Raw genomic sequence first — 117193 nt, 5'->3', positions numbered from 1 at the left:
CCCCCAAAATATGCTAAATCGTGCCCAAAAGGGGGAGAGACTGAACTCATTGAGATAATGTGCATGGTAGACGCTGTGGTTAAAAGTGTGGCCGATACATGACAGTTACATGAACAATCTGCACAAAAACCTGGTTTTCATATGGCATGTTTCGGAATTGCACTGCCAATGTTCGAAACAATGATAAATTTTTTTTTTTTTAAATTTTCACAAATTTAAAGGAAAAAGTCCCTAGCATTCAACTCTTACCTTTCGGAATCAATTCCAGTAGTCATAACAGCAGAGTGGCACAGTGGTAAGGTCTTCCAAGGTATTTAAGGTATTTGTCGCCTCGCTCTTTTGGTTGGAAATTGCTGTACGGCAATATGCCCAGAGTTTTGTGTTAGGTAAAGTAGTAGTCATAATGAATTATCACATAATTACGGTAATATCGTATCTGTTCTTTCTATCCTTCGTGTGACTTCGTTATGGCTACTACATTACCGCACACCAAACTCTGTGTATATCGTCGTGCAGCAATTTTCAATCGAAAGAGTTGTGTGGGAAATGAAAGCGCCAATCTATAAGTGGTTGCTTCAGGCTCGGGAAGTAAAGAACTTGTTTTCTCTCTCTCTCTTTCTTTCTTTATGTTTTTTCCCCTGGATTGAACCCGTGAACCCTAACCTTCATGGTGGAAGACAAACATCTTACCACTGTGCCACTCGGACTGTTATGACTACTGGAATTGATTCCGAAAGGTAAAAGGGGTTGAATTCCAGGGACTTTACCCTTTAAATTTGTAAAAATTGAAAAAAACATTTTTGATCATTGTTTCGAACAATAGCAGTGCAGTTCCAAAACATGCCATCTGGAAACCAGGTTTGTACAGATTGTTCATGTAACTGTCATGTGTTGACCACTTTTATATTACTGTAATTATCTTAAAACCAAAGAAGTGATGATGGGATTGGCTGAATAGAGCTTTTTATGGAAAAAACATACATTCAGGATGTATATGCAAAATATGCTGCCGAGATGTTGTCAAAAACGTTCTTGGCATGGTGTAATATTATGCTTCTCGCCCTTAATGTGTAATATCTGTTTTTAATTTCATTTGTCAAATACACACCACGACAAATTTGGAAACAGGAAAAAGTATGTAATCAGAAAAAGCCTCTCACATTTATGTTGCAGTTATTCAATTTCTACACTTATATGAGAGATTAATTCCCTCCCCTGCCTTCCTCTCTATGTATTTGGAGATATGGTGAAGACCATAATAAATGTTTTTTGCCCATGGATGTCCAATCTGAGTTACTTCTGTGTTAATGATGTCTAAATTTTTTAAACAATTCATTTTGGCTTTAATTTTTTTTCCTCCTTCTACTAGTACTTTTCTTTTCTAAAACAGGGATAATGTTTATATCTGGAACCAGCAGAAAAAGACAATTGTCAGCTTTCCAGTCAGGAACGTATTCACAGGAGGGTGAGGGCTTGTCTGGCTGTGGCCCAGGGAGGCAAATTTGGGAAACCGATGGTTAAGAAAATTATAAAAATGGGAGAAGGACAGCAAAATTTGTGTGGCCTACAGGCAGTAAAACCATAAACTCACCTCTGCCTAGAGAGCAAGGGACCAAGTCAGTGACTGACCAACGAGTGATCTAGAGAGTTTGCAAGCATGTTAGTGACCAAAAGAGTAACCTAGAGACCAGGCAGTGTGATTTTAACGCTTTGCCCCCCCCCCCCCCAGGCACGGCCATAGGCGGAGATAGACTTGGAAGTCGTGGGGCATGATGATGATGTCAATTCATCTATACATATATGCATTAGATCAGTCGACTTCACCTTTGATGCTGCGGGGGCAATGCCCCCCATATCTCCACCCATGGGCACGGTCCAGGGACCTCAAGTGCAGACGGGCCCTCATAATAAGATCTGGTTACAGTTTTCGAGAATAAGTATGAAAATTGATAGGCAGGTTACTTCTAGTTAAAATTAGGGAGGCCACAGAAAAATTGCTGGGCCTGGGGACCTACGATGCTGTTAAGATGGTCAGCTAATAGAAGTGACCTAGAGAACACAGGACCAGGTGAGTTAGCATTCAAAAGAGTGACCAAGAAAGTTCATAAGCATGTGAGTGATCAAAAAAGTTAACCCGGAATTTTGCAAGCATGTGAGTCATCAAAAGAGACCTAGATAACAAGGGACCAGGTCAGTAGTAAGTCACCTAGAGCGTGAAGGTACCAGATCATTTAGCTACCAAAAGAGTAACCTAGAGAGCAAGAGACCAAGTCAGTGAGCTATCAAAAGAGTGACCTAGACAGCGATTGAACAGATCGGTAAAAAACCAAAAGCGTGATCTAGAGTGTATACAAGCATGTGAGTGGCCAAAAGAGTGACCCAGAGAGCAAAGGACCTGATCAATGTGTGGCCAAGAATGCAAGCACGAGTTGTGACTTGGAAATAGAGGCATATTTACAGGGAGTGGAAAAATTCACAAAGAAACAACAATCAGGAAAGGATCAGCTGGACGTGGATCTCCTCCCTTAAGAACATAAGACCCCCCGCCTCCTGTTCTGTGATTGCAGACAAAACAAGCGCAACCAATCAGGTTAACAGTGATTCTTGTCCAATCGTGGCCCTCTAGACTTGCGAATGGTGCTCATGGGAAACATCAATCAAGTTCATGACTAATCGGAGCAAAGTAGCACCCAACCAAGCTGAATAACTATGAATACACGCTACGCTTTCTTCTGTTGTAGTCGATGAAAAAAGTAAGTACCCCAGTAATATAAGATTTTATTTATTTATTTTTTTTCAAAAACCACACTTGACTCTCTGGCAATATCAACAATGGTTGTTTTTGGTTCATCATTACAGAAATTACAAATACTATTATGCACTTTTTACACGCATTGCGTTACATACGAAGAATAATTTTTCTCAATGAGCTTGGCAAGAATCGGTCATTGATATTTGGTTAAGAGGCGTTTATTGTCATAGAAATGCTGTTCCCTCGTATTTTTCCCTTCCCTGTCAATCTATCCGAGAATGAACATAGCAATTGAAAAGAAAAAGTCATGCCAATAGTCCTTTGTTCTGAGAAACTCTCAATATTTCTACCGTACAAGGTTTGTTCAAAAAGTATTTGACCATAATTTTTTTGCGTAAGCCAATAAAGCTAGGGAGGCGTGGTTGGTTTAGTGTCTATATGTAGATGATCCTAGTGTGTGTGCGCGCTTCAATTTTTTCCTGTCCGTAGAAGCTGCTAGTCACCTGTAGACTACCGATGATTAAGTGTGAGTGACGTTGCTTTTTTTTTTTTTTTTTTTTGACAGAATTGCAAAGAAAACTTCAACAATGCTGCTGCATTAGATTTTGTGTGCAGCATGGTAATTCCTGAATGGAAACAATCCATAAGATTCAACAAGCCTCTGGAGACAAAACAATGTGCACCACACAGATAAAGGAGTGCCACTCTTCAAAAATGGGCACATATCGATGGAGAACGATGTTCTGGTAGGCCCTCAACATCAATCCGAAATTAGATCATTGACCAAGAGACGACTCTGGTGGTGCAGGACCTTCACGTCATGGTCAGAAAGCTTGCAGACAAGGCGAGCATCAGCATTAGATCTGTTCATTCTATTTTGACTGATGATTTGGGCTTTAAGAAAATCTCGCAAAGTTCGTGCCTAAGCTGCAACGGGGTTGCTGCTGCCGAAGCAACCCCGTTTGGAGATCGCACAAGACGCTAAAGTATACTCTGCCAAGGGTTTCTGCGTTGCAACTGGCAGCTCCATCATGGTTTATGCAGCAAATGTTCAAGTTTTTCTCACATTTTGTCAGAAACTGCTAATGTGACGCCGCTGAGTTACACTTCTTCACTTGTCAGTGGTCTACCGACAACTAGGAGCAAAAATTCATACACGTACACTAGGATAATCTATACATACGTGCACCAAACCATGCCTCCCTAGCTTCACTGGTTTTACGCAGGAAAATTTATGGTCTGATACTTTTAGAACAAACCTTGTATGATTCGAGTTTTTTTAGGCAAACATCCATCGCACAGATTACGCTTGATTTTAAAACCTTTAGCTTATAAAAATAGACCTGTTTTTATGAACTAGTCATCTGGTACCGAACAATGTACTATTTGAGAGATTTTTTTTCTGGCCCGAAGTATACTGAGAAATTTAATTTTCTGGATTATGCTGAAACGAATATTTGGAAAGAAAAGTGATTTGTCACCGGGAATCGAACCCAGGTCACCCTGCATACTGGGCAAGTGCACAGACCAATACACCAGAGACATACTTTTCATTTCCTTACAATACTCATTATTATTGAGGAACGCTGAGTGGAGACATTGCACCCTCCCTTAACTACAGTAATTTTTGTTTCAGGTGGCATTTTGTATTGAGAGCATTTTTTTTTCGGCCCGAAATATACTAAGATAGGTTGCCAATGCTTCCGATTTTTCAGCCTTATTAAAATCTTGTCGGAAATCAGATTCTCCCGATTTTTCGTATCTTCGTAGAAAAGTCTCTAGAAGTCCTTAAATTTTGCTTTGTTTGAATAGAAAATCCCGAAAGAAAATACTTTTCCAGTCCTTACAATTTCAGGCTGATCCCGGTTTCTGAGGAAAAATGTGGGGAATGAGGATTTCAAGTACCAAAAATCGGTAATTGTCGCCAAATATGTTGCCAAAAGCATGCAAAGTCGCCAATTATTGCTTAAAAAAAATCAAACAGCAAAAAATTCTTCCCGTAAAAACGGGATTTATATATGGTCACCTGTCATATAAGAAAAGATCTAATTGGGTAGCTGATAAAAATGGTCGAAAGTCGTGCTGATTTGAGAAAAAGAAGTTTATTGAATCAAAGTGTGAGCGCATTTCCTTGGCAAGTATGTGCTCAAAAAGCTTGCAGCAAGTAGAGGTGATAGCGACGGGTCTGAAATTAAGGATATTTGAAAGATATATATATATATCTTATTAATTTTCCAGTCAGATAGCAAAGTTGATGAGTGTAATGAGATGTTGAAGATAATTAGAAATTTCATCAGCGCAGAATTTAAGAATATGATTTGAGATCCCATCGGGGCCAGTGGAGTGGGGTTTCAGATTTTTCAAAAGGTTCAGAAGAGGCCTGCTTTGGAGAAAAAGACGGGACTGGTGTTGAATAATGAATCGGTAAAGGAGTACTGTGAGAGGGAGTGGAGTCAGAGGAAAAAACTGACGAAAAAGCTCGATTAAATTCTGTGACGATATCAAGGTGAGAAGTAATGTCGATATTGTCAATTTTAAGGGAAAATGGGCCAGCTGATTTAGGGCGAAGAAAATTCCAAAATTTTGAAGGGTTAGTTTTAAGGTAAAGAGTTAGTTAGGTAATGTGTTTTTTGGCGGAGGATGAGATCTTTAAAGTCACGTGTAGAGGCCGAGATCTTATTTCTGAGAGAATATTGAATTTAAGTTCGTGACATTTCGGCGAATTTTTCTTTTTAAATGGATAATATCGCGAATGATCCAGGGGTTAAAGATACATTTTGAAGAGGTATTTTTGATGGAAACAGAGTCTTTGCATTTCTCGATAACAGCTTTGAATTTACTCCAGAGAATATGAATATCATTTGAAACAAAATAATATAGAAACAAAAGACCACAATAATATATATATTACATATTGCTCATTTCGTTTTTAATTCTAATAAAAAAAATTAGTATTACCACTGAGTAAATCCAATATTAATACGTATTTAGAATCAATTTAATGTAATAAATTTAATTATTCAGACCTGTGGAATTGACATTTTGGAAAATTGTCTGGAAACTGATGAACATACCAAGTTTTACAAGATATACAGAAGACTGGATGTTGTGAAGATATTTATTATTGAGATGTTAATTTTTTAAGGAAGGAAAAAACTCTCTGCCTCTACCGGGAGTCGAACCCGGGTCCCTTTTTTTTTTAATAATAAATATCTTCACAACATCCAGTCTTCTGTATATCTTGTATTAACAAGTGGAGAGCGACATCATGTCATATACCAAGTTTTAGAAACCGTGACGTTTCGTGGTGCAATTTTTGGTCACTGATTTTAAATGTGGGCCATTTTCGAACATCGTGTAAACGTTTACGTTTTCGCAAAAATTGATTTCGGTATAACCAGAGAAAATCTATAAAATATGTATTCTAACCTTTTAAGTACTAAATTATATCTTTTCAAATAATTTTTTACATAATCTTTGTATTGTTACATTTTTTTTTAATTATGTTGCACAGGGAAAAGAACAAGAGCAGTTTAATTAAGAATTTCCTTGTTTCCAAGTATTCACTGAGATATTTGAATTCAGATATCTCTGAATATTGCGCTTAGAAACGTGTAAATTTATTTGTTGGCAACTTTTTATGCATATAGAAACGTCCTCTCCACTTGTCAATACAAGATTCATCGAAAGACTGGTTATTTGTGGAGATGAAGATTACAAGGAAGAAAATTCATCACTACCCCCACGGGGACTCGAACCCCGGTCTCTCGCTTCCGGTCTCGCTACGGGTTCGAGTTCCCCTGGGGGCAGTGATGAATTTTCTTCCTTGTAATCTTCATCTCCACAAATACGGTATTTGAGATCCTTCAAATCAATTCCAGGGCCACCATTACCAGACGCGGGGCCCGGAGAAAAAATGATGTGTGGGGTACCGTCGAGTCGCGAGTAATTTTCGTTTATTTGATGTATCATTTGGAACAATCACTATAATTTCTATAGTTGATTGTATCAACTATATTGTATAAGTGTAAAAAAAAAAAAATTACTTTTTTTTATATTCCGTCATACGTATGCGGGACTCCTCCAAGAATAGGGCCCTGTGTGGCCGCATTTGTCTTATGCCCCCTGAAGGCGACTCTGGTCAATTTAATCAAATACCAAAAAATACAATAAATAAATAGCTATGGCTGTTTGCAGTGCATTTACGGTGTAAAAAAAATCAAAACAACATGGGTTCCCCCAGAGCCCCGTCTTTTCCTACCTCGCCTTGTGTGAGTCATTACGTCAACTGACGACCTCTTGGGAGAGTCATCGGTCAACTATACACATACAATCCCGTCCAATGCTTGAGCGAGACGCACAATAACGTGAACCCATGTGGAGAAACAAATTTCTAATTTTCCTCTGCTTTTCTAAAAGTGGGCTGCGTTCATCTGAAACAAAATTATTCACGTCTACCATCATCCGGTCAAAGTAAAGTTAATACATGGCAACACCAAGTTCCCTATCTCTCAGATCATGTATTCGCGTTTAAATGAGGCTGGAAGGGGTGGGGGGGAGACTTTCTGATGGTAATTGATACTGAGAGTTGGTAAAATTTTTTAAAATAATTTCTTTTGTTCTCAATGCTCAAAATATCCAAGTTCTCATATTATGGCCTCTGAAATGCACCAATAAACTTGAAACTGTAAAAATAGGCATTTAAGGCAGAGAAAAAGTTCAAAAAAGACTTTTTTCAGAAAACTTGAAAATAGGCAAAAATGTATGGCATTTTGCCTGAATTTCAGGCTCTAATAATAATATAAATATAATGATATGTTATATTAATGAATTATAAAATTTGGGATTCGTGTCGTGAAAACATCGTGTAAATTGACGTTGTGTGGCGCATGTGAATTAAATATTTTAAGTTTAAAAAGTGTAGAGCAAGCTAGGCCGAAAAAACGTCGTATAAACGAGGTTCCAGTATGAATAAGTGATTTCCAGTTCCCGATGGCTTCAAAATGTCGGGAATTTGTAAAGCCTACGTCTCTCCTGCATTTGGCGTGTTTTGCGTTCAGCACAGCTGGTACCGTCTATAGTCCAAATTGCTAATGTGTGGATTTGAAATTTTTAATGCATATACTTATTTTCGTTGTCTGTGTGATCATCGTGGCGCAACAGAGTTTTTTTTTTTCAAAGGGATAGCCAACTCAAAGTTGGAAACCTTAGAAAATCGTATTTAGCCGATTACTAACTACTGCGCAATCGCGGGTTCCAAACCCGGATTTTCGTCAAAGGTGGATTCCGAGAAAAACATGGTGGGGGGAGGGGGTTGTGCCGCCTCTCCGAAGACGATCAAAAATTAAAAAAAATATTTAAAAAAAACACATTCTTATAAACTGAAGAGCTAAAAAAACTGGTACAGGCATGCGTATGCAAATAAAGAGATATGGAACCAATCAGAGTACGGCGCTGCGGTCGGCAACGCCTATATAACACAACAAATGTCTGGCATAGTTGTTAGATCGGTTACTGCTGCTACAATGGCAGGTTATCGAGATTTAAGTGAGTTTGAACGTGGTGTTATAGTCGGCGCACGAGAGAGAGAGGACATAGCATCTCCGAGGTAGCGATGAAATTTGGATTTTCACGTACGACCATTTCACGAGTGTACCGTGAATATCGGGAATCCGGTAAAAAGTTAAATCTACGACATCGCTGCGGCCGGAAAAAGATCATGCAAGAACGGGACCAACGACGACTGATGAGAATCATTAAACGTGACAGACGTGCAAGCCTTCCGCAAATTGTTGCAAATTTCAATGCTGGGCCATCAACAAGTGTCAGGGTGCAAACCATTCAACGAAACATCATCGATATGGGCTTTCGGAGCCGAAGGCCCACTCGTGTACCCTTGATGACTGCACGGCACAAAGCTTTGCGCCTCGCCTGGGCCCGACAACACCGGCATTGGACTGTTGAGGACTGGAAACACGTTGCCTGGTCTGACGAGTCTCGGTTCCAATTGCTTCGAGCTGATGTACAGGTATGGAGACAACCTCATGAATCCATGGACCCTACATGTCAACAGGGGACTGTTCAAGCTGGTGGAGGCTCTGTGATGGTATGGGGCGTGATATGGGACCCCTGATACGTCTAGATACGACTCTGACAGGTACGTAAACATTCTGTCTGATCACCTGCACCCATTCATGTGCATTGTGCATTCCGACGGACTTGGACAATTTCAGCAGGACAATGCGACACCCCTCATATCCAGAATTGCTACAAAGTGGCTCCAGGAACACTCTTCTGACTTTAGACACTTCCGCTGGCCCCCTAAATCCCCAGACATGAACATTATTGAACATATCTGGGACTCCTTGCAACGTGCTGTTCAGAAGATATCTCTACCCCCTCTTACTCCTACGGATTTATGGACAGTCCTGCAGGATTCATGGTGTCAATTACCTCCAGCACTACTTCAGACATTAGTCGAGTCCATGCCACGTCGTGTTGCGGCACTTCTGCGGGCTCGCGGGGGCCCTACACGATATTAGGCAGGTGAACCAGTTTTTTTGTCTCTTCAGTGTACTATCTGTTGATTTAACATTCTTTTTGAGCGTTAGTGACCCATAATTTCTGTGGAAGAAATCCTTATACCCCTCAAAATGCCGGCTCTACATACACGACCCGATTTTCACGATGCGAAACAGCGACGACCGTAGCTGCTAGATGACAAAACTGTGAATATTCATGGTAGAGTCCCCCTCAACACACCAACGATCTGGAAACGAACGAAGCGAATTTTGCGGTGTATAGATTATATCTTTGAATGCCGGTTAATAACCGCGAAAGTACCGTAATTTCTAGTATGTAACCCGCAAGGGAAAAACTCCGAAATTGGAAAACACGGCACCTTATTCAGGGACACACACAACTGGTCTTCTCGTCTCATCTTATTCAACCACCCGCGTTTTTGTCAATACAGTACAGTGAAATGCTTCATTTGTACATCAGAGCAGTAAAACTACTTTTCAAGGCCTTGCATGATAGATGGTAGAAAGAGGGGGGGAAGGTGTTTTCTCTGTACTTTTTTCTTCTTGGAACTAAAAAGAACGTGTCCTAGGGATGTGCGAACCAAATTTTTATACGTCCTGTTTCTCAATTCCGGGTATTCGACACGCTACGTCAGCGGTACCTCTGGATAATATCTCAACTTACTTCTTGTTTACGTGAAGCTATCTAACCACCTGCATTTCCTATACCCATGCCCATCCCTGCAGAGAGCAGGGCCATGGAGCCCTAGAGGAAGGCCAGGGAGTCTCCTTGGAAAGGTCTTTCATGGACGGAAATTCGAAGAATTTTAGCCTCCCCCCGACAAAAGGAATTTCGGTGGATTTATACAGCAAAAATTAATTAATCTCTGGGAATAACCACTAATACACCTCTCTTGTATTACTGAAGAGGGCCGCTAAATTAAGACGGCCCGGTGGCCTCAAGAGGAAAAGGGGCCTCACAAAAATGAGACCTTGTTCAGATTTTCGAGAATTTGCCTGGTAAGGCCTCAGAAAAATCATATGGCCCATGATTCTCTTAAGACGGCCCTGATGTGTCTGAAAGATCCGGCAAAGACCGCAACGTCATTGCGTCTTCTGTCATGTACATAATGAACGACAGGCTCCATACACACACACACACACCCACGTATCCTTCGCCTTTTTTTTTTTCCAAACACCCTGTGGTCCACAGACCACAGCAAATTTAAATTACACAGGGTTTGTAAAATTGCTTAACTACACATGAGCAAGCAATTCATTTTCTTTCCCTTCCTTTTGTATATTGTCGTTTTTCTCTTTTGTTGCGAGTCAAAGCAAGAGGGAAAAAAAGTAACCACACCCATATTGTTCCCCTGGAGATAACAAAAACACCAGCCAGTAGCGAGCGAGAAAAAAGTAGCCCACCCTTCAACTTTACTCGCACTAGCAGAGCGAGATTATTGTATGCCCATACTGAGTAGGCCTCTGACCTTGACGCGTGAAGGAAGGGTTCATTTTCTAAGGAGGGGGGGGGGGAAACTCACTAATATAGCGCAAAAGACGCCAACTGAAAATACCAAACCTGCTCCCCCCAGGGCCATCATTTCAACTTTTTCCGGGGAGAAGGGCGGCAAAGCACATGCACTCAATGTATGTGTATATATATATATATATATGTACCATTTTGTGTATTTTCAAAAGCCGGGGGGGGGGGGAGGGCAACGGCCCTTAAATGACGGGCCTGACCTGCTCCTTTTTACCGAAAGAAGATGAATGGAATCACCCACCGTCGGCAATCAAATTTTGAAAAACTGTCAGAATGATCAAGCTGTAGTTTTAGTGTTAAATCCTTACAGGGACGGTCTTAAGTACTTTGCGGCCCGGTGCAGAAAAAATTTGCGCCCCCCCCTGAACGGGAGTTTTCTAATACCAAGGGTACTATGGTGCCCGAGAACGACTGTAAGACTCATTTGTAGTCGTAAAAAAATGCCATTTGGCAATAAATATGGACAAAAGTGTCCGCTTCCCAGTGGAAAAAATTGCAAGTGCGCCCCCAGGCACTCGAAGATTTGGGGCTACCAGGGCTAGGAAACCGATTACCTACCCAGGCCCTCAACTTTAGAGGTTCTCTATCTTGGACTGAATTTTAAGCCATTGCTTTGCTAAGAAGTTGAAGTTAAAATGTAATCAAAACATTTTTAGACCCTTGTGCGGCCAAAAAATTTAACGGCCCGGTGCGGCCGCACCCTTCGCACCTGCCTAAGTCCGGCCCTGATCTTACAGATGTAAAATTCTCGAGAATAATCTTTAGGAAAGGACTACAATTATAAATAAGATAACTCTTGATGAGAATATTCCTTAGTTATTTATATTCCTTCCAGAGAATATTCTCAAGAATATGTATGTATAACTATGCATATTATAATAAATAATCTGTATAAATAACTTTCATCCAGGAGAATATTCTCTGGAAGGACTATTATAAATAAATTGAGAATGCTTATTATTTGCGAAAAAAATATTCTCCAGTATAATTCATAATAGTAGTATTCCAGAGAATATTCTCTCTCCCTGACAAGACGACGAGGAAAATAAAAACCAACACGGCTAGATTGCACAACTTGCAAAGAAATATGAGTGATAAAAAATTTAAGTGTATGTACATTGAAGAGAACAACAGTTCTGAATCTTCAAAATGAAGGCGATTTTCGTGAATAGATTCTTTTCCTCAATTAACGGTTTGAATTTTTGCTTTGAACTTATTTCTGAAAAAATTTACTTGATATTAAAAAGATATTTTTTTTCATCTTTGAAGGCTTAAAAATCTTAAAAACAAAAACTTCTGAAACCTCTCACTGTGACCGAGAATATTCTCAAACTAAAACTCATCATTATGAGGTGATTATGCCAAAAATTGTCTTGTTTCAAATGTTTCTGGCAATGAAAACAGAGTTATATTTCATAGTATAAATGTTTTAATTCTTTACAAGAAAAATTAATATTCTTGATTTCTCTCCAATTTTTACATCCAGGAGAATATTCTCATCTCTCACATCTATCTCTATTAAATATTTACTGAAAGTTAGTGACAAAATTTGCTCTGAAAAGGATTTATTGCGCATCCTGCAAAGGTTTGATCCTGTGTATGCCCTAGCCCGAAGATATTCAAAATCAAGGTCCACCAAACTCATTGAAGCGACCAAACTCGTTGAAGCGGCCCTGTGCTGAAGTTCAGCGGATGAGAGAAAAAACAGAACATGTAGTGTTAATGCAGGGACCTACCCGGGCACAATCTAGGGGCTTCAGAAAAATGAGAAGTAGTTGAATTTTTCTAAAATTTGCCAGGTAGAGCCTCAGAAAAATCACTTGGCACGGGGGGGGGGGGGGGCCCATAATGCTCTTAAGACGGCCCTGAGAACTTGGATGAGCTGCTGAAAAGTATAGTTTCTACGTAAAATAAGTAGAGACAGCCAACTAAGGACCGAGGTAGACCTGGCATGGTGCTGTAATGTAGGTCTTGATTTTGAAAAGAACAATGTAAAACTTGTGTCAAGATTTAGGATAAATTGCATCCAACACAAGATTTCAACTCCATTTCATGACAAGAAACCCGATGACAGGTCAGGCACTACATCAGTGATTCCCAACGTGGGCGTTAATGCCCCCTAGGGGGGTGATGGAATGTTCCAGGGGTGGCGGTAGAAGCTACGGGTATAGCATAGGATTCGATGGGTGAGATTGCGTTGGGGGGCACTGGGAGAAAAAAATTTCTGAAGAGGGGGGCGATGGGACAAAAAAGGTTGGGAAACTATGCACTACATAATTGCCGTATTGGTTTTATTTTAAAATTATGCTCTAGATTTTATATGTGAAATGAGTCATATTCAATTTGAAATGGTAGCTATACTCTGAGTGTCACTGTTGCTTTCCGTAACATAGACGATCTGATTTTGATCTTCACCCTGCTGTATCACGAATGAAACAGGATGGCCAACGCTATATTGATGATCGTTAGACGACGTTTCATCTGTGTTATTTATAACAAAGTATTGATTCTCAAAATCGCTGCCATTTTCGAATGCAGCATTCAGCTGTATGACATTGCCCGGTTGTAAAACTATTTCTTGCCCGTTCAAGTTCAGACTAGTCACAGATTCTCCCAAGGAAGTCGAAACTGGTACTATGGCTTCGCTATCCAAAGATATTATGTTCTTTTCAGGGTCTGTGCTATTTTGATGCGTCACAACAAACGTTGTTCTGTTGATGTCACTTACAACATCTGTGGTGCTCATTACATTTTCGACTGTTGACACTGTAGAAACATGTTCATCAGTTATTATTGTAGATTTGACAGTTTTGGTACTCAACCCAGCATTGATATACGAGTTGAAGTCCACTGCCGCATTTGGAAGGATGCTTACTTCAGGATTAACTGTGTTATTACTGTGAAGCACATTCGTTTCCTGAATATCTTTTGTCACACTTATGGATGATTTCGGTGAGCTGGTCGTAGCTTTGATACCATCGCCATCCTCATCTACTAATCCTTCCTCACCTTCATTATCTTCATCATCAAATTCAAAATCGGAAGAGCTGTCTTCAGAATTAAGCCCGGGAACATTCAAAGTACGATTCTTGATTTGAGATGTAACATCTGGATGGCTCTTGAGGTATCGTTTGACAGTGGCTAAAGCTGGGAGTCTGAAAAGATCTGCTTTCTTGAAAAACTCATAAGCATATGGAGCTTTGCGGCACCATACACTACACTGATTTAAAGTTGTGACTGACCACCGTACTTGGACATTTCGGGAGTATCCACGGATCTGCTCCAAAATAAAAGTTGCATGCGGATCTCCTTCTTCTGCGTTCTTCTTAATCACTTTCAGTCTTTTCATGCTCGGAAAATTAAGCTGCCTTTCTTGCACTATACACTTGGTCTCGATCTCTTCTAGTTTTTTAGTCAGTTTTGATACTTTAGTCCTCAGTGAGTGTATCTGTCGATTCTTCTGTTTCAAGGCCTTGAAATACCGTGCTTGTTTCTCCGCTGATGAAATCTCCGAATGTCTTATTGGAAAACTTGTAGTCAACAAGGCCGGAGATTGGAAGTTCACGTTACTATTGGCTGAAAGAGCCTCGTGTATCACATTCTCTTTATTACCAGAATTTGAAGATTCCAGCATTGAATCGTTTTTAACACTGCCATTCGCGGAAGGAACTGAAACTTCCTGTTTGCTTGAACTCAAAGACATGATTTTTGGCACATTATCGGCTTCTGTCACGGCAGAATTATTAGATGATCCGCTGTCTGTTTCAAGCTTTATTGGCAATGGAGATTGTGCAATGACAGTCGGTGCAACATGAAATAAATTACTAGCGTCCATTGAATGTGTATTCATGGTGAATTGTAGTACCGTATTACCAGCGGGAGTAACCTTTTCCGTTACTTTTATGACATCAGGATTTATTTTTAGGAAAGTGCTCGGTCCGATTTCGATTAAATTCATAGAGGATGATTTCTGATTCTGGGTATGGCATGTTTTCCGCTTAATCGGTGTTCTATGCACGTTCGGCTTAGCTGGAGCAGTAAAGACGTTATTCTCACTACCCTTGGGTAACATTTCATTTCTCGTAGAAACGTTCACTTCGTCGAGAGCGCTGGATGCTGTGTTTACAGGCACGTGGAGATAATTTTTCCCAGCATTCTTGAGAAGCGTGTGCGCAATATTGTTCTGTAGCTTCTCCTTGACATTATGTGGTGTCTCGAGCGTTTGACAATCATGCCCACCAGGTTTGGCAACTTTGACAATTGTTGGAAACGTTGGGGCGACACTTTTACGTTTCGCACCAATGTCTTGTACGGGTTTGACAATATGCTGTGATGGTTTTACAAAAACTGTGGGAATGATGTTGGGTTTCAATATTCTGTTGTATAAATTAGGACGGAAATCTGTACACAAGAAATGGTCGCTGCACACAACGGCGTCCGAATCTGGCCTAAACGAGAACAACTTATTGTTGGCTATGGACACGTTAATGCTTCTAGTCCACTTCGATGCTAAATACGGATCACATGGAAACTCGAAGAAAGTTTTATTGTTGATGTCTTTGGTGTTACCACATCCTGGGACACAGCAAGCCATTCTCATTCAGTGAAACAGTTCGCAAGCCAAGAATGTTGATTGGATGTGAAAATTAGTAAACAAATGACATTGGGCTGGTTTTTTTTACTTCCAAGCGAAACTTTTTAAATGACAGATACCAGTGGATCATTTCGACCAATCGAAATAGATCTCTTACACGCTCATCAAGAGACTACTGACATACGAAGGATTTTGATTCGTCACTCAAGTTTAGATCACGCACTGAGAGTTGTGGATATGTGAAAAAAAACTCCATTTATATATCTGTTGGTGTGTGTTTGTGAAATTTTCTGAAGTACAAAAAAAAATTACCTGCTAGAATTTCCAGATTTTATGAAACGGGTTTCCATATTCAAAAAGATCCGAAAAATGGGATAAATTGGTATTGAAGACCCGTGAAGTCTAAATATAGATGGCAGCACCATCCGTCACCGTTCATTATTGATGGACTCCTCACTATAATTAATGAGCTTCTTCAACTTTAGTATTACTTGAGGCAGCGGTTCTCAACCTTCTTTCACTCGTGGAGCAATATAAAAGTATGTAATTTTCATTTCGGAGCCCTTTTTGTATATAATTTTTATGGCGGAACCCCCTGGAGACCTCTTTTTTTTTTAATTATCTATCAAATATATTGATTTATTTTATTTTCCTTGATTCACTGCGGAGCCCCGGTTGAGAACCGCTGATTTAGGGCTTTAGCTGCCAGGGTAAAACCCAACTGAGCTGCTTCAACCATTAAGAGAAATATACTCTTATAAATATAACCTTATTTCTCCTTCAAGCAAAGCTGCATTAACTTACAAGCGACTTTGCCTCTACTTCTTCAACAAGAAATTCTACAAGGCTTCAACAAGAAATTCTACAAGATTAGTTTCTCGTGCCGTCACTAGATGACGCCTTGATCCCATGAAAACAAAAATTCGCGACTGTTCTAATGCAATGACCATATGACACGGTGACATACAAACATCCATAACAAAGTAATAGTTTTTTTTTCAATTTTTGTTAGTCATTTTATTCTGAATGAACAGTTAGTGTGAAATGCCAATATCCTTTCATTTCAAAAAAATATATGAATACTTTTTTTTTTACTATATTTTTCTAAAAATCACGATACGGGACACATTCGTATCCCAAAAAGTATTTTTTTACAGGTTTGAAGTAAAACTACGATATATTTATTTAAAGTAATTGATATAATTTGAGCCACGGAGCTAGAAGTAAACCTTTCCGAATAGCTCAGTGGTTTGAGCAACTGTCTTTGAAAAACTTTTTTTTTATTGACACTGAAAACATCTGACCTTCTTCAATTGCAAAATTTGAAATTCCGAATTTTCTGAAACTAATAACATGGTCATCTTTCAGGTAATCCCAGCAATAATTGGCAACTTTGCCATTAAGCCGGGTTTTCCTAGGGGCAGGTTTCTTGTGCCGCGCGCAACGTGATTCGCCCAGCGCGACACGCCAACCACTCACCAGTAAGAAAAGCAGCATGACTGTTTTCCTACAGAGCGCAATACGCCTGACGACAGCGCTCTACGTCGGGCATGATTGGCCGACTGCTTCTGGAGGAGTCAAATGCGTCGTGCGCCGTGGTTTCGCCGATATTCTCTTCACTCTTCTGTGTTTTCTTTTCCTTCCTTCTTCAAACCGGAGCATGCAGACGACAGAGAAGCTCATGCCAAAGTCATATACTTTACATACCCGCCCTGATCTGATCAAAATCTGATGCGCCTCGCTAGGAAAACACAAACGCGTAGCGTGATTATGTAACACGTTTCTGTCGGCGCGAAATAGTCTAATTCGGTTCACTCTGCGCGAAAAACATATTCCTAGGAAAACCAAGCTTTATTTGGCAACTTCTCTTTCGCGACTAATAAGTACCATTCTTGTCTATTTAGAATATGGTCAGACACATATTATCATTTTTTTTCGAAATATTTTGAATTAAGAAAAAAAAAAAGTTAATAAATTTTTGCTCACTTGAAAAACTTCAGTGAGAAGGAAAACTCGACAAGAAAAAAAATATTTTTTCCCCTTTTCTCAAACTTTCATATATTTTCAGAAGCGTATGATTCCCAACGAATCAAAATCCAGTTTTCAATCACGATTGAGAAAGATTCATATCAGATCTGGTTGCTGATTGGCTCTAATTTACCAGATGAAGTCAGCGCGTGCTGGTATGTTCCAGTCTTTAATCTCGCCATGTCAATTAATTTCGGGTGTGAGGACTTTTAAACAAATGCAGTGATAACATCTTTCTTTTTTCTCTCTCTCCGAGTAGTAGTTGTTTTCGATTGACTGTTTTTAATCGTCTGGTTTAGATCGTTTTAGAGAGAGAGAGGCATTTAATCAACAAAAAGGTCTTTCATTTTTTTTTTCTGCTCGTCGGCGCAGTCTTCATATTTAATGCATCAATCGGGGAAATTTCTCTAATATATCATCACTGTGTGTGTGTGTGTTGTGCAGCTCCCCACAAGTTCCGGTCTCTCTTTTATTTCTCCTATTTATAGGAAAAGAAAAACCCTTATAATCCAACTCCATAATAAACAAGTTTGAATTGTTATTGACTTTTTTGAATTCATCTCTAGATTGGATTATTCATGAGATCGTTCAAGTAAGTTTGAAGTGATGAATACTTTATATATAATGAATTCAAGATAAAAAGCTTGGTCCGATCCTGCTTATACGCCGGGGGGTTCGGATCGAGTACTTGAAAACCGAAAATTATTTTGTTTTTGTGATGAATTTTCTATGTGTATAGGACTGTTTTGACGTGTAGTGATACATACATACATACAGCCCGCTTATAACGAAATCGGATACTGCGAAGTATCGGTAATGACAGTTTTTTTTTATTTCGTTGTAGTGAACTAGGGCTTGACATGTCGGTGAGATCTTTACGCTGCGAGAAACAGGTCGAAAATGACATTTCTTGAGACTTTCCCAGGGTATAGTGAGCAAATTGAGACAAAAAAAAAAAAAAAAATCTATACACTGACTGGATATTTTAGGAGCCAAGTGTATTTTGCTCGAGCTAGTGATCAGATATGGAAAATTTCAGGTGTCAGTACAAATTTTTTAGTCACCAATGGTGACTTGGCGACTGGGATTTGTCCAGCCCGATTCCAATTTAGCAATTACACTCAGAAAATTTTACGCACCGATACTAATTTCTTAGTCGACCTGGTGCTTGGGATTTGTCAAGCCCTTCAGTGAACCTTTTTGTAGCCATTGTGATGGTTGAGTGGTCATGACAGAATCGCATCGCGAGGACCCAGGTTCAAATCATACTGGTCATCAGAGGTGCCGAAATGAACACATTGGGGGGTAACTGAAATTTGCTAGATATCCCCTATATAAAACACTTAAGCGTGTATGCAGGAGAGGGAGGGTGCATTGCATTGTTTTGAAATATTTTTAAGGGGCTCAGCCCCCCCCCCCCCTACAAAATTTATTCAGTGGCTCAAATGGCCTCACCCCTTAGTTTCCGGTGTGTATGCTGGTCATCTGAAGTTGATTTTGTGTGGTTCCCGACTTCAAGACACAAATACGAACCAATGTCCTCATTAAAATGTCTCGCTTAAGAGAGCAATAGGCAGATACAACAGCTACAGATCTCTTCAACCATTACACTTCACTCATAGTTTGAAAAAACTGTTGGCAGTACAATAATAATTAGGCCTAGCATTACACATAAACAAATTTCACATTAGGTTTTCTCCACATACACGCACATTTCAACATGTATTAATTTGTAAGAAGTTCCACAGAGGAATATGTCTGAGGTGGATGTGTGGTTTAGTAGTAATAGTAAAGCTTCAATAAAGTCCTCCAACCATGAAATGACATGTGGCTACGTCGTGTCATGTGATGTCGAATGATTTTATTCAGTTCTTCTAGGTAAAATGATAAGGCATTGAGAATAGCTTGTCAATGACTGTGCTTCCAAGTTAGGCGTTCTAGGAAAGAATGGAATTGCTAGATGTGACGTGACATGCCTTAGCCAAGTCTCGTTATCTGAGGACTATAATGAAATAATGTTAAAAATATAAGCCTAGCTTATAACAAATTGCCATATCTATGAATGTTGAATGTAACAAAGTTTATAGCAAGAATGGATTTCCTCCCTTATGATTAAGTGCCATAAAACGATACAAAGTGCAGAAGTGAAGAAATACTGAGGATGGCTAAGGGCTCTGGTCTGTCAGTGCCATCTATAGCTAGATGAGGGGAATCTTTCTTTACCAATAGGTAGCACTGGTTCTGCATTACTAGAACCATTCAAGTAAAAAGCGATTGTTATAACTGTAATTTGTTTATGCCAACCACTTCCCCAATCTTTATGAACTGTTGCCACTGTGCAGTCATGTGGGCATTGTGGTAGACTCTCATCATGAGGATCCAGGTTCGAACCTTGTTGGCAGCACAGTGGTGGGTGTCTGAAGTTGGTATTTTGCGATTTTCAACCTTTGAGGTGCAATACGAGCCAGTCTCCCGTTTGAAAAAGTCTCTGCAGAGAACAGGCAGCCCTTCAACATAATGCTTACATAACATGAAAAATTCAAGTACTTACCCATCCTCACTTCAAAGTATGGAAGGCAGATGGCAGGAGGAGCAAGAACAAAAAAAAAAAAAAAAATATATATATATATATATATATATATATATATATATAAAAAGCAAGCACAACTCTGACACCACAAATATTCTAGGGACACTCATACACTTAGAATACACTTTCTGGCTTGTATCCTGACTTATTCATTTGAAATTCTGCTGAGGAATGTGTAAGAGATGCATGTGCGGTCAAGTAGTAGTAATAGTCGTTGCCATTATATTCAATCATTTTTATTCTGCTCATTTTTTCTTACTAGATTATATCAGCCATTATATTTAATGATTAGTTTAGGCAAAATAAGTTTATCACATGGAGGAATGATCTTGCGCCTTTACAAATAAAGCTGTTTGCTCAACCTTAATTAGTGTAATTATTATTTTTGCTTTACTCGCATCCACCACCTTGAGGGTTTTGTGCATCCCAGTTAATCTGATTCTCAATCTGCCATTCGATAACCAAGGTTTTACTGACTGCATAGAATGATGTTTCTATGAAGTATGTGATGAAGTTACACTAAGGGAAATTATATTGATCCAACAAAAAATCAATATTTATTCTTCGTATTTAACGGAAAAATATGGTTTTGTGTATGAAGGTAAATGCAAGTACAAATACCATAACATAAATTACTCAACGAGGTGGCTGAAAAGAGATTCCCATAACAAATATTGATGTCAAATACAACTAAAAATACAGTAATCCAATGTAAAAGCATATTGCAAAAGAAAAAAACGAATAACTAACCGCTTAACTGTCAATTAAATCTTACACACGATCTGCTCTTCAATGCCACTTTTTTTTGCTCATGTGCTATAAAGACATGTTAATATGTCTGTGGCAGTTTACTCATAAACTTCTTAAGGTGTATATATATATGCTTGTGGAAGTTAAGGGGCTAATTCTATACAATACACTGCCCATAAAAAAAATTATGGTTGCCTTATCTAAGTATGGTATCGTATAACTATGTATCGATAGCCTCTTGAGATTTATCCCACTATGTTTATTGTACTTCGTTTTGAACATGTCAATGGTGTTAGAATGCATTTATTGTCAGCCCTATTTGAGGAAAAACTCACCACAACCTGGAGTTGTCCCTTACTGAATGATACTGGTGTTTCCTTGTCGAAGCAGTTGATTGACTGTGTATTAATGACTGTGGGTCCAACCTATCCATCCTGTGGAAAATTTTAAATATTTCTATCATATCCCCGACACCCGCGTTACTCAAATGTAATCATATTCAAGAAATAAAGTCTCTCTTCATAGCTCAAGCTTTGTGTGCCAACAAGAGCACGCATAGCTCTTCTGTGCAACCTCCAACCAAGTCTATGTTCCTGTGTAGGCATGGTCTTTGAAACCCTACGACATACTCCAGTCCAGGACGAACTAATCTTCAGAAAAATGGAAGAATGACTTTTGGAGAATGCAAACAGACTTTTTTATGAAACCGAACATTCTATTTAATTTTTTGACCACCGCTGAGCAATGTTCAGAAAACTTAAACTTCGTAAGGGCTGCAAAATTCATGTAGCCTGCAGGTGGCAAAACCATAAATGTGCCTCTGGCTGGCGCCTAAAATTTTTTTGATTTGTGAAGCCCTGATTATAATATTATCCTGTCCATGTATGTTTTTTTTATTCAGTCAATACATGCACTGTATTTCGGATGGGAAAAAATAAGCACCAGGCTGTATAGACTCAAATCATTGTTAAATAGAATTATTAGATCCATAACTATTTTTTTACACCTAGGGGTACCCACTGTCATTGAATGTTTTAAAAGGTCATGAATGAATCCAGGCAAGCAGGTTTGTTTATCCAAACATATTCCTGTCCGAATTAGTTGCGCCCGAGTAGTGCAGAAGTAAGATGCTTGTCTTCCACCATGAAGGTCTAGGGGCTAGGGGGAAAGAACATTGAAAACAAGTTCTTGACTTACCAGGCCTGGGGTGATCACCAATATGACACCTTCATTTCCCACCCAACTCCACTTGTTGGAAATTGCCATATTGCAATATGACCAGAGTTGGTGTGCGGTAAAGTATTTGTCCAAATTAGTTCAGATTTTCAGGTTTCCACTGTATTTCGAATCAAAATCAATTCTGATAGAAAATAAAGGACAGTCGTCATGGTTTGTATTTCAAAAGTTGTGTTGAATATAGATTAATATATTTGTTCACTCACAAAAATGCAAAAGTGCTTGTGTGTCAGGAATCATCTGTGATTACTGGATTTAGCATTATTCGAATGTTATTTGAAAGGTGCAAGATGATACCATACAATTGGGCAAAGGTCCAGCAATAATACCATATCGTTGCATATTAATCAGTTGATGACTTACTGGAAGAGTTTATGATGTATATATTTTGTCTGCTTTTCAACTTGTCAGTCATAAAATATTACCTTTTGAACATTTCTTTGAACAAAAACAGGGACATAAAAATAACTGAAACATATTAAGTGGTTATGTATGCATCAAAAAATATAGAAAATGAATTACCCAGGTCTCCCATTCGTCCTACTTTTCCTACTTTTTGGTAAAATGTCCTAATTTTGTCCTACTTTTCCTACTTTTTGGTAAAATGTCCTAATTTTGTCCTACTTTCTAGTTTTTGTCCTACTTTTCCTACTTTTTTTACCAAATCTACTTTTTTTAACAAAATTTGTGTAATTGATTTCAATTGAGCAGGAAATTATTGATGTATTGCCAAATATTACAAATATTGGAGAATGCAATTAATGATTCTGCCAAAGCAGAAATTGTATAATTTTTAATGTAATTTGGAAAGGGGGGGGGGTGTATGTGGACCATTTGTTGATTGATAAATTTTTCATTTGCTTAGTTTGAGGGTTCAAGTATAGTAGTCATTAAAAACTTCTGTCTGGATGGAAAAATAATTTTGTATTTATTACTTCATGGTCTTGGACAGTAATTTTCATCATTCAAAATTATGGTGCAAATAGGTGAAACAACAGTTTGCATTTGAAAGCAGTTGCATACGTAGGCCTATTCTGGGTTTGGTGATTCTGATGCTACCCAATGGCATTCAGTTGTCTTCTGTATTTTTAAGGCATGAAGAGGCATAAACAATATTTACAATGCTCAGCAAAGAGCTAGAAATGGAAGTGCTTCATTTGTCAAAAATGATTACACTGGCATTGAACAGTAAAATGTGAACAAAACAGTAAAATTAAAAAAATGATGATCAACACAGTAAAACTATCTGGTTCAACTTGCCTTATTTATGTCGGATCTTGTAATTTACACATTTTGCATTGTGCTTTTGAAAGTGGTCTTGAAGGTGCATCATTCTTAAAAAACTTACGTCTTCGAAATTTGCTGTGCCTTGTTGAAGAGAGTTGACAAGCTCCTCAATTTGGAAGGCACCAAAAAAGAATGTAATATATATGAGGAGAGACAGCAAAGAATTATCTGTGGTTGCTAGTGCACTGTTTTAGCCAAAAATTGGTTTTGTAACCAAGCCATTTGTCATTTTGTTTTGGCTTGACTGAAATAGTGCTAGGGAAAAAAAAGTTAAACATTTAAAAAAAAAATTTTTTTTTTTTTTTGCAAAAAAATTGTTTTTAATTAATTTTCTTCCATTATGCTATGATTATGTTGTCTAAGGGGGTTACCCTCCCCCATCCTACTTTTTAGTCCTGCGCTTTCCTACTTTTTCTCATTTTTTGAGTGGGAGCCCTGATTACCTTTTGGGTTAGATAAGACAGTTCAATGAACGACGTTATTTGAACCCAAAATTGCAAAAAGAACCATGGCTAACCACATGGGTTCTTTTTGCAATTTTGGGTTCAAATAATGTCTTTCATTCAATTGTCTTATCAAAAAATATGTTGCCATGCCAACTTGCATTGGCTCAAGTGATTTATGAGTTATGTTATCTCATTAAGTTATATTAGTTTCATTTTTTTATTTTTATTTTTGACATATTTTTTTTCTCAATATATAGCAAAAGACATGATTACCACGCTTTCCAGAGTTTTCAAGAGGACTTTTATAGTAACACATGATTTCTCTGTCTGGTAGACCATATATTTTGACGGCACAGTGTCACATCAATAATTATGTCAGGCCGGCCACCCGAAGAGTTAGTGAAAGAGCTGGAGAACATTTTTCTCAGCTGTATCGGTAGTAACAATGGCTCTAAAATCTCAATCGAGACGTTGGTGGATGCTGTAATTGTATTGTATGATGAGTGTTGCAACTCATCTATTCGAAGAGAGAAGACGGTGTCAAACTTTATTGAAAATGGTGAGTATGAATAAATTGTACAATAAATCATAAATGAATGCTTCCTACATTAGTTAATTTTGATTTGATTCTCTTCTGATGCCAAATAGCCTTCAGTAGTATCTAAAATGGTCACAACTGTCATTATAATTCATGCCAATTTTTTAAATGCTATAGCTCTGTGCCAATTTTTAAAAGTATTAGTTTTCAAGCATGATATCCAACAAAGTAGAAAAGCAGGCTATCAATAAGAAATCACAAAAGTTTCTTTCTAGCATGATAATGCCTTAATGAATCCATGGGAAAGAAATTTAGAGTGTAAAAATGAAATCATTCAAGTTCACCACTAAAAGACATTTCCTCATTCAAATTGCAGTGCACATGCTAATTTTTATAAATGCAGTACAAGACTGCCCAAACCTCGTGGTATGGTACCAAAACATCTCTAGTAAAAGTATTTCCATTCTCATTTCTGCACTAATGAGTGCATTAAGTATACAATAACATAATTTTCTAGTGAAACCTCTCTTTTACACAGACTGTGATTTCGAAAGCTTTGCAAAGATTTAAAGTCTGAAAATTCTCCCCACCTCTTTATCAAAAAGATCCTAAAGTTTCATAGCTTTGTGATGAATAGTTATGCCTACAGGCAGCTCAGTACGAGGGAACATTAATTATAGCCACCCTGTATGTCTGTCTTTTTTTTTTTTTTTTTTGAATTTTTTCAAGATTCTTGAGGGTGGGCAGAATGGTTTTGAGATCTCTTATTTAGTTATAGTATCAGCATCCTGTATACTTATAAAGACAAAGAACTTAATTTTTAAATTTTGATGAAAATATTAATTATTTTATTCTCATCAGCATATAAAATAGGCAAACAAAGTTGAAGACAAATCAATTTCTAGATTCTGAAGTTATTCTGATAAAATTCTAAGGAACTTTTCCCATATGGTAGAGTTTTTGTAAGAAGTTTCTGAGAGTAAATTCTTGAGAACGAGTATCTGTGATAATTTCTTTTATTTTTTTAAACACCATTGTAGATGAATACTTGTAAAAATTGGAGTAAATTCCTGTCAATTTCAAATTGTTTCTGATGCATTCAGGCGAAGTAGTGAATTTCAAGTCAATTAAATATAGAGTCTTCATTACTGGGAATTGAGACGATATATTCACACAATGCTGTATCAAAGTTTTTTCACATTGGGAAAAGTTTGAATTTTTTCAGCTTTTCCCTTAAAGTAGATTCAATTGGTGTAAGAGTAGACAAGAATAATTTTGGAAGAAATAGGTACTATTGTTTTAGAAAACCCATTTATACATCAACAATGTGTTAGTTTCTTGAGAACATAGACATTCTGAGAACATGAATCGGAACTGCTTGTTTGAGACTTTTTAAATATTTTTTTCATAAGTTATTCCACTTCATGACGACATTCATTTATCTGAACTCGATGTTGTAGAAATTTGATAGTTTTTTTTCCCTCATTGGTACTGGGAATTTTAGTAGGTTTGAAACTTAGCTTTGAAGCACTAACTGGAAGAAGTCAGGACCAGTGATATGGCTTTGCTCTTAACTTGAACATAGTTACGGATTTTTTTCCGCTCTCAGTGATGCATGTATGAAATATAGGAGAAAATTTCGTGAAAAACGTATAAATTGTTTCTTTTTGTAATTGCGAGAATATAAAAAGTGTGTCGAGAATTTCTTTTGGGATTTCACTGTGATGCTAATTTTCCCAGGCTGTACCTATGAGAAAATTTTATTCTGTCACATTGTAAATTGTGATCGGAGGGAAGAAAATATTCCTTCATGCCTTTAACCCTAGCGTTATCCCACAGATGTCTGAGAGCCCCAAGAAAAATATTCTCATTAAATTTTTTGGCCTCATTCAAACTCTTGACCGAAATCGAAGAATGGCAGGGAAAGGATAAGGTGAAGACTCCAAAGCAGAGCCGAGTTTCATTAGGTGAAGGATAAGGAAGGGAAAAAAGAATTGAGTGGTCATCACATCAGCCCCACAAGCAGAACTGGTTATGGCGTAGGCGATGGCTATTGTGTGTGCCGCTTCTGTTATTGTTGATGATGATGGTGGTACCCACCTGTTCCATTAAGTTTTTTCCCCCAAATGTTTAGCGGCAAGGGCTGTTGAGTCACGGTGTTTTCTGCATCGCCCCGAATTGCTCATTTCTTCGGGGACTTCCTCAAAGGGTTTCGATACAAAATGAAATTGGTTATATCTCGTAAAAATTCCTCTAATTGTGTGAGAAATATTTTTCTTCCCCAGTTGAAACGTGTTTCGAGAACTAATGTGAGTTGCGTAAAATATTCCACTTGCTCATGCAGAAATCGAGTCTTCAGTACTAGAAAAGATGGACCATAGGTTGAAGCTAGTGAATCTTCATCATTGGCACTGCATTACTATTCGTGTAATGCAGTGTTTCTCAAAGTGTGTGTCGTGGCTCCCGAGGGCGTCAGTGTGAGCTATCAATATTGAAGTGCATTTATTCAGTGCTTTGAAGCGGTTCTTTTCTAGCCTATTTTTGGGAGTCGCGGATACCCAAAAGACCGCGGTTGGCAAAAGTTCGAGAACCATAGGTGTAATTCGATGTGATTTGAGGAATTTTTCTTGATTCTTATTGAAATTTTTCTGTGAAACGGAAGACTTGGTGTTTGGAGCTGTTTAGGAAAAAAGCAAATTTTTTTTCGCTAAAAAATTCCTTTTCGTCACGAAGTTCGTCATTTGACCGTACTGTGAACAAACATTTTTCTTCTGATATGTTACGTACGTGAATTTATTGCTATGGTTTGAATTGAAACAATTTTAGTTGTGTCATACATACGTACGAAAAGTTAAAAAACTTGATACAGAATTCCCTGCTGTTCGAAAGGAATGGAAATACGAAAAATGCGCTGTTCTCGTATGCAGTATTTACATCTTATGCGTGCTATCGTGAGCCGAAAAAGACCTTGTCTTTAACATCCGCCTCTAAATATTGTCGCATCAGCTGACCGGCCAGTGACGCTTCGGTAATTTTGTGATTTGTAGTTGACAGTAATAGCATTCATGCCGTTGGTGCTCTCTCCTCGATGAATGTCCTTTTGCATATCTCAAGTGCTGTCTTGCAGACTGATTAAAAATAGATAGGAAGAATAAAGGATTACATATTTGTGCATGATCCCTCACGTTCTCGATTGCCTCAACAGCAACTAGCAGGTGGTTTTCGACACGCATATGCTCCAATCTTTCGCTTGACCCCGGATACTGTTAGAATTTTAAAAAAAAAGAAGCAATAGTATATACTTTCAGCTCGCCACTATGGAAAGAGGAGAAGAAAGGACTCTCCATATGCTCGAAAATTGACCTCTCTTTCTGTCTAGAAAAGTGGTCGCCGTTGAAAAATAGAGAAAAATAAATTCTAATAAAGGGAACTAATCTTCACTCAACTTCTCGTTTTCAAGTACTATTCCTTTTATTATTCATGCGGAAAGGGTTGGAGGAGGTACCAAAACCATTATATTTAGAGGAGGAGGAGGGGGAAAAATAAGTTATGATTCGTTTATTTTCAAATCAAAGTTCTCATCTGGACAAACAAATCAGAGATCCCGATCTTCTCTTTTTTTTGGTTATGGGTTTTTCCCCTGACCGAATTCGCTCTTATATGATTTTTCCGTTTACCTTTTTCATTTTTTTCCTTTTTGTGTAAAGTATTAAAAATTGATTTTAAAAAATCCTGTCTTTATCAGGAAATTGCGGAATCAAAAATAACGAACATTCGTTGATATATTAATTATACCCATTTCAAAAGTTAATTTGGTGTGCAATTTATTTATATTTGCAACAAGAATTATGAATATAAATTTTAATGTTGATGAGATGTAATACATAATACGTTTAATTCTAAATTGTACTATGCATATGATACGATGGTCCAAGTCCGACGCTAGATTTCGGAAGTAGACCGTAACATACCTACAATACATAACCGAATATCTATTCACATCTCTGCATACTGTATATCCAAATTTATGCCGTCGACCCTCGTGGTGTTTTTTCGGTGAACTTAATTTTAAATTGAACACAGTTGTAAATGGATATATTAAAAATTGTTAAAATGCTATTGAATTTTCATATTCAAACTATGCAATCAATGCCAACTTGACGAGATTTGGGGCTCGCACCCTTGCATTTTTGGCATACTCCCCCCCCCCCCCCCCCCCCACACACACACACTGTGACCTTTGGCGGTCCTCAAAGCCAGACTTTTCACGGGCTCTTATATAGTGAATTTATAACATGAAATGTGACAAAAGATGATAATATTTTGATGATATTTATTACGAAAAACCTTGAATGACTTGCTCCCTCCCATTTGATCACGTGGGCTCAGTCGTTAGGACTGTATTTAGTTAAAAAAAGGTATAAATTGTATAAATGTTTTCATTATTACAATCAGATAAATCATTGTTCCAAATTTGGGATCTATCTCGGTGCATGTAAGTTGAAATGTCTTGGACCTATTGCTGGAAAGTATCACGGCCCCCTGATTGTTGTGTTTGGTTTCATAATCGGAAGTTATTGACCTGCGCTTGAATTGAATTTCTCATTCACGTTGCAGTTAATGATTAGTATTATGCTGATTTAAGTTTGAAAATATGTATAGCAGTACTATCGCACGTAAGGGTGTTGTTTTGATGATGGGCATGATCGATGCTACTGCCTCGAAAAAAAGTTGAATACCCCTTATGCCAGCGTTTCTCAACCTTTCTAAACCGAAGGACCAGTAAAATATCTGAAAAAATTAGATGGACCACTTGTGTCCCGTATTTCCAATTGTTCCGAATTGTTTTGTACATTTGTCCAGTTTTTTCAACGATGCTTATTCAAATTCATAATGAAAAAGTAATTGAATTCACTGAAACCGCGAATAAAAAGCGTTTTCATGTTGTTGACATTTGTCATTCGTTGGAATGTTTTTTTCATCAGATTCATTTTTGTTTACTGCAATTTGTAGCAGGCCCCATCCTTTACCCGTTTCTACACAAGCTTGTTTAAGTTTGTCATAAATTACATCTTTTGGCTACAATCAGCAATATCCCGTATTTAGGATCGCAATTTTCCGCATTTTCCCCGATGAGGTATGGCGAATCCAAGTATGAAGGTACCCATAATTTTTATTTGAACCCCATATGAATATTATAAGTACTAATATCAATTACAACAATTTAAACATTTTTTCATTCATTTAGAATCGAATTATCAAGTCTGCCTGCGGATTACCTATGCCATCGTCACGGACCACAGGTTGAGAAACGCTGCCTTACGCAGTTCGTCATAATTTTTTTTTTTTTTTGTGTGTTTAGAAGTTACAATGCTAAAAATTGCCATCGACTCGCGAAGGAGTAGTTTTTTGTTCTCTTATCTGGTGTCAAAGGTTAGCGGCTGGTTTTAAAAATTTCATCAAATGTTATGGTGCGTTTATACCGTCCCGAACTCGGGCCTCAGCGTCACATTAGGGAGAAGAATTGCCTGCCTTCGATTACGGACTTCCTTCTTGGTAGAGAAAGGGGTATGGCGTGCATGCTTACAATGTGCGTGTGTGCGTATGTCAGTGCTGGCAGAAGGAAACAGTCATGCCTTTTAGCTGTTTTCGTTGATCCTAATAACGTATATCCTCCCCGAAATATTTGCTAATTGACCGAACCTCCGCTTCTTTTTTTGAATAGCGCAGTGCAAGTGGCGCATTCCCCGCATGTTTGTTTATTTCCCGGTAGCCTCTCAATCCCAACCCCTCTCCCACCATGAGCGGTAATTTTTCGAAGTTTTCTCTGTTCTTGGGAAATGAACAGGGTAATGGTTTTTCAGCCGTTTAGATGGGGATGATTTTCATTAAGGTTTTTTTTCCGCCACGGGGCCTTGTCGAGTGTAATGAGCAGAAAAGAGGAAAGAATGATTATATATACCACAAGTATCACCGAGGACAAAAATATATGCTAGACCTTGCAATTTTTTCCTTGGAGAAATTTACAAAATAGTGCGTTTACATGCGTCTAATTTCAATTGAAGCATTCCGGTGTAATCAAATAATTTGTCGAAATTTTCGCATAGTTTCAAACTTAGTTTTGTTCTAGCTGTTGAGTAATAAACTTCGCGTTTTGAGAAGAGTTAGAAAAACTGAAACGTCTATATTTTCCCCTTTGAATTTTAGCTAAATGTGTGCCCCAAACATTTTCACGAATAATGATTTGGCAATAACAGTTTGACCCCGTTGTATACCTTTTTACTGAAATCGCAGGTATAATGAAAAATATTTACAATTATTTTTAAAACAATTATCCCAAAAATATTTTTGGAAGAAACGGAACTTCCGTAATGTACACCAGTGCTCTAAGACTGTGAAATTTATGAGAATTTCATTTTTTTTTCGTCTTTTGCCATAGCCCTCATTGACGTCTTGTTATGAACATTCGAAAATGAGTTTCTACGATCAATCGCTTAGTGAACGTTCAAAACGAGGAAAATTGTTCTCGTGAATCAGCAAAAAAATTCTTGTCACGGAAAAATCATGCGTTGAAATATAATTACTGAAATAAACGTAAAGAAAAGGCGTAGTTCTTATTTCAGGGATCTCATATATAAAATCAATGATGTAAATGCGTATCTGCTGTTAAAAAGAGTAATTTGTTGCTTACTGGACTATACAGGGTGTCCTGTAAGTGCTCTAACGCGGCCTTTTATGTCATCAACCTTCCATCGTAAAGGTATGATTCTAATTTAACAGGCGTTCAAAAATTACTCTGTGCCAGTTTTGAGAGTGAAAATACAGTGTGTATCAAAATCAAAATATCGAAATTTTTTTACGTACCTCCTGTGATATAATTTTTTTTTTTTTTAATAATTCAAAACAGCACACATAAATACATGGACACAAATATACAAAATAAAATAAAGACAACAGAACAAAAGACAAAACATACACTATGCAGCTCTTAGGGACCCATTTGGTCCGTCCTAGAGCTTAATAAATATTATATATAATCAACGGCACGCTCGATTTATATTTATTTCATTTCATTCATTTCTAATTGGAAAGTTGTTGCCCTGTCTCTCTTGATGCCAACAAAAAAGTCCCATGTTTCTAAGTGCAATATTCCCAGAGATATTCAAATTCGAAAAACGGAGGAAATTTGGGAAAGAACAGCGTTAAATGCGGGTAAAACAGTTTTTCGCATTTAACACTGTTCTTCCCCAAATTTCCTCCGTTTTTCGAATTCAAATATCTCTGGGAATATTGCACTTAGAAACACGGGACTTTTTTGTTGGCATAAAAAGAGACAGGGCAACAACTTTCCAATTAGAAATTATATCACGGGAGGTACGTATAAAAATTTAGATTTTTTGATTTTGATACACACTGTATTTTCACTCTGGCACAGAGTAATTTTTGAACGGCTGTATGGAATAATACCTTTACGACGGACGATTGATGAGATGAAGGCCGTGCTAGCACCTACAGGACACTCTGTATATCTTTACTTTGTGCATATCACTGATTACATTATCCAATGAGAGGACCCACATTTATATTTCCCCCAGAAGATTAACTCAATGGTTGATTGTAATGTTCTCTCACGAAATGTCCTTACGATTGGTTGTAGAAAAACAACACTCTTACTAACACTTATCCTGTACCAAGCCTCTTCAATTAATGAAACATTGCATTATTACTTTTTATGGGTTTGCTTATTTCACATCCGCGTTTCATGTGGTATCGAACTTACTATTTTTTTTCCCAAGAGCTTGCGGTGGAGTTGAATGTTTTACTACGGAGTCAACCTCCACGTCAAACGTGTTACTCCGTTGGGGAGAATGTGTATGCAAATGATATTGGACGCTACGGCACCAACTCATCGAAATTGCTTCATATTTTCGAATTTGTGGTGTATACGGCTTGATAAATTTTGTGGCAGAGAGAAAAAGAGTAACTGCTATGCTATAGAGGTTGTCTGTGGAGGTCGTCTTACACCTGTCCTATGCCCAGCGGAATAACGTGTTAGGTGTTGCAGAACTTCCAAAAGCCGAGTTATTAATTTCAGATTTTTTATTATTGTTATCATCTTCTTTCAATATTACGCAATTTAATCTGTGGCTTGTTTTGTAAATGGGGAGCGGGGGTTGGGACGACAACCAAAAAACGCTTAATTGAACTTTTTTGTTGTGGGTGACGAATCTTAATGATGGTAACTGGCATCGCGTGCAGATCATATCACATTTAACATGAAAAAGTTACGCGCCGTGGTCTTAATTCACTCAGTAATTTCTCCATCACTAATCTTGTTTGTATGTTATAATAATGAAGTTGCTCTGATCCCATTTTAATCCTCTATATAAACATAGTTTTTTTTTCTTTCAATTTGACGCCGTCGGCGATGCCTATTCTTCAGAATGGCAGTTTGGGGGGGGGGGGAACCGCGGCATTTTTATTTTTAGTTTCAGCTAGTAGTAGCAGTTTGAAAAATGCTGAGAGAGGGATGGATGGCTGGTGGATGATGTTGGGATGGAGGATAAAGAGTACCCGCCCACGTTCATACTGCTCCTGCTGCTCGGTGTTGGATCCAGTTGGCGTCTTCGATGTCTATAGTTTTTATTTTTTAATTTTTCTCTTGACAGTCGCATTTTACTTCACTTATTTTTTTTATTTTATTTTGTCACTTTGGTGTGCCAGATTTGTTCGAGCATTGCATTATTAAGTATCGAAGCACTTGACCCTTCTCTCATACTTCTACGTTTTTTTGTGAACTCGTCCATTTTTTTTTTCTTTTACTACTCGTTTGACTTCCTAGCGATTAGTAATATATTTTTTAGAACTTTTGATTGTTTTTACTGTTTATTACAACCAGATGTTTTCATCTTTTTGACGCCTTGGGTTGTTTTGATGCTTTTCTCTGAGTGGGAGAGGAGGGGGTTTATTATGTATTTTTTGGTGCCATCATGTGTGGTGGCAGTAAGGAACAACAAACTTTATGTGACGAAAAATGTTTTTATTATTCATCGTTACCAATCTCAATATTTTCTGTGTTGATAAGAGAGCACGGATGTTTATTTTCATGAATATTTGAACGATTCCGGTTGTGGTTCCATCTGATAATATTACCCCTCCACCCAGAATAAAAAAAAATCAAATTTTCCTCTTCAGAGTGTTAATTTTTACATCGTACATCTTTTAAAATCGATTTTTAAATCTCTGCATTGTTCGTAATGGCGGGAACATTTTTTCCCTTTGCTATATCTAAAATATATTCTTGATTCATTCTTCCGTAGGTAAATGATTTATCCACCTTTTTAAAATCAAAAAAAGTCTCTGAGATAAAACAGATTCCCAACCTGTGGTAACCGTTTTTCCGTGGGTTCGTGGTGGTGCGAACTGCGTGTACACAGGGCCGCAACCAGATGCTTCGTCACCCGGGGCAAGTGCGCATTTTGGCGCCCCCTTGTAATGAACATAGGTTGAGAATAAGGAGTCTATGAGGCTTTTTGGATTACGTGATATTTCTCTCTTTCTTTGAGGGACATACAAACCGTATCCAATGTAGTCAACATGGCGACTTACTGGGCAGATCATGAAAGAACAAATCTAAACTGCAGAAATGTAGAAATGAAATCGATTTTTTTTATCATTGTGATGGGCACTAAATATTTCGAATTTTTTTTGTGTTCAAGTTCAAACTTAAACTATATGATTGATGCAGTTGGATATTAAAAGACAAAACGGAAACATTAATTTTCATTTTCATGCTTGAGAAGATATAAATAAAAAGTTGAAATCAATGTGTTATTGCATGGATATCCAACTCAATAGTAGGTCCAGCTAATTATTTTATATTTCATTTTCTGGGCTTTGTATCTCTTAAGTGAACTCAATATTTCGAAAATCAAGAATCCAATTGACCCTTTAAAATTATTGATGTGGTGGAAAACCCTATTAAGTTTTCGCATTTCCAAAGTAAAATCTGCAATTTTAACATTGATTCCTAAGGGGGAATATCCTGTACCCGTCCTTCAAAGTGATGCTGATGTCTATGCGAGAACCTCATAATGAAAAATCCCATGTTCTGAGCTGCCTGCAGTCGCATTCATTATAGAACTAAGGTCGGCATTACGCTATAAAAGTTTGATAAAAGTTCGTTTATAAAACTTGAAAAATGCAACCAATAGGCGGATTAGTTAAGTTCCCTCGAATCTAAGATGTGCTTATTAGTTATATTTTCCAAGTTTGATAAAATTTCTTTAATAAATTTTCAAAAATGCAACCAATAAGCGTCTCGGTTACATTTGAGCAAACGTAACCGAGGCGCTTATTGGTTGAATTTTTCAAGTTTTATCAAAGAGCTTTTACAAAACTTTTATAGTGTTATGCCGGCCTAAGCAACATGATGAAGGGATGGGGAGCGGGAAGAATTTTCTAAGCCTTCAGCGACAGAATTTTTTCCCAAAACCTCGGATTCTTAATAACCATGTGCGTAAAATGAATTTTACCAACAAAGCACTTTCTTGTAAACTCAACGGCATATTCAAGAGTGAAGAAATAAAATCGACCAAAATTATAACATACATTAAAAAAAAATTAGATAATATGCAATGGTTTTTATGTATCCTTTAACCCCTGCTATCCTTTGCTTATTCTATTTCTTCTTTGGGAAAGAGTTGCATCTACATTTTGTGCTCTCCTGGAGCTTGAGACAAACAGCTGAAGCATTCTTTCTACGATTTTTCCCATCGACATGCCTCTTTTTTCTGCATTACGCCTGTGTATAGTAGAGTTGGTGGGGGTATTTTCGCATCTGTCACTCGGATTCTTTTTAAATGTCACTGGCCCATGGAATTATCTTGTTTTCCTGTGTCTGACCAAGTCTGCGAATTAAGTAGTTCCCGAGCACTGCGGCAGATGCGATTTTTCTCTCTGGAAACATACCTTCTTTTTCCATCACTTGCTCCCTCCTAGTTCGGCTCATTAAACACGTTTGCGTATCCCCTCTCTATACCACCAAATTTTCCTTTTCTATTTCTCTCTGTGAGTATCTCCACCCTCTTTTTGTGATATCACACACCACATACAACTTCTATGTGACTGTGCGAGCGTGACTCACAGCGTTGTGCCGCCACTCACAAGAGTTTATTAAGTGCTCCGCGACAATGTGCGCGTATTTCGGTTTTCCAGCCGGTTTTTCGCTCTGTGCTGTGTAATAATATTTGTCGTGCATGTTTTTCATTTTTTTTAGTGCTAGGCTATTGTAATAACTTTTTTTTCTTGTCTCGCGGTCGGCACGATTCACTCACGGAACCTATTTCTAGCTGTCTGTGGAAGGTTTCGTGTAATGCTGTCCACAAAAGCTAGTTAATAAAAATAAGTAAATAAATAAATAGGCTGAAATTTCGCCCACTGTATGACATGAATTTGAACCGGAAAATGGGTGATTACTTTCTAGGTGCTTCTATTGTTCTTTCTTACTCTTCATTTTGGCGGATTTCTTTGTCTGATACACTGTACCTACTTGGAATTTTTTCTTTCCATTTTTAATATAATATTTACATGGGTTATTGTTTTTTGTGTCATTTTTCACGCTTGTTAGAGACGTTGCCAACGTGTTATTACGTCTCAAAATAGGATTTATGCAACGTGTTTGAATCTTTTTCAAGGTTTTATTCACTATACTGTATACGCTATCGCGTTTCAATAGCAAGTGATTAATTCAATTGTTCGTTTAATCCAGTTGATTCAATTGCAATATTCTATACTTCACCGATTTCAGCACTTGAGAACTGAGTTATATTATTATATTACCATTTTTGAACAAAAGTGCTGACACGCAAATGTTTTTGTTTTTCCGATAAATTTGTGAAATTTAAACATTTGCATTCAAGATTAAATTTAGATGTGTAATATACTGTATATATTTTTTCGACATAATTTTGAACAGATAAAATTTTCGTGATCGACATTCTACAAAGATTTTTGTCAGGCTAAAGAACCATCCCATGTTCTTTTAGCACATTCCAGCGTTAGAATTGAAAAATAAAGTGAATTGAAAAATGAACACGGGAACCTAGTGATCCTCAGACGTTATGACTGGTCCACGAAACAAAATCTGTTCTAAGGGGCCGTTCAAGTATTACGTAAGCAAATTTTTAGCCATTTTTTACCACCCCTCCCCCCCCGTCAGCAAAGCGCTGACCCTCTTCCCCCCCCCCCCCTTGTCAGCAAAATTTCGTCATCAGCTCTGCCCCTCTGAATCCTAACTCATATTTTCATAAAGGGTGGTTGCTGACGTAAGCATTATCCAAACCCCCCCCTCCTCCCTTGTCATCAAAAGTCAGCAAATTGGAACCCCCCCCCCCCATCGATGATGACGTAATACTTGAACGGCCCCTAAATAATAATTTTCCCAAATATATTAGCATTCGGAAGAGTGGTATACCAGGAAGGGGGAGAGGGGTGCAAAAAGCCATAAAAAAGTGTATCGCCCGCTGGGAGGGGTGGGGAGTGATAGTGATAGGAACCGAGACACCCAGGCTCTGTCACACTTGGTGATATAAGCACATTGTCCCTGGGGACTCGGGTGCCTCCGCGGAACCTAACCCTTTATTGAGCTTGAGAAAGATATATTACATACATGGACAGGTGCCATTACGCACCTCGCCAGTTAACAAGTATAAAATTTATGATCGATTGAATGAAATCGATCATGAAATGGTGATTCATGTAAATAAATCACAGGTTATAAATCACGAAATCATCATAATAATCGCCATAATCGAGGATAGTTCTTGATAAAATTTGATCTAATCGCTGCACCGTGTAATTTGATTTAATCCAAAGACATTCGTGAGTAATTGCTGCCTGTATACAGTTTTTCGATAAGCCCACGTGGATCAAACTATTCAGGACTACTCAGGCTCCTCTTCTTTTTCCTCTTCTCTAAACAGATGTACGAGATCGCTGTCTGGGTGTAGTTGACGTCGGATTCTAGTGGATCTCCTAACTGGCATAGGTGGCTCTCATCTGCTACTCTAGAAAGCGGACCAGTTTACGCATTTTACTTTTCGAATCTTCCCGCTTCAGGATGCACTCAAACCAAGGTATTCGCAGATGTTCAGCCGGCTCTGTGAAAAAAAGTGGAAAGCCGTTGTCTTGGGGCATAGAATTACGTAGTGAAGAGGCGTGCCTATGGCCGAACATTGTTATTGGTCCCGCGGACCACCACAATATATTTCTTGGTGGTCCGATTGTTTAATCAGTGGTCTCGGACCAGCGGACTACTAGTGATTTCAAACGCTGAAATCTTTATTTTTGCAACAACTCCTGTAAGCGACATCATCGGGAGCATGAGCGTGAAGTTATTTGAAATATTCGGAGGGCTCAAAAATATTGGGGGTGGGAGGCTCGAACCTAATACTGTATTTCTATAGGTATTATGGAGATGTTGGAAAATAATTGGTAATGGGGGGGGGGGGGGAGAGATATCCCGGGAAAATAGGCCCGCATAAGTTTACGCCTATGGTCGGGAGTCATTTGTGGGCTTTGAGCCTTGAAACGGCGGACAAATGATTTCCACTAGATTAAAATTATTCCCACCTGTACTTGATCTTATAAACTGGTTTAGGTAGAGCTATAAAAAACGATTTCTGCCGAATGAACGCCGGATATGTGTCTAAAATCATTTACGGCTTAAAGAGGGCCCGTGAATAGGTTTCCTGAGAAATTAAAATTTTCATTAAAAAATGCTTTTCTGCGATCGAAACACATATTTATGAATGTTCAGGTTGAGTCAAGATGTTATGCTGGAATTTGTTGCTGTTCACTTGGCAAATTGATTCCATAGAAAGGATAGTTTTTCACCGTTTCTAGACCGAACAGCTACTACTACTTAACCGTACATGCACCTCGTACGGACCGAAATGCTGATAAATGTAATCACTGGGAGTAAAGTACAGTTTGAAAAAATACTCAAGTAATGTATATGACGGCCGTTAAATGCCAAAAATTCTTCATCGAGATCATTTGCGCTATTTTTTCCCCGTTAAATACCGTTTAGAAAAAAATACAAAACACACTCATATTGAAAGAGCCTGTTTTTTCTTATATTTAGCATTTTAATGCATAAAATTTGTATGGGAAAATTACATTGAGATAACATGAAAGAACATATAAGTCTATAAGGAATTTATATTTTATTAAGTTTGCAATCGGTGCACTCGCTAAACAAAAGCGCATTTCTCACGTTTCACTTTGCATTGTTCTATGACTTCATTTTTCATAGAAGTTACTGGGAAAGTAATTTAACTAGTCATGGCCCCCCCCCCCCCCATGTAAATGAGCAAATTACGGAACTAAAACATATCGAACCGGTTTTTTTGTGATAATAATCCAGCTTGAATTTACAGGAGTAGTCTTCAATAAAACTTCGTGATGAGTTTACTCCTCACGAAGTTTAAAGGTTAAAAGTGCTAAATCGTCGTGAGGTGGTGAAATTGTTTACTGTGAGGAGGCTATCAGTCATTTTTTTTTCGCTTCTATTAAGCTGTAGAAATAATTAGAAAAAAGTTTTGATTGAGACAGGATATTGCTGTTTCTGAATGAAATGGACCTTTTTAGCTTCTTTTGAACGCTACCTATCTCTGTATGTATGTCTTCAAGGCTATATTCCTATCCCTTGTTACAGTCAGGCCTCTGGATCTCTTTGCCGGAAGGTGTGAAAAACATGAAATAAGGAGAGGGAGTAAAGGAAGGAAGCAGGGACAAGTAAAGAGGAAGTGAAGAGCCTTAGCTCTGTTCCTCCTATAACCGGATGTTCTTGTTGCTCTACTTTGTATTCATCTTTAGTTCACTGTGTTTACGCTGTTTATGAGCATGACTCCTCAGTAAAAACCAAATTGGCTGTTTCTGTGTTTACTTTAGGGTCCATGGTTTATCCTCACTTGGATTTATTTTTTTGGCGGGAATTCGCCCCCCCCCCCCTCCATCTCAACCTTACTGCATGCAGTGCAAGGAATATTTTTTTTTATTTGATCTTTAATATCCCAATGATAAGTCATCAAGATCCACATCCACTTTACTACAGAATGATGTTTTTTATGGCTTCATTGGGAATTTTATTGCTGCTGTTATCCCAAGTTGATTTTATCAGCTCCTGAATTGACATAAATTATTCTATGCCGTTTTCATTTTGATCTATGATGACCATATCTTGAAAAATTGATATTATAGATCCCAATATAGTTTGTAAAATGAATATTTATGTACAAAAAACTATTTTGATACCTATTTATTGTGCTTTTTAGCTGATACAAGGAAAATTATAAAGGAAAATACTTACTTCTAACTGGGTGGTTACTCGGTTTTGAAAGTTCAATTGATTATAAAAAATACCTTTGGAAGTCATGGATTTGCACATAATAAAAATGGATGCTGTCATCTGTTGGTGGAAATAAATAATAGTAATTGCAAAATTAGTATGAAATTGATATGCAACAGTAAGCAAATAAAACAGCAAAAAATGAGGAGGGCTGATAGTTTGGTGTTTCCATGGAGGCATTGTTAGAAATATGACTGTAACAGTAGTTGTGTGTGTGTCGAACTGTGTGAGAAATTGGGAGATTCTGTCGTGAAATCAGGAGATTTGGGAGTATTTATTGAAATTTTCAAAATAATTTAAGCACTAGCTTCACAGGAGTTAGACATGAGGATGTGCTTTCAGATTTCTGAAGCTCTGAAAAGCAACTACAGCAGAAAGTTAGAAATTTGTAATGCTTCTGGTGTAATTTGAATCACAATTCCAGTAAAATATTTTGTGATATGTTTAAATTATTACTTAAATTAATAGAACATAAATTAATCACTAAAATTTATGTTCTATACTGCAGTTCTTTGAAGTATGTTTTTAGTGGCAAATAAATTTTATAAAAACAAGTTTAAAAAATTATAAAGTTAAGAAATTCGAATTCAGAATTTCTTAACATGAAAAAGTTGGAAAATAAATTTATTTTAGTATATAATAATTTAAACTTAAAATTCATGGTTTCTCATGATGTTGTATGTGAATGATTTAAAGATATGAATCATTCTAAAAATCATTTCACAATGTTTTTTTGAAATTTCTCGGATATATCCGAGTTCAGCTCGTTCAGGGCCTGATTTTCGCATAGGTATGAGGGGCGTTTGTACAGGACCCATAGGCTTTGGGCCTCCAAAATTCAAACACCATATATATCCATTGTACTGTATAACCAAACATCTTTGGCCCTAGTTGCTGTTTGTTTCCTAGCGAGACCCTAGAGCTCCTTGTTTCCTGCTTTGCCCTCCCCCTCCCCCATATCAAAGTCTAGCTCAGTAACTACTGTAGGTGTCTCAATTTGAGATGCTTTCAGAAAAATGTGTTTTAACACTAAATAAAGTGTGTGCTTTTGATTATCTGCTATTGAAAAACTCAGAAGAAAACTATACTTGGAGACAGAGTTGAGATTAGTTGCAGCATATGGAAGTACATGATAAGGCACTCTTTATTTCTTTATACTTATCTAGAAATCACCAATTTTCATGTCACTGATGCTACTGTACCCAAAGGTGTACATGGGGGAGGGGGCAAGCCAACCAAAATTAGGAGGGGAACAATATTTTTGTGAAGAAATTAAAACATCAAAAGAAAATACCATTTATATGCTATATCAACCAATTTCTGTTAATTTAAATGCTTTTTAAAGGGTGGCAGCTGAAAATTTCTTTAAAAGAAAATTTTTGTGCGCCCCCCCCCCCCCCCTCCCCCGCATAGGTCAATCCTGCATATACCTAGTTGTGGCATTGATTCTATGAATTTATTTCAAAGCTGATTGTGTCATTCATACTTCAGTCATTGAAATCCATTAAAATTCAAATAGATTTTATGGGAAATGAATATAATGAAAGATAATGATAACAATTATTTTATTCAATTATAATTGAATAAAAAGATAATGTGATTATTGTACTTATTATTTTGCTGATAAATTGTGTTTCATCTCATTTGTATTGTGCTAAAATATTTTCTTTCAGTTAAACCAGCAGTTCAAAGGATAAAAAAACTAAGATTCTCTAGAGATGATTTTGAAGTGCTCAAAGTTATTGGAAGAGGTGCCTTTGGTGAGGTAAGTTGTTGTACTCAGGAAGTGTGTTTTTGTTCTTTGAAAATATCTTAAGTGATGTAAAAAATTGTATGATGCTTTTCAGTCGAATCTCTAGTCCACTGATTTTTGGTTTGATAAATCTAGGTTAATATTCCAGGATTGATTATCCCCTATATGCATAAAGTGATGCTACAAAAATAATAAAATACTTACATATATATAATTTTTTCATTAGCATAATATTGCATCTCTCATAGCAATGTTTTCACCTGATTTAACCTTTTATTTTAACTACACAACCATTATGTAATTACATTCAAAATTGATTAATTTTTTTTTTGTTTCTGTGTAATTTTAGGTGGCTGTTGCAAAACATGTGACCACAGAGAAAGTATATGCTATGAAGATCTTGAATAAATGGGAAATGTTAAGAAGAGCAGAAGTAAGATTTTTAAATGCATATATCAATACTATTTACATGCACTAAGAATAAAAAAAGAACGTAAAATTAATGAAGTTAGTGAAAACATATGAGGGAGATTCTTATGAAGTAGGGCAAAATTGGAACATACCTACAAAAAATAATATACAAAAAAAGCAACAAAAAATTTAAAAAAACATCTTTACGACATTTCACCTGTTGATAAATAAAATGTAGTGAGCAGTGAAGTTTTATGGGGAAAAAGTAATTTAGAGTACAAAGTACATTAAAACAGATGTGCAGAAATCCTATATTCTACTCTGATATTTCATCACTAGTTTTATATTGGCATTCTATATTTGCAACATGTTTAATATATTTTGGTACTTCATTTCCAACTTAGGCAATCATTGATACTCGGAATAACTTTTTTATCGCAAAATATGGGGACAACAGATTTATAATTTGTTTTAATTTTGTTAAATTTTTGGGGAAATAATTAACCTCTGCATGGTAAAACACATATCTTACTTAATGATCAGTTTATTTTATTGATTAACTCTATGAACTCATTATCATCAGTCAAAAGCTTGTTAATGATTTAAAAATAATTCAATAACTGCATTATCTCAAATAAGCTTGATTTTTTTTTTAAATTGTTTTTCCTTATATCAATCAATCTAGATGGCTTGTTTCCAAGAAGAACGAGATGTTTTGGTGTTTGGTGATAAAAGATGGATCACCAATTTACATTATTCCTTCCAAGACAGCAATAACCTGGTATACCTAACAAACAATTTTTTCATTCATTATTTTGACATGATTTCAGATTTATACTCAAAATGAATTGATAAAATTTTATACCTTGCGTTAAATGTGTTCATAAAGATATATGCATTGTCATTTATGCATTGCCACCTCAATAGTCATTATTTTAATGAAATTTAGTAAATTATCAAATGACCAATATAAGACAACCATAAATACATTATGGGCATTGTATAGTATTTTATAATGTGTATATATTGTTTATAATTTTTTGATTGGTTTTTAATTGGGTTGCTGTATTTTTGAAATATATGACATCCATATTTGTTATGGGCATCTTTTTCTCAGCCACCTCGTTGGGCATTTTGCCTGTTGCAGGGGTGCAAGAGCTGCGCCAAACTGCGCCGAAACGGTTCTCTTGCTACACGGTGCGCCATGGTGCTGAATCCCTGCGCATTTGCGCCAATTCTTGTTTGTGGTTCGCGGAGGTACCGCTAATGCACTGTTGTACGTCGAATACCCTTAATTTAGGAAAAAGAAATATGAACATTTTGATCACGGGACGCGTTCTTTCCGAGACACGGAAAAAGATGCGGGGGGCGGGAGAAACTGCTTTTTTTTTTCACTTCCCACCATCTACCACAATCACGTTATCTCGTGACCTTGGAAAATAGTTATACTACCTTGAAGTATTAAGTCCTGTACTGTTATTGGTATAACTGGCGGGCTATCAAAGTCCTTGAATGAATATGCCAAATTTTCCGATTTCGGAGACCGTTTTTTCTCCTGCTGGTTATAGGTTATATACTGAAAATAACAGTAATTTCGCTGCTGCCAACCGGCGTTCAAAGACGGCATACATCGAAAAGAGGATTGGTTTACTCGTTTAAATTACCGAAATTTTTCGGAGATCTTTGGGAAAAAATAGGATCTGTAAAAACTCCAGCTAATATATTCATAGTTTTGTCATCTAGCTACTATGAGGTCGTGTGGTTATCGTCGGCGGTTGCCGATCGTAACAATTTCACATCGTGAAAAACCGAATTTGGTGAACAGGCCCGGCTTGAGGGAAAAAATTTTCTGCCCATGCAGAACCTTTTTTTTGGCGCTACGGACCACGTTTGGACCACGTTTTTTTGGTCAACAAACCTTTTTCCACCCTTTCAACTCCATTGGGCACCCCTGCTTGAGTGACGCCCAATATGGCCGCACGGTCCGCCACTTCATTGGTGGGGGAGGGGCATGCTCTTAACAATAGGCAGAGGAAGGAGTTTGTACTAGGAGCATGTGCTCATTTTACATAACTTCTGTGAGATACCTTTTTTATATTAATGTCCTACCTTTCCAAAACATGTTGTTGGAGAGAATGAAATGTTTGCACCCTTTCTTGTTTTTTGCACTCCCTCTCGTGCATTGCTGGGATGGTACATTACTCCCTCACGTATTGCTGGAATGTTGCTTAATATTGTATCACCAACAGAACTATTGATTATGTGTGATGAATGGGTTGCACTACAATGCAAATAATTACAAGAAGTGAAATCAGTTCAGAGAATAGAGAGATAGATATTGGGCAGACATATTCAAACTTCGTAACTTTGAAAGCAGCCCAAAGTTCAAAATTTTGCCAGTTTTGGTGAAGGCTTTTTTATCTTCAGCATATGGTGACGCAGACAGTGAAAGAGAGTTCATTGTAAACAAATAAAGAAAGTCTGTTTGAACATTGAAAAATTTGTCCATCCAATGCTTTAATGAAATAAGACATACAAAATCTTATGTTCAAGGGCATAAAAAATTGGAAAAAAATTGTCATTGAGATACTGTACTTCTCAAAGCGACTCGTGATTCGCAATCTATTAATATGCTATTTTAGGTTGAGAAATTGTTTAAGTAAATAAGGTATTTATATTTTTCTCGTTTTCTGCATTTTGCTTTTAAATTTAATAATTCCTTTAAATTCTGTGAGAAGCCAATTTTTCACGGAAACTCTTATTATATTCTGCACTCACTTTTTTTGCTATATCAGGATGAATAAGATTTTGGTGTTCAAGCTACAGAAATTCTTGCTGTCTAGGTTTTCAGTATGCATGTTGCTTAATTTGAAAAGAGTCTAATAATTTTTATTCATCATTTCACTAATGTATGTTTTATTAGTGACAGATAAGATAATTCAGAAAAAATTTTAATGAATTTTAATTTGTGAAGGAAATTTATTTAGAGTTATTTGTTTCAACCATTTTTAGCAAAACTATGGGCATTTCACAGAAAAATTACTCCTTATATCGCAGATATAGTTCATGTTTAGTTCTGCTCCATTTTCAAAATTTCTGCTCCGAAAATGAAATTTTCTGCTCCAAAATGGATGAGGGGCACTTGCACCCCTGCTGTTGTGGAATTGTATTTGTATTTTCGAATGTGCATCCTGAGCTTAAACTAATAATTCTTAGTAACCTTATCAGTAAAGACATATTTTTTTACCTTCACATATTTTGAGTAGAAGCTGGAAAGTATTAACTTAATTCAAAGCCACAGTTCATAAAAGCGGAGATAGATTTCAAAAACTGGGTGAGCAAGATGATGATTATGTCAATTCATAATGCATATACATTCAATCAGTCATCTCAGTCATTGACATTGGGGAGCACAGCCCCCCATGTCCGCATCTCCATATTACTCCCCCCCACGTAACTCCACCCATGCCACAATTCCTTGTTTAAAATTTTAACACTAGAAAGACAGACATTTTGTTCTATCTAGAAGTACAGATACTGGTCAAAATGATCGGAGGTTGATTTTCGCTATAAAATCTTAATTTTTGTAAATTTTTTTAATTTTTAAATGTAGATATGGGTGTAGGTAAGCAATAGAATATAAAAACTCTGGGTATTTCAAATAAATTTTACAATTACATTTTATTTTTAACCTCTTTGCTCCAGAGGCATACACCAGTGTGTACCTATTTTTTAAATTTTTAATGGTTTTAAATAGGTTTTAATGATTCTTTTTCAAGTTAATATTTTAGGTATATGCGTAAGGATACCTAATTAATTAATTTTTTTCTAATTTTTTTCGTTTTGAACATACAATGTATTTTGACATACAATGAACACAAATCAATTGAAAAAAAAATTAAAATTAATGGTCAGTTTTGGCTCAGGTTTGAAAAGTATAATACCTACCCAAATGTTCCTCATTGCATAACTGATAAAAAAAAATATTTACATTTTAAACATTTTAATTGAAATTGTATAACACTTTCTACACTTTTCAATACCTTCATTACATCAGAAACACATTTTCAGCATACAGATTTTTTATGAATTGAAAATTTGTTTTTGTTAATATACTAGAGAAAAACGATATGTGTAGACCCAAAATTGGAAAAAGGAACCACGGCTAGATGTGTTCTGTAACTGTATGGAGGAACCTCTAGCCGTGGTTCCTTTTTCCAATTTCGGGTCTACACACATTTTTTTCCTAGTATATTGTCTCACCCAAAAGGTAATTCATTTCTGTTTGTTTTGTTGTTGCATAGCAGGACCTGACAATGATCTATTTTTCCTGGTACAGTAGCGCTTATTGTTAGGTAAATTCTGATTCCTGAACAAATAGGGCTCTATAAGCTTTTTAAATAGTTTGAAGAAGGAAATGAACTCTTTGCAGCTTTATTTTTCCCCTACAAATCAACCAAGCATTTCTTGAGGCTACACCAAATGTTGTGGAAAACATGCACTGGCTAATGAGCAATATGCACACGGAATGCTTTTGAGCCATCTGATCAACACTATACTTTGTTTCGTCATACAACTTGATGGTTTCATAATTTTTTCTCACTTTCAGAATATATATTTCAAAGCATTGAACATAGTAGAAGAATATTTTCTCTTTTTTTTCTTAACCAAAAAACACAAAATGTTATGTCTTTATGTGTAAACGCATCAAATGCATTTCATATAAAGGAGTTACTGATGAATTTCAAGTAAATTTTTTTTTTGATATTTTATTATTATTAATGATATATTAATTATTATTTGATATATTAATAATACTACCAAGGTAGTATTATTCTGCTTAAGTATTTCAGCAAGTAATTGATAATGAAAAACAATCATTATGTCCTCAAAATTCTACTAGCTTTCAAATAATATTGTTATTTGTGTGCTACATTTTTGGTCATATTAGTATTTTTATTTTTAATTAGTCGATCATTAAGGATGCTTTCAATTAGCCATTAGGATGCTTTCAATTAGATATTGAATATATCTGCATTAGTAGAACTTTGATGCCACTATTCAACAAAATATTCACTGCACATGACTATAAAAGGGCCTATAACATTACCTGTCAAATCGACCGGTGATAGTCCTTCTAGGTATAACTAAAAATATCTCGGCTGATTTTTAAAAAAAAATTATGATAGTTGGACAGTATAATATTTAAGCATTTTTAGGAAAAGTTGTGACCTGTGTGATGAAAATCAAGCAAGAGGATCGAAAACTGTCAAAATATCTCGCATTCATTTCTAGTGTTAATAAACTCAACATACAAGCTCTCTACCCCATTGAAGTATGAAGACCACATGAATTGGGGGACATATCTATATAACAGTGTAGAAAAACAACCTGGAATTTATTTAAAAAAAATCAGTTATCCTATCATTATACAGAAACAAAGTTTGCAATTTATATTGTAGTCTTTTGTCGAAATAAATAAATCTATATATATATATATATATATATATATATATATATATATATATATATATATATATATATATATATATATATATATATATATATATATATATATATATATATATATTAATAAAAAATTAATTTTCTGTTTGTGTGTTCTCTACAATTTTAGATAGATCGCCAAATTTTGCATATATACCAAACCGGATCTGACTTGAATTATAGGCTACTTTAAAAGTTTGTCAGATCAGGGCAAATGCCTGAAATGGGCAAAAAAACTGTCGGCAACAATGGTTTCTGGGCCTCAACAACCATTTTCAGAATGTTTATTTTATGTACCGTGGTTCCCCAGCAATGCATTTCAGACATGTATATGCCTTTACAATGGTTTGTCACTCTTTTAATGCTGCCAGCACTATGTATTATGTATATATTATGCTTATGCCTTTATAATGGTTTTGTCACTTTTTCTATCCCCTCAGTAATGAGGCTTTTTGAATAGACGTCATAATCAGCATCACTTTGAGGGACAGGCAAAGGATGATCCCCACAGAAATCATTGTTAAAATTGCAGATTTTACTATAAAAATACGGAAATTTATTAAGGTTTTCCGCCACATTAATAATTTTAAAAATTCAATTGAATCCACAATTTTTGAAATATTGAGTTAAAGATGCATATGTGAAGCCCACAAAAAATTAAATTAAAATTAAAATAATTAGCCAGACCTACTTTTGAGTTGGATATCCATACAATACTGTAGATTTCTACTGTTTTTTTATATCTTCTCAAGCATGAAAATTAATGTCTCAGTATTGTCTTTAAATATTCAACTGCATAAATTCATATAGTTTAGGCTGCTTTAAAATTAATTATGGGCCCATAAAGTACATTGAAAAGATTCCTCAGCTTTAACAAGGCATTTTTTGAAGCAGAAATAAGCAGATGGATAACTTGCAGTTCAAGTGGGGGGGGGGGGGGGGAGATCAAAATATCTAGCTCCCCTTGAAAAAGGGGGAAAATCATTTTTACGTTTCTTTAATCTAGATTTATTTCTTTCATGAGTCGTGCAGGAAGTCTCCATATTGGTTAACTTGAACACAGTTTGTATGTCCCTCAAAGAAAGAGGGAGATATCACCTGTCCAAAAAGCCTCATTAAAGATTAAAGAAAACCCAGGCAGCGCCGGGTATTATAGTTAGTAAATAAAAATAGTGAAAGAGGTTAAGCCGCATACAGCACTCACACAGAGTAACATATACTTCCATCTAACCCACAGCCAATGAAACATCACATATATATAATCGTTTTGTGAGTAATTTGCATACCCCACCACTATAAAAAAAACAACCAATGATCACTGACTTGGCTAATTGAAAGAAATGTTTTTAGAGCTCAATACCTACAGATATAATATAAGCAAGTGATGTAGTATAAACTACTAATAAAAGTGATTCTTTCATTTGATAAACTTTTATTTGATTAAAGTTTTTAGCTTTTCAAATCTTTCACAACAATTTAATATATTTTTATTTAAAACTTCTATCAAATCAATATGCATGTGATATGACTGTTCTTTTCTTTTCAGTATTTTTTAATGGACTATTACTGTGGTGGTGATCTTTTGACTCTTCTGAGCAAGTTTGAGGATAGACTTCCTGAAGATATGGCCAAATTTTATATTGTTGAAATGATTTTAGCAATAAACTCCATTCACCAGCTTGGTTATGTTCACAGAGACATTAAGCCAGACAATGTTCTTCTTGACGCTAGTGGTCATATACGCCTTGCTGACTTTGGGTCATGCCTCAAGCTTCTTGAGGATGGATCTGTGTGTATTTTCAAACACCTTTTTATTTTCTTGTCCTGATGGCTTACTGAAAATTACTCATTCCATGAAAACAAACTTGAGATTTCATGGGTGTGGTGTCATCAATTTGAGATTATACTCCCTAATCATTACTTTAGGACAAAATTTCATTTTCTACTAATGCTTGTTATTGAAATGAAGAGAAAAATTTTGTTTATAAATTTATGTGAAACATCTTGAAATTGTTCACTCATGTTTGTATTATAAATATGCAGTGCTTTAATTTTTTGATAACGCTACACTAGGCTATATAAATGTTTTTCAGTACAATTCAAATTCAGTAATCTGTACTATGCATAAATACCATAACTTCCTACCTATAATTCATGGATCATACATTAAAAACATCCAAATTTCATATTGTGGATTAAAAACTGCTGTGCATTGTTTAAAGCTCTATTTTCTGAGAGAAGTAGTGATAGATATCCATTAGTGAACATAAAATGTTTCATTGGTGGCAGATAGCTAACAGGAATTTGCAAATGCAGATATATGAACTACTTTGAGAGATCCATGTTTTTTTTGTTTTTTAATCAAAGCCTAAAAAGATTGCAGTTAGTTTACAAACGTTAAGTGCATCATCTTGATGCCACCTTTGATGATAAAAAAAAGACCTTAGATCATTGGAGATCTTGATGTAATATTTTATTGAATAATCTTCAATTATATATGTAGGGTTTTTAGTTTTAGTTCTTTTTATTATCAGTAGATAGGGGGATAAATATTATGAAGATGAAGAGATTGGGTTTGGCAACAGTGAGTTTGCCAGGAGAAGTTGGCGGGAAAGGCTGCGTTTTTGTTATGTCTGTCTGTGATTATCTTGTATTTTTTGTGCGCATAGTAAATGTTTAGAAAATGGATGCTGTGTGTTTTTCTCTATGAAGAGCCTACATATATATGTACAGGGTGCTCTGTTAATGGACTGAGAAACTCAGTGGGTTGCTAGTAGGCATCAATAGGAACAAAAATTGCAATGGAACATAGTGTCGCAAACCACTTTGAGAGGGTGGAAAAACGTATGCAAGCTCTGAGTCCAGAGGAGATGAAAGGTGGATGTCAATTGATTGCTGAAGGCATTCATGGGTTCACTCACCATATTTGATGTAAGCAGCGTTCCAAAACGCATATGCTGGGATAGGATCACGCACTGTGGATGACGTAAATTAGCGATATTGTGGTAGTAAGCACGTGTAGCAGTTAGTTGTCGGTTCCATGAGTATTGTGATGGCTGACTACACGAATGAGGAATATGCTGATATGCATCTGATTTACGGTCGAGCAAATGGCAATGGGTGCTTAGCACAGCACATGTACCAACAGCAATATTCAATAAGGCATTGCCCGCACTATACTACCTTTACCATGATCAATTGACTACTATGGGAGACAGGGACCTTCCACCCAGCATGACATGAAAGAAAGATGCAGGGAGATCGCAATGTACGCACTTCTCAAATGGAAGAAACCGGGCTGTAATAGTTTGCAGATTTTTCATGGACAAGTGCACGAGCAGTTGCAGCTGAACTCGATGTTCAGCACACTGTGGTCTGTAATGTTCTGCATAGTCAAAAGATGTACCCCTTCCACATCTAGGAGGTACAACTCCTAACTGAAGATGACTATTCCCGGTGTGAACAGTTCGTGCTGGATGCTTGACGCCGCCACCACATTCTAATCCACAATTTCCTGCCACTGTTTTATTTACTGATGAGGCCAGCTTTATGCGAGAAGACATTGTCAACACACATAATGCACACATGTGGGCAATGGATAATCCCCATGCCAGTGTACTGTGGAAATCTCAAGAGAGGTTTAGTGTCAACGTGTGGGCAGGAATCCTCTGTGATTATCTCTTGGGGCCGTATTTGCAGTCCAAACGCCTGAATGGAGCAACATACCTTTTTTCTCTGCAACAAATCCTCACAGAATTGTTACAAAGTGTGCCAGCTGCAGTGCAGTGAGGCATGTGGTTCATACATGATAGTGCCCCTGCACAATTTTCCCACGAGGTGCTTAATCACCTTGATGTTACATACCAAAGGAGGTGGATTGGATGTGTGGGACCTGTTGCTTGGCCTCCACATTCGCAGGATCTCAATCCATGTTACTCTTTTTCTATATCGTCACCTTAAATCACTCATTTATGCGACGCATATGGACACACTGGAGAATCGTATAGCACAGATTGTCGTTGCTGTGGCAGGCATCAAAAGCATACCTGATATCTTGGAGCGCGTCCAGGAATTGTTTCTATGTTGTTGTAGACCGTGCAATGACGTCAGTGGCTACCACTTCCAACAAATCTTGTAATAATAATTAATCAAATAAATATTTTTGTAGTTATTGTACTTTTTGTTGTTCCAGTGTGACGGCAAAACCTGCATGCATTTTTCACAATTTTCACCTTCTCAATATGGCTTGTGACACCATGTTCCATTGCAATTTTTGTTCCTCTTGATGTCTACTAACAACCCTTTAAATTTGTCTGATCCATTAACAGAATAATGTATGTGTAAATTTTTTTTTGTATCACAAGTTTATAACTTTATATATTTTCAGGTTCAATCAAATGTTGCAGTTGGCACTCCAGATTACATCTCCCCAGAAATACTCAGAGTAAGTTTTCTCTTTTTTTCTAACTATTTTCATTATTATTTACAACATATTTACTCTATTTTTTTTCTACCAATATCTGTATATTGATGATCTTGAAGGTCTATGGCAGTGATGGGCAAACTTTTTTAGAAGTGGGCTAAAAAAAAAAAGAAAACATTTTGGCATGCCAGACATATTTAAACATTGATTCATAATTGGAATTTTTATGCTTAAAAATGAAGTGGCGGGATCTATTGTATACTTTAGATACCACCACAGTTTCATTGCAAATGGGAGACAATGGTTTATCCTTTACTGCTGTGAAAAAAATAAATAAGTATACTTAATAACTTTATACATATTCATTGCATGTGTGTTCCATTTTTTGCATATGAAAGTTTTTAAATATTATCTATTTAAGTTCTCAACTATATTTTCTATATGCGAAAAAAAGAACACTCCCTCCCCATTAAATGAATTTTTTTAACCCTTTAAGCTGCAATTAGAAATCACTACATTCTTCTTCAAAATGCTGTATCTATTTGATTATCTTTTTTAATTAAGTAGGTTTCCTTCCGATTTTCAATAGGTGCAAACTTATGGGTGTAAGGAAAAGTTTTCCATTGACAAATTACATAAATGTGAATAATAATAAATATTTTTATATTTTTTCTTCAGGCAATGGAAGATGGGCAAGGAAAGTATGGTCCAGAATGTGATTGGTGGTCATTAGGTGTATGCATGTTTGAAATGCTGTATGGGGAAACCCCGTTTTATGCAGAGTCTTTAGTCGAAACATATGGAAAGATAATGAATCACAAGGTATGAAGCAGTAATTATGCTAACTGTTACATTTTTTATGATACATGTTTACTTATGATTCACAACTGCTGTGCACATGATTATTCCAGGGTATTCAAATCAGGGTTGTGGGATTTGCTTCCTGGGTCGGTACCCATTCTCCTCTTCCCAGGCTGAATTTTTTGGCCTAAAAAAATAGTTTTTATTTTTGGGCAAAATTAGTTTTTTAAAATGAAAGTTTAATTTGAGGTTTATTCAATTAAAAAATAGCATATTGCATTGCTTAAGAAATATATACTCAAGTGAAAGACTTCAATGAATTTTTTGGAAGGGAAATAGCAAAACATTTTTTTATGTAGCAAGCATACGTTTACACACACAGTATCACAACAGTATTTTTAACTGTTAAAAATTTTGATGAGATTGAATTACTCATTTTAAGGGAGCTTAAACTTTGATGCATTATTGAGAAATGAGAAAAAAGGAAAATAATATAATTTGCAGCTGATTAGGTTATTACAGCTGTCATTCAATTAGTATGATTCTGTTAGGCTAAGTGATAACCCTTGGGGGAGAACTCTCTGAAATTGGAAAATTTGGTATACCACCCTTCATTCAGGGGACACAACTAGTTATCTTGTCCTCTTATTTTTCAACAACCCCAAGGTTATATCAATACAATACAGTACAGTAAAATAATGCTTTATTTGTACTTCAAAGTAGTAAAACTACTTTTCAAGGTAGCAAGCATAGTTCTGATATACCATAGAAAGAGGGGAGAAATGAAAGGAAGTTTTTTCTCTCTCTGCCTTTTCTTTGGGAAAGAACGCATCCCCTGGGACATGTGAACCAAATTTTTAGGCATCCTTTTCCAAAATTTCGGGTATTTGACACGCTATAGTGCATCAGCGACATCTCTCATCTTCTGATGTGTTTTTGTCACCCGGGTCTGCCATAAAATTCAGCAATAATTTTGGTATCAGTTAAGGTACATCAAGTTTGTAGTGAACTGCCTATTTTTTTTCTCAAAAAGTCTGAAAATGAAATTTCTAGCTTCAAGTGTTATTAGTAATGTTCTAAAATTTTATCTTCACCATTTTTCTGCAAATCATTGAAATTTGAGTTAATCACCAGATCTGATCCTTCATCATTGAGATGACTTGATTCCAAACCCGGAGCAATTTTAAATTGTCTGTTGGCTGACTTTTTGATGTTTTAAACAAGGCATCCACCCCCCTCCTCTCCATCAATCAATAGTATCCGCCTATGATTGACAAGATCCACCACAATGGGTTGAAAAATAAACAATCATTTCTGATCAATTTCTTTCACCCTAAAAAGTTGATTTGTGCCAAAGAAAAGGAATTTCTGCGTTTTTATTACTATCATCGTGTGTGGCCTGGCTTTTAAGATAAAGAGTTCTGTGAAAATTACTTTGAGTTAGAGAGGTGAAAATACATTGATTTAGTACAGTAAATGTGGGAATTTTCTTCGGATATAGAGTTTTACAGAAAGAGAGGTTTGACTGTATTCCATTTTATTAATCAAATATAATTTTAATGCATGTGAGGCACATTTATATTCAGACATAATAATGTAAATATATATGCACTTATGTAAGATAATTTGCATCTAAAGAATAAAAAAATTTAAATTCCTCCCCCCCCCCCCCCCGAAAAAAAACCCCTCAGATTTTTTACCCATTACACCCAGGTTTTTTTTATAAAACCCATTTGGGCTGGGTTTTTGTTTTTAACAATCCTGATTCAAAAATACATACTGCATGTAGACTTGCTTCATACTGTTATTAAAAATCTTTTACAATTTCCTCAATGTTTATTCATGTTATATTTCTGTTGATTCATCAAATTTATGTCAGCAATAAAATGAAATCAAAATGAACATTCACACTGTTTGAAGTTTTGAACATATTTTTTTCTTTGTACAGTCGAATCCCATTATAACGAACGGCAAGAGACCGAAGGAATCACTTCATTGAAACAAAATTTCATTATAAAGTAATTCCAGGTTACCAAGCATTGTTTCCATGTAAACTTATTTGGGGGATTAGAAAAGTGTTCGTTAAAAAAAACGAGATTTTCATTAATACGGGATTCGTTAAAACAAGATTTTCGTTAAAACAGGATTTGACTGTATATATTTTCTTAACATGCATGATTACAAGTGAAATAATGTGCATTTAAATTTTAATAATCTCTTATTGTGTACTTAAGCTGATTATGTAAATTCCTACAACCAAAAAAAAAAAAAATAATAATAATTTGAAATGTTTTCACACAGCTTAACCAAGTTCTAGGTTTAGATCTTCAATTGGATACATATGTTCAATATATAACTAAATTTTTTATATTTTGAAGTTCTTGAAACTATTCTTATTATGGCTACTTAGAATTGTTTTGACTTCCCGGATGACCCAACTGTAAATGTGTCTGAGGATGCCAAAGACCTGATGAGGAAGTTGATATGCGGCGCAGAATGCCGGCTAGGTCAGAATGGCCTAGAAGATTTCAAGAATCATCCATGGTTTGTTACTGTCGACTGGGAAAATGCAAGAAACGGTTAGTTTTTTTTTTGGTCTTGCTGTTTGCAGTTACCATTGTATTTTCTCAAGATATTCACGATTTCGTTACAGTGGCACATATTAATAGACACACATCCTAACATCCTAACCAAACGGTGACCCAGTTCATATTCCAAGGAATTTCAAGAATAATTAATAGACATACAGTAAAGCCTCGATTATCAGACATAATTAAGAGTCTGCATTGGTGAATTGAGATTTGCAAATAATCAAATATGCATTCATTTAAAAGTCTCGTATAATCCATTCTGATTATATTTGAATATACCGATGCTTTCAATAGATAGAGTAGAAACCCCCCCCCCTCCCCATGTTTATATGAATTTCAAGAGGCAGAGTCAAAGCATCCTATGAATTCGGTAGTCCCACAACTGAAACATTTTTAATGAATGATCCCCCCCCCCCCAACAGACATAAAATATTATAAAAGTCAGTAGGTTTAATTGCATCTCCGATTCTGCTGTAAGAAAGTACAATAGATGCTTGATAATCGGGCTGTTCTTCAATCTGGCCTATCCAGTAATCTAACGTTTTTTAGGCGGGCTTTTTTTGAGCATATATAGAAGAGGAAAATATGTCACTGTATGTGCTGTATATGTGTGCACGTAGAAGTTTAGTTTATGTAAATGGGCTTTTTCAATTGATATCCAGTAATCTGGTAATTTTGATAATCCGGCACAATGCGGTCTGATATGTGCTGGATTAGCAAGAGTCAACTGCAATTTTAATCATGCTTCAGGAAAATAAAATTGAATTTTTTAAAATCACATTTTTCAAATTGTGGAACCCTTGGGGCTCCGTGCACACTTTCCGGGGGCTCTGAGGGTATCTTAAATAAATAAATAAATAGAAATTATATACTAAAAAGAGCTCAGGGAATCAATAAAGCTTTAGAATACTGCTGGTTTAAATAAAATGTGTAGAACATTACTTTTGCTTTTCTCTCTGAAAGACTGGGTACTATGTTTATGTATACCATATGTCTCTTATTAGCATGCCTGTACCCTCCGAATGCTTACAATGTGTGGACTCTCCCACCCTCTGGGGATAACGCTGAAAACATTGGGGGGGGGGGGGAAGGTCCTTGAAGAACATATGGTCGTCTTTCAAACAATAACTTTTGGGACTCCTTGCATCTGCATATTCTCAGAAACAAGCAATAAACAAATCCCTTAACTGTCCACTCTGAATGTTTATCAGCCAGCTTAATGGTTATTTTTGTATATGCCAACAATCACTTTGAGAAGTTTATAGTTTCAGTAGTGACAATATGCAAGAATTTTTTTCACTGTCTACAAAAATTACATGCATTTGAATACAAATTACATCTTTTAAAAGATTTAAAGTTCAAGTGGAAGTGAGAATGTCAAATAATTGAAGTTTTGTGTTGAGTAGCTGAAACACTATAACATAGATATATAGGAACCAATCACCACCAAAGACAAAAGTCCTATAAGTATGAAAGTTGTATAACTGAGAGACGTATAAACAAGGTTCCACTGTATGTTGACAATGTGGTCATCCTTTGCTTTCCTGGTACAATCACAAAGATTTTTTAACAGCATTGTTTATATCGGGTCACAATGTTGTCACTTCTCCAAGTTCAAGTAATTTTTTTAAGAATTGGTAAAAAGCAATAGTGTCGCTTAATTGTACTTACAAAGTATTTGTCTTCTAATTAACATCTTTCATTAATAATATAACTTCTGAATTTGATTATTTCAAAATCATGGGGGAGGGAGAGGAAATCAATAAAAAAACTGTTGATGACACACACTTATTTTTCAGTTATTTACGTTAATTTTACTATGAAGTTGGAAAATTAATTTGCTCACCTCAATATGTTGCTGATGAGCACAAAATAAACATTAAAAAGCAATAAGATGACACACACACACACTGACTGATTTAAATAAAAAATAATTATGAAAAAATATTTTTTGAATATTAAATATTTGTCAAACAGTTTTCTTTATTACATTGCAGCTACTGCTCCGTATATTCCTGAAGTCAATAGTCCTACAGATACATCAAACTTTGACGTGGATGAATCGGACCTGAAATCATCTGTAAGAACTCACGAACTTGTATTTTGTTTGACTGATTTTTATTTTCAGAATTTCAGTTATTATAATTCATTAAGCTATTCTCCCATAATCTTATGGTGAGAAATACTCAAACTCGTTAGTCCAAAAAAATTTTAAGATTGATTTAAAAAAAAAGTGAATTTTTGCTTATTCTTAAATTGGACTTGATATCCAAAACAGTTACCCGAATTTTGGTATATTACGTATACATTTAATTCTTCCTTTCTACTAATAGGGCATTTTGTAATTCTTGTATCATTTTTAAACAAGACCAAAGAGAAGAAACCATTGTAAAAATATTTGTTTTTACAAGTGTCTGTATAGCATTAAAAAAATTAGAAAGTTGTAGAATTTTTCCCATCATATATGATTGGATTTTTTTTGTATAAAACTTTAAACAATGTGCAGTTCAATGAGATGTATGTTCAATTCAATGTATTCACATCTAGAGTGATAGAAAAACATAAATTTAATGGAAAAAATTTAGTTCTACTTCTAGATTTATAAATAAGAAGAAGTAAAATGTAGATATAAGTAAATGAAGAAAAATAAGATTTTGTCCACGGATTGACAGTTTATTATTTTTTGTCAGTTTTTTTTCTCCTCTGTACAATATGTGTATTGAAATTTTTTTTTTAAATATCTATTTCTTTTCTCCCCTGTCTTACTAGGACTCATCACTTCCAAATGCAAACCCTGTGTTTTCTGGCTTGCACCTGCCATTCATTGGATTTACATACAGTGGGAGGTATATAGAAGATGCATTAACATTAATTTGTGAAATTATAGTATTCATGTGTTTCACTTCAAATAAAAATATATTACTAAATCATTCTCAATTTATCAGCAAAATTTCAGATCTTGGTTATAAACGATTTTTCAATAATCACGACACAACTGACGGCATCATAGATATCAAATTAGAACAAAAAGTTGATGAACTTGAGAAAGAAAAGAGGGAGCTTGCCAGAAAGATAAAAGGTAATGCATGTATTTAATACCTAATTTTAAACATCATATTTTTAATTCTGAATTTTAAAAATCACAATAGATGCAAAGAATGTTGAAAAGTTAGTATTTTTGTGTATCATTATATATAGAAAGTTGGAGAACATTAAAAAAAAGATACTTATCTTTGTTTCGCTAAAAGTATTTAATTCGGTTTTAATTTTCAAATTTAATTTGAAAATTTTGATAATCTTTTTAAAAATGGAAAAAGCTTTTATAACAAAATTAAACTGGGAACACATGTTATTATATTGTAAAATGATGGTCGGTGTGGTGTATACGATGCTTCGAACACAGAAAATTCTTTATTTTCCTTCTATACAAAACATTATTATGATTACATGCATAACTGACAACCATTAGCACTGGAAGTTTAAATCAAACTCTTCTAGAGAGTTTTATTTCAAACCATCTTCACAAGGCTCCAAGAAAGAGTGCTACTGTACCTCCTTGTAAACAGCTCACTTGTAACAAAAATTTTAACACAAATTTATATGTAACAAGCGAGCAGTTTACTAGGAGGAATAGTAGTACTTTTTCTTCTGATCTTAGTCAAGCCTCTACAAAAGTCCGTAATAATCCTTTAACAAAGACTTCATCATATTCTTTGCTGGATGTAATTAGTTTTTTAAGCTCTACTACTCGTATCTCTGGTTTGATAGATTTTCTCATTTCTTTGGCAAGGAGTCAAAGTTCCTCCTTCCAGTATTTTATGAGATACTAAATTTTTTCTCTCTTTTGTTCTTGGTCAACTATTTAGAATATCTGTTGAGCTGAACACACTCATTCGTCTGTTCTTTGAATGTTAAGTGCCAATGTGATGGCTAGTGTAGTGTGTATCGCACTTTGAACATCAAAATTCTTTACTTTTCTTTATTAGTACAAAACATTATTAATTGCTATTAATTACAAAACATTGTTATTAATGTAATTGAAATCAAATAATGTAATTATTATTAATTACAAAACATTGATTACATTCATAACCAACAACCATTAGCGCTGCTTCTTGAGAAAGAGTACAACTGTATCTCCTTGTGAACAGCTCACTTGTTACAAAATTAATTTTTTTTATGAATTACAGGAACTTCACAGTGTAAGGAAATATATATATACAGGGTGATTATAAAAAAACTATCCCGACATATGGGCCCCTAACTATCATACCATTCACAGAAACTGAATGAAATTTTGGCATAAGGTATTTTGATGTATGCGCTCAAGAATGATATGGAAAACAACAGTGTCACTCTAACAGTTACGGTTACAGTGAGAAAATTTCGAAAATATCAAATGGCAGCACCAAGTTTTTTGTATTGGAATGTGATCTCCATTGTGAAAAACCCTAAATAGCGTTCGAACGGCAACTGTAGCATGAAAATCACCGGCGGTAGATAGGCTAAAAGTGAGGACAACCAATAAGGACAGAGAAGCAGCATAAAATAAAGCATTTTATTGTGTTTCACAAATTTTCCACATGACCTTGTGGAGGACTAATCAGGCTGGGATCTCAGCCGAGGAAACGGTGTGATGAATGAAACGAACATTAATGCTCTGGTGCACGGCAAAGTCCTTTTTACTTTTTCCTTGCCTAGCTCCGGGGATTTTCGTGCCATTCCAACGCTATTTAGTGTTTTTCAGTATGGAGATCACATTCCAATACAAAAAAACTTGGTGTTGCCATTTGATATTTTCAAAACTGTAACCGTAACTGTTAGAGTGACACTGTTATTTTCCATATCATTCTTGAGCGCATACCTCAAATTACCTTATGCCAAAATTTCATTCAGTTTCTGTGAATGGTATGATAGTTAGGGGCCCATATGTCGGGATAGTTTTTTTATAATCACCCCGTATATATATATATGTTGCATAACAAAATGAAATAGTTTTATCCATTCACAATATGAAATTTTTTATTTATACTTTCTGTGGCATTATATCAAGACTGATAAACATTATGAGATTGTTGATTTATCGAAAACTTTTTTGTGTGCAACATAATTTTTTACAATATTATTTACTATGTAAAAAAAAAAATTAATAATGTGCTACACAATTTTTATTGAATAAACTGAGAAAACATTTTAAGATTTGTGTATGATTTCAGAGATGGCAAGTCTTGGATCAGATGGAGATCATATAGCTTTGAGGAGTCATTCTTCTGAAGTTGAAGTAAGAAAATTCCAAGACGAAGTCAATACTTTGAGGAAAAGGAATTCAGGTCTTTTGAAGTTTTTGGAGTTGTATACACAATATAATCCTTCCCTTTTTCTTTCTCAAAAACTAAATTAAATAATTTGTAAAATATCAGACCACCACCATTGGAATAAATGGTAATTATTTAAAAATAAAATATTGATAATGCAATAAAACGTAAATAAAATAAAGATGAGATGTCAGATTTCATACACAGGCTGGAAATATATTTGATAAATTCATCAACCAAAAACTAAAGCACATATAATTATAGTTATCACCATAATTATATATCTTTCCTGATGATATGCGAGGATGTTAATAAGCTCATTGTTCCTAAGAATGAGGGAGACTATTTAAAAACAGCCAATGGATACATTGGACCATTTTATCACCTGGATTCTTACTGTTGTGTGAAAATCTGGTTTTTGACACAACAAGCATCAAAAACAGTCTTAAACTGTCATCAACTAAACTGGCAAAAACCTAAATGAATGCTTTTGGATGTTTTGAACACGTTAGGTGTATAACATGATGAAAAACTTACTTTTTTGCATATCACAATATTTTATATTTTTAAACATTAATAATTAAACAAAATATTAATTATAATTTTCAGTTTTGAATTTTTTGACATAAAAGAGTCTGAAACATGGGCCATTCCCCAAAAAAGTGAACATTTCACATTTGTGAAATGAAAAATTCGAAGTTGAATTTTCAAAATAAAATTGATCTCAAATTCTAGTCAATGACTTGAAGGTTAATATGTTATAAATATTTTCCACTTTGTAATAATATTATTTGTTTAGTTTTATGACTGAAAGCCATGTATTTTGTCCACTCTGTTATGAAAATAAATATTTGCTGAATTAGCAATTGATTTTTCCTAATTTTTTTCTAAATAGTACATAGAAAAGTTTATTTTTTTTACATATATTTAGCTACTTAAAATAAAAACTTTTTATTTCTAACAGACAATGGTTATGGACGAGTTGATCAACTTTGCCCAAGATTATTAAGAAGTCTTCAATGAATAAGGCAAATACACGAAAAATAAAAAAATCATTTTTATTTTTCGTGGTATTTTGCTACTATTTTACGACGATTTTTTGTATTTTTCGTGTATTTGCCTTATTTGTTGAAGACTTCTTAAGACAATGGATAGTAATTTGTAATTTAACATCTTAGTTTGAAGTGTTCTTAAATTGTTTTGCCTGTGAATCCCAAAGCAGAATGTGGCAAAATCTGCCACGTACGTCGCAGAACAATTTGGAAAAATTTTAAGAAAAAGTGTAAAAAACACTATTACATGTATGGGGATTTTTATCACAACAAATTTCCAGTCAGCTGAGGGATCGTCGCAGAAAAGTGCTAAATATTCTGTTTTGGGGCCTGTGAAATGTTTCCTGTACAAGTGGAAATCATTGCAACAGAATGGGCATCATTGTAATAGAGTACACAGGAATGTTTAACTGTGACAAAGATGTGACAAGTACACCTTTATTTTCTCAAAAGTTATATACAAAATGTGATAGGTGACCCAGAGACTCCTGTATAACCTTTGAATAATATTCACCCCATGAGGAAATTCAAAAAACACCCCACCACCCCCATATAGTTTGAACTTTGGTTTGGTAAAAATTTTTAGATCTGGTTGGTCAAAGTGGACCCTGGTCTTGCTCAGCTGTATATTATATCATCAAGATGATTTTTCTTTTGCTTCAGAATTTTTTGTTGAAATTGAATAGTAATTTGATGTCAGTATAAATCTTGCATTTATGCCTCTAACACATAAAAATTTTATTCGCTTAAACCGTGATACACTTGTATTAGTAAGGACTAAAGTTTTTCAAAAACCTCAGTTCCTGGGGCATAGGTGAGTTAGAACAGTGACATCAGTGGTAATAGTATTATTATACCACACTTTTTTCATTTCTGATAGTACTAATAGGTGATATAGCCTATATTAGTTGCCAATAGGGTACTTTGGCAACTAGTTGAGGTACCATACGTACCTTACCCACTAGCAACTAGCTGAGGCTATATCACCTGAGGCACTATCAGCCCTTGCTTCTGTGCAAGTTTGTAGTGTTTGCCAATATGCATGCAGATGAGTGATTCATGCATCAAAATTCAGTTCTGCTCCTTCAAATTTCATTAAAGAGTGAAATTTTTTTTTACAATTTTAAGTAACTTCTTTTTATAGTAAAATTTCTTTCACTAATGAAAAAGAAAAAATACCCAAAGTTTTTCTGAGGTGGAAATTACTCTTCAAAATTATATTTTCGGATTTCATTCATGGGATGGAACTGTCTCAAAGTTGTTATTGAATAAACTTCTTTGATAAGAACATAATCATGCTATATCACTATGGGCTGACATCACTGTGAATAATTATTTACATGTATAGAATTATTCTTTTAATATACTTTTGAGTGATAGTTAAAATTTTTCATGTATCATTTGTAAATTAATACCCATAATTTTGATTGTAGAATACAGAGGGTTGATATTTTTGAAATTTCAGAACTTGAAAAAGAGCTACAGAGGTTCAGGAATGAGCACCAAAAGATTTTGTCTAATAGAAGACAGATGGAAAGTGCAGAGGATGATAAAGCAATTAAAATGAAAGAATTGGAGAAGCAATTGAAGTCTCTAAGAACAGAAAAAGATGATTTGCATAAGGTTAATATGAGTGTTTTATTTTTAAATTGACTTATATTTATTATAATAGCTTTCAAAGCATGTTAAAATTTACTTCATTCATTTAATTTGATTTACTTTTTTTTTTAAATCACAGGAAGCTGTAGAATATGAAGAAAAACTAAGGCTGCAAAGTAGAGAACTAAAAGAAGCACTGCATCAGAGAAAAACTGCTCTAGCAGATTATGCTGAAATCAGTAACAAGTATGTTTCTTATATACTTATATTCACCATTTTCTTAAACTAACAGGGAAAAAAAAATGTTTTTTCTGATGGAATTAGTAAGAATGTTTTTGCACAATCCATGCCGTATAATGCAGCAGTTAATCTGCGCTTCTTCTTAAGATTAGGACATTTTAATTCGATGATATATACAGTCTGATCTCAGTTAATGTGAAACTAAGAAGTGATCCAGACTTTGGTCATTTATCTATTTTTTTTTTTTATTTTTTTTCAACCAAACTTCATGATACTTAATAGTATTGGGAAAAAAAATTCACTTTGGGATAAAAAACATTTTGTGTAAAATAGCATTTCATTTTATGTGGTTTTATGCTAATGCAGTTTTATTGTATTTTAATTTTCACACCGTTTCATGTATATATTCCTTGATTGTTTTTTGATTAATATAATTCATTTGATTGATTTAAAGACTTTCAGAAGATAGAGTCACAAGACAAAAACTAACAAGGCAGCTTCGTGACAAAGAAGAAGAACTAGAGAACACAAAGCAGAAGGTTGATGCTCTCAGACAGGACATGAGAAAAGCTGACAAGTTAAGAAGAGAAGTGTGTTTTCTTTTCTGAAATTAATATTTTCAAAATTAGTGGTGGGGGGGGGGGGACTTCTGTATGATTTTTTAAAAATAATTTTTTTTAATGATAAATATGATAAGTCAGATGGTCAGGAATTTCAACAGCTTGTGCTGTTTTTTTCAGCTTGAAATTCAACTTGAAAGTTCAAAATCAGATGCAAGCCGGGAACAAAGATTGAGAGAAAGAACTGAAGAAAATATCAGGCTTTTAGAATCTGAACTTGATTCCCTAAAGCAGCGAAACATAGGCAGAGTATATGGCCATGGAAACCATGATTTTAACCAAGAAATCAACAGGTAAGTTGTGTTTTCATCACAATGCAAAACTAGTTTTGTTTTGACATGAATGTCGCTCTCCACTTGTTAATACAAGATATGCAGAAGACTGGATGTTGTGAAGATATTTATTATTTGAGATGTTAATTTTTTTAAGGAAGGAAAAAACTCATCTCTGCCTCTACCGGGAGTCGAACCCGGGTCCCTCGATTGCCGGACGAGTGCTCTGACCACTAAGCTACAGAGGAGATAGAGATTTTCCTTCGCTAGAGCGTATATATGCCGAACGGAACCATGCAATGGACGGTGAAACCGATCAGCTAATAGCTCATGGACGACGAGCCACCAGAGGGCTATATATATGACATGAATGTCGCTCTCCACTTGTTAATACAAGATATGCAGAAGACTGGATGTTGTGAAGATATTTATTATTTGAGATGTTAATTTTTTTAAGGAAGGAAAAAACTCATCTCTGCCTCTACCGGGAGTCGAACCCGGGTCCCTCGATTGCCGGACGAGTGCTCTGACCACTAAGCTACAGAGGAGATAGAGATTTTCCTTCGCTAGAGCGTATATATGCCGAACGGAACCGTGCAATGGACGGTGAAACCGATCAGCTAATAGCTCATGGACGACGAGCCACCAGAGGGCTATATATATGACATGAATGTCGCTCTCCACTTGTTAATACAAGATATGCAATATATGTTAAAAAAATTAACATCTCAAATAATAAATATCTTCACAACATCCAGTCTTCTGCATATCTTGTAGTTTTGTTTTAAAAGGAATACCATACTATATGCTGATTGATTTTCATACAAACAATATTTTAGGGATGTAAAAAAGAATTAAATTGTGTATTTTTATTAATTACATAACTTTAGTTAAAGGTATAAGATTTTCATGATATAAATAACTTTCAGGAATCTTTCTAAACTAACTTTCTTTTCTGTATCTCATGGTAACTCGATATTAAATATGCAGTGGAAATGGGCTATACATTCTAAAATGTTGAAATTCGAAATTCAAATGAATGAGACTTTTTTTTTTTCCTCAAACAGGCTTAAAGTAGAGTTAGAAAACATATCCGTACAGCATAAAGAAAATATCTCGCAAATGCAATCAAGACACTCTTTAGAAATGAAAGCTCTTGTAGAGCAGGTGCAAGAAGCAGAGTTAGCTAAAAACAAATCAGCAAAAGAGGTGCATGAACTTTTATGTGGATTTATTTGTTCATAGTTTTGATAGAAATTTTTTATAATTTTCAATGTTGTGTTTTTTTTTCTTTTTTTCAAAACTGAAACTGATGATGTGCTTTTGGTTTTATGCCCCAACCTCCCAAATCTGTGCTTACTTATTGAATTAATATCAAATTAATTTGACTGAAAATTTCAATTCTCATTTATAATGTGCAAAGCTTGTGGTATTTGCTATTTTGTTACCTTTTTTTAAAAAAAAATATATTTTCAGTGATTTTATTTTTATTAGCCTCTGTTAATGAATCAATTATCTTAAAAATAAATTATTTTCACTTATGTTTGCAGATCATTTTACTGAAGGAAAAAATTGAGAAAGTTCGAGAAGACAGGTCAGTTGTTTTCATTTCTTTATCTCTTCATAAGATATACATGAATAATTATCTGGTATTAAATTTTGTTCACCTTATATTTTAAGCAAAAAATTTATGAAATAATCTTGAATAAGATTTGATTTCTCATCCAAATGAAAAAAACAAAGCAAAAAAACCTGAGAAGTTGGTTAATGAAAGTGTATATATATTACACTTATTTGTACGTACAAGAACAAAGTTTTTATATTTAAACTTTGTTTTAAACATATTGTAGCCACATGCTGTTTGGAACGTAATTTATTTAAGGAAAATACAAATTACATCAGAGAGATAACAGTGCCTACAATACAAACGGCACGGCGTGGAAGCCATGACAACCACTTTCTCGTTCAAAAAAAACTTGAACACTACTGCCCTGAGAGCGAAAGAGCAAATCTCGGGGGCGTGCCACCTATATTCATGGATACGGCCCATCTTGACCGTCACAATATTTAATTCATTCAATACCATTTTAATTTACTTCATACCGTAAATTAAGCTATTTTTAAACATCACAATGCTTGTTTACAGCAAGGTGAGATGGGGAAAAAGTTTTGTATCTATAAACTTTCAGTCTTTATGTAATACACAACAATTCTAGTTTTAATTGAAAATTTTGATTCTTTTAAATATTTTTGATTCTGAAACTTCATACAGTCCAAATAGTTGAATTAACAATCATGGCAATAATGTTTATTCTTTGAATAAAAAATAGTTTTGTGTAAATTTTTTTTCTAATCAACTTTTAGAGTATTTAAAAATATTATTTTGTGTGTGCCTGTGTAAGAAGTAGTTTGAATAAATGTTTATGCCCTGTGAAGCACTCTTATTGTGATTACAATATTTAAAGTTTGTTATAAATGGAACTTAGATAAATATTTATTGCTAATTTGTATTTTAAGCTCTATGGAATACCAAGAACAGTTGAATGAAATGAAAAGGAATTATGAAAGGGAAAAATCTCTGTTGCGAGAGGAGGTGAAAAAACTCACCTTAGAAGTTGAAAAGGTAATGGGTTATAAATTTTTTTATGTGTATGTCTGAACTGTAAGTACCATAGATCACTGTTGTTGAGTAATATCTGTAAGTGTATTGTTGTATTGTATTATTAATTGTTTACGGAAAGCATTATGATTCAGTCTGCGTTAAGGGTGAATTATATATCTATGAATATGATGTGTGGTGTTATTTTACACTCCTTGAGAAGGACTTAAGCCTGATAATGGTAAAGCTCTGCTTCACATTCTGAGTAAGAAACCATTATTTCTACTATTAATTGTTCTAATTATACAACCTAAGAAGTCTGGAGGATTGAGATCTGACGAGTATGGTGGATGTTCAATTTTCACCATCCCCCTTTTTACCAGGAACTGTTTGATGATATTGGCTGTGTGAGGGCGAGCATTGTCGTGAACAAGAAACCATGAACCTTGTTGTGCGTACTGAGGTCGTACCCTGCGTAGACGTTTCATGAAACGGGTAAAAATTTCAATGTACCTTGCAACATTCATCGTCATTCCCTCAGGTAGAAATTCCTTGTGGATAATGCTTTGAATATCAAAAAAGGTGATTGGCATCGTTTTGATGCGTGATTTTTCTGCTCTGACCTTTTTCTGACGAGGTGATGCAAGAGAACACCATTCCATGCTTTGCCGTTTCGTTTCAGGGTCGTACCTGAGACACCAGGACTCATCCTCAGTGACAATACAGTTCAAGAAATTTGGTGACTCATCCTGTTCTCAGTTAAGAACCAACGCACTAAACAAGCACTTTGCAAAACAAGTCTTTCACGTAACACAAACGACTCTCAACTGAACAACGGTGGCGGCAGATTGTCAACACCTGCCCCTACACATGTGCAGCGTTTTGCTTTGCCAGTGTTGCCAGATCGGCCGTTCTGACTTCATTCACGAAACTTTATTGTCAGAGGTTGTATATAGTTGAGCGTGTGCCCCTTCTAGAATTTGTTGCAAAATTTGCTTCTGCATTCTGATTATTTCCTTACTCAAATTATACTTTATTGATTTAACCTATGACATGACCATATTAAGCAAAGTATTTACTTGTTAAATGATTGAAGATGATGTCACTCTCTGCTATTACTATGAAAGTTTCAGCAGTTGGCTGATGCAAAGATAGGCCCAAAAACAGTTGAATGTTCTTTATTGGATCTATCTTTGCATCAGCCAGCTGTTAAACTTTTGCAGGGCTCCCTCTCATCCTACTTTTGTCCTACTTTCTTTGTAGTTTGCCCTACTTTCTTTGTAGTTTGCCCTTTGATTGCCTTTTGTTTGCCTTTTGTTTTGTACTACTTTCTAGTTTTTGTCCTACTCTTCCTACCAAATCCCTACAAAATTCATTTAATTGATTTTAATTGAGGAGGGAATCATTGATATAATGCCGAATAATACAAATGTAGTAGATTGCAATTAATGATTCTGCTAAAGCAGAAATTGTATCATTTTCCAGGTTCTGTAGGGGTGTATGTGGACCATTTGGTATATTAATTTTTCTTTTGCTTAGTTTGAGGGTTCAACAAGTGGATTAGTGATTAAAAACTTTTGCCTGGTTGAAAAATAATAATTTTGTATTTACTACTTTATGGTCTTGGACAGTAACTAACATTCATCATTCCAAATGATGGTGCAAATAATTAAACAACATTTACAATGCTCAGCAAAGAGCTAAAAATGAAAGTGCTTCATTTGTCAAGAACAATTACACTGGCATTGAACACTAAAATTTAAACTAATCTTTTTAAATAAGGGATGGACAACAAAAAAAAAAAAAAAACCACCTGGTCCATCTTGAGTTATTTATATCAAATCTTGTAATTTACACGTTTTGTACTGTGATTTGGAAGTAGTCTCGAAACAGTGTCATTCTTAAAAAACTTACATGCCTTTATAATTTGCTGTGTGCATTGTCGAAGAGAGTTGACAGATTGGACTGTGGAAGATTCCAAAAAATAATAATATATATTGTTAGGAGAGGCAGAAAAGAATTATCTGTAGTTGCTAGTACACTGTTTTGGAAAAATAATGTTTTTGTAACGAAGTCATATTTCTCTGTCATTTTACTTTAGCTCAAGTCAATCTTACAGGATACTGAAATAGTGCTATGAAAAAAAAAAATTTTTTTAGGGTTTTTTTTAAAAATTATGCTAAGATTATGTTGTTGTCTGGGAGGGGGGGGGGGCAGCTATCCTAATTTTTCTAATTTTTTGAGTGGGAGCGCTGCTTTCATTGTCAAATGCTGCTGTGAATTAGAGAGGCAGCTCAAATTTTAAATATGAGTCTTTAATGCTCAAGTTTATTTTTGCTATTTTTCAGCTCTACTAGGATGATGAATTATTTTGGAAATCAAATTATCTGTATTTACTGTGAACTAAATTTAAAATATCATTTATTTTAGTCTTCTAAAGCTCTTTCAAAGCAGACAGAGGAAAAAAAGCGGTTGGAGGATGATTTCGTTCAGATTCGAGATAAGAAGGATTCCATTAACCAGTGGGAAGCCCAGATCAGTGAAATAATACAATGGTATATGCTGATATAAAATTTCATATTGTTTTGATTAGAATGGTGCATACTATTATGAAACTATTTTAAGTGGATTATTAGAATTAGTGACTTAAAAAAACTCGTTTTAAGAAATTGGGTACTGTTAAAATTTTTTAAATTTGAAAGTATTCCATTTTCCCATCCTAAAAGCTCCCATTTATTCCTGTATGATATAAACATTTTAAATGATTTTAAAGTTTTGAACATTCTACAATGTCAAGGAAACAGTTATTTTCCGGATATTATGCTGAGGTGAGCTCGGAAAGAAAAGTCATCACGTCTCCGCCGGGACTCGAACCCAGGCCTCTTGCATAATATCCGGAAAATAACTGTTTCCTTGATATCTCTGGCTGAGAAAGAAGCCATCTATATCTCTCTATTCTACAATGTTTTAGGGTAAGTGATGAGAAAGATGCAAGAGGATATTTGCAAGCATTGGCTTCTAAAATGACAGAAGAATTAGAAGCTTTGAAGATGACAGGCGTTTCTTCAACACAAACAATAGTATGAATCAATGCAGTTGTTCTATCACTAATTTTGAATTGCTCCTGCAGATTTCTAAATATCGAGAAATGTTTTTAGACATAGCATAAGTTGATGGCTTTCTGTATTGTAGCCATCCTTTCATATGTAAATACATTTTATGCTAGCTTTATTAATGAATTTTTATTGAAAAAAAAGTGTCTCTGGAAATTAAATGACTTTCTTGAATCAATGTAATTAATGCTATTGTTGAAATGCTATAAAAACCTTAGTGTTTTTGTGTGAAATAATTTTAAGCTTTTTTTTATTTGTCATAGGATAAGAGTTGGAAAAATAGAAGGTCACAAAAGCTAGATAAGATGGAGCTTTTAAATTTACAATCTAGTCTCCACAGTGAAATACAAGCAAAGCAAGCCATAAGTCAAGAATTGAGCAAAGTCAGAGCAGAACTTGTTGCTGAGCAAAAGTTAGTAACACATGTTCATCAATTTGAATTTTCCCCTCCTATGTAAAGTAACATAATTTCCTAAAAATGAATTTATTTTGCAGAAAGTTATTTTACTTGAAACTCTTTCCACTAATTCAAAGCAGCGGCCTATTCAGACATTCTAACTTTGAGGGATACTAATGAATTTTTATAAACATTTCTTTGTGCATTTACTTTTAATACAGTTGAAAAATGTATTCTTTAAAATTTTAGCTTTGTTATTAATAAAATCACCAAGAGCTTAGCCAGATATTGGCAGCATTGTGCTCTATAAAAATTAATTTCCATTCAAGAAAGTATTACTATTTATAATGCTGTGAACAATTCAGATATGTAAATGCATTTAAACACGAAGAAAGAAAAGTGGGAAATGTGTATTTCTTGATTCGAATTTCAGGGAACATAGAGAGTGTCAGGTGAAACTTGAGATGTTCAAGAAGGACCTGATTAAGAAAGAAAACCAGATCAAAGAAATGCAGCATAGATTAGATTCTTCTGGTGATAGTTGTGAGTACTTCATAAGTTTTTTTTTTTCATTAAATCTGTTATCATCATTGAATTTATTACTTTTTTTTTTATCGAGGTGTTTAAATCTGATACCTCTGACATTCAATTATTGCAGTGAAGTTTTTAAATGTATGTGGATGTAACACATCTTATGTAATCTTCCATTCATCTATTGACAAATCACTGAACACATTAGACAAATTAAACTAATATGCTCATTTTGTAAATCTTGAAACTGGATCAGAGTGATTAACTAAGCAACAGACATATTATTTGTGTAACATTTGGTTAACACAGAACTGCTGTGATTTTCATTTCTTTCTTAACATTTTTGGATCCTATGAAATTTTATATCCCAAGATTATCAACAATCATTTGATTGATTGGCGATTACTAGATTCTTAAGGGATGGATGATTATACGCCATCATCTTCTAATCCTGTTTATAATTTTGATTGTCCATTGGCATTGATTGTTTAGATTATATTTATCTATTATATGATTTCAGATTCATGATTGTTTTTTATAATTAATTTTTTGTTTCCTCCGTCTGAGGCAACACTTTTTGTTGTATATAATAAAACTTTCTGAATACACCCGTTCTTCGGTAAGGCTTTGATATCTCTCTGAGATTTGAAGCGGGGTGTGTCCGGTCTTCAAAGATCCAAAGACCTATGTCAAGGTGGAATCAACATCAGGAAAAACAGGTTATTCATTGAAGCAGTTATTTTTCTGGATATCAGGCTGAGGTGATCTCGGAAAGAAAAGTAATCTCGTCTCCGCCTGGACACGAACTCAGACCCTCTTTCATACCGGGCAAGCATGCTAATATCCAGAAAAATAACTGCTTCCTTGATATCTTGGGATGAAAAAACCCATCTATCTCTCTCTAAAGGTTATTCATTGTCAAAGCCCTTTGAGATTGTTAGTTAATCCCCTTATGATAGTATTACATTAAGTTAAAGCCCCTTATGATTATAAGAATGATCGTAATGTGAATTTGGCTTCTCAGCAAAACTCATGAGCTACACAAAAACGCAAATGCTAGGGACTTTCCTCTTTCCAGAGGGAGGAGGTGCTATAAAGTACAAACTGTACCAATGAAGACCAAAAAAGCCTCTGGTTCAAATAAAAACAAAAACTCTTTGTCGTGACCTTACGTTCTTCGTATAGTGAGCACTCATCACGACAAACATAAACAGGAATTTATTAATAAAAAAATTAGAATAAGAACATAAACTTGAGACAACAATCCTACTCGATTGCTTTCACACACTATTCTCCCTCTTTTTATTTTCGAAGCCCCTTTTTGTTTTTGCAATCTCTGATCTCCTGAGGCTTTTTTTCTTCTTGTGGTTTGGAGCCTTATACCATATTGGTACATCAAGGTTTTAACTGAGAGATGCTCATACAGAACACTACACTCTTATATACAATGATTATCATTTAAAACACAAAATTCGACCTAACCCAGTATATTGCATGAGAACTCATTGTTTTGCTTTTAAAATATATTTTTCATTGTACTACTAACAAAAAAATTTCCTTTTTCCCTCCTTTTTACTAACATACAGTACCTGTGGATATTGGAGACCTTTCTATTCCAAATGGTAACATATATAAACATACTTCTAAATGGTTATTGCAATTTTTATATGCCATAGCTGCATGCAATTTTCCATCTTCCATCACAGTAAAATAATATATCTTAGCAACACAAAGCATGAATGATATAAATGCATGAACTAATTTTTAAAACAAACTTTACAAATCTTAAATTCTGAAAATGAAATTGTTTATTACTTTTAGAGGCAGCTATCACATTTCACTTGAGCATGGCTTATACCTGTCATTTTTAGTTTTCTCTTTTGGTCAGTTACCATATTACCAGTTTCTGTTCCAAACATTCATATTTTAATATAATTTTTATTTTGTTTTTGATGCTTCCTTTTCCCAAGGCGAAAGTGAATCAAGAATATTTTTAGATGGTAAATAAATCATTAAAATATTTTATACATTTATACACATTTGCATTGTTTTTGTTATGTTTGTCTAAATGTTAAAAAAGTTTGTTCGAATACTAAAATGATTATAAATCCGTGGTAGCAATAAGTTCATTTTTTTGTATATAATGTATTAAAAAATGTTTTTTTTGTACATATGTTTATATGCATGTGGGGATTGCAGTATGGAAATCACATATTATGTTTGATCTTAATGTAAAAGCTCATTATCCATACTTTGCTTAAAATTGTGAGACATTCTATAGAATGCCAAATTTCTTATTTTTTTATTAACAGATACATGTGCTTTAGAAATAATAACAGAAATTTTGAAAATGGTAACACATATATATGCTTGGTTTTTGAAGTTTTTCTTTTCTTGGTTTTGTAGATTTTTTCTGTCAGTATTTAACAATACTTTTCAGTATATTTGACTTTTCAAAATTTTTTGTTTTCATGATGATCTTATTTTGGTTTTCATGAATCCTGGTACAACTGATTCAAATAATTTATCTTTTAGTTCTGGATCGACCTCAGTCTAGAATGTCGTTTCTAGACCAGTTCTTGAAGGACACATCGCAACGCTTTGGCTTTAGTGATAGTGGAGAATCTGTTGAAGCTGGTGATGATGCTGATGTTGAAGACAATCAACCACATTCTGTAACAAGCAGTAAATCTTCAGCTTCTGAGATAAGTGCTGTAAGCTCTGTTTTTTTTTGGTTTGTGTATCTATTTGCTTTGTTTGGTTCAAATAACACTAATCTGAATTCCTATTTTTATATCAATTTACTTTAATTTTTTTAGTGCTATAAATGTGAATAATTGATTATTTATTCAGTGGATTATCTTGACTTTATTTTGGTTCTTTTATTAGGAAATTATTCAGCAGTCTCCATTATCAGATGGTCGACCAGTTATTAGTCTACTTAACTCCAAGGTATGTATTTGTAATCCATTATTTTCATTTCTAATGTGAGAACAGAAGACAAATGTTAACAAAAATGAGGGAAATTATACATAAAATGAAATAATGTTAAAACTAATTTCCTTTTTAACTTGATCATTTCATTAATAAAACATTGATATTGTTATCAGCTAATATTATTTTGTGGAATTTAAATAGTCATTATAATATTTTTATATTTATACAGCCAAAGGCTCACCAGTTCCTCATAAGAACATTCCCAGCTCCAATCAAGTGCAATCATTGTACCTCTCTCATGATCGGGCAGAGCAGACAAGGAACCGTTTGTGAAAGTGAGTTTTTATTGAAAGTGCTTTTCAGATGTATACTTGAAATAATGAAAAATCAAAGGATAAAATAATTCAAATGCATAAATTTAAGATAAAAACCGAAACCTGACAGCATTGATATTCTGAAAAAAAAAACCAGTTTTAAATAAATTATTTCAGGAGTTCTCAAACTTCTTTTTCCACCTGTGGTGCCCATTTTTTTATTCAATGCTTATCCACAGCTCCTCAGAGCTGCTTAACAAAGAATATCTTTGAAAAACCTTTGGAACAGCTGTCGTATGGATTGCCACTTGGCGATTTTTGGCGCCAGACTTGTCTGATGGCCCGACGAAGAGTCGCCAAGGCCGTCAGACACTGCGGACGGCGAAAAAAAAAAAAATCATCAGCGTGCAAAACATAATAGAAACCACAAAGCATAAAAATAGCAAAAAATATCAGTTAAAAAAATTACACCTGGACCATTTTTTTAATAATAAACAGATCGGGGCATAAGGAATTCCAGGGATAAATATTCTATGCATTAAAACTAGAACACAGACCCTTTTTTTAATAAACGAATCCGGGCATGTTGAATAAATATTATATGCATTAAAACTAAAACCCAGACCCTTTTTTTAATAAACGGATCCGGGCATGTTGAATAAATATTCTATGCATTAAAACTAAAACCCAGACCCTTTTTTTAATAAACGGATCCGGGCATGTTGAATAAATATTCTATGAATTAAAACTAAAACCCGGACCCTTTTTTTAATAAACGGATCCGGGCATGAAAAATTCTGTAGGTTCATTTAAAATAATAAACTGATAAGACAGAAGGCATGGCAATGGATGAATAAGTAATAAATACAACAAAATAATAAAACGGTATGATACAACCTCAGCAGTAGATAATCTATATATATAAAATTGATTTTCTGTGTGTGTGTGTGTGTATGTATGTTCTCTATACAAATCTACAATTTTAGATCGATCGTCGCCAAATTTTGCATATATACCAAATGGGACCCGACTTGAACGATAGGCTACTTTAAAATTTCGCCAGACCAGGGCAAATGCCCTAAACGGGCAAAAAACTGTCCGGCAACAATGGTTTTGGGTCTCAACAATCACTTTCCGAACGTTTACTTTGGTTACCGTGGTTCCGTAGCAATGCGTTTCAGATGTGTATATGCCTTTACAACGGTTTGTCACTTCTTTAATCCTGTTAGTATATGTATAATAGTTTATGCCTTTATAATGGTTTGCCACATTTTCAATACTCTTAGTAATGAGGCTTTTTGAATAGACGTCATAATCATCATCAGCATCGCTTTGAGAGTCAGGAAAAGGGTGATCCTCATAGAAATCAGTGCTAAAATTGTCGATTTTACTGCAGAAATGCGGAAATTAGTGGGATTTTCCGCCCCATCAATAATTTTAAAAATTGTATTGAATGCTTGATTTTTAAAATATTCAGTTCGCTTAGAGATATACGAAGCCCAGGAGATTAAATATGAAGTAATTAGCCAAACCTATACTTTTAAGTTGAATATTCGAGCAATATCATTGATTTCATTTATATCTTCTCAAGTATGAAAATGAATGTCTCCATATTGTCTCTTTTGATATTTATTTGCATAAATTCATGTGGGTTAGGATATTTTAAAATTAGTTATGAGCCCGTGAAAAGTGCATCGAAAAAATTCCACAGCTTTAACTAAGGATTTTTGGAAGCTGGAACAGACAGATGGATAACTTTGAAGTTCAGGAGGGGGGGGGGGAAGGATCGAAATACCTAGCGCCCCTTAAAAAAAAAAAATTATATTCATTTCTACGTTTCTGTGTAAATCTATATTTGTTTATTTCATGAATCGCGCAGGAAGTCGCCATATTGGTTAACTTGGACACGGCTTGCATGTCCCTCAAAGAAAGAGGGAGATATCACGTGATCCAAAAAGCCTCATTCAAGAAAACCCGAGCAGCGCCGGGTATTATAGCTAGTAAGGAAATAATAATCCAAATGACGTGAGCTACAGAAGGGAGAAATAATAATCCAAGAGACGCGCTGGAAATGGAACAACAGCTGTTTAGAATTTTTGAAAAACACGGTGAACAAAAGAAAAATCCTGTTTGGCAAAGCCAGCGCCACCTGGTATCACTCAGCAAAAACTGAAAAGATGTTAAAAAATACGGCAACCTAGAGCCCCATTATGACAGTCTTGACAACTTATCACGAGGAAAAAGTTGCTAAAGTCGTGGCGGACCATACTGCATCGGTTCCCTTTTTTATTGTTATTGGAACTTTTTGGTCTATATTTACATTATTTTTTGTCATTTTTAAATGTGCATTGATTTGTTTTCTGTGATGTGCTGGTTTTCAAAAACCTTTAAGCATCTATTTATTCCCTGCATCTTTGTTTTTGTGAATTTAAATTATTATCTCTTCTGAAGTATTCATGAAGAAACAAGTCTTCTATGTGTCTCATCAAATTATATATTTTTTTAATAGTATGTGGCTTCGCATGTCATGTCGTATGTCGTGACAAAATTCCATCAGTTTGTCCAGTTCCTCCTGACCAAAGTAAGCTCATAGTGTGATTGATGTGTATGTGTAACCAATGTTCTATTACAGGGTGTCTGGAAAAAGGGCATATGTTACAATTTCAAAATTTTACAGAAATCGCCAAAAACTAATATCTCATTTTGAGGTCGTAATTGTTGCATAAATCATGTATGCCTTTCTTCCAATTTTCATCTAGTGATAGTTTTAGACACTAAAGCCATTACAGCAGAGTTTCACATTTTACCTTCTTCCATAAAAAAAGTTTTGAAAAAATGTAACATGTTTTTCTCCCAGACACCCATTCAATTATTGTTTTTATTCAAACAACTGTTTTGCGGTTTTTTTAAAAAATTTTAGCACAAATGATATCTTCATGTTTTTATTCCTTTCAAGACCAGTATTTCTCATTGTAAAAAACAAAAATAACACACAAGTTAAAATCAGATTAATCGTATAGTTTCACTCTTGAAATGAAAATTTAAAAGCATTTTTCTGAATCACATTTTTTACTTTGATGTTAGGAACATTCTAAGTTAAAATCATTCATTGAAAATGCAAGAATTTTTTACAGCTTGATTTGTTTTATTGTGATTATCATAACTTTTTTCAGCATTTAACACCAACATAACATTATTAACATTTTAAAGTGACAGAAGGTTAGCTGTTTTGTTTGTTCACAACTTTGTTAGAAAATGCCTATGATAGCAGAGGATCTTGATAATTTTCCTCTCAAAATCATGTTTCTTTGTTAAAATATTGGAGTGATGGAAGTGAAGAAGTTGGTTGAAATACAAATTCAAAGGCCACAACAGGCAAAATGCCCAGCAAAGTGACTGAAATAGATACCCATGAAAAATATGGATGCCAATTATATCGAAATACAGGAACCGAAAATAATATCAGTTATCACAAAAAAAACCTAATGATTATGATCACATCATTAATATCATACATTGTGATTATTCTTCCTTTATTATGATGAGCTTTCAAATGAAAATATCTGGAGTATAATCTACCTAAAGCTTCAGTCCTTCACACTTCCAGTGGAGGAAGTGGTAACACCACCCTTTCCCTGATGCCATCTCTATACTGATCCATACATATAATCGCTCATTCCTCCCTGAGTATTATTTTTTTAAATTTCCTCTTTGCTCAGATTATAGGATATGGATTTTTAAATAAGAAAAAGTTTGCAACCTAAAATATTATTTGATATGAATAACATACAACAATTTTGTTGTAGTTAAGAGGCCTGTTGGGATTGATCCTGCAAGAGGAGTTGGAATTGCATATGAAGGTTATGTGAAGGTATGCATTTCTTTCCATAATTAATTCATATTTTCTTTCCTTGTACTTTAATCTACTTCCAGTCAACTTGAAATTATGTTATTTGATGTCATTCATTTTGCTAGCCTATAGTTGATAAGGAAAACCAGTTCCAAACTGTCCAATGTCCAAACTGTCTTAGCATCAAAAATCACCCTAACTTGTTATGTAGACTACCATGGTAGCTTAGTGCATAAGCTAGGTTTATTTCATTTTTTTAAAATAGCACATTAAAAACTATTTTATTGTATTTTCTTATTTGTGATATTCTGTATGTTTTTTTACAGGTTCCTAAGGTTGGTGGTGTGAAAAAAGGTTGGATGCGCCAGTTTGTTGTGGTTTGTGATTTTAAGTTATTCCTGTATGATCTGATTCAAGGCACACAACCTAGCATATCAGTTTCACAAGTTTTGGATATGAGGTGAGTTTTTCTAGTTTGCTAAACAGCTTTCAAAAATATAGATTTTATTTATGTTTTAATTTTTATGTATTATGTGACTATAGTGGGTCCAAAAACAGTGATTTTTCACCCTTTTTATACTTGCAAGACATAACTAGCTCTCATGGCCCCACATCTTGGAGCAGGGCCAAATGCTGGGATATTTCGTGAGGTCCCTTTCTCAGACTTTTCACTGGCTGCCCTTCTATAGTTAATTTATGGTGTATTATAGGGCATCGTCTCTTGCATAATCATGAACCGTTGATTGAGTAGCGAACTTAGACACAGCTTTGCTTGGTTGCTGATTGCCTCTACCAACATCATGTGCTAATGACCTGGTGGTTGTCAGATTCTTCACACGGCTGTTACATTGCTGATCAAATTGGAATATATCGAGTCTGCTAATATGGAAGTTCGTCGGAAATGCAGTTGATTGCCTGCTCCCCCGATGCCGCGGTGATGTCATCGAGTTATGGTTGGGATGAACCTCTCAATTGAATCGTATGACTCTTATGACGGTGGTCCGACACAATGTAATTGGTGAGGCCAAAACTTTTTCTAGAAACTGTTGCTAAAAGAACTTTAATAAAAAAACTTAATATTGATAATCAAGTTTGAGTAAAATATTATTTGTGTGCGATCTGATCTCAAATGATCTGAATGTTCAAATAAATGTTTTAAAAGGAAAAATGTGTTAATTTATTCTTGTCATCTGTGGTGCAATATTGGGTCATGAAATCATTAAATGAATTGGCCCCCATACTTTTTTCACTTTTTATCGATAAACTCAATCAGGGTATCGATGGGATTGCTAGCAAATTCGCAGATGACGTGAAGCTAATGGGGGTAATCAGGAATCAAAGCAATAGGGAGTTTCTCCAGACCAACTTAACAGGATTGCAGCATGGGCAAATAAATGGAGCATGATGTTTAGCATTGACAAGTGATTGGTCACTCATTTTGGTGTGAACAACTCACAGCACTCTTACGAGTTGAATGGTGTCACTATCCCGGATGCAACTAGGGTCACCAATTGGGAATTCTTATTGATGAGCGACTTAGGTTTTATGAACATTGTTCAGCGATGGTCAAAAAATTGAATAGAATGCTTGGTCTCATTTTCAAAAAGGCCTCTCCGCATTCTAAAGTAATTTCTCTGCTTTTCTGAGGCTTAGTTCGCCCTGGACTGGAGTATGCTGTAAGGTTTTGGAGACCATACCTACAGAGGGACATGGACTTGTTTGAAGGGATGCAGAGAAGAGCTACACATGTCCTTATTGGCACATGGGGCTTGAGTTATGAAGAGAGACATTTTTTGAATACGTGTACACATTGGATGAACGTAGGGAGATGTGATCTAAGTGTTCGAAATTTTCAGCGGGATGGATAGGATGGACCAGGAATTACTTGTACACTGTCAGTCAGCTGCTTTTACAAGGAGACACCAGACCAAGGTTATGGTGTCCCAGGGAATTTTTCTCTTATAGGGTTGTTAATAAATGGAATAGCTTACCCCCGGAGGTAATAAATTGTAACATAGTTGACTTGTTTAAAAAGAGATACGATAAACATGTTGAGGTAAATCGAGAAGTTATCCATACTTAGAATTTGACAATCATAAGTATTCTTATGGGCATTGTATAATATTTCATCATGTATATGTATTGTTTGTAATTGCATTTTTAATTGGGTTGCTGTATTTTTGAAATATATGACATCCATATTTATTATGGGCATGTTTTTCTCAGCCACCTCTTTGGGCATTTTGCCTGTTGTGGCATTGCATTTGTATTTATAACTCGCAGATATATACCAATTACTTGCTAATGAAAATTTGAATAGCATGGATGAAGATGTTATTGTTGAAAATGATCTAGTGACAACAGTTCGAGGTGATGGATGTGGAATGCTTGAATGCTAGATATATTTTGCAACAACGAGGATGAAGTATTAGAAACTCCTGAAACATGTTCTTCCAAAGATGTAAGACAGAAAAAGTGCAATACTCATGTGAATGTTTCAGGAAAAGGCAAAACAGTTTTGAGCAATCCAAAAAAAAAAACAAAAAAACTGCATGGATAAAAAACTTCTTCCTGGAATCTGGTCAAAACCTCGGCTCTGGATTACATTGAAAAGATTTGCCATATAACCAATACAGCACGTTGGGAAATTCATTCAGAATTGCAAGAAGTGGATCTTACTTCACATTTGGAATTCCGAAGAGAAGTGGCAATGAACCTTCTACGAATGAAGGAGGGGTTACTTATTCATCCTGGTCCAAGTTGTCAACTAAAGAAAGATTCCTGGTCATTTGATGGCCATTATATTGTGTCTGCGATACAAGGACGGGCTGGGGTTTGCTGAAAAACACTAAATGTTACCAATCTGACAAACGTGTCCATTAAAGATGTTTTCCTTTTTGTATTATGGACATTAGAAAAAGAATTGAATTTTCTGCACACATTTTTGTTAAAAAAATTGGTACGTGTTGCAAATTTAAATTTGTAGTAGAAAATTTTGTGTAATAACTGTACTCCAGAAATAAAAGATCATGAGAAAATAGGCGAAATGGAAAACATTAGCTAGGCGTGCCAATGGAAAACAAAGAAAAAAATATATTTTTTGAAATTTCAAAGCTGATCTATGTATAGGCATGCAAAAGGACCTCGAATTCCAAATTTCAAAACAAGTTGAAATTAATTTGGCCTTGTTGTTCATAGTTTGGCCTTTAAACGGTTAATGATATTCAGGGTGCCAATGAGTTATAATTAAAAGTTCTAGTTATGAAAAAAAAAAATTGTTCAAAAGCAGTTTTATAGTTTTGATATCAAATTTTTTTTTATTATCAAAGAGCCCAATCGATTGCCTTTAATATTATATTGCTTCTTTGTTCTTCAAGCTCCTTAGGCAGTCACAAATTTTATGACTTCATTTATAGCAAATGTCTTGATCAAAGTATTCTTTTTGTTTCATTTTTAGGTGATTTCATTTTGATTTTAATGCATTAGTTTTATTTTCAGGAAAAAAATTACTTGGTGTTTTTTTAGAATTGTATTTCTATTTTAGAGAACATCACATTTCTAAATACGAACTTTTATATGAGTCTTTTCTCGAAAATGGAATTTTTTTTCCTCAAATGGATATATTTTCATTTATTTCAGGGATGAAGAGTTTTCTGTAAATTCAGTTCTTGAGTCAGATGTAATCCATGCAAATCGCAAAGATATTCCATGTATTTTCAGGGTATGACATACATTTACATATGGATTTAATAATATATGTATGACATACATGTATTATTTCTTTTGTTAGCTGAATAATATGTGTAAATGGGCAAAAAATTATATTCCTTCTACCAACCAACTAAAATTTCATTATTTCATTTATGGCTAATTGAATTTTTGTAAAAATTTTCATCATAATTCACTTATTTGAAAAAAAAATTTCTTCACATTTTTTTAAAATATTTTCTGGATTTAATTTAATTGTTTGGTTATAAGCATGCAATAATTAGCAGTTGCTCTTAATTAGTGCAAAATACATCTGGAGGTGTTTTTCGCATTCTCAGTTATGTTACTTGAACAACATGGAAATTTTACATCCAGAGCTTGAAACTATTTAAAAGTATGTAATGACAGTTTTTAATTCTTGATTATCACAAAGTAGAACTTTTTCTATTTACTGAAAAGTTATTATTAAAAATAATTGTGCCCACATATTAGACATAGAATATTCTATGCAATTTAATTGTGAAAAATCAATCATATATGACAAAGAAATGGAAATAAAGCCTATTATTGTAAAGCAGTTCAATTGATACCATCCAGCAGCTGAGTATGGTTACCAACTAACCTTTACCAATGGTTACCAATTAGCCCTTACCAACTAATTTGATGTGTGTGCCTGGGTTCAAATTCTATCTTGAACATGGAAATGTTTGAGCTGTTTGGATTTAAAATGTTTGTCCCTGTATAATTGTCTAAGAAAGTTTGTACATATAAAATGATCTTTTCGTAGAGAGATTAATTTTATTGTATTTTTTATTTTATTTCTAAAAATAACCTTCACATGGTTGTACAAAAGAAAGATGTATACAATATTATTTCTGCTCATAATTTCTTATTATAGAGATAAGTTTTATTTATCACCTAAAGGTTACCACATCGATGCTAAATCCACCTGGCATAAAAAATCAGACCCTGATGATGGTTGAGAAAGAAAGTGAAAAAACCAAATGGGTTGATGCTCTCAATGAGCTACACAGAATTCTCCGGAGAAACAAGCATCAATCAAAAACCGTATGTTTTCTTATTCAGAACTGTTATATGTTTTTCTTCAGCTGGTTTTTAACTCATATGTATTGACTACCATTCACATTGTCCAGCTAATTTTGTGTTGGGATTAGTAACCTGAAAGAATTTTACTAAAATTTGATTAGTTGTAAAAATCTAGACGCGTTTTTACACCTCTTGTTCACAGATGAATGGTTTTTCAGGCTATAGGGTTCATTACAAGTTTAATATTTCTCTGTACAGTAAATGAGCCTCATGGGGAACATCAATTCAAGTTCACAATAACTAATTGAGGCAAAGCAGCACCTGACAGGCTGAAAAACATAGGTATAAGCTGTGATCATTGGTAGCTTATTGAAAATTTTCTAATGGAGTGTACCTAGTAATGTGGCCTAGACACCTCCTTGGGTTGGGAGAACGTTGAAAAGCAAATGGAGCTTATACTGATGACAGCCTTTGGTCACGAGATACTCATCATCATCATTTGGCGTCCCATAGGGGAAAAGCCTAGGCAAATTTTGCCCATTGCTCTAACACCAAGTGGTTCAACATGAGTTGTGGGTCACGAGATACTCACTTTTAATTTTAAAATGTGTACCATGAAACTTTATAACAATTATTTTATGACATATTCTCTCTGTTTTAATAGAAATTTTAGTAATTGTTATTTTAACATAAACTTATCTGTTTTTAGGTGTTCAAAGCGAAAGAAATACTTGATAACACGTTAACTGTTATAAAGAATGCCACAAGTGCTTCAATTATAGGTGAAGTGTTCGACTTTATTTTGGGACATAATTATAATAGAATGTTTGATCAAATTTTTCGAGCTTTTGCAGATAATCATCTTTTACAATTTTATTGGTTTAAATTGTTTTTGCAGACAGAGACAGGATTGTGCTGGGTACTGATGAAGGTCTTTATTGTGTAGACTTGGACAGAGAAGGTGTGTGTTGAAATAATGATTCATTTCCACTTAACTTTTTTTAAAGGTACATAATGTATATATATATTTATAGCCATCTTGACTGAACCTAGTTTGTTTATACGATACTGATGGGATGGTAAATCTGTCATTGATATTGATTTCTTGTGGGAAAAATAATCTAACTATATTGTGACATCAAGTGAGGTCATTTTTCCTATATGATTAAAAATTGATGTGCCACCTAGCTATTGAATTGTATGTATGGAAAAAACATGATCTGAGTTATGTGTTACTGAAATAATTTTCTATTGTTTTAACTTCAGAGATTGCACGCGTTGGTGATGGAAAAAAAATCGCTCAACTGGAATATGTTGCTGAAGAACAACTTCTCTTAGCTGTTGCTGGTATGTGATACTTATATTATTTAAAATATAAAAAATATTTTTTATGTTATTATTATATTGATATTGAATGCATTTTGTAGCACTTAAAACAAAAATAGTTTTCTTCTGAAACTGTCAATGATGCTGATTTCAGGCAAACAGCGTTTCCTCAGGCTCATACCTATAGGTGCACTAGATGGACAGGATGTGGAGTGGACAAAAGTCACTGATACAAAGGGCTGTTCCATGTTCTGTGTCATGTCTGTGAACAGGGGAAGTTGTACTGCCTATTATTTCTGCACAGCTGTTAAAAAACAGGTTAACATTGTCATCTTCCTGCCATTGCAGTTTTTATGTCTTTGTCTTAGATTTATTTTATGTTCTCAGATTTTCACTATTTTCAAGTATATTTTGTATCAAAAAGTACAGGTGTGCACATGTAAGCTTAATAATAGGTGAATTCTGTTATTTGAATTTTTGAATATGGACTAGAGACTATCTGATCAATGTCTTATACAGCCTAGTTAAAAATTAATACATAATAATTCTCTGTTATTCTAATTGCACAAAAACTGGTTTTGTGGTGTGGTTACACAAAATCGAACATTAAAATCTTTCGTGCTGTGCTAGCCACACCTCAAAGCGGGTTTTTGCATGGATTAGAGCCAGGGTTGGCAAAAACTCGGGTTTTTTTTTAGAAAGAACCCAGCCCACTGGGTTTTTTCATGGTTTTTGATATTGAAGCATAAGGAAAGAAAGTTATATATATGCTGTAAATAAATATAACAGACTGGGTAATTTATGACAATTATGTATATTAATAATAATTAGCACAGAACATTAAATAAATACTAGCTATAATACCCGGCGCTGCCCGGGTTTTCTTCAATGAGGCTGTTAGAAACATGTGATATCTCCCTCTTTCTTTGAGGGACCGTGTCCAAGTTAACCAATATGGCGACTTCCTGTGCGACTCATGAAATAAACAAATCTAGATTTAAAGAAACATAGAAATGAATATATACTTTTCTTTCCTTTTTTAATGTATTCCTTTTTGCTATGTATTTCTATTCTCTCTCCCCCCCCCCCCCAAACTTCAAGTTAGTCATCTGCCTGTTTCAGCTTTCAAAAATGCTTAATTAAAGCTATGGAATTTTTTCGATGTACTTTTTATTGGCCCATAATTAATTTTAAAACAACCTAAACTGTATGAATTGATGCAGTTGAATATCAAAAGATAATACGGAGACATTAATTTTTCATGCTTGAGAAGAGATAAATAAAAAGTTGAAATCAATGTTATTGCATTGGATATTCAACTTAAAATTAGGTCTGGCTAATTACTTCATATTCAATCTCCTGGGCTTCGTATATCTCTAAGCAAACACAATATTTCAGAAATCTGGAATTCTATACAATTTTTAAAATTATTGATGTGGCGGAAAACCCCACCAAATTTCAGCATTTCTACAGTAAAATCGGCAATTTTAACAGTGATTTCTATGAGTCTCACCCTTTTCCTGACCCTCAAAGCGATGATGATTATGGCGTCTATTCAAAAAGCCTCATTACTGAGAGTATTGAAATGTAATTGTATTGAATAGTAGTATTGTGTAGTATTGAAAGTATTGGCAAACCATTATAAAGGCATAAACTATTATACATATACTAACAGGATTAAAGAAGTGTCAAACCATTGTAAAGGCATATACATGTATGAAACGCATTGCTAGGGAACCACGGTAACCAAAGTAAACGTTCGGAAAGTGATTGTTGAGGCCCGAAATCCATTGTTGCCCTACAGTTTTTTGCCCATTTGTGGCACTTACCCTGCTCTGACAAAAATTTGAAGTAGCCTATCGTTTAAGTCGGGTCCCATTTGGTATATATGCAAAATTTGGCGACGATCCATCTAAAATTGTAGATTTGTATAGAGAACATACATACACACAGACAGACAGAAAATCAATTTTATGTATATAGATTGATAAAAATTTTAGCTGGTTTCATGCACTTTTTGTGCTTAAAGCGCAACCAGAGTTCAAACACCTCTAGTGGAGAAACACTGTTTCCAAATGATAAGAAGGAGGAGTATAGCAGTTTATTAGAACTATGATTGAAAAAACAAAACCCTAACAAATTTAACTGATTTAATTAATTAGTAAGCAACTAAATTCTGAAACAATCTTATTCTCTGAAAAAATAGTGTAGGTTAAAAGTTAATTTTTTCTATAGTCTGTTTCAGGTTAACTTTGCAGAGAAAGGTAGAGAGTGTATTCCTTCGCCGCAAAATGTAGTTCCCATATATCTGAAGTTTATGATGATCCTTTATACTGAATATTTAAAACTTTTCTCTGATTTTGAAAAAATACTGAAAAAATATTGTTTTGTACCAATGTTTACTCATTTAAAATGTTTAAATTATAAAAAATATTGGTTGCCATTATCAAAAATCCATAACAATGGCAAAAACATTCTGGCGTTACACGTAAGAAAAAGATTTTTCTCAGTAAGATTGGCAAGAATTGGCTATACCTTACCAAGGCAGTGCATCGATACATTGGTCAAGAGGTTTTCGTTCCCATAGCAACGAGTGATGCGGTTCCCTCGTAGCTTCCCCTTCACTGCAAAGTTAACCTTAAACAGACTATAGATACCTTTGCTTTACCTGAATACTAAACAAGTTGTATTTAGATAATTTTAGTTTTTTGTATTTGTTTGCAATACTTTCTTTCAAGAGGAGGGAAACATTCTAGAACGAATTTCACCTGTTAAGTTGAAAAGCACCAGCTGCAAGCCATCTGATCTCTTATTGGATAGAGTTTTCAATATATACAAATTGCACCTATGAAAATTATTTCCAATTTCCTTCAGCATTATCTCCCTTTCCCATCCAAATTACTTTGACCAGTTTCACCAATACCTCAAGTCCAGTCAAGTCTCAGACTGGACTGGACTGAACTTCAGGTATTGGTGAAACTGGTCCAGTCTCGGACTGGATAGTAGATGTTTTCCCTCCTGGATACAGCATTTCACCATTTCTTTCTGCTGCTTAGCTAGACAAGTTGTATGTATAAACTTTCCAAGTTCTAAAATTTTACTTTGAGGGAAGTGGAAATTTTGTTGGTAAAATTTAGTCTGCAATACCAAAGACTCAACATTCTGAGAGAAAACAGTCTATTGAATGGACTATGGTGAATAAAACTGATAACAAATGGCAGTATGTAATGGCACAAATGTAAGTTTTGCAATACCATAGTTAGTGCAAAAGTGGAAAGAATCTGTGCTCAGATGAAATAAATGCAAGAAATTGAAGGTTATTCCTTGTTTTCGTGTTTATCAAACACTGATGATAATGAATCTTCATGCAGTGAAGAGACATCATTCAAAAGAAAGCAACCCTAAGATGATGTTTCTACATGCAGAAGTTAAAATAATATTGTGGATACTGAAACATCAAAACCCAAACACCAAAGGTCAATAGGACAATTTATTGTTAAAACAAGTGACCGCCAGAAGTTAGTTCTTGATCGAAAAGTATGATTTTTTAATGCTAATAATATAGCTTTTAACATAGCAGATAGTGATACATTTAGAGAAATTGCTAATGCTTGGCATGTGGGTTATATCCCTCTTAACAGAAAGAAATTAGTTGGATCATTATTAGATTAGGCAGATAAAACTGTCGATATGCTAATGGCAGAGGAATTGAAAAATTCAACTATCACTGATGTTGGATGGTTGGTCAACTGTAAATGATGACTCAATCATCACAGTGATTATCCACACTGGCAAAAGCACCCACTTAATAGATACTGTAAAATGTGGCTCACACAAGAAAACAGCAGAATTCAGTGCAGAAATAGCTGAAAGGGCTATAGATACTATCGAGCAAGAGTATAATAAAAGTGTTTTTGTGTTTTTTTACAATAATGAGAACAAAGTGAAAAAATTTCGTGACATAATTGTCCAAAACCATCAACATGTCCTTGTTTTGGCTGTTCAGCCCATTTTATGAATCTTCTTGTTAAAGATATCGCCCCTAAAAATGTGGTAAAATATGTAGTAGAAATACAAAAATGTTTTAGACAACACCGTAGACCACTTGGGTGGCTTCCCCAAAGCAGAATATGCCGAAATCTCTGTGACATACGTCGCAGAACAATCAATGCCACTGCAGCACAATTTGGAAGGATTTGTAAGCACAAAGTGTAAAAAGCACAATTATGGAGATTTTTTTACCGTAAAACATTTCCACTCAGCCGAGGGCTCATTGCAGAACAATGCAAAACATTCTGCTTTGGGGAGGGGGGAAGGTAGCTTATGGGAAAAGATGGACAAAAGTTACAATTTCCTAATGAAACAAGGTGGAATTCTGAAGAAGCTTGCCTTTCCCCATTCATCCATAATTACCAAAAACATCCATTGAACATAAAAAGGTATTTTGATGTTTTTAGATAACAAAAGATTATATAGAGAATGTGTCAACTTGCAAGTGCAGTTATCAAGTATTGGTAAAGCCCTACAGAGAGAATTTACAAAGAGATAGCTGTACTCTTGGACACGCAGTAGAAATATGGCTAAATGTATTGGAAAGTAAAGAATTATCTTTGTATAAGGAGCGTGTTGCACATCGCTTTGAAAAAGCACTAACTCCATTTCATTTCCTTGCAAATATGACAGATCCTGCTTTGAGAGGAAAAAGATTAACTAAGGAACAAGAAGCTTCTACTGGACAATGGATCGAAAAATAGAATACAGTATTTATTATTGCACTGCAGTTGTTTCAAATAGAAGGTGCAGATTTCTATCCAGGAGCAAAATGTTTTCACAAAACGTGATAGTCAAGTCAGTTGAAGCAAAAATGTGGTGGAAAATCATGTGTTGCAAGGTGGAAAAAAATATTTTAAATACAGACTTATGTAAATTTTTGGAAGACCAGCATTACATCTGCATCAATTGAGCGTATTTTTCTACTTTTGGACTAGTATGGTCAAATCTGAGAAACAAACGTGGATGTGGGAAAGCAAAGAAATTAGTGAAAGTGTACAGTCGGCCCCCGTATTCACCTGAGTTACTTTCCAGGGGTGACTGTGAATAACAGAAACCATAGATTTTTTTTGTATATCTTGTTTATTGAATATCATGAAAATAATCTATTGTTCATTTGAGCTTGCGAAGCCCTTCTTATATGTTACTTGTGGTGAACCTATCTTCATCTGGTACCGCTTCAGTTTCAGCACCAGTTAGCTGCATTAATTCCTCCTCAGTCAATCCAGTATCAAAATATCTTTGAATGGCATGTATTCACTCTCAAGGTACCTCCTGGGTTCCGGAATGACACACTGTTTAAACCAATTCAGGAAAAGTGTTTTCGTGGTCCAAGACTTTTTATTGTTCGTCCAAAATATGTGAATAGGTGATTGCAAACAGTATGATTTCTAATGATGTTATTGCATTGTCATACTCTATCGGTGACCTCCATGAGGGCGGGGCTTGCAGGGCTCCAGCCCGGAACAAATCTTATTTTTGAATAGCTAAGGACCCCAAACTTTGGCTTATCCATCCCTTTAATGCTTACGGATTCGCAGATTTGAAAATGATGGTGGGCTTTATCATGTACCCTACACATTTGCACAAAATATCATAGTAAGTCTACCTCTACTTGCCTTAAAACCAGGGGATCACTTTTCTTCTTGGGCGATAAATGTTCTTTGCGGCATTGTCTTCCAAAATAGTGCAGTTTCGTCATCTTTAAATACCTGCTGAGGTGCAAAACCCTTCTCTTCAATAATTTTCTGCAAAGTCTTTGGAAATTTTCTAGCTGCCTCCTGGTTGGCAGAGGCTTGATCTCCAGTGATTTTTACATTGCATGATCCAAATCATTTCTTAAACCTATGAAACAACCTTTACTGCATAAAATTCTGATGAAATAGACACCAGCTCTTTCCTTATAGAAGAGTAAAATTTTTTGCCATTTCTGTTATATTAAAATCAATTGAAATACCTTTTTATATCAGTCTTGTCCCCACAAAAAAAACAGCGTTTTCTGTACGAGAAACACATGGATCCCGTAGGCGCTGCAAAGTTTTGACTGTCACGAGCATAGCTACAGCTACAGCTGAACGAATTTAAGATTCTTTTTTTATGATATGTATCACTGTAGATTGGTTGATTCCATAATGGCGGACCATAGCAGATATTGACTTACTTTCGCCAAGCATAATTTTCATCAACATATGCAATTTTTCTTGTCGAGTTTTCACTTTTTTTTTGTCTTTTCAAAGCATTATCGGTGGCACTAAAAGAATGAGCCATCCTAAACACGCACAACTCAAATTTTGTAAACAAAACACACGTGAATGACGATTGTTGAGTGTTACAAAAAAATTTTCCACTGAAGGAAAAAAAAAAATCAAATCCGAATATGTAAACCACAAATAGGAGGGGGGGGGGGGGTGACGACTATATATCACTCAAATCCAAAGGTTTTTTTTATTGAAAAGGATTGGTAATTGCGAGTTAGAAAACATTCATAAAAATGTTTATTTTCTTTACTAGTAAAAAAAGACATTCAAAATATAATGGGAAGAAATATAATTTAAATAACATTGAATGCATAGATTTATTTATGTGTTTTTCTTAAGATAGAGTCATAACCCTCCCACCACATCCTGGAGCCAGGACCCCTTGGCAGAGATCTTTCATGGAGTAAAAAAAAAAAAAAAATCAAAAATAAGATTTGTTCTGGGCTGGAGCCCTGCAAGCGGCACCCTTGTGAGGGCCACAGATAGAGTATGACAATGCAATAACATCATTAGAAAGCATTAGAAAGCATCACCTGTTTGCAGATAAGTGAAGTTTTAAGGTCTAATTTTTAATGGGTTTTTTCCTAATCCCTATAATCTAAATCAGCGGTTCTCAACTGGTGCTCCGCGGAGCTCTTGGGGCTCCTTGTGAACTGTCCAGGGGCTCCGCGGCCGCTCTCCAGGAAAATTAAAAAAAACAGTAAAATTTAAAAAAATAATTATATTTTCAAATAGTAAAGTAAATACTTAACTTTGATGAATAATTAGAAAATTGCCCTATGGGGTTCCGCCATAAAAGTTTTTTACTTAAAAGGGCTCCGCTAGTAAAAAAAGTTTGAGAACCGCTGATCTAAATAGCATTGAATACACAGATTTATTTATGTATTTCTTTTGAGATAGAATATGACAATATAATAACATCATTAGAAAGTATACTGTTTGCAAGTAAGTGCAGTTTTAAGGTGTAGTTTTTGTTTGTGTTTTTCATGAATTTTTTTAGCTTTTCATCTGGGTTTTTTTGGGTTGGGCAAAATCAGACCAACCCTGGTTAGAGCGCAAGTAGAGGGACATTGCATGGCAGAAGAGGGCTTGAAGGGAGAAGCTCTCGGTCATCTATATCAAGGACTTTTAAAAAACTAAAAACTGCATGTTTTTTGACTTTTTCATCTTAGGCTTACCTTTTGACATTTGCGTTATTATTTATCAATGAAAAGTGAAATAAGTTTAAATAATTTTTGTAAGAACACTAAACTTACATTTTACGTTAATGTTTTGTTCATATATTGTTTATAATTTGTGTTAATTGCATTTTTAATTGGGTTGCTGTATTTTTGAAATATGTGACATCCATATTTTTATGGGCATCTTTTTATCAGCCACCTCGTTGGGCATTTTGTCTGTTGTGGCGTTGTATTTGTATTCATTAAGCACAGTATGTGTTCATACGGCGTAGTGTATATGATTTCATGTTTCTCCTGCAATCAAGATAGACATAAAATAATTTATCCTAATACATAAAATGTTGAGGTATCTTGTCAACCTTGATCTGCTTTATTTTGGTCACCCCAAAATATCTCAGTTCTTAACATGCTTTTATTTTCTAAGAAACAAATCTGTTTGCCAGTGCCTGCTGAAACATTGAATGTTATTGGCCATAGACTTTGTCGTCAGCATTTGTAATGTAGATCAGGAAAAATTTTGAAACTGTTTAAAGGGTTAATTCTGTAATAAATTTTTAAAACCCATAATATAGTTCAATACATAACAAACATTTATTAAGTACTCGCCTGTACTTAGAGGTCAGAAAATATAAATAGAAGCAGGTTTTGGTATAAAAAGGGTGTTTTTAGTGGTATGGGTGGAGGTAGGAAGCAAGCATTTATAGAAAGAACTCAAGCCTATTTGGCTTTTCTGTTATCCAGCCTGCCCTTCCTCCACATTAGGTCGTAGTCTACTGTATAAACAAACTATAGTGAATTTCTGGATGTAACGAATAGTATCACTAAGTGTTTTTTCTACTTTTATTTCAAGTTGCTAAATAAAATGTGTTACTCATGCAGTGTGTGTATTTGTGTTAGCGCCACAACTAGAAACAAAAATTTACTCTGTTGCCCGAGGCCGGTGTCGATTTTGGCACCCTATTCCTGTAATTCTAAATGGGAAACAGTAAACTGTGCTTTTCCTGATCCAGCATCTGTGAGGCACCAGACCCTCCTTACCCTCCCCTAATTGTGGACCTAGTTTAGGTAGTATTCAATATATATGGGGTTTAGAACAGTTTTTCCTCAAATCGTAGTCCTGTGCTATGCTCATTTTCATATTTCTCCCCCCACCCCCGCACTTCACCTTAGTTCATATTATCCTAAATTATATCCATAGCTTTCATCACCCTTTTCCTTTTCATCATTGTGAGAGGGTGATACAATAACATGTTGAAGGTGATATATTACACTCTTTATGAGAAACACTTGGTCTAAAACAATGAATTTTAGTTTGAAACTTATAATGCTGTGCCATGCCCACACAACATTATGCTGAATCAATCAAACCAGTTTAGTAGAATGGCTTAACATAGCTTTCAGAAATAAGCCAATTTCTTTGATGTATCAGTACCCTGTGGATTATGTTTGTCTGAGTGCAGTGATAGGTTAAGCATATGCAGTTTTCCAGTCAGAATGATCAACACTATGCTGAGGCACATCTCCAAACTTTTTTCTTTGGTTTCTCATGATGCAATATTGTGGACCTGGCTTGAGATTTGCACTTTTATCAATAGAAAGTTTCAGAGTGTAGATATTTTTCCTCACTGTATGATATGTAATAATGATTGTGTTTCATTGCATTTCTAGGTACTTGTGTATGAAATCAATCGAACAAAGGGTCGGCATCAGAGGAAGAAAGAAATCTGTTTGCCAGTGCCTGCTCAAACATTGAATGTTATTGGCCATAGACTTTGTGTTGGCTTGTCGTCAGCATTTCATTTGTATTCCGTCTTAGATGACAGTCCACCCATTGGTGAGTGCTTTTATAAAATATTGACAGTTGTATCTTGAATGACAGGTAGACTTTCTTGTCAATAACTGTGGAATAATACCTTTGGGATGAGGCGATCCTTGAAGGTTTCAATTTTTTTTTCCCATTACGACATGTAGTGGAATCTCGATAATTTGACATCCCAAGAGGAATCGGAAAACATGTCGACCTAAACAGATGCCAAGTTAGCGAGGTTTTATTTCATTTCACCTATAACAATTATCCATGTATATGTGCCTTCACAGTGTTGAAAAATTCAATATTCCATCATCTACAACATAGTCTCCAAAACTTTTTGTTCCATCGCCCCCTTCATCAGAAATTGTTTCCTCTCATCACCCCCCCCCCCTTAACTCAAGTAAACCCATAGGATCCTATGTTAAATTAGTAGGTTCTATCGCCCCCTGGTGGGGGATGGAATTGTCCAAGGGAGCGATATTGCCTGCTTTGGGAAACACTGATCTACAAATTCATAAAATGTTTTGTTCTACAATTTTCTTTAAGAAATTTTTAAATCGAGAATAATCCTGAATTAGGTGGAAGTTTATTTTTATTAGCCAGAATATCTGTTATTTGTACATGAGCAGTGCAGTTTTCCAAAATAACTTTCCACCTTTCACTTACAGCATTTCAATCTATCTTTCTCGACCACCTCTCACTCAAAAACTTTAAAAATCATTCACATCTGTGACTTTTGTAGTCCACAGTTTAAGTTTTCAGGTTCCAAGCAGGTTAGAAGAATAACAGGAAGTAACTCTATCTAAAGTGGGGGGTTGCAGAGAATCTTCAACACATATCAGTCAACAAATGAATGACAGAGACAATGAAATATATAATATTTGAAACACAATAATTAAAAGAGACTAATGCCATAAAATTTTTTTGAACTGATCAACACATGGACGATTCCTGAAAATGAGTTGTGAAAACGTGCAGGTATATAAATGTTGTTGATACATATAATGTAGTTGACTTAAGTGGGATGGGGTCATTATGTGATGAGTTACAAGAGGTGTTTCTCATTGAATTTAGTACTGAGCCAACTGTGGAAATAATAAATGATTTACCAGGGTAGTTGAGTTACCCACATGTCCAGTTATTGAGGTTGCACTGTATTAGTCACTTAAAATATAACTTTCATTTTGGATCTTATTATGAAATTTATTAGTTGCATGACAGTCAATATACTTTTTTTTATTGTTTGTATAGCATTGGTAAATACAGACTGCACAGAGTTGAGTTTTCTGTCACATAATCTGCATGATCCATTTCTGACTGTTGATCTGGGAAACAATGAATTTCTGTTGGTGTTTTCTCGTGAGTATTATAGATCCAATTCATTTCATTGAAAGATTATTTTCTAAGTTAAAACTGCACAGTGATTTTTCTACTACAGTATGATAGTAATTAATATGGCTAGGATTTTTATGACCTAAAAATAAAATATCATGGATTTTTTAAAAACCTGAAATTAAGGTTTTTTTTACCATTCGTAACAATGTTATGTTTTTAGCTCATAAAAATCTTAGCCCTAGCAATTAATCTGTTATACTCAAGTACTCCGGATATGAAAAGAATATAAATTTTCTTAAGCTTGATGAGAAATAACTTTTTCTTTTAGGTCATTTCAGAAAAAGTAATTTTTTTTTGTATCAGTTTCAGTGAGATTTGTTAATAATATTTTTGATGGATCTTTTAACAAAATCCATCAACTACTTTTGCCAGGATAATTTTATTCACTTTATTTTAATATTCATCAATAGTTTGAAGTGATAAGTATAACAGTACATTTGATAATACAGGTGCGAAGATTAACATAGCTGGAAATTTTTCGTATTAAAAGTTTCACATATGTAGAGATTGAATTGAATTTCGGTTTTATTGGCACAAGGACCAATTAGGTCAAGCTGTGCCAAAACAAATGGCCATATAAAAATAAGATAGAGTTTGTTCTTGTCATGTCAAGGAAGTAAAAGTATGCATGTTAATAAAACAGTGTTACGTGAAATGCAAAACATTGACATAGGTTGTAAAAAAACTGTAATTTGTCATATAAACCAATAGCTTTGATGAATTTAAAAATATGAGATGCATCACCATTGTCAGATAAAATGCCACGAAGTGAAAGATGACTTTGACTATAAGCCGTTGTAAAATGATGATGATGGGAACAAGTAAAAGCATGAGCAATGCTCAATGTACTTTGACAATGGGTCCACACTGGATGTCTCTCTCACAGTAAAAGATATGATTGTGTGAGGCAGACAGCTGTGAGCTTGATGCAGTGCAATTTATTATTTATGAGGTGGTTCTGATGATCCTGCCAACGGCGATGCAACACTTCTCGGAGGATTGAGAAGTGGTCAGTGGCAGGTACCAAAAGGCTATTGCCAATGTTAGATGTTGTTCGAGCTACAGTGTCTCTGCTTTCTCATTGCCCAGTATTCCAACGTGACCTGGTACCCAGTAAAATTTTATCCTACTGTGATAACCATGGTGGATAAGTTGATGCAGTTCATGAGAAATGACAGGAATAAATGGATGAATGTGAAAAATAAAGGAACACAGAGTGCTTGCAATGTGCTGAGAGGGTCATTATAAATGATGCATTGTCTGTGGCATTTGTATGTCATATATGATGTATATCCTGAAGGATGGAGTAGAGTTCCCCTGAATAAATAAAGAATGTGTCTGGTAGTTTGACAGACATCTCCTCACAGCAGATGTAGGCACAACCGACATGACCATGGCTCCTAGAGACTTCGATATACATGGGGAGAGGTACCTGTTGTACGTACCCCTGTGTACTTGCGCCTAAAGAATATCTGTTGATAGATTATATCTGCTGTGGTAGCCTTAGGGTATAATGATAATTTAAAAGAGACATCTGGCGGAGACTGTTCCTGCAGTACCAGTTGTCGAGAAGCAGCACGAGTTGCCCTCATACGGAGACCAAAAGATGGAACACATGAAGGGCAAACAGCAAAAAGTCTGTGAAATGAGGGATTAAAAATTACATGATGAAGTGGATGATGTGGTAAAGACTTCATTTTAATATATTTCAAGGGAAGAAAAAAATATATTCAAAGAAAGAAAAAAAATCACATGATTAAAAAAAAAGTTGCAGGCATCTTGATGCAGTGGATGGCTCATTAAATTTGACATATAGGCTCTCCATGGGAGACATTTGTGAAGCTCCTGAACAAATCTGGAGGGCTAGAGGGTGAACTGGGCCAAGCACACTCAGATAGCTCGGAGGTGCTGACCTGTATACAATGGAGCCGTAGTAAAGCTTTGATCTTACGAGAGCTTTATACAGGTGAATGAGCAACTTACGGTCTGCTTTCCATGTTGTAGAAGAGATGAACTGCTGAAGATTCATCATCTTCATGCAACAAGCTCTTAACTGTACAATATGAGGTTTGAATGTAAGTTTCTTGTTGAATGAAAGGCTGAGGAATCTAGCATTTTCTACTGTTGGTATTTAACTATTGTTTAGAAACACACATATGTAGAAAAAATCGGTTTCAGATATTATATAAATTTATTTATTATAACTCTATAGATACATTGGTAACTATTTCAAGTTTTACTCTACCATACGTATATTAATTTCAGAACTTGGTATTTATGTTGATGGTTTTGGAAAAAAGAGTCGTGAAAAAGAGTTAATGTTTCCTGCTCTACCAGAAGCTGTCAGTAAGTAAAATTATGATTAATTTTTATTTAAATTTGTACTGACCTGTCATTCATTCATTTATTATTCTTTCATTTTCATGAGAAATTCAAGAGTTACGTTTTATAATTTTATTGAATGAATTTACTTTGAATTCGTAGGTTACATGGATGGTCAACTTATTGTTTATTGTGATACGCATGTTGATATCTTTGATGCTGCTTCTGGTGAATGGGTACAGACTCTTAATCTTAAAAAGGTCAGTAGTTTGTTTCTTCTGCATTTGCTAATCCTTTGATGCACAAAAATTTATACCCAACTTTTATAATACTAAACTCTGTAGTCTGAATAGCACCACACACATCAAAATATTCTAAAACAGATGAAAATTCATTAAAACTTTCCAACCTTCATAAAATGTTGCACAACTTTTTTTGGGACACACACTGGCATAATTATATTGTTGTTTGGATTAATATTTTCTCCTGAAATATCAAAATATAAATTTTTTCGAAAATTTTGAATATGATTTGAAAAAGGGTTAATCAATTTTGTTTTTTCAGACTAAACCACTTTGTCGCTCAGGTATCCTGTGTTTTTCATTAGCAACTGACCTTCCTCATATCATTTATCTTCATAATGTGCAGTACCGCACAAACCTGGTTTGTGTACCAGAAAACAGTCTTCAGCAGATGAAGAGCAGGCAGAGCAGTAGAGCTGTTCTTAGTAGAGCTAGGAGGCGATTCTCTGTCAGGGAGCCTGAGAAAACAGGAAAAGGGTATAAAATGAAAACTTTGTCTTATTTTTGCTGTTGGTTTCTATTTGAAAGTGTTTTAGAATATTACATAAATACAATTCGCTACTACACTGATGAGCCAAAAAAACTGGTAAACCTGCCTAATATCGTGTAGGGACCTTGCGAGTACGCATAAGTGCCGCAACGCGACGTGGCATGGACTCGACTAATGTCTGAAGTAGTGCTGGAGGTAATTGACATCATGAATCCTGCAGGGCTGTCCATAAATCCGTAGGAGTAAGAGGGGGTGGAGGTCTCTTCTGAACAGCACGTTGTAAGGCATCCCAGATATGTTCAATAATGTTCATGTCTGGGGATTTAGGTGGCCAGCGGAAGTGTCTAAAGTCAGAAGAGTGTTCCTGGAGCCACTTTGTAGCAATTCTGGATGTGTGGGGTGTCGCATTATCCTGCTGAAATTGTCCAAGTCCGTCGGAATGCACAATTAACATGAATGGGTGCAGGTGATCAGACAGGATGCTTATGTACCTGTCACCTGTCAGAGTCATATCTAGACGTATCAGGGGTCCCATATCATGCCAACTGCACATGCCCCATACCATCACAGAGCCTCCACCAGCTTGAACAGTCCCCTGTTGACATGTAGGGTCCATGGATTCATGAGGTTGTCTCCATACCCATACACGTCCATCAGCTCGAAGCAATTGGAACAGAGACTCATCAGACCAGGCAACGTGTTTCCAGTCCTCAACAGTCCAATGTCGGTGTTGTCGGGCCCAGGCGAGGCATAAAGGTTTGTGTCGTGCAGTCATCAAGAGTACAAGAGTGGGCCTTCGGCTCCGAAAGCTCATATCAATGATGTTTCGTTGAATGGTTCGCATGCTGACACTTGTTGATGGCCCAGCATTGAAATCTGCAGCAATTTGCGGAAGGGTTACCCGTCTGTCACGTTTAATGATTCTCGTCAGTCGTCGTTGGTCCCGTTCTTGCATGATCTTTTTCCGGCTGCAGCGATGTCGTAGATTTAATTTTTTACCGGATTTCCAATATTCACGGTACACTCGTGAAATGGTCGTACGTGAAAATCCATATTTCATCGCTACCTCGGAGATGCTATGTCCCATCTCTCGTGTGCCGACTATAACACCACGTTAAAACTCACTTAAATCTCGATAGCCTGCCATTGTAGCAGCAGTAACCGATCTAACAACTATGCCAGACACTTGTTGTGTTATATAGGCGTTTCCGACCGCAGCGCCGTACTCTGATTGGTTCCATATCTCTTTATTTGCATACGCATGCCTGTACCAGTTTTTTTTGGCTCTTCAGTTTATATTGTTCATTCTCTAATTCTTACTTACTTTGACTCAAGGGTTTCCCCCCCCCCCCCCTTTATTTCTTAGTAATGTTGACAGACGGTCAAAATTAATCTCTGGCCCAACAAATTTCAACCATATTTCTCATATGGGACCCGGTGCTGGTATACAACTCCACAAATTGATGGACATTCCTAAAGTAAGTTCTTGATTTGTTTGCAATTAATTTTGCTATAAACCTGTAAAATTGACGACCATGAAGAGGTTGACTGCCAAATAGATCTTAGATTGTATCCTATTTAGATTTTTTACTAATCTCTTCCTTTTTTTCATGCTTTATATAGATGAAGCAAAATTCATTGCCTCAAGAGGATAAAAATAGGAGCCCATTGATATCAGGTGATCTACAGTGCATTTATTTTCTAACTTTGCTATAGATAACTTGACCAAAAAAAACAAACCAGGTAGAAATATAGAAAAAAGTGTAGTTAAATAAAAACAAATTATTCTGAGCTGTATCATTTTCTTTTCCAGTATAAAGCATATATAGTTTGATATAAATATTATTCCACTACTCAGTATATTACATTTAAACTAATAGAAAATAAAAAAAAATTCTTAAAAAATAAAATACACTTTCATTTTTTTGGCACAAAGATGCAAAGAAAGTAATTTTTTAACAAATGAAATAGTATAGACTTATTAAAGTTATTTTCATTGCTAGGAAACTTTTTGCCTTTAAAATAAAGGTTAATTTATTCAGTTGCTTTATAGTTATTTTATGTGAACTAAGTACTCATAATTTCATATAATGCATCAATTCTTGCAAGTGTTTCTATAACAAAATGCACAGTAGATGATTGCATGCACTCTGTATGATTATGTGATACACTAACATTACTAAAATATATATGGTGCGGTTGAAAAGTTTGGTTAATGGAGGGGGGGGGGGTGTCTCAGAAAATAAAGGAAACATAATATACACACAAAATACCTTTATTGGCCTTAAAAGTAATTACCATTAGCTGCAATGCACTTTTGAAAATGGTTGTAAAAGCTGAAAACTTTCAGCAAAAGTTTTTTTGCAATCGTCGGAAGCAAAACAATGTTACTCTTTTGCTTTGATGTCTGGTATGTCTAAAAATTGAAGGCTTTTTATGACTACCTTGAGCCGGGGGGGGGGGGGGGGACAAAAATAAGTCTGCAGAGGCTTTGTTAATCCTCAATTCATCCACTGTAATTATTAAAGTCAGCCGCCAATCATCCGCAAGCACCTGTCAAACTTGTTTGATGATCTCTGGTGTTCTGCTTGTTAATAGTTGACGGAAATGCAGCTCATCATCAACATTTATTTTTTCAGTTGCGGAAGTGCTTGAACAAGTTGCGAACACATTTTTTACTCCTTGCTTCTTTTCCATACATTTTTTATCAACATTTCATGGGTCCCCATTTCAGTTTTCTCCATTTGTAGCAAAAATTAATGTTTACACTTTGTTCAATTGCATTGTGACATCAACTTTCACACTCAGTGTTCTATTGGTTGGCCCAGGAAACTCTGCTTCAGCCAAGTATTTTCCATGCTGGGGGGGGGGGGGGATTTTTTATGCCTCTCAAAGCGCATGCGTGGGTGCACTTTTCCAACCTGCTTTATTCTTTAAATATTGGACCATTTACCAAACTTTTTGACTGCGCCTTGTATTATTTAAAATGCAAATCTTTTACTAACATTTATTATGAGTGGTTTGTGCATCTAAGAAGAATTGCTTTATGAAGTTTGTGCATTTCCTTGAAACTTATACACTAATTTTATTGGTGTGTTTTGCTAGTTTTAACAAGTTTAGTGGCAGTGCATTAAGTAATCATTGCTTTTGCACTTTCCTTCTTCTCTTATCCTGCTTAATTATTCAGGAAAGTTATCTAACCAGCGACCTGTGTTATCATTGCCTGTTATTTCTCCAGATGGTTCACTGTCATCTCAAGAGCAGTCCTCTCACAGTACTTTTTATACCACAGCTGGCTCAGCGCAAAGCTCCATTGGAGGGCGTGAAGTGAGTATTTTTTCCGACTGAATACTATTACCTACCTTGCCCTCTCCTGGTGATTATATTGTGCATTGGATTGCAGCATTTAGTAAATAACAATTTAACTCTTTAATTGATGAATAATTCATCTTTTTCTGATATTTTATGCAAGGTTTATCCAAAATTTTCCCTTGAATGAAATGCATGTGTCTGTATGTGTTATGTCTGTCAAAAATATCATTTATGTTTGGTTATACTACTTTGAAGTATTGTAGTTATAATTATTATTATTTTGATACATGAGATGGTGGTAGGAGTTTTTTTTCCTCTTGCATTAATTTAGCAGCTTAGTATGTAAATGTAAAGAACTTTAGTAAGACTTTATCTGTGATCTTTTTATGAGAGAGGGGAAGCACACATAAAATCATATAGTCTGCCATGCTTATAACAAAGTCAGAAGAAAACAGCAAAAATATTTGTTATACATGAACTTCCTTATATTCATACCAATTTGATAAGCAGCATGAAATCTATGGAAAATGGGAAAAACTTTGTTATATATGAAAATTTATAATATGTGTGTTTATTATAAGCAAGTTTGTGTATCACGTGCAGCTACAGCTATTCCTCAGTATTTGATGGTTTCAGAACTCATCAAATTTAGCACGTCTTGCATTTTAACAAGAATAAAAAATGATTTTGGAGCTTAACACCTCAATCCCAAGTAAACAACCAGCATCTGAGGTCTTTTTTAGTTCCAAATAATATTCCTGCTCATTCCATATGGCCTGAAAAACGACTTACTAGATAAGTTCGGCACTTGTTGGTTTCAGTTCTGGTGATGTTCCGAAATGAATTAGCTAGTGTGGAGGCACCACAATGTCTTAAATTTTCAGAAATAATCATAATGGGTCCATTATTACAAATGACTAAATAAATATTGTGGCACTGTACAACCATACTTTATTAGTGTCCTAATGTGGGAGATTTTTAATTGGGGGAAAGATGTTTCTGTGAAATAAGTCTGCTAGACTAGAGCAAAGGTTCTTATACTTTTTGGGTTTGCTGTGCCCTTTGTGTGTCAGTTTTTTTTATGTTGTACTAAATCAGACCATTGGCCTGTCTAACAGTTGATGTACGGCTAGATTGGTCCAGTAAAAAACAGTCATTATAATCTCAAAGAAATTTATTTGTAACTTAAAAGATAAGCAAGGGTGGCTTGAGTCGAAATCTCTACCCATGCACAATCTATGTTTGAAGCTTTTTGCCCCCCCCCCCCTCCACACCCAATTTATCCCACCAATTCCTAAAATCCTTTAAAATTCCTTAAAAAAATATTTGCTCCTTCAGCTTGGATTTGACACCTCTCCTAGAGTGGACAGAAATAATTTTACTTATTTTACAATATTTACTTATTTCACAAAAAAAAATCCTTCCTTTCAACCTCAAATTTGATGCCCCTTCTAGAAATTTTCCCCTAATTGTTTTTCAATAATAATTTTTTTTTTGCCCTCCCACCTCCGATTTGGCATTTCTTCAGAGCTGCATCCCATGCAGCTGCACAGTTTGCACCTGTAAATGAGTACATGTTTCTACAAACCATCATGCCATTGAATTAGTAACTCTATTTGGTGGGACATGTTTTTGCGTACAGTATGGTAATCTCTGATCTAATATACCATTGCTTATAACAAAGCAATAATTGAAAAGAAAATCAATTATATGTATATATAGGGTGCATAGCAAACAAGGGGTATACAGCATTTTACTGGCAAACTGATGATCCTAGAGGTGTACATCCAATTAAAAAATACACTCAAAAGATAATTATTTGAAGAGGAAAATATGCAAGATGGAATTTATGTAACAGTGATACAAAAAATACAGAAATTACAGGAAATATACAAAAATTACAGAAATTAAAGTCCAAAGAGTAATAAAAAAATCACCCAACATACCTTGAGAAGGGGATACAGTTGTGTTGTTTTGAATGTAAAAGTGGAGATGTCGTTGAGAAGAAGGTGGTGGGCATGCTGTTGCCAAAGTTAACTTTGGAAAAATTGATAAGGGCTGTAGTGAATTTGTGCTTATTATTACATATATTTGAAATGTATTTGTGAAATGAGAGTATTTCTCTCAATTCACAAACATGTAAATTCAGCCACATATGTAATAATAGACAAGAATTCATTACAGCACTTTTAAATTTTTCTAAAGCTGTATTTGGCAACAGCATACCCACTGCCTTCTTCAACGACATCTCCACTTTTACATTCAAAACAACACAACCATATCCCTGTTCTCAAGGTATGTCGGGTGATTTTTTGACTACTCTTTGGACTTTTTAAATTTATTTTTAATTTATTTTCTGTAATTTTTGTAAATTACTTGTAATTTCTGTATTTTTCGCAATTTTGTATATATTTTTCATAGATTTTTGATTTTTCTTAATATTTTTTCTTATGCTTCATTTTACTTATAACCTGAAGCCCTGAAGCTCTGTATGTGTTCCCAAATGTTGCATTTCTTTAATATAATTTTTTCCTCATTTTTAATTTCACTTTTTTTTCATCAATGTTTTTGAGAGGGTAGGCACCAGGGAACAAGGGTTGGCATTTTTAGTATGATTTTGCATAGCCATGGCCCCCACATCCTGAAGCAAGGCCCCTAGGCTGGGATCTTTCATGGGCCCTCGACCAGACTTTCACGGGGCCCCTTTATAGGTCATCCTAGCCTCCAGTCCAATCCTTGTGGGGGTCATGGGCATAGCCACCCCTCAGAAACTGCCTGCTTTTTTGAATCATGCAGGGGGTTCTCCCTGATAACAACACTCTGCATAGGTTCCATTTCACTCTTACATAAATTCCATCATGTGTTTTTCCTTCAAATAATTATCTTTTGTGTATATATATTTTTTTGAATGAATAAAGTGAGCAGCACTAGTGCTTTTGTTGTTTAAAAATCTATTTTAGCTATTTCTTCATTCTCTATCTTCATTTCTCTAGATTTTTCACACTTCAATTTTTGTTTCTACCATATATATATATATTTGGTGTTATTGTAGTTTAACATAAGTTAAGTTACATTCTTATGAGAGATATGACATAATTTTATTTTTAATTTCCCTGTAGGGATATGGAGATCATCCAAGCCCTCGCAATTCAATTGCTTCGAATAATAGTTCCCTCATGAGTTCACCTCCAAGCCCTAGAGACAGGCGGACAATCTGTGAGGAACGAGATCAAGGCTCTTCCAGTTGTGAATCATAAGCTATTATTTATTCACATGCATCACTGTGACTCATAAGAATACCTGATGAGAAGGATTATGGTAGCATATGCTTCTCCAAACAACACAGTAGTGTTTCAATCAACATGTAAAGGATACAAAATAACAATTCATTTTTTTTTCTACTTAAAAGTAATCATGTGGTTGTTCTTCAGAAGAAAAAAAAATTTTGTTTCAGCATTATAACTGATAGTCTTAGGAAGAAAGCTATGCAAGTAAATGAAAATTTATCAGTGCTGTCATGATGATGTCGAAAAAAATCTATTTGATGGCCGAACAATATACCAACCATCATCCACTTGAATGTGTGTGTGTGTGTGTTTATATGTTTTTGTTATAAACTAAAAAAAATTTTCCATGTGCATAAACACTTTTTTCTGAAGTAAATTTTAAGAATGATGTATCCCGTTTCTTTTATATTCATGTGTGCATATTGTTTGCGATATTCTCTGAAACTTTAATTGCTTTTGTTTTGTCCATTCTTAAAAAAATATACTAGTCCTTTGTTGTTTATGTTTGACTCATGTGTAGGTCAAGTTTTTTTTTTTTTTCTAAACTGAGCAGGTATTTTCTGCACTCAAAATAACAGTTTGAGAAATCTGTGTGATTATCATGATATAAAATAACACATAAAGAAGTATGAAAAGGATGGTGCGAAACGAGGATGATACTTGCCTAGTCTTTGCATTGCAAATGTAAACAGAATTTTCGCCTATACTGTTGTTATGATTAATATTATAAAATTATTTTGTACAGTTTTTTTTTCCATATGTAAGTTTATATTATCATTTGTTTTAAACATGCTTTCTTTTTTTTAGTTTGTTCATAGAGATTATATTATAATGTATAGAAGTATAAGATCAAATAATGTTGTTGTACATTGTTTAGCGTTGAAAGCAAATTACGTTCAGCATACTAAATGGTTATCAGGTCATGATCATGGTTTATGTGTTATGCCAAGTTCTCAAATGATTTTATATTTTTCTATAGTTGAACTGGTACACAAAAGAAAAATGTGAGTTATTTCAAAGAAATTTCCATGAAATCTCTGGGTGTGAAGTGGATAGTAGAATCTATCATCCTGAACTATTCAGAAAACCAGGGGCGTCGGAAATGTTCCAAACCTATGGATGTTTGTCTTCAGTTTCATGTGGAAATTATGATTTCTGAATAAATTCTGGGAGTGCTCGAATCGATTCTATAAATCTCTGTGGGTAGCAAGCACCCACAGCAACTGTGGTTCCGATGCCACTGCAGAAAATCAAACAGGTCTTCAATCTAAAAAAAGGGATGGTATATGGTACGCATTGCTTGTACAAACATTAGGAGAGAAAGTATAAAGCTGTGCATTTAGAAATCTGTATTCAAAGTTCATTTTCGCTGTTAAAATATGTATAAAGTGAAAGCAAGTGATTGAAGGTGTGAAAAATTGATTGAATTTTTCCTCAGTGAAGTGAGGAAATTTCAGTATTTATATAGCGTAATTAATATAAAATTAATTTCAACACATTGCATATCAGTTGTTTTATTTTTAGCACTGACCCAAAATTTCTTGCTCCTTAAATCAACTTAAGAATTCTAGTGAACAGCTACCAGCTGCTTTTGGGGGTGACAAAAAAGGAATTTCTTATATCTGAATGCAATGTGTTTAACAAACACTTCTGATTACTTAACAATTTATAGCTTTCGGATTGCATGGTTTGAAAATTTTTTTCCCCTCAAGGATTGAACATTTTCAAGAAACAAATCACTTGCTGCATCTTGGAGAAAGGAAGTTTGTTCCAATGTCTTTGCTTGACAAACCGACAGCTTTGGTCAGCTGAATGAGTTTTTGATTTGCTGATGATGTTATCGTAGACTCTAAACAGAATTGAGATAATTTTTAAAAAATCTTATTCATTACCATAGACCAAAACAGTGCTTACTCTCCAGTCTGTTTGGTCTCCTGTAACAAATCAGATGGTTGCAAGATATTTGTAATAATAATTGTGCGCCAGAGGTTTCTATGAACTTGAAATATTTTGGGAATCCATGCCACTACCTTATCATTGTCTTAATCATTTTGAGAACTTGGCATACCTTTAAATACATGTAAAAAATTTCAGGTATCAACATATTTTGTAAATTTTTCATTTTTTTTTACTTTTTTGCTTATACGTTGTGTTGCTTGTTTTGACACGTTCAACTCTTTTATATGAAAGAAATGAGCATTTCTTTCATATAAAAATGTTTTAAAATGCTGGATAATGAATCTGTAATCTCATTTAACTTTAAATCAAGAAATAACTGTGAAACCTCATTGTAAACGAGATAACTTTTTATTTAAATGTTCTGTGTGTGTGGTTACAAATTTATTTTAAAATTTTCCCAATACACTGACATTTTCAGTCTCACTGTTTTACACATTATAGAAATTGATGAATTATAACATCTTTACAATCTTGATACATAAAATTTATGGTTTTTTTAAGCATTTATGAAATTTTAGAGAAAAAAAAAACGATGGTAAGCAAAAATTACAGAAAAATCATCTTTCTATCTTTATTGAAATGATGTCATTTTCCAACATCTTCTATTCCACATGAGAAAGAAATTGAAATATTGGGAAAATATTCTGTGATATATAAATGAGTTTTATATTTCCTAGATGAAAGTATAATAATCGCTAGCAAGAAAACAGGATTTTTATGCGCAAGAATATGTTAATCCAATCTTGTATTTAGTTCACATGCATGCTCAAAAAAATCCTAATACAGTATAACCTTTCATATTTAGAATAAGGCCAATAAAAAAAAAAGTAGTGCGGATAATTTTTGAGCCAATTTATAAAATTTTATAAGTACAAAAAGCAAATTTGTACAATTTGTTGCCTTTTTTTAGCTTTAAGCACTCTTATTTCAGCCTTTTTACAGCTCTACAGAGATAGTCACACGTATGTAAATTTTTTTATCTGAATTTCAGCTTGTTTTATTTCAGATAAGGGAGGTTTTACTTCAACTAAATGAATTTTTTTCCTCAGTGATGCTGATTCCTGAAAAAACAAAATTAAAAACGAATGTTACATATGAATATACATTATGTACTACATGGAATTTGTGAGGTAAAAGCGTGTGTTGAATACTAACACTCATAATCATATGACATATCTAGAAAGCAGTGTTTTATAAAGTTTACGAAGATTGTGATTGTGCGTGTGTGTTTGCGATTTATGGTAATAAATGAGGATGTGTAAATTTTGTGCCTTGTATTAAGAAAAAATTTGCTCATTAAAAAACTTCCATCCCAGTAAATAAATAACTTGTATTTACACTGGAATAGTTAATGATGAAATTTACGTTTGGAGTAGATTTATTTTTTTTTCATTATTTCGGCCAATTGATTAACTACTCTAATTTTCCTTGTCTCTTTAACAACTTTTCCCATCCCCAAGATATAGTCAGGTTCTATTCAAATATTTATGTAATCTTAACCAGAAATAGGTATACATGAATACATTCATCGTAGCAATAGTTTAGTGTAATAGGATATTTGAAATTACTGCTTTATGAAAAAAAAAAGAAAAAGGTAGATGAAATCTCTCTTGCTATTATAAATAAGTGAATTTGTACTGTAGTGCTTCGTGACAGCAGAGTTTCTATTTTGTATACAATTTTTCTACTGCTATTGATGGAGATCTTCCTTATGGGAAATTATTTAATAATTAAATGTGTAAAGATGACCATACTGCTTTGCATAAAAAAAATTATTTATTGCAGCATAATCCAAAAAGAAACCACAATGTCATACTTGAACGAGAATCATAATTTACCAGTGCGTTTGAAAACTACAAAAGCCTTACTTTTATGCTATGTTCAATCGATGAAACATTTGATAATACATAATGATATACTCACGTTTTTACTCAATACTGCAAGGGTAAGTTAAAAAAGTAAGTTTTAGAGAAGGGCAACAAAAATCAAAAATTCACTCTTTTGCCCAGAGCTGGTACCCATTTTGGCACCCCTTCTGTGTAATTTTTAATGGGAAAAAATATGAGTAAATTCTTCACTCTTCTTGGCCCAGTGCCTAGGGCACCAGACCCTCCTGCTCCCCTTTAGTTGCAGCCGTGAAAAGTTTTCCTATTCTATTAATCAGACCTCTGTATACTACAACTTATGTATCAACGAGGCGGTACCATAGTTTAATTGATAGATTTATACATGAGTGCACACGGAGAAACAGAATTTTGAAATAGTGACAATTGTGAAATGGATAAGGCAAGAGGTGAGCACAAAACAGTGAACCTGTCATCATTTGTAGGAGGATTGCAATTTTATAAAAAGAGAAAACAATGTATCTATAGTCACACACACACCTTTATGAGATGTCTTTGGCTATATGCCCAGTAAATGAGAAATGGTGCAGAAAATTTGCGATGTGCCAAACACATGTGTAAAAGGCTTTTGCTTTAGCAGATTGATCATTCATAAACATCTGATACATTTGTCAATGCCATTGATGAAATGATACTGGAGAATAGAATAGACTTATGATGATGGGTCAATCAGACATGTAATTTATTCTCTCACATGCCACTATGTCAGCAGTTCTCAAAGTGTGTATCTCTTAGCTTCTTGAGGTTTCACGACATTTGTCAGGGGGTGGCACGGTGAACTAGTGATATTGATATGTACCTGTTCGGTGCTCTGGCACTATTCCTTGTTCAACGATTCTGTGAAGCTGTGCATAAATGTTGAATAGGAAAGAAGTTGAATAGAGAAAGTCGCTGGTGACAAAAGTTTGAGAACCAGTGCACTATGTGGGTCATTGTCCATGGTCTTTTTAGCAGGACACCATTTTATATCATCAGTGAACTTTCTTTCATTATTGAATATACTTGAATACCTTCTGTGATTATGTCAAAAAATGTGGGAAAGGTGCAGCAATAAAACGAGTCTTTATAACTATATTTTCACCCATTTCCCCTTCCCCAACAAAATAATTAGGAAAAAACTTACTTTTTGGCGTTCCCCCATATAGATATACATTTCTGGCTTTGTTTGGTTGCTGAATATAATTATAAAAATTATTTTCACATTATTAATGAATAATGTGACTTGTATCTTTTGATATGATTGTATCTCCTCTTCCTAATATCCTGGTAGGATATTGTTAACCCTCTTTGTGTTGTTAAGAGCGATAACGCTGTACCTTGAGATAAATGGCTGTAAAACATTACTTCCAATGTATTTGTTGTAATTGAGTGTAAATATGTGTATGCAATCACACGTGCATTTTTATTAATTTTTTCCCCTCCCAAGTCAGGTAATATCACAATTTGTAGGATAAGATTATATTTATTTGGACTTATATATGTATAAGTTTGTACATACTTGTAAAAAAAAAATATTATAGACGATCCTTTTCTGATAGTGAAATATATGTTCAATAGAGATAGTAATTGTTGCAACTATGATAACAGTAGGTTTTTTTTAAATGATTTATTCATCAATAATTTCACATTATGTAATATTTTTAATTTTTTCATTATCTTAAAAGACAAAATTTTTTTAAAATTGAAATGTTGAAAAAATGATTCAAATTAGAGATGGACGGATACAGCTTTCTGTAAAATGTAAATCATAAGTATCGAAATACGAGAAAGTACGAGATCTTAGGTAGCCATGAACTGGTTTAGTTAGTTATTGTTTTTCAAGAGAAAAAAAAAAACATTTTTTGACGATTTGGTCTTGAATTTTGTTTAAATTTTCTCAGATTTCTTGAAATCTATACCCTTTTTGAAAATCAATATCATGTCTCCTTGATCAACTTCTGAAGGCAAATGAGAATATACAAATAAAAATGGGACAATGTTTACCTCTACCGTTTTTAGATTTGCTAAAAGTGTCGATTAGGGGAACAAATTCTATCTTGAAATGCCATCAGAAATTAATTTAATGTCCTGATATGGCAAACAATGCTCTGTGAGGAAATGTTGACTTCAGTGAACCATAATGTACTGTTTCCTGGTAATGACCAGAGAAAAAAAAAATTACTAGTTAAATTGCAAAGCTGTATATGAAAAATTTATAGATTTTTTTCATTCAGCATGCATCTTATTAGTGATTTGTTTTCATGTCCTGAGTTTAGAGAAAAATTATCTTTTCACTCATAGTTTAAAGCAGAAGCAGTAAAAAAAAGGTGTATTGAGGGGGGGGGGGGGCAATAATCCCCCCCCCCAAAAAAAAATGAGAAAATCATATATATTATGGATCAACATTGTTTTAGTTTATTTCTGTCATTATGCCCCCCCCCCCCCCACTTTTGAAGAGATTTTTTTTTGGTCACAGCCCTGTTTTTCAAGCAACAGGTTACTCAATTGCTCAGCCCTCAAAGTCAAAGAACAACCTAACCATTTGTAGCCATGAATTAATATGAAATAGGAATCTTAATGTTAATATTTGAGTGCTCTACATTCAGTGCTATTTCCTTCATTTCACATGGATGGTGTTCACAGTGTTCACATTCTCTTCAACATGATACTTTCATGAACACTTTTTACTTCTGATATGGAAGATATTAGCATCGTTTCTTGAACATAAAGTGTGCATAATTGAGGCATGATAAAAAATGTTATGATCATACATATGAACTCGCAACACTCTCCGGCATGCATCAGTTTCACTAGAAATTCCCCAAAAGGAATGTTTATGAGGTGCATGTGCAATTCAGTGGTAGTAGTGGTACAAGTGTTTTCGTTATGATTTCCTTTTCATTGAAAATCACTATTTTTCTACTTAGGATGATAATATGAAGGACCAAACACAATCAGGTTCCTATCTCCATAAGAGATATCAAACCCTTACAGGAGAGCCAAAAATACTTTTTCACTTCCCCAAAAAAGTCAAAAAGAAGTGTTGCCCATTTTATTTGCATATTCCGGTTCTCCTTTAGACTTAGATTAAAAAGACATAGGCCCTTCATCAGTGGTTCCAAACGTAGCAACCCTGTTGCCTAGTTGATATTTTTTTTTATTTCTGTGAAAAGAAAACCTGGTCACACACACTGCTGATGGGGAAAAATGGTACTACAAATCTGTCATGGCTACTTAAACTTATTTACTTGAATATGCTTTTAGCGAACTTTATAACTCAATGCACAGGGACTTATTAAAATGAAATCATAGTTTTAAACTTAGGAGCAAGTATCATCCAAACATGGGAACTATGAAAGGCATCTTTGGTGTGGCTGATGTTGGCCATGGGTGGATACGTGGTCGAGGGGGGGGGGGGGTGTCCCCATTCCAATTTTGCATTATTAGCATAGGGAGAAGGTGAAAAAGTTGCCTCTTCACAAAACATTTGTCCCCCTTCCCTTTGAAGAGCATGTATCCGCTTATGGCCAGGGTTCCACACTGGGCTGCTGCCTGACAGTTGAGAAACACTACCCTATATGATATTATATTGGTTTTCAAGTTGGGCTTGGCTACATATAAGTTCCTCACAGAAATATTTATGAGTAACATGTGCAGTTTAGTAGTTTGTGGTATGAGTCTAATCATAAAAGAGTCGTGCTGAGAGTTTTGAATGATGAATTTCAACTGGAAAGGATACGAGTTATAGTTCTTAGTGTCTGTCCATTTCTGTTTGAAAACATCTGAAGAGTTTTGTAATTTATTTCACATCATTAAACTGGAATATTGAACTGGTAAGTTATTGAATTCAACTGGTTTTTCTGATTCTTAAATATGCAGTTATTTTATGAAGGTTCAAAGGGATGTCGTAAAGTTGATTGTGTTTTAAAAATATATTTGGGGATAAAAAAACGGAGATGTATTTAATAGTGGATTAATTCGTTTTGATCATTCTTCATGTACTTAACACCATTTTAAAAGAAGTCATCAAGTTATATTAAATAAAACACATGCTTATGATCTTATAATACTGATGTCAAGTTACCATGATTACTGTGTGTAAGATTTGTATCGTATACTTCATTTTATTATCCGATGGATTTATTTCCAGAAATCACAATATGCCAACCAGGCATGGTGAATGGGCAACTTTGAAGGAATGAAGGTCATTCAGTGACAATTACGTCTCCTATTTTTATTGGGCAGAACCATTATTTTAACATTTCTTTGTTCTTTGGCTCTGGAAGGGAAAGCGATTGTCTCAGACACTGGATCCTTGCCTGAGGTCAATAGCACTAGTGCAATACTAAATTTATGAATTTGGCGATTTTTTAAGAAATAGTTATCAGGAATAATTTATAAGAATTTCCCATTCTATTTATGGAATAAATGGGCAAATTCAGTGTATTTAAATGTTGATGTGCTGGTACAAATTGTCATACGGTCAAATGAAATAACATCATAAAGTCAATCTCTAAGGAAAATGCACTATTTTGATACAAACAATGTTTTCTACTCTTTTTATTTGTTAAGTGAAGTTTTCACAACATTCATTATAATTTTTTTATACATCTAATGTATATCAAATGAGATGAAATAAAAGTATGGCACATATGTGTTGAACCTTATTTTGTGCATGATTAAAAGTGCATTTTGAGTGTCCAGTAGTTTCAATATTTCAATTTGGAACAGGGTTGATTCAGCTCGAAATTGTTTTAGGTCCTGTTCCATACTCATACTGACATTTGTAAAAATTCTTTTTGTTTTGATACCATATCATTATTTTATCAAATATCACAGTTTTATTATATTTAAATTACTGTTTACTATATAGACTTGCATTGCCGTACGCAAGGGAGGGGGTTCAAGCCGAGATTATAGTCTTATTTTGCAAGGAAAAAATATAACCCCCCCCCCCAAGAAAATTCTGCGTACGCCTATGTAGACCCGTGTGGTTGTCGGATTAGTAAGTGAGCTATTGCCAGGAATATAAAGTAGCATCTCAGTGATGGAGCAACAGTGGTCTCTAATCAATTTTCTACAATCAATTCCAGATTTTCATTCTAAAATAACTTCATTAATTCTGAAATTCCTTTGTTGATTATTAAGTCATTAATGCAGGAATAATTTTTCCATTAACTCAGCAAACATTTTTTTTCTATTAATTCCGCAATAATTTTTCTCATTCAATTAACAAATTGTGTCTTTTATTAATACTCTATCTTCACTATTTCCTGTATTAATTTCTTTCATTAATTGTGGAATCATTTCTTTCATCTCTTCTGAATTTTAAAAATAAATCTGGAATTATTTGATTAATTCTAAAAATTAATCAATTCTGAATTTTGATTATTTCTGTCATTAAAATTGAATTTTTATTCATTCTAAAATGATTTCTTTCACATTAGTTTCGAAACAGTTTCTTTCATTAACTTTTTAATAGTTTTTTTTTCTTTAGTTCAGAAACATTAATGAATTTCAATTTCATTCATTAATGCCAAATTCACTGATTCTGAAGTCAGTGAATTCTAAATTTTCAGTATATTTTCTGTACATATTTCTTTCATAAAATTGTGAAATAATTTTCTTCATCTGTTAATTGTAAAAAATAATTCTGAAATTCTTTTATTAATTCTAAATTTTCGTTTATTTTGAAATTCATTTCTGAATTGTTTCCAGTTCTATATTTTCATTAATTCTGAAACAATTTCTTTCACATTTGTTCAGAAACAATATCTTTCATTAACCCATTATTTATCATTGCCCATTTTTTGGGATGCTTGTTTTTATTTTCAATTAAGCCGTGGGATTTTTAGTTGTGATTATTGTACCTAAATTTTTAATGACTGCCATAAACACTACAAACGGAATAAAAAAATACTTTCAAATTTTTCTAATAAATCAATAAATATGTAATAATTTTATTTAGTAAAACTCCCCCACCCCCATATAGTTTTCTTTTCATACTTCATTCATGTTATCATATGGTTTTTTTTTTTAATAAGTGAGTGGAGTTTTGGCATATAATGGGTTAATTCTGAATTTTTTTTTCTGAAACCAGAAATCGTTCCTCTCATCAATTCTAAATTTTCATTATTTGTCTATTTTTTTTGTTATTAACTCTGAAATAATTTCTTCCATTGATTCAGAATTGAGATGAAAATGTTCCTCTTAACTCTCGAAAATCCGAATCTCAGCTCACACCGGAAGATTTCAGAAACACCACGTGCGTACATGGAAAGAAACATGTTTAAAGCTGTAACAAGGAAACTATTCCAGTTAAGAATCTCATCCACATATATACTGCCCAAACAATCTATACAACATTTCAAGGCCACAAGGTGAAGCGTTACACGCATAGCAATCCAGTAAATGAAAATATCGCCTCCATCTCTTATCGTTAGGGAGGACTCCGCTCTCCCAATTACTTTCCGATTCAACGAACAAAACATTATTACTGTTTTATTTTTTATTTTTGCCCTCCAGGGCCCTTGCATCAAAACCAAACTAGTTATTGCTCCGATAAACCACTGAAACTTTCATTGATAAGGGCTGGGAAGTATGATGATGGTGTGAGAGGGAATCCCATTTTATCTTATCTTGTGAGGAAAAAGGGGTTTTCTCCTAACGAGACAAAAGGGCGATCGGCAGTGTACTACCGACTGCACACACTACAGTACTACTAAGACTTTTCTAATACGAGGTGTGAAGTGGACTGGAAGCACAGAGGGAGAATTTGATGGCCTTAACGGGTAAAAGCGGGTTTCGAGGGTAAGAAGATGAAGTGGTCCCAGAGATTCCGGCAGATTTATTAGAGGGTTAGCAAAGGCTTCTGTTCTGGAAAAGTACGAGATTTACTTCCAATGTAAAGACGGAGAGGAGGAGGTAGGAAAATACATGGTATATAGCCAGAGAAAGAGAAGTAGAGGTTCGGGGTCTCCCGACTCCTCCGGCATTTCGTAGTTCATTAAGGTATTCGCTGGGAAAGACGACAAATCGGATTAAGGTACCTACTTTCTCATTTGATTAGAGGCCAATTCTAGGAAACGCCAGCTTCGCAGAATTAATTTCCAGAAGAATTTTTACTGTGGAATGGTTCAATATTCTCCCCCCCACCCCCCCGACCTCTATCTCACATATTTTTCAGTTTGTGTCTCTTAGTGAATGAATGTCTTAAAGCTTAAATTGTCCCAGAGAGAGACATGGCTAATGTGAGAATGGTACGCGAGGACTGTTTTTTTTTGGTTTTCATTTTTTTGAACGTAATTCGTGTACTCAAAATAGGGAATGAGATTGAATGCCGTATTTCGTTTGGGGTTATTCAAGTATTACGTCATCATCGATGGGGGTTCGGGTTTGCTGACTTTTGGTGAGGGGGGGAGGGGGGGGGGGTTTGAATGATACTTACGTTATCAACCCACCCTTATAAAAAAATATCAAATATTCTTAATGGCATTTTTACTGGGTGTGCCAAAAATGCGAAAAACCTTTTCCTAGTTTTTTTGGCACCTTAACAAATATTCTCCCTATTTACAAGTCCCCTGTAGAACCACTTCAGTGATCTATAAATGTTCCGCGGTTCCTTAAAGTGATCTGGAAATGTGTCCTTGCCACTCAAGTGTTCTAAAAATGTGTTCCGGGCTACTTAAGTGCCCTGGAACCGTGCCGCGCTTCACTCAAGTGATCCGTAATTATGCCGCGGATCACTTGAGTAATCTGGGAATGGGCCTCGGGTAACTTGAGTGATGTAGAGCTGCACTGCGGACCGCTTAAGTGTTCTGGGACTGTGCCGCTGGTCACTCAAGTGACCTGTGAATGTGTCAGAGTTGACGAAATTTTGCTGGGGGGGGGATAAAAAATGGCTAAAAATCTGATAAAACGTAATACTTAAACGGCCCCTATTTAGTTCCTAAGAACGTTTCGCCTGCTGTAGAGCATACGTGCTTAACCCATGGCTCGTAGGCCAAGCTCATCTGATGTGGCCCACGACCTCAAATTTAATTTTGTGAAAATGCACAAAGTGATTGATAACCAGATTCCTGAAATGACCCGCGGCACATTCCCAGACCGCTAAACTGATCCACAGCACATTTACAGATTACTTAAGGGACCCGCGGTAAGTTTATAGATCAATTAAGTAACCTGTGACGATGCTCTAGATCAGTGATTCCCAACGTGGGCGATGGAATGTTCCAGGGGGCGATAGAAGCTACGGGTATAACATAGGATTCTATGGGTTAGATTGCGATGGGAGGAAAAAATTTCTGAAGAAGGAGGGGCGATGGGACAAAAAGGTTGAGAAACTGCTAGATCAATTAAGTGGGTCGTAGCACATTCTTACCTTAAGTCAGTGACACGAGGCGCATTTCCAGATCATTTAAGTGACAGGCGGCACATTCCCGTACCACTTAAATGACCCGCGGTAGACTTCCAGATAAATTAAGTGACGTGCGGCATTGTTTTCAAACCAATAAAGTGGACAGTACCCTTCAAAAGGTTGAGCATCCTTGCTGTAGGAAAGAGTAGTCAGAAGAAGAATAGACTATAATGGGAGAAGGGCGGCAAAATTCATGCAGCGCCCACACGCGGCAAAACCATAAATGAGCCTCTGTGAATCCTACTCTAATTTGTTTCGATGTGTACCGATTCGTTAGAAATTCCGCAGAAGAATGTGTACGAGGTACATGTACAGTTTAGTGTGTAGTAGTAGTTTACAAGGCAAACTGTTTTTCGTCCTTAGCTAAGAAATAAAAACTATTTAATGACTGGATTTTTTCTCGCGAAGGACCAAGAAAAGGTCT

The 117193-nt window shown here is 35.0% G+C and overlaps 3 protein-coding genes across 8 annotated transcripts in view; 2 read left to right on the top strand and 1 right to left on the bottom strand.

The window, feature by feature from the left end:
• Nucleotides 1–1276, top strand: part of LOC149088634 (general transcription factor 3C polypeptide 1) — a 14357-nt gene extending 13081 nt beyond the window's left edge. Inside the window, exon 2 of the mRNA XM_089248316.1 lies at nucleotides 1–1276. This exon is cut by the window's left edge and continues 7369 nt beyond it. The gene's annotated coding sequence lies outside the window, so the exon portion shown is untranslated.
• Nucleotides 1277–13096: 11820 nt separating this feature from the next.
• On the bottom strand, nucleotides 13097–15488 carry LOC149088633 (uncharacterized). Its single transcript, XM_089248303.1, has one exon. The coding sequence runs from the start codon at nucleotides 15417–15419 to the stop codon at nucleotides 13158–13160; it is 2262 nt and encodes a 753-aa protein (XP_089104429.1). The 5' UTR covers nucleotides 15420–15488; the 3' UTR covers nucleotides 13097–13157.
• A 2087-nt stretch (nucleotides 15489–17575) lies between these two features.
• On the top strand, nucleotides 17576–104653 carry LOC149088632 (serine/threonine-protein kinase Genghis Khan-like). Of its 6 annotated transcripts, none has more exons than XM_089248285.1 (47): nucleotides 17596–18033; nucleotides 24008–24309; nucleotides 41374–41465; nucleotides 41803–41886; nucleotides 42550–42645; nucleotides 48916–49158; nucleotides 51757–51813; nucleotides 52471–52614; nucleotides 55004–55172; nucleotides 57182–57264; nucleotides 57954–58030; nucleotides 58130–58263; nucleotides 60401–60514; nucleotides 63017–63174; nucleotides 63290–63396; nucleotides 63845–63980; nucleotides 64131–64303; nucleotides 65350–65491; nucleotides 65833–65876; nucleotides 66800–66905; nucleotides 69312–69436; nucleotides 69853–69961; nucleotides 70258–70406; nucleotides 70825–70934; nucleotides 72509–72544; nucleotides 72893–72922; nucleotides 73458–73636; nucleotides 73812–73874; nucleotides 74089–74194; nucleotides 76683–76754; nucleotides 77980–78044; nucleotides 78350–78483; nucleotides 81663–81744; nucleotides 82656–82799; nucleotides 83488–83560; nucleotides 83677–83739; nucleotides 84045–84125; nucleotides 84259–84422; nucleotides 93262–93427; nucleotides 94655–94762; nucleotides 97064–97144; nucleotides 97283–97380; nucleotides 97685–97899; nucleotides 99279–99390; nucleotides 99536–99590; nucleotides 101151–101239; nucleotides 104344–104564. In XM_089248285.1, the coding sequence occupies exons 2-47, from the start codon at nucleotides 24123–24125 to the stop codon at nucleotides 104479–104481; spliced, it is 5193 nt and encodes a 1730-aa protein (XP_089104411.1). In that variant the 5' UTR covers nucleotides 17596–18033; nucleotides 24008–24122; the 3' UTR covers nucleotides 104482–104564. The 6 variants fall into 6 exon arrangements, with proteins under 6 accessions (XP_089104413.1, XP_089104411.1, XP_089104409.1 ...); XM_089248283.1 differs by having other exon boundaries at nucleotides 101100–101239; XM_089248284.1 differs by lacking the exon at nucleotides 72509–72544 and having other exon boundaries at nucleotides 101100–101239.
• The last annotated feature ends 12540 nt before the right edge of the window (nucleotides 104654–117193 follow it).

Source organism: Pholcus phalangioides, unplaced genomic scaffold (assembly GCF_987345545.1).
Source record: "Pholcus phalangioides strain wild (caught in Gottingen) unplaced genomic scaffold, Ppha-v1.0 ptg000003l_1, whole genome shotgun sequence".
Lineage (NCBI taxonomy): Eukaryota > Metazoa > Arthropoda > Arachnida > Araneae > Pholcidae > Pholcus > Pholcus phalangioides.
The sequence above is the reverse complement of the archived record's forward strand: the minus strand, read 5'-3'. Positions and strand labels throughout refer to the sequence as shown.

Bases quoted from the DNA above. Each gene is read 5' to 3' on its own strand.
- LOC149088633 (XM_089248303.1), bottom strand. From the start codon at position 15,419: ATGAGAATGGCTTGCTGTGTCCCAGGATGTGGTAACACCAAAGACATC.
- LOC149088632 (XM_089248283.1), top strand. From the start codon at position 24,123: ATGTCAGGCCGGCCACCCGAAGAGTTAGTGAAAGAGCTGGAGAACATT. The intron at 76,755-77,979 runs GTAAGCTCATAG...ATTTTGTTGTAG, and splicing joins TCCAGTTCCTCCTGACCAAA to TTAAGAGGCCTGTTGGGATT. The intron at 84,126-84,258 runs GTATGTGATACT...TGCTGATTTCAG, and splicing joins ACTTCTCTTAGCTGTTGCTG to GCAAACAGCGTTTCCTCAGG.